We start from the raw sequence: 114,385 nt of genomic DNA on the forward strand, positions 1-114,385 counted from the left end.
CCAGACGCTTCCTTGCTCGGTTGCTTTGATGAGTCTCGACTCCCTTGTCTGTAAAGTGGGAATGACACCGCCTGCCTTGTAGGCCTGTCCCAAGCATCAGATGAGCGTGTAAGTGGCGTATGGTAAATGCATGAGTTGTTCCCATTCCGGTCTCTTAGAGTCACTTACATACAGACTTTCAGAGCTGGGTGTGGTCGGGAAGGCTGTCGAATCCCACCCTCTCCTTCAACACATACGAAACCAAGGTGCCAAGAAGGTCAGCAACTCACCGCTAAGGACACGCGGCTCAGGACATGCAGCTTGGTAGTTCGGTGCTCTCTTATCTCCCACGAGACTTTCCCCTGAGGCACAGGGGAGGTGTCATTGCCACCACCCCCGCTCTTCTGGGGGGCGCCCAGGGCAATGCTGACCGGCAGGCATGGACTGCCGGAGTTTGCTTGTGCTGGTGGAAGACTGCCCAGGACTCTGGCCTTGGAGAGAGAGCGCAGTGGGGAAGGCTGGGTGCAGAATCCAGGGACACGGCCCAAGGTGGGGGCCGAGGCAGGAATGTCCACTGTCGGGACAGAGGACGCATTGATTCAAACCACCCACAGGCCGGCCAGCTTCGTGGGCACGTGCGCCGTCACACGGGACCCCGTGTTCGGTTTAATGCTTTGCTGTTGCCCCCTTCAAATTCTTACCAAGTTTTTAAACAAGGGACTCCACAGTTGTATTCCGCACAGGCCCCCATAAATTGCGTAGCCAGTTTTGCCCACAGGACAGAAAGCAGAGCCCAAGCTTGACTCTCAAGGTCCCGGTAAGGAACCGGGGCATTTCTCCACCCAGAACTTCCTTACGTGTGAGCTATTTATGTACACGACACGATCGTGGAGTCTTAAAATTGAGCATTAAGAGAAATCAAAGTTGCAAAACAAACAGCACTCTCTGATCCGAGTTATGTCAAAAGATGCCCCACAAAACTCTATATTTCTATGTGCATTATACCTGTATGAAAATACGTTTTTAGAGAACTCTGGAAAGTCTCCAAACTGATAGCAGTGGTTATCTCTGGGGAAGAGTCACCCAGGGCGTTGTTAATTCTTTCCGTATGTTTGAGTTGCTGGGGTTTTTTCACGAGGAGAATGTATTCAGGAATTACATAATGACAGGTAAAATGGTAAGATACTCCTAGTATATTCTGTGAACATTTTCTTATATCAGTAAATATTCCTTTTTTTTTTTTGCGGTACGCGGGCCTCTCACTGCTGTGGCCTCTCCCGTTGCGGAGCACAGGCTCCGGACGCGCAGGCTCAGCGGCCATGGCTCAGGGGCCCAGCCGCTCCGCGGCATGTGGGATCTTCCCGGACCGGGGCACGAGCCCACGTCCCCTGCATCAGCAGGCGGACTCTCAACCACTGTGCCACCAGGGAAGCCCAGTAAATATTCTTAACACCTTAAGAAGTGTCTTGTGGGACTTCCCTGGTGGTCCAGTGGTTCGGACTTGGCGCTTTTCACTGCCGAGGGCCAGGGTTCAATCCCTGATCGGGGTTCTAAGATCCCGCAAGCCACACAGTGTGGCCAAAAAAAGAAAAATTTCTTGAGAAGGAAAAGGAGGGACATGGGGTGGGTGTGGAAGCCATCGCCCAGATGGCCCGTGGGTGCTTGGCGTGGCCACCAAGGATCTGGAGGCTGCGGGGTCCACTTTCGTGGTGGGCAGGTGACAGGAGGTACTAGGGGCGTGGGTTGCCAAGTGAACCAGGTGACGAGGTTGTAGAAGTGACTTTGGCTGTGGTGAACAGAGGTGACGGAGGCAGGGGTGCAGGGAATCCCCTCTACGGGAGGAAGGGATGGGGCCCCGGTGTGGGGTGTACCGGGAAATGGGGGGTTTCAGGCAGGGCGCCTAGTGGACAGAGGGCAGCTTTGGGGTCAGGGCTGTAGTCAAGCGTCAGATTCACTGCCTCCTCGCCGTGTGCCCAGAACCTGGGTCTGTCCCCCGGGAGACAGAGGATGCTTACAATGCACTCCTGGTGGGGATGTTGGGAGGATGTGATGAGACGACGTCGGTGAATCATTGGACCCAGTGCCTGCCTCAGACTGGGAGCCCCAAATGTCCCCCCTTCCCTTTAATTGACGGTAGTTTGAGGCACTGAAATGGCCAGAAGTATTTGCATGTATGAAGAGCCTTCTTTCCAGTGCCTCCCTCCCCATTTTCTAGGCGAGCTGCTGAGAGCCTCCCGGGTGCAGCCTGCAGAGGCTGAGCGGAGCCCGCCGGGAGGGGAGAGCAGCTGGCTACGGCCAGAGGGCTGGGCCGTGAGACAAGAGGGCCAGTGAGGCTGCTTTGGGCAGCTCGGCCAGGGGTCCCACGTTGGGATCCTGGGAGGGGGATGCTCTATGAGCGCTGATACCAGTTCCCCCACATTTCTCTCCCCCTGGCCCTTTGGGCTCCCCCGCCTCCGGGGTGTCCCCGCGGCTGCTGCAGCCTTCTCCGCGGGTGCAGATGTGCCCTGCGGCAGCTGGACCGCCCAGCACCTGTTGCCCGGATCAGCGGCCGTAACTCTACTCCAGGGAAGGCAGGCCAGGTGCCGGGCTTTGCCGGGTCCTCCTTCCTGCAGGCGGAAAGGCGGGGCATCTGCGCGTTCTGGCTGCGCGTGGAGGCCGCCTGGAAAGTGCTGGGCCTAGAGTCTCAGCACAGACTGGACCCTCTTCCGGCCCGGAGCTGCTTCCGGCCATGCAGCTGCCCCCTCGGCCCAGCTGGTTCGCTGGGGGCTCCCACACCGGGGCGGGGAGGCTGGGGAGTGGTGCCGGGGGCAGGGCGCGGGGAAGCGGGGCAGCGGCGTGGACCCGAGGGGTCAGAGGAGCCCAGAGCTGGGAGGAGGCGGGCAGTGAGGCCAAGGTGAGCTAAACTCGCTCCGTGTGGCCTCGGCTGCAGAGATGTCATTCTGGAGATGCTGGGATGCAGAATCTCCTTCCCAGCTGAGTGTGCGGGGGTGGGGGTGGGGGTGGCGTGGACCAGGCAGGCCTCCTGGGAGCCCGCACAGCCATGCGGACTGCCAGCCTTCATGGAGAGCGCGAGCACCCGGTCAGGAGCCCCGGGTCTCTGAGAAAAGCTCATGGGGCAAATCCAACACACACATCTCTGACATCCAACCCACACACGGCATTGCACATGTCAATGCACGTGAAAACCTCCCAGGAGAAGACCGGGCAGTGAGTCAGCATCGCTGATGTCTGGGTCACACATCCACTCCCCTGTCCGTTGGTCCTTGAATGAACGTCCCCCTGCCCCCCACTCAGGGAGGGGAGGCTTGAGCCAGCGATGCTCAGAGATGCCGAGGTCCCTACAGGAAGCTGACCTCCAGCTCCCGTCTGCCTGGGCCAGCCAGGACCCATAGTCCAGGTGGCGGGTGGGTGGCCCCAGCCACACGTGGGACACTGCTGACCCCTACTGGCACTTTTCTGCCCATAGCCAGCAGGCAGAACCCTAGGGAGAGTGGAGCGTCGGGAAAACCTCGCCGTCCGTCTGGGAGGGGGTGGGAAGAAATCGCCCAGCTCAGAATCTCCCCCGTGCGGGCTCCTTTGATGAGACCAAGAAGAAATTAGAATACAACCCAGACCGTGTTTCTGGGAAGAGCGAGGTAGACTGGCAGCATGTCCTCCCAGCCTCTGTGGCTTGGTCAGCTCCTTGCTACCCATTCCCTAGAACCTAAACCGAGAAACCATTAGCAACACTCCACCAGCCAGATTCAACTACTCAACCGGATAAAAAAGGAAAAAAGTGAACTTTCCGCTTAATTTCCTGTGGGTCTGATGCGCCCTTTGGACCTGGGACTAACGGGATAATTATGGCTTTACTGTCTCCTTTTCCACGAGAGGGGTTGGCGTTACACTCTTTGGGAAACTGCTACGGGGAAAGCTGGCATCTGGAGGATTTGCCTCTGTGGCTAGATATTTTAAAGATCATTCGTACAGCCCAGGGATGTAATTTAAGTCTTCCAGAATCTTTACTGGAATCGTCCCCGGGACCAAAGGAACACCAGACGCCAACGATTCCGACAGAATTAGTGTGGAGGCCCCCGGGAGGAGGGAGGCCGCTCCTTTTTAACCCCCTCCTTCTCCTCTGCCCCCGTCCTAGCAGCAGACCAGAGCTCTCCTTCGCTTCGTGGCTAACCTCCTTCGAGGGTGCGTGCGCTCGCTACCACCAACCGCCCGTCACCGTCAGGCCTCCGCTCTGGACACGGCGCTGAGCCGCTCCAGCAAAGGCAGTCGTTGGCCTCTTGAAAGCTAACTCTCAAGCGCGTTTTCCATCTCTCATTTTACTTGATCTCTATAGCATCTGACATCTTAACAGTCGTTCATCGTTTATCAATTTAAAATTTTATTGTGAACTATTGTAGACATGCCGAAGGTATGGAAAACAATATAGCAAACATACCTGTTGCATCCGTCAAGGTTCTGCAGAGAAACAGAACTAATGGGATATTCATTCATTCGTTTACTGACTTATTGTAAGGAGCTGGCTCAGGCAGTTACGACAGCTAGTCCCGAGTTCTGCCGAGGGAGCTGGCAGCCCGCAGACCCAGGAAAGCCAACGGTTTAGTTCCAGTCTGAGTCTGAAGGCCTGAGAACCGGGTGAGCTGATGGGATAATTCTGGTCTGAAGGCCGGCAGGCTTGAGACCCAGGCAGAAGCCGATGTCCCAGTTTGAAGGCGGCCAGGCAGGAGGGATGCTCTCTTATTCGGGGGAGGTGGGGGTCACAGCCCCTTTGCTCTATCCAGGTCTTCAGCTGATTGGACAAGGCCCACCCACATTAGGGAGGGCAATTCTGTTTACTCAGTCGACTAAGTTAAATGTTAATCTCATCCAGAAAACACCCAGAATAATTTTGGCCAAATATCTGGGCACCCCGTGGCCCAGTCAAGTGGACACATAAATTTACCCATCACACCTGTGAACACCACACGGTGTGAGAAATAAAGCAGCGCGAGAACGTAGCTTAAGCTCCTCCCCTTTTGAATTTCTCGCTCCCCACGGAGGGGATGCTATCTGCACTTGGCATTAGCCATTCCCACACATCTCTTTATGCTTTTACTGTGTTACACACTCTGCCTGCACAGACTATTTTAACTAGACATCTGAAATCATACTGTGTGTGTTCCGCAGCTTTCTTTTTGGACTCAGCACGTGCTGTCTGGGTCATGGATGTTTCCAGAACTCCTCTGGCTCTCCTGAACTGACCAGATCAGGTGTGACTAGGACACCAGGCACAGTTCTTTCTTTTCTTTTTTTTTTTTTTAAATCTGACTCCGTTCTTCTTCCTTCCTTCCTTTTCTTTTTTCCTTTTTACGCTATGACCAGATACTATCTCAGGCACTGGACACGCAGAAGTTGACCAAGACACAGTTCTGTCCCCAACTGCATGCTCCTCTGTAGCCCTTTGTAGCAAAGGAAGTTTTGTCTGGGACCACGTCTGTGCAGCCCAGACTACGAAGAATCAACCTAATCCTCCTAAGGTAGCATAAAGCTACCCGCAGGGGGCTCAGGGGATGCCCGCAGGGGGCTCAGGGGATGCCCGCCTGTGCTCTAAAGCGGAAAACACAGGCGATGGGCTTTAGCATTCCGCGTCCTGGAGAGAGAGCGGGACCAGTCTTCTGCAGGCTGGGCCCCAGGCTCCGCAGAGAGGGGAGCCGCGGTCCCCTTCCCTTGGGTCTCGGGGCCCAAACGCGGTGCCTCGGGAAGCTTGTTTCCGAGACATTCGGCTACTGCCGAGGGCCAGCCCCACCCCCATCCCCCTTCCCGGACAGCCACGCTCGACCTCGCCATCCCAGCTCGTCCAGCCTTTGAAGCAGGCTCAGCCATCCTTCCCTGAAGGCTGGTGGGTGACACGGAGGGTCCTGGGCATCCGGGCCTGCCCCCCACCAGCCCGTGGGCGCTCGCGCTCCGCGGTGGTCCTCGATCTCTCGCTCCCTGCGCACTGCAGTGCCATCCTGCCTTCTCACGGCGGGCTGTGTCTGCTCTCCGAGCAGGGTCTCACTCTGCACGAGGACCGCTCCCGGCGCCTGTGTGACACCCACCCAGGGAGCTTCCACGTGACCACGGCCATACCTCATCTCGCTGTGCTGCGGCCTCCCCTTACTGGTCGCTTCCCGCTTTGCGCTCTGTCCGTGCCTGCTTGAGAAGACTCAGCGGGGCAGAGTCGCTGGCTCTACCTGGCCACTGGCTGTGGTGACACCAACTGGATTCTTCTGCCTCTGGGAGTCAGTCTCGGCAGAACCTCGCTGCACGGGCCCCCTCCCCCAGAGGCCACTACTCCCTTGCCTTGGTCGATGCTGGCCGCCAGCCAGAGTCCCCGACAGCCCCTCGGGAGAGCAGCCTGCATCCACCTCTTTCTCTGAGGCTCCTTTTCAGAGAAAGGTTTTTGCAAGCCTTAGTGAGGATGGCTCAGCGGATACTTGTAAACCCTCATGTTTTTTCTTGGCAACACCCCATCTGTAGAAACTTTCTTCCTTAGGAAATGCATCTCTGAATGCAGCGTAGCTGAAGGGATCCACCTGGAGTGACCCACCCACCTCTGGAAACTGTCTTTTCCCAAAAGGGCTGTGTTTCCATCCCACATGCTCTTCTAGAACCTTGCCACGGTGCACATCAGGAGGCGGGGTCTGTGTCCCCTTTCCTTGAAACTGGGTGGGGCTTTGAGACTGTCAGCAGAGCACGAGGGGTGGGGTGGGGGTGGAGTTCTGTTCTGCACCTTCTGAGGCTGGTTGGCAAAAGGCCAGACAGCTTCCTCCTGGCTTCCTCTCTCCCAGGACGCTTGCCCTCGTGGCCCCGCCTGGCCGCCTGGCGAGCTTACACGTGGGGGTCCCCGCTAACAGTCCAGCCGCCAGCCAGCACCAGCTGCCGGCCACGTGAGCAGGAAAGTCACGATGACCCCAGCTAGCCATCACCTGACTGCATCACATGTACGGTCTGAGGAAGAGCTGTGCAGCTGAGCTCATAAACCCCAGAACCACGAGACAGAAAAGGGAGTGACGGCTGCAGTTCAAGCTACTGAGCTTGGGGCGACTCGTTACGCAGCAGCAGGTACCAGTCTGTCCACTTCCGTGTGGTCCCGCTCGTGAGCGTGCGCAGTAGCTCAGGTAAATCTGTCCCGGATTCCTGCAGGGGAGCCTCCCTCCTGAGCCCCCAGTGCTCTTTGCTGTGCCGGCCTCCTGCACCCCGTCCAGCGCCCGCATGTCCCCTGGCCCTGGGAGGCCCCGAGTCTACAGCCCAGTGCTTGGCACAGAGGGGGTGCTTCTCGGAGGAGGGGGAAGACGATCCCGGGGAGACAGGAGGGCCCTGAGCCAAACAAGCTTCCACTACCTTCAAAGGCCTTTTTCTCTGACCAGCGTCCCAGGACTTTTGGCTTCTCTGCTAGGAGCCTAGGATGTCTCAAGTGAGAGTCAAAAAAAATTTAAGTAGCAAATGACCCCAGTGGACAAAGGATGAAGGGCTGCTTAAGCTAGGAGGTCCCTGAGAGTGTGATTCACAAATTGGCCGGCAGGTGGCAGTCTCGCTCCTGGTTCTTACCCTGCAAACTGGAATGAACGCTTTGGTGCTGGAATTCGTAAAACATAAAAAAACAAAGTAAAGCCAAGCACCTCTCCAGGCTAGGCGCGTGTGAGCTACGAAGGAGACGGAGCCACAGCCCTGCCCTCTGCGGCCGTCCTATAAAGAGTAAACTCTGTCTCTTGAGCTCATCTTGGATTGCCGTCCAGCCCTTTCTTCTGTCTCGGGGTCCCATTTCATACGATTGACCCTGATGGACCAGAGGCGTCAAAGCTCTTGCCTAAAGTTTGGTTATTTTCAAGCTACTCACTGCTTACACCTCTGCTGTCTGGCCGGATGACCACAGGGAAGTTGGAGTGTCCTCGACAGGAGGACAGGGAACGGATCAGAAGCAGAGGAGGCAGGTCTGCCGGAGAGACTGCCCGGCCACACTTCTCCCCGGAGCTGCCAGGCCCCGGGCCCTCCTTTGCCGTCTCCCGGTGCCTCCTGTCTCCCTGCCCACACCGGCCTGGTGTCGACGCAGGCTGCTGAGAGGGAAGCAGCCTCACAAGGCCATCGGGCCAGGGGGCGGGGTAGGGGAAGTGGTGGATTTAACTGAAAGTTATACAGCCTGTTTCACAACACCCTGAGGACCCAGCCGCGGGCCTCCCCCTGAGGAATTTCTGAATCACCTTCCAAGCTCCCTGGAACATTCCTTGTGGTTCACAGTGTAAAGGGCAGCTTGAAGATGGGAACACGTTTCCCTGTTGGAGCCCCCATAGTACCCTCGTTCCTCTCCAGGTGGATTTCCCCCTTTCTTTCTTCCAAGCATTTTATCCTCCTGACGTTTACACACGGACTTTCCTGCCCTTTCTTTTATCTTTGGCCATCAGGCTCATTTCTCCTGCAAACCCCGAGAGACTCTGGGACTCCTCCTCGGGAAACATGAAGACAGGGACTGAGGGTCCCGGTCAGGAATGCGGGGCCATCCCTCAGCCCCCTGTCACAGCCTCAGCACTGCACAGCCGGATCTGATCCAGGGAGATCCAGTGAGATCCAGGCAGATCCAGGGAGATCCCGGGAGACCCCCCGGGAGATCCAGGCAGATCAATCCTGGGAAGAGCCTTAGAGCCACCCCAGGCCCCTTGCTGGGCTTGTCAGTCCAGGGTCCACAGAGGCTGGCAGGACACCCTTTCCAAGAACCTCTGTTTCTCTTACTGTAAATAATTTTCAACATTATCTTCTTATTAAAACAAACACAGGCATCTGTGAAGGAGAACGTGAAATTTAAACACACTTTTATAATAAAACCAAAGACTTCAGGGCCCTGGGAGCGACGGATCCCGCCAGCCCTCGAGCTCCCGGGAGCAGCGCGTCCCCTCTCTGCTGGCAGGGGCACCTCCGCGGGAAGCTTTGCGAGTGCGGAGCTGGTCCCAGCCCTCGTTGCACACACGAGGAAAGCCGGGGTCTGGGTCACGGGCACACGGTCACCGAGCTGGTTACCGCCCAGTATCACCTACGTGCAAAAGAGGTGAAAACAGCCCCACAGCCTTCAGCCACTGGGGAGAGTAAGGGGGGCCGCTGGAAAGACCCCCATGGGCAGCTGGTGCTCGGCACTTGTTTGTTAGTATTGATATCATTTATTCTCAGTCTTGTCGGGACGTAATAGACATAGGGCACTGTAGAAGTTGAAGGTGTGCAGCATAATGACTTGCCTCACATACATCATTATCAGGATAAATTCAGTGACCATCCGTCATCTCGTATAGCCAGAATAGTAAAGAAATAGAAAACTTTTCTCCTTGTGATGAGAACTCTTAGGATTTACTCCCTTGACAGGTTTCCTGTAACGGACAGCAGCGTTCACTGTCACGTTGTACGTTACGTCCCTAATACTTATCATCTTCTACTGTAAGTTGGTACCCTTTGGCTGCCTTTATCCAATTCCCCTCCCACCACCCCCTGCCTCTGGTACCCACAAATCTGATCTCTTTATCAGTTTTTTGGGTTGTTTTTTGAATCACGATTGACTGACAGCCCTGTTAGCTCCTGGTGCACAACACAGCGATTTGATATTTCTCTGCATCTCAAAATCCTCCCCATGATCTGCCTGGTTGTCATGAATATTGTTTATTTATTTGGCCATGCTGGGCGGCATGCGGGATCTTAGTTCCCCGACCAGGGATTGAACCGGGCCCTCGGCGGTGACGGTGTGGAGCCCTAAGCACTGGACGGCCAGGGAATTCCCCATATTATTATTTTAAACGCTTGGTGACGAGCTGAGACTCACAATACAAGTTCAGCCCTGGTTCCTTCAGAGTGTCTTGGCCCTGATGATCCAAGGGCTTTGCTCTTCCCTGGGTGTCCGTCTCAGGCTGTGAAATGGCCGTGACCACCCCCAGGCGTGTGGACAACGTGTTACATCTGCGTCTTTCCTCCTCGACCCACACATTCCCTGTGCGCCCGGGCAGCTCCCGGCAGAACCTCAGCCCTGCAAGCGCTCAGTTTCTCCGGGAAAACTTCCTGACCCTGTGCTCCCCCCCGGAGAAGAATAAAGCATGCAGGGCGATCACATGGCCTGGCTTGCCTGGGACAGTCCTGCTGCCCCAGTGTCGTGTGGACACACCCCTGTGCTCTCCACTCAGCAGCCGCCCAGGAGTCAGGGCTCAGGACACAGCCACCAGTTTATGAGGTGCTCCAAGAGCCTCCGGGAGAATCCAGGCGTGACTGCCTTTTCCTGGACCTTCCCTAAGGATGTTTCACAGCACAGGTTGGCTGTCCTCCCTGGGGAAATCCATCAGCAGCCCCATCGCCCAGACAGGACAAACCCAGACCAAAGAAGGACAGGCACGAGTCTGCCTTTTTGTAAAATCTTGGGCAAGACTCCAAGGCTCCTCTCTCCGGGGTCCAGGGAACTGAAGGGAGACGGGATACCCGCGAGCCCACCACCTCTGCACAGCGAGCCCGTGGCCTCTGACGCCAATGTCGTTCGGCAACGTCACGGGCCTGTTGATTTATCGCGCGCGTGGCGCGGGGGTGACCGGGAATCCTCCTGGGTTCTGCTCTTACATCTTGGCTGGGTCAGATGAGAACGGCCACCCAATCTGCGAGAAATCCTGGTCGGTGCTCCCAATCTTGGGGGACCCTGTTTGTCTGGACAGCCCGGCCCAAGGAAACATGTTTCTTAGGGTAGAAAGTAAGAAAAGCCTAGATAACTATAATACTCCATTTTCTGGTTTATGAGATGCTCGACTTTACTCCTGGAAGAGTTGGTTCAGCCACCTGGGGCTTTAAATGAAGCCTGTGAGGGTCTGAGGCCTTGATACCTGTCCAGCCTGGAAGACGTGGCAGCTGCATCTGTGGGTGACCTGGGGGAGGGGCGACCAGCCGCCCAGCAGACCTGCCCCCAGTTCACTGCCTTGGGCAGAAGGACGCTTCCTTCTCACAGAGACGCTGGAGCCCAAGAGAGCAGCAGAGGGTGACACACAGACAGGCGCACAGCGGACACAATCACAGCGAAAGGGACACCCAGGATCTGGGTAGGCCCTGCTCCGTCTGCATCTGCATTCAGTGCAAATGGGGTAATTCAACCTGGAGAACTAGAGGGAGTTTCCTTTTGACTTAGAAATGCAGTGAACAAGCTACAAAAACTGCAAAGTAGAAGGAAGTGCTTTGTCTCCCAAGGCTCTCCCAGTCCTGGGAGCACCAGTGTCTCAGATTTTCATGATCCTCCGGGTCCAGACCCATAAGGCCCAGAGGGCAGTGCGCCTTGACTGGGGCGGGCAGGACCTTGGGGGGAGAGGATGGTACCTTCCTTTAAAGCCTGGCGCTCTCTGCTCCCCACCAGGCCCTCCTGACCAGGCGCCCCCGGGAGCTCCTTCTCTCTCCAGAGCACTGGGTTTCTGAGCTGTACCTGCGTCCAGGAAGGAGGTGTGAGCCTCTCCGCCCTCTGAGATGCCGGCAGCGGGCTTGCAGGAAGGGCTGGGAGGTGGCGAGGGCAGCCCACCCACCCGCAGCTGCCCCTGGGCAGCGTGGCGAGGCCCAGACAAAAGCCCAGCTGAAGCGCCCACTCCTCAGAGCTGCTGTTTGGGGGTCGGAGGGGGGGCTCCTTCTTCGGATAGCAGGGGAGATTGGGGCAAGCTGAGGGGACAGAGCTGTTTGGGGGGGTTACACTCATGGAAGGGCACTGCTGAAGGCTTACTAGGCCTATACAATCTGTTCCCCTCGCCTCCCCCCCACCAAAAAAACCCCACTTCCGTCTGGATTATACCCCCTTCACAGATGCGGAACCTGAGACCTGGGGGCGGGGACCAGCTAGTACACGGAAGGGGCGGGCTCAGAGCTTGGCCTGTCTTACCCGGCGCCCCCGGCACACCTGCCACCAGGACACCAAACGCGAGACCACCTCCCGTCCCCCCACACTTCCTCTTGTGTCAGAAGTTTATCAGGAGTCCTATCTCTTGGATCACGTGTGTCTCCACCCTAGTATTAGGCTGCCGGGAAGCCCTGAGAAGTTCCGGGCACGTGTGAGCCGCTGCTTCCCCCGCGGCGGGGCGCACCGGGGGTCCCCAGGGCGCAGCCGGGACGCCTCGGGCCTGGGGGCCGCGCTGCGGGACTGCGCCGTGACATCAGCGCCGGTGCGGTGACATCGGCGCCGGTGTGGTGCAGTGTGCAAAGCCCACTGGTTGGCGTGGCCCGGACACGCCCTCCCCGAGCGGAACAAAACGCCGCGCGGGCCGGGCGCGCCCAGCCCCGCTTCCAGAGCGCTGCCGTGCCGGTCGCCCGCTCGCCGTCCGCCAACCGCCGCGCGCCCAGCCGCCGCCAGGTGAGTGCGCCCCGGCCCCGCCGCGCGCAGGGCGCCCCCGGCCTTCCGGCCCCGCCGCCGCCCGGGAAGCTGCGAGGAGGGTCGCAAGGAAAAGGGGCGGCCAGGGCCGGCGCGGGCCGCGGAGCGGGGAGAAGTGGCGGCGGTTGGTTCTCTTTCCGGGAGGCGCGGGACTCCTCCCCACCCCGGGCTCCCGGGACACAAAGGGTCCCCACGTGCCCCTGACCCGGGACGGCCAGTCTCCCCACCACCTGCAGGTCCCGCGGCGGGACAATCGGCGATTCTGCGCGCGCACTGAGCTCATTGTACAGCTGGGGATGAGGGCGGCCGTGCCACCCCCCGCCTGCCCCCTGGACAGCGTGCCGAGGGCAGGGTGGGGGAACATCTAGGTTCAGGGCCCGCCTGGGGCAGCTGTGCCCCGAGCCCAGGTGTTTCACCCTTAGGAAAGGACCAGATGGCAGCCGTCCCCGGTCACCCCCCGCCACGTTCACGCCCCCCCTCGCCCCTTGTCTTGGCGCTGCGTGGGCACCATCACCCCAGCCTGAAGGAAGCCACAGTGTTTGGTGGCCTCAGTCCCTGAGGGCCGGGGAGCAGGAAGGGGCTGCTACCAGCACACTTGAAGCGCTCTGCAATATGTTACTCAGCAAGCCCCCTCGAGGCAGGCGTCGGATCTGCCCTCACAGGCCGCAGGATGTCCTGCGAACGCCTGTCCCATTTGTCGTGCTCTAATCGAGACCTGGGTGTAGGCGGGAGGGTGCGTGGGCTCAGCCCTTCCCCGGAGGCCTGGGCTCTGGCCACCACCCCTGCTCCTGGGCGCGGGTGGGTGGGCAGCCCCCTCCCAGCTGCGAGGGCTTCACCTGGGGATCCCGTCCCAGCGGCTCCGGGAGGTCCAGCGGGCTCTCGTGCAAAGCCTGGCCCTGACTGACCCTGAATGCTCACACGACCGTGGACAGGGGGCTTCGCCTCTCACGCTCAGCTTCTTTGTGGGGCGCTACGGAGAGGGCACGACACAGGCCCGGAGCCCAGAGGGGCCAACTACTGCCTTGTCCCTGGGCCTCGCCGCAGCCTTTCCCCTGCCCACCCCGCCACCCCAGAAGCTGAGGCGGCTGGGGGAGCTGGCCGCCCCTCTGTCAGCTCAGCGTGCAGGCTGGGGTGTCTCCGGGTGGGATCTGGGCACTGGGTGTTGTGCCCCTGCTGCTTCTCACTTGCAGCCTCCTGCTGCTCATGGGGGGCTCGGGCTCTCTCCAGAGAGACTGTCCTTGTGGCTGGATCCAGCCCTGTACTGCCCACAGCCTCCCAGGGAATGGCCCCGTCCCGCGGGGAGGAAATCCGGGCCGGGGACAGGCAGGCGGGGAAGGAAGTTTATCCTGCAGAGGGTGTGCTGTGGGCCAGGGAGGGGGAGGGGCCGCACTGCCTCTGTGGAGGGTCTGAGGGGTGAGGGACGCAGAGGCGAGACGGCGCCTGTGCTGCGGCACTGCTAACAGAACGTGAAGCGCGGCAGGGCCACGGCCTTTGCCTCTGGGCCGTCCCGCACTTGCCTTCCCAGCCCAGGTGTTTTCTTTTCTCAAGGCAAACGTTTGCCTGCTGGTGAGCTGGTGAGCCCTCCCTGGCCAGGAGCGTAGTGTCAGCACTTGGTTGGCGAGCGGTAAATATTTGGTGAATGAAGCGGGTAGGAGTGGGCGGCTCGCGGAGCTGCCCTACCGGACACGTGTGAACCTTGCAAACGGGCGCTCCGGTGCTCGCCAGTGCCCCTGTGCGTGGGCTTGAGGCCCAGGTCAGGGAGGAGAGGGACGGTCTCTATTTACTCTGGGTCTCCTGGTGGGAAGGCAAACTGGGAAGGCTTTTCTGCGAAGCTGCTGGAATTTAGATATTTCTGTAAGCTGGCTTATTGTGAAAAGTCGGCTTGAAGAGGACAGAGGAATCCTGCATTAAACATTTTGAGGTGCTGGTGAGAATAAAGGTCACCGGTTGCCACCACGCGGGCGTTCTGGCAAGTAAGAACTGGACAAGCGTCAGAGCTGGCCCTTCCCAGAGAGAACAGTAGGCAGATGTCTGTGCTTGTTGGGCCCCAGGGACTGGCCTGTATCCGCCCTGTGTGTGTTATCTGGGACAGTCTGTGAGGTGGGGCGGACGCTCCCCATTTTACAGACGAAGAAACTGAGGCTCAGAGGTGATGAGTAACTTGCTTGGGGTTGCAGCTGCCATTCAGACACAGGCAGACTCCTTGCAAACCCACGCCCAGTCATTCGCGTTACAAAGAGCTTTATGGTGGCTCATAAACTACTTAAGGAAGATGTGGCTTCGCAGAGTGAACGAGGATGGAGTCCCGTTAGAACGCACGACCCCTAGGTCTTCCCTTTGCCGCATGGATGGAGAGGAGGAGGGGGCCCTTCTGGAAGTCGGGGCCTGGGTCCCAGGTGATACGTTTTCACCAGGTCTGATGCGTGTTTGAATTTTGGTGCCGGGTGTGCAGGAAAGAAAGGAAGCCTGGGAAAGAGCCTGCTTGAGGAAAAGACACACACACACACACACACACACACACACACACACACACACACACACACACACACACACACACACACACACACACACACACGAGCTGGGGGTGAGTCGGGGAGGTGCTGGGTACCTGCTGGAGCAGCTGTGCTGCGGTTTCCTGTGGGCAGGAATTTCTGTGGTGGTGATGGGGCCGCACTACGCAGCTACCCAGGAATTTGTCTGACGTCAACACTGAGTGATTCCCATGTATGGTAAGGAGTGTAAACACCGAGGCAGCTAGCATTTCCACCTCTTCCCAGGGGCCGGGAGGCACTGTCTGATTCCTGCAGCGACAGTGGATCACAGGCTCAGCCCCCACCCCACCCACCAACCCGGCAAGCACACCCTCCTCTGCAGTGCCCCCCGGCTGTCTATACAGGAGCCGCGGGGGCAGGGGCTTCCCGAGACGTCAGTTGCAAACAGCCTGTTTTATGAGGTCTAAGGGCTCGTGGGTTTTGGTTTTGCTTTTTAAAACTGAATCCAGGAAGATCGTTCAGACCTTTCCAGCATGGGTAACCAGTTGTTACTAAGGTGACATCGTTCCAGATAAAAGCAAAGACACTTACCTGTTGGTCAGCCTGTGAGACCTTGTTATGATATAGGACTTCCTGTGACGGTCTGGAAATACTTAAAATGAATTCTAGACCCCCATTTCTACCTTGGTTGACCTTTGGACTTCTGAACCCCGGGGGTGGAACGCTCTGTTATACGAGGCGCTGGGGGGCACGCGCCAGCCCAGCCCACTGCCCCACGAGGGCCTCGGGGCCTGGACTTGAAAAGACAGAACTCAGAGAGGGAGGGGGAGAGGGAGCCAGGTGACTGTCGAGTTTTGGGAACCGTGGGGTCTGGAGGGATCACAGCGCAGCGGTGCCGGCCGGCTTCTCCCAGAGGCTGAGTCACGTGCAGGGTCCCCAAGAAGTCCCGTGGAGCTCAGGCCGGGCTTGTATCGCATGTTGGCCCTTCGTCGCCCCAGCAGTGACCGTTCCTTTCAAGGCAGGACTGTTTGCCAGGCTCTCAGATGGTACCTCTAAGACCTGGGCTCTGAACCCTGAGCGGCGGGGTGCCCCCACCCCCTGCCTTGGCTCCCTCCTGACGTCGGTGCGGGGAGGAAGGGGCCGAACAGCGAGGTGGAAAGGGTGACAGCTCCCCTGTGTACCTGGCTGGGTACCACACAGCCAGGTGATTCTAAGTAGGCAGGCACCTGACTGCGTGGGTGGGGACCTCAACTCTGTGCCCAGAGGTCACCCTTTGGCCCTGGGGGGCAAGAGGATTTGGAACGGGAGAGGTGGGGATTTTCCACTGGGGAAATGAAGCCATGGCATGGATTGTCGAGTCAAACCGCTGATCTGAGGAGAGGAGGCCTTCCCTCAGACGCTGGGAGCCCGCGGTGAAGGGCGCAGCGTCTCTGAGATGGCTTCTGAAACCTGAAACCTGACCACACCGGGCCGTCGCCTCAGGCCGACTTTCACAAGATGTGGGGTGCACGTGGGAGTCTTGCCCTGTGTCCGCTTCTCCCTCTGCTGCCCTGCGAGCCCCGTCTTGGGTCTCTGCTCTTGAGACAGAGGATCTGATGAGACGGCTGCCCAGGAAGGAGGGGGCAGCACGCCGAGCCTGTCACTCGTCGGAAGAGTTCAGTCCTGGGCTTCTCGCTTCCGACCGGCCCTGGATCCTGACATTTCCGGCAAAGAGCTTCCCGGGTACTTCCAGCCATTCAGCAGAAAATTGAAGGCTGGTTGTCTGTCGAGATTGTCGACATGTGAAGTGGGAGGAACCAGAGCTCTCTGGAGGAACCCACTGCAAACCCAGAGTGGCTGATGTGATCACAGGGACAGCAAAGCTTCTTGGTCCCCCAGAGCAGAAGACAAAAGAGTTAAGACAAGTCTCTGCTTGCATCTGGGGTGCGGGGGTGACTACACCCCAAGGAAGGGCAGGGCACTCGTCCCTAAGTCAGGGATTCCGGGTCCCTGTCTGGCGTTGCTACTTCTCAGGCCTTGCTGCTCCCAGATGCGGCCTGGCTGGGGAGGGGAGCGGACATCCGGCCCTCGCCTGGGCCCGCCCTGCGGGTGGTCGCCAGGAGGGCGCCCTTGCAGCACACCAGGCCCTGGGGCATCGCTTGATAATTTCTTTCCTGATCCTCAGAACAACTTAAGGGGTCAGTGGATGGTCCGATTTAGAGACAACCACATCAAAGCTCAGACAGGAAAGTCGCTTGATCGTTCAGCTGGGAAGGGATGAATCCAGGTCCCTTTCTCCTGACCTCTGAACTGAGCCGCCTGAACTCTGACCCAGAGAACATCTCTCCTCCCCGTCGGCTGCAGGGCCTCTGTCCTCAGAACTGAGCAGGCAGCTGAGAAGGAGCTGGGCATCCCTATAGGAGCTCCAGAAGGTCTGAGAAACAGTTTCCTTTTAAGGCAGTTGGGCCTCCTGTCCGCGGAGTCCGGCTGATGAGAAGACGGGGCTGGTGGGAAGGAGGCGGCCGGGGCTCCCCCAGCTGAGACTCCCCCCGCCCACCCGCAGATCCCTCAGAGGGGTCCTCACGTGGGTGGGGGGAGGGGAACCTGTCCAAGGCGCCGGGCCCTGTCCCTTCTCTGGGCTCCCGAAGGGGACCCCCACCAAGTGGCCTGGCTGAGGAGTGGCCCAGCCGGGAGGCGCCCCAGGCAGATTTCGCCCATCCTGCCCTGCCCCTGGTTCCCTGGGCCCTGCTGGCTGTGGGCCCCTGACCCGGAGCCAGGGAGAACAAGGGCGGCCTGTTGGATATGTGGGTCTCCACGAGGGAGAAGGGCTTTTGTGTCGGGAACAAAACACTGCTGGGAACAGCTCCCCACCACGTGGTCGGGGAAGCCTCCTCCCTTAGGGAGGAGCCTCCCTAGGGGCTGGAGGACGTCCCCTGTGGGTTCAGGGGGTGGAAAGCAAGGTGAGGATGGAGCCCGGGCGTCCTGGACGCCCCCCGAGTGCAGCCCCCTGAATACGATGGTACCAGCACAGTGACTGGGTGGCTGGACCCAGCTGGGTCCCAGTTCTGCTTCCTACAGCCTGGTGACCGCAGGGGGCTGGCCTGGCCTCCCCAGCCCTGTGTCTTCATGTGTGTCACGGGCGTGTCCCCAGCCCCAGGTCACCAGGAGAAGTGGATGGTGTTTGCAGACTGCCCGGCACACAGTAGGTCAGCAGACTCAGGGCAGGCTCTCTGCCGGGTGCCGCGGGCAGGGGTTTAGGGGTCGCGTCTAGTCACCTCGTCGGAGAAGCCGCATGGCTCCGCGTGAACCAGAACCTCTCCCAGGGCTCCCTGCCCAGTGGCCGTCCCGGCACCGCCCCGCAGGGACTGGAGTCGCCAGGTGGCTCGGGGGTGTGGGCTCTGCCCCGAGCACCTCCCTGGGGTCACTCGGTGCAGCCGTGCCTGCCTGATTAGAACGGGGCTCTGCAGCGAGGGCGGCGTGGGGGACGGTTAGGCGGGCAGTACCGACCTTGCTTCTCCCACCCGACTGTCCTTCCTGGTTTGCAGCGCCCAGCTCTGGCTCAGCAGGGCAGAGGGGCCAGAGGAATGGCGGGGCCTCAGAGGCCTGGGATGGGGCCGGCCCTGCGGCTCCAGGAGCTCGAGCGATCCTGTCCTCTGGGGGTGTGGGATGTGCGGAAGCCTGATGAGCTGTGGACGGTGCAGAGCCCGGAGGGGAAGGCTGGCCCTGTGCAGGTCAACGGCCAGTCCAGACCCATGTGGGTGAGGACGGTGGGCCTCCGCCCTGCCCAGAGGGCTTCCACATGCCTTGCCCCAGGCTGGGGCAATTAAATCACCAACCCTGAGGATGTGTGAGGGGCGGGCGGTATAGCAGGAGACAGAGCTGGGAAGGTACTCGGGGAGGCTCTCTGGGTGAGGAGTGAGCGTCCCCTTCTGTGCCAAGAAGGTGTGGGGTGGGGGGCGGGGGGTGGCTAGGAAGGGGATTCCAGAAGCAGGGTGGCCGGAATTGTCCTCTCTGGGGATGCATTCAGGTGTAGGGTAACTGGCTTAAACGGCAGGGGAGCTTCTTAGTTTGTTTAACTGGAGAATCCGGAGACTAGTCAGCGTGGTGTCTGGCCTTGTTCTGTGGCTCAGTGATGTCAGGGCGGCTCCCTTCCCTGCTGTCAGCTTCCTCCCGGGACGGCTGGTCCCCCTTGGAACCACAGCCCCGGAGCCCATTGCTCCCCCTTCTCACTCAGGGGAAGGGGGCTTGCTTCCAGGACATTCTCTCTGAAGATCAGGATGTTTTCTTCTCCGGAGTCCCCAGGACTCCCCTCTGTCTCCTTGGCCTGAAATGCATAGCTGGCCCATCCCCAGCCGGTAACCCGGGCTGGTCAGCTTGGGTCCAGGCCGTGCGCGCTGGCTGCAAAGCAGGGCGGCTCCCGAGCAGAAGGGGACTGGAGCGTGGTGCTCCCTCCCAGGGGGCCGTGGGCCAGCTGAGTGAAGGTGAGTGGGGAGAGGCCCGGAGAGGCAGGGCTGTCAGGGTTTGGGGTGAGCAGGTGAAGGGGGCACAGAGCAGGTGCGGCCGGGAGAGGAGAACTGCTCCCCGTTCTAGGGTTTGGGATAAGATTCCTCAGTGCTGGAGAGAATGGCTGGGGTTCCAGCAGCAAAAAACGGACAAGTCAGGAAAAAGAACAAGTTAGAGAGGAAGGGTAATGAGTTCAGGTGGCTCGTGTTGAAATCGAGGTGCTCATGGACCATCCAGGTGGAGGTTCTCCCGTGGAACCGGGTGTACGAGCCTGGGCTCGGGGCAGAGGTCAAGGTCAGCGATGAATGGAAGTCCTTGGCAGGGGTGACCTCGGGTGCAGTGGGACCAAAGGAGACGTGGGGGGAGAGAGGGACCAGGGTGGGGCCAGAGGAACCCCAGCTTTCAGGACACGGGAGGACAGAGCAGAGGCAGTGAAGAGAGACTCACTGGTCCACTCCGGCAAAGCCTTGCTGGAGATTCCCACGGTTCCGAAAATATTCCAGCCTGGGTCCTCGGAAGCTGGCGTCACCAACACCCCTTCCCCACGTGGAGCCTGCTCTCGTCCCTCACGTACCCACGGAGCATTGTGAGGGCCTCGGGCTCTGCAGAGCTGGATGGAGGGCATGGACCAGCTGTGGCTCTCAGTATTAGGGGAGCCGATTTATTGAACACCTGTATGAACACCTGTGTGTCAGGTGCACACACCTGTACAAACACGTGTGTGCAGGGGACTTGGTAGTGAACCTCGACTGGACCTTCTTCTTGAGCGGAGGCCTGTGTCCACTGTCCGGTGGGGCGGGGGGGGGGGAGAAATTTTCCTCCACCCTTCGAGCTTCTTCTGACTGGAAAAAAATTAAATTGACACGAGACAGATGAACAGGAGAAAATCAAAGTTCAAGAACATGTCTACATGGGAGAGACCCAGGAAACCTGAGTAACTCCCCAAAGTGGCTGAAACCCTCCCCTTAAATATCATCTTCCGCTAAAGACAAAAGAGGAAGTTGGGGGTCGTGGAAGGCGATTTACCTGGAGATGGAAAAGCAAATGCTCGGTGAGCGAGTGTTTGCTGAGCCAGCAGACACGATGGGACAGAGCGGACTCTGGTCTCCAGGCCCTGCCGACCCTCCCAGCACACCTGGCCCGTGTTCTTTGCAGAGATCTCTGGTGATAGCTCTGGGGAACAGGCCCTCTATCGAAATTCTTTTAGGCAGTTGGAGGAAGGTCAGTTTCTTCCTGAGTCTGTTGGGCCTTGATTGTTTTCGGCTTGAAATAATCTGCAAGACAGAGAGACGTTTCGGGATGGCAAGTTTTGTCCCCATCACCCATCTTGTACCCGCAGTCGCCATCGCCCCCCATAGAGCCCCCCCACCCCAGCCCCGTGCGCTTCTGTCCAAAGAACTGGAAGGGTCGCCGTCCCTCGGCAGCCAGGCATCTGTTGAGAGTGGTTGAGATGGGCCTTCCCTGATCTCGGGCTCTGCGGGCATCTGTGTCTGCCGCTCGGGCTCTGACCTGCGGGGTCGCCTCCCCTGTGCCTTGGATTCCTGCACTAATAATCGTCACCGCACACTCAGCACGTGCCAGGCACTGACGCGCCTTTGACGCGCCGTGTCTCACTGCATCCCCGGAAATGATCTGTGAGGTAGCTTTTGCTTTTATCCCCGTTTTACAGATGTGGAAATCAAGGTTTAGAAAGACCAGCTACCTTGTTCAAGGTACACACAGCCAGTGAGTGGCAGGGTCAGGACTGGACCAAACCCATCTGGCATCAGGACCCCAGCTCAGAACCAATACCTAGAGCATCGCAATGTTGTCCCAGGCCGCCTCCTTCGGACTCACCTGGGTGCTTGTTAAAAATTCACGTTCTTGGGGCTTCCCTGGTGGCGCAGTGGTTGAGAGTCCGCCTGCCGATGCAGGGGACACGGGTTCGTGCCCCGGTCCGGGAAGATCCCACATGCCGTGGAGCGGCTGGGCCCGTGAGCCATGGCCGCTGGGCCTGCGCGTCCGGAGCCTGTGCTCCGCAGCGGGAGAGGCCACAACAGTGACAGGCCCGCGTACCGCAAAAAAAAAAAAAAATAAAAATTCACGTTTTTGTACCTCATCCTCAGAGGTCATGATTCATCGGGTCAGAGTTGGCGCTGGAAAATCTGATTTTGCAAAAGGCCCCCACCTCCCCCATTCTAATGGACTCGTAACTGGGCCCTATGTGCCTACCTCCTGGTTTAAAAAAGAATGGTTTTATTTGTGAGTTGTATCTTATATACAAAAGAGTGCATAAAACCTGCATATGTGTGGTTCAAAGAATAATTACAAAGGGAGCCTCTGTGTGATAACCACACGTGGCTGGTGCCTTAGCAGACCCCTTGGTGGCCCCCGTTTTCTCTCTTTGAGGTAACGAATCTAAGACAGTAGTTTGTGATACTCATTGCCTTGCTTTTCTTTATAACTCTCCCACCCATGGGTCCCTCCCTTGACGATAGAATTTTGCCTGCTTGCAGGCCTGACACAGATAATTTGTGTTTTATGAGTTCTAGCTTATCTGCTTCTTTTGCTCCAAATTCATCTTTGTGAGATTCATCCCTGCGGACGCACGTAGCAGATGGTTCGTTGTTACTGCCGTTATGGCCTGTATCTTGTGCTTGTTGTGTATCCTTTAGAATGCCGGGCACGGGGCTGAAAACACACCGGTTGCTCAGCGATTACCTGTGGGCTCTGGGGTGGGAAGCCCCCAGGTTGCCGTTCTGCCCCCCCAGCTCCCCCCTCGACCTCTGTCCCTGGCCTTTCTGTTGTGGGCCATCTGTGTCTCCATCTCCCCGGGGGAATTAATTCCCGTTTCCGCGTCCACTTTCAGAATGCCGAACTGGGGAGGAGGTAAGAAGTGTGGGGTGTGCCAGAAGACGGTGTACTTCGCTGAAGAGGTTCAGTGCGAAGGCAGCAGCTTCCACAAATCCTGCTTCCTGTGCAGTGAGTACGCACCCCTCCCAGGCCCTGCTGTTGCCATGGGGACCGGATGGGGCAGTCAACACCCCGGGAACTGGCCCCACGGGAGGTAAACAGCTCGACATTTGGCTGGCACGCAGCTGGGCGGGGAAGCACTTCAGGGCCTCTTTGTTCCTCAGAAGCTGTTTTCTAAGGGGAGGGCGTGAGCTGGCCTGAGCCGGAGGGGTGGCGGAGGCGCAGGGGCTGAGGGTGGTGGAGGCACAGGGGCTGAGTGCCGAGCAGGGAAGACTCGGCGGGGGAAACTTCCCGCTCTCTCTTCTTTCTCTCCCTGCCACAATCCTGGCATTTAAGCGGAAGATACTTTTAGCCCAAAGTTTCATCAGGCTTTGGACCCAGATTACCCCTTGTTAAATGGCAACAGGAATCACAGATGCAGAGGACAAACTAGTGGGGAGGGGGAGGGCAAGAGAGGGGAAGGGGATTATGAGGTCCAAACTACGATGTATAAAAAAAATAAGCCACAAGGATGTATTATACAGCACAGGGAATAGAGCCAGTATTTTATAACAGCTATAAGCGAATAACTTTTAAAAGTGGTGAATCACTATGGTGTACGCTTGAAACTTATATAATCCTGTACAGCAACTATATTTCAATTAAAAAAACATTTTGTCAAGGCAGCAGAGGCAGCAGCCTCAGGGGAAGCTGCGTCTAGGGAGGAGCTGGGCTCCCCCCACCCCCCGCCACCCCCCGCCCCTGCAGCCCGAGGCCTTTCCCCGCACTTCCCATCCCCGCCTGGAGCTGGGCTCTCACCCTGCACCCCCACCCCTGCAGCCCGGAGGCCTTTCCCTGCACCTCCCATCCCCACCTGACAGTCTGGGGTAAGAGGAAGGTGAGCTGGAGGAATTTGGTCCTGACAGCCGGACCCAGACCGGCTGCTGCAATCACAACCTGGATGAACAGGAAGCCAGGCAGTGGCCGCCATCCATCCGGGAGCTGTCGGGTGGTCCGGGGGACGCAGGGCATGCAGAGGCCGTGGTGCTGCACTGGCCATGGGCTGGGCCGGGCAGCCTTTCAGAGCTCCCGGCCCAGGAAGTGGCGGATGGAGGGAGCCTCCCCATTTTCCTGAGTGACGGGGTTCATAGCGACAGAGCCGAGGTTCTGGGTTAGAAGAGGTGACCTGCGTTCTCCTTGAGCCCAGGCAGAGGGGGAGGCAGGGAATTGGGGGGTTAAGCTCTAGGTTTCAGAACCAGTTGGTCAGGGTTTGGATGTGCATTCTGTTTTTGTTCTCTGCGTGGTGATGGGCAGGTTACAGGGGGGATAACAACACCTACCTCATGGCGGCGGGGGGATGGGGGTATGAGAATGAACAGGGAAGGGGTTCGGAAAACAAACAAAGCAGTTGGAGCAGTTGTGAGTGTTCAGTAAATGATAGCAGCTCCCCAACACACACACACACACACACACATATACCCACACACCCATACACACGTGTACATGCTCACGTATACACACACACACAAACACACACACATACACACACACACACACACACACACACACGGCCCTGGTGTGGCTCAAGGACCCCTCAACAGCGGCTGACATCTCAGCCTGTCTGGGAGGTCTGGGAATCGGGCCCGCGCCCCCGCCTTCACACGAGCAGAGTCGGGAGAACTTGGCCGCCTTGCTTCCAGGAGCTCGTGGTCCAGAGCAGGGTCCAGACAGGCCGAGGGCCGCCTGCTCCCTGGATGAGCATCAGATCCCACCTGCTGTGGGCGGAGCAGCCAGAAGCCCCGCCCAACACAGCCACACCCTCCGGCCGCAGAGACTGATCGAGGGCCGCCGGTGGCCAACAAGCTTGGGTGGGGCCTTTGGCGTCCAGCCCGGAGGAGGCCGCCACCGGTGGCGTCGTGTAATCAGCGATTCCCTGCACTCAGGACTTTGTGAGCTGCTTAGTTTTTTCAGAGGGAATAAGAGGCTTTGGCCCTGGCCTGGGAGAGGGTCCAGACTGCCGGCCCCAAGGACCCCTCTCTGCCCTCAAATGTTGCTTTAATCATGGACTGAAACGGGCCAGCCGGGCGGGGAGGCCTGCAGGCCTGCCTGTGGAGGAGTGGCCGCTGGCCGGGCGGTCCAGGGAAGCCAGGAATGCGGGGCGCGGGGGGTGGTACAGGAAGGAACGGGCAGGCCTGGGGCAGGGGTGGGGTGCAGAGGACCAGAGACAGTTGTGGGAGGTCAGGCTGGGGAGCGGGGCGGGGAGGTCTGCTGCAGGACTACCGTAGCAGCTACAGGGCAGCCTCCCGTGTCTCTGGGGTCTCCGGCTGCGGCCGAGTTCCTGGGCACTGGAGCTAGAGGACGTCCCCAGTATGAGCATCTTCACAACCTGCTGATTCTCGGGGCCTAGAGCAGCATCGGGCGTGCAGGTGTGTTTACGAGTGGGACGAGGGTCACTTCTTTTTCAGTGCCGTGGGCCTAAGTGTCCAGCTGGAATCAAGAATGCAGAATCACCCTCAGAATCAGGGGACCTTCACTCCAGAGGCAGAGAAAGGCCAGCAGGGTGTGGGCCTGGGTGGCATCAGGGACCTCAGCCCCTTGCTGGCCAGGCCTGGGTGAGTCCCCGAGAGAAGGTCCTCTGACCGTCCTGGTGCTTGCCTCTGGTTCCTACTCAGGTTGGCATCCACGATCCCTTTCCTGGGGCCTGGGCTACGCAGGACGCTGCCCTAGACGGCTGGGGAGAGCAGCCTCCTCCCTGGGCTCGGCGCACAGGGTACAGCCTGGTGGTCTGAGGAGGGGCCGCCAGTCCCCATCCGCAGGCATCCGCAGGCAAGAGGGCTCGGCTCTGCGGGGACCTGCCCCGAGGCTGCTGCTTCTCCGAGCTGTAACGGCTCCCACCTGGGGCACGTCAGCCCTGTGGGAAAGCAGAGCAGGTCTGGCCTCTCCCCGAGGTGGCAGCTGCTGGAACTGGGCTGCTCCCCAGAACCCGGAGCACCGGGGCACTCTCAGAGCCCTGCACGCCCCCAGCACCAGCATCGCTCACCCGCAGGCTGTGGTCCCTCGCCCGGCCCACCCGAAAGGGCTTCTGGGCTGGCAGGGAAGAATCAGGCCTGAAGGTCAGGCTGGGCTCCGGCCGGGCCCTGCTTCGGCTGGTTCTATGAGCTGGAACTTTTCTGTGGGCCTTGGTTTTCCTTCCAGAAACAGAGAATTACTGTCTTGGGGTGGGGTGAGGGGGCCCTGGCCTCTCACCTGGGGCTGCCTCTGCCCTGTGGCGTCTGGAGTACATTTTCCCAGCAAATGCACACAACCAACCCGTACTTAAGTTTTTCTGTTTGGTTTTTGCTTAACATGGTTTGGTAGAAATTGATTCAGGCCTTCCTTCAGAATTCCCCTTAGTGGAGTTTCTGGAGGAGTCTGCAGGTGCCCAGACTGGACCGGGGTGGAGGCCAGAGGCCAGGGCCTCTGGGACAACGAGGCAGAGCGGAAGCGGCAGCGAGGTCGGGGTGTCCCCCTATAGAGGCTGGGGCTCAGGTAGGGAGCCGTCTGGAGGGCTCAGTCGTAGACCCTGGAGTCTCCTCTGGGCTGAGCCCCTGGGTCTCCTGCTGGCAAGGTCGCTCTGAGGAGACCTCCGTTCCTCTCGCCCTTCTGTCTCACTTGCTGCCTCCCCTCTGGTGTTGGAATTTCCAGGTCCGCTCAGGTCTTTTGGGAAGCAATTCCAGGCCAACTTCCCACCCGAGAAGGAATGTTGGAGCCCCACCCCCTGCTGTTCCCGGGAGCCAAACCCTAGGGAGGCGGTGGGAAGATCCATATTTGGGTCCCCCGAGTGCCGTAAGGACGTGGGGATCTCGGGCAGGACCACAGGGTCCTTATTTAGTCTGAAATCTCAAACCTGAGCCCTGGGGGCAGAGAGCCGGCCTTTAAAGGCAAGGGGATGGCTGGGAGTTCCCTGGCGGTCCAGTGGTTAGGACTTGGTGCCTTTACTGCCAAGGGCTCAGGTTCAGTGCCTGGTCAGGGAACTAAGGTCCCATAAACCACACAGCGGGGGGGGGGGGGATCTGAAGGCGAGGGGATGGCAAGCTGGCCAGAGCTGAGCGGAGTGCCTCTGCAGGGAGGAGAGGCCGGCTCCTCCAGGGCTTCCCGGGAATCCATCTTCAGAAGCACGTGTTTGAGGATGTGGTCCAGGTGGACAGACTGAATCCCAAATCTGAGGGCCTTCGTGGGACCCAATTAGAATCATAGGCCGAGACCTAAAGAAGCAGGGGAAGTCGGGTCTCTTGAGAGAAGGACTTGGGGGTTGGAAGCCGATGATATTTGGAGGCCTGGCCCCCCGCCTTGTGTTCCCACGGCACTAACTCTGTATCACACTATAGGAGCAGTGGACGTTTATGATGCCCTACTGTGCACAGGGTACTGTGCTAAGTACTCCCCGGGTGAGAGCTCATTTAATTCTCACAGCCACCTTTTGGGGGAAGGCTGTCATCCGCATCTACCAGGGGACACGAGGGCTGGGAAGGGGCAGGGAGAGAGATTGGGCTCTAGGCAGCTGACTCTCCATGACCCTGGGCTCCGGACTGTTTTACTCTGGGTCGCTGGACACAGCCCTGCTCTGAGAGCCACAGGAAGATACAGGCGGCCCGCAGGCTTTCCAGTTTATCCCATTCCAGTCTCTTAACCTTGGAGTCAGGAAGTTCTTCCCAGCATCTGACCTCAGTCCCTCCCGTGGCAAAGTGATCCGGAGATTAGAAATTGCAGATCTTGCTGTCGCATTGAGCACATCCTGCATCTCATTTCAAAGCCTGCCATGCAGGGGGCTTAATAAATACGGCCCTTCCCCTCGGGGAGCATCACTTCCCCGCAGCCCTGCCCCCAAGACTGTAGGGGTGTCCCTTCTGGATCCCGTCGCTGGAGGCAGGAGGCAGGAAAGCCCCGCCTTCCTTCCTTTCTTTTTTTCCTCTTCTGTCAGGACACGTGATCGCTCTGTCAAGAGCAGAGTGAAGGTCCAGCAGGCTTCCTGGGGCTTGGGGTCAGTCTAGGCTCTCGGCTACTGAACCCGGGGACTTCTGAGGGTGCCGAGGACCAAGGAAGGCCCATGCGGTTCCTGGTGGGGGGCGGCTCGGCCAGCATCCTTAGACCCCCTCCTCTCTCCTCCCAGCTCCCTGGCCATCCTGACCCCTGTCACCAGGCTTCTGAAAGATCGGGATATTACGTGTGCGGAGTCCCAGAGAGCGTCGGCTCTCGGGGTGCTTGCAGCGAACCGACTCCCCGTACCCTCTTTCCTCTGCAGTGGTCTGCAAGAAGAATCTGGACAGCACCACTGTGGCCGTGCACGGCGAGGAGATTTACTGCAAATCCTGCTATGGCAAGAAGTACGGGCCCAAGGGCTACGGCTACGGGCAGGGCGCGGGCACGCTGAGCACGGACAAGGGGGAGTCGCTCGGCATCAAGCATGAGGAGTGAGTACGCCCCTCCCAGGTGGAGAAGCACCTACTGTGTGTCAGGCCAGGCAGAGGAGCGGGGGTCCAGCAGGGAATGAAGCAGGCCAGGCTCTTCCCTATACGGCGGAGCCTCAGCCCATATTTTCATGGGCGTCAGAGCTGGGAGGGGCCCTAGGAATTCCTGGGTCCCGTCTCTTCTTTCCACAGATGAGGAAACCCAGCCAGTCTCGGTGACTTGCTGGGGGCCCCTACAGGCAGTGAGTGTCCGAGCCAGACCAGCTTGCACCCCTGCTCACGGGGGCGTCAGTTCCCTTCCCCGGAATCACGGGGTGTCACTAGGTCCCCAGCACCCACTGACCACTGACCTGCTGTGAGTGGAGGTGCTGGCGGCCAGCCTGCCAGCTCCTTGGCCCTGGGGGTGGGGGGGATGCACGGAAGTGATGGATGAGTTCCCACATTTCGGCCAAGGTCACTGCCCCAGTGGGGGTGACTGGTCCACAGATTTCTCCTGGAAAGACTCTTACAATCGGCAGGCCGAAGGAGTCGGGGACAGAGGAGGGCAATTCCTAGCAAACGAGGTGTTCTGGGACTCCAGTGTTTCAGCTGGGGGGCTGAGCAAAGTCTCACGTGCCGGCGAGAGTAACACTGTGCCCGCCCTTGGTGTGTCCATCTGTAAAGTGGGAGGTGACCCCACAGGACCTGGCAGCCGCGGCCTTGTAACAGGCTGGGCCAGGTGGAGGCGGGGTGGTACCCACACGGTGCCAGACCCCCACCTGTACTGCTGCCTGTATGTCATGTCACCGCACGTCCTTCCCCACGCAGGGGCCCCAGCCACAGGCCCACCACCAACCCCAATGCGGCCAAGTTCGCCCAGAAGATTGGTGGCTCTGAGCGCTGCCCGCGGTGCAGCCAGGCTGTCTACGCCGCCGAGAAGGTGATTGGTGCTGGGAAGGTAAGGAGGCTGCTGGGCCAGGGTGGGTGTGGGGACGCGGGCCGGCCAAGCCCCTTCCTGAAGCATGGCTTCCGGAGCTCTGCGAGTGCGACCCTAGCTTTGCTCAGCCAGCCCGAGCCGTGGGCTGCAACTCCCTCCCTTCGTTTCAAAGCCCACCGTGAAGGGGAAACCTTTGTCCCCGTGTTGCTTGTCCCCTGTGGCTTCTGGTCTCCAGGGGGCTGAATCCCTCCCCGCTCGAGCGTAACAGCCTCACCCCTGGTGGAAATGATTTTTAAGCGCCTACGGGCACTTCCTAGGGAGCTGCCAATCTATGGGTCTCTCTAGAATCAGGGGCCGCAGACCTCTCAGGGTGCGTGGACACAAGCCCTGAAAAGAACATGCAAACGTTTGTGGGATCCTGTCTCTCCCTGGGAAGGCGATCCACAGCGTGCGTCAGATTTTCAAGAAGATTTGTGACCCAGAAATGTTAAGAACCACTTGAAAATCCACGTACATCCTGTGTCAGAGGATGTGGACTCAGAAACCCACCCATGTCCCCGCAGGGCGGAGCTTCCCAAGGTTCAGGCCTGTCACGGCCTCCTGGGAGGCGATCTTTTCTAACTGCCTCGCCTGCCCTTCCCCCTCGGTATTCCGATAGTAGCCGCCCAGGTCACCGAAGCACAGTGGGGTCCCCTCCCTCAGAGAGGCTGTGGGCAGGGGTCGGGATTTGCAGCCTGGGACCAGCAGTCGGGGACCACTGAAGGGACATATTCAGGATGGGTGCCCAGAGCGGGTTTCTGGACCTTCACACGAGGCTCGGCTGGGCTCACACGGTCAGCTGTGCGGCCACGGGGCCTGGAGCCTGTCTGCAGCTTCTCTGGACCTGCGTCTTGGCCTCCAAGGCTGTTCAACCTTGAGGAGGGGCCGGGGGGGGGGGCGGGTGGACGGGGAACTCACGCGTAGGACAAGTCTAGACCCAGCACTGGTGCCTGCTGGGGGGCTGGGGGCGCCAGGGTCTGGAGGCAGGAGACAACATGCGCGGGTCTGGCCGTCAGGAAGCCCGAGGGCAGGCAGTTTCCTTTCTCATCTCCACCCCAGGCACGGGCAGCCGTTCGAGGGAGTCTCTTTGCCCTTAAAAGGCCTTGTTTTGTCCCGTCTGCTGCTGCTGGCCTCTGGCTTTCCCGGTTCTGCAGAGCTGTCAGCCCGCTTGGCTGTGCTGCCGGAGCTGACAGCTGATCCGGGCTTGGCAGGCCCCCGCCAGGGGTGCAGCCCCAGGCCACCTTCCCTGGGGAGGCTGCTGGCTGTGCTGCCTCTGAGCTCCTCGTAGCAGCACGAGGGGCTTCTGTGGCCCCCAGGGAACGAGGCTCCTTGGCCTTTCCCTGCGGGTTCAGCGTAGCTCGTGGACCCTTTCTCCTTCCAGTGGTGCCGGGCGCCTCCTCTGTGCCAGGCCCCTGCCCCGCTGCGCCACCCCTCCTGCCGCGGTGACGGCCTTTGGCCAAACCAGGCACCTGTTCGAGGATCCAGAGGCCTGGCGGATCATGAAAGCCCGCCCTGTGGCCAGGCTGCATCTGTCTGGTCCTCACATCCGGCTGCGAGGGCGGCAGCGGTCTCCCCGTGAGGGGTGAGGAGGCCGTGCACCTGGAGGTGATGCCAGGGCGGGTCCGGAGCCCTCGCCTGCTCCAGTGGTCCCGGGCAGGATGGTCCGGATGAGGCTGGGCCGGCCCTGACCGTGGGAGCTGGAGAGCGGCTGCCTTGGTGGTGGTCCCACCCCTGGCCTGCTGCCCCTGCCCACCCAGCACTTTCTCCAGGAGGTGGGGTTAGGGTCCCTCCAGCAGTGGACTGGTCGGCCTTCACGAGTGCTTTCATCACGTCTAGGGGAATGGCTGGGATCAGTACTAACTGCTTCCTTCCCTCCCCAGTCCTGGCATAAGTCCTGCTTCCGGTGCGCTAAGTGTGGCAAAGGCCTCGAGTCCACCACCCTGGCCGACAAGGATGGCGAGATTTACTGCAAAGGTGGGTGGCCCCTCCCCCACGTCTTCCCTTCCTGGGGGTCTGAGGGGCAGAGGGCCGAAGGCCTTGCTAGATGTCGGCCCCTTCCGGGCCTCGGAGTCCGTTCCAGAGCGTCTAGTGCGACACTTTCCCGTTAGCGCTGAGGGGGAGCCTGGGGGAGGAAGTGACTTGGCCAGAGTCACGGGCAGATCGGGGCAGGCTGGGGCAGAGCCTGGGCTCCAGGCTCCCGGCCCAGAGCTCTGACAGCAGATGACGCTTCTCCCGGGATTTCAGACACAGGGGAATGGCCACACCGTGGAGCCGGGGACCTCCTCGCTGTTGGAGTTGACAGGGAGGGGGCAGCGCTGGTGGGCCTCGCTGCTCCAGGGGCCCGGCCAGGCGCTGCGGTTGTGGAGGGCCGGGAGGTGTGGCCGGGGCGTTCTCACCCGTCTGCTCTCTCTGCAGGATGCTATGCCAAAAACTTCGGGCCCAAGGGCTTCGGCTTTGGGCAGGGAGCCGGGGCTCTGGTCCACTCTGAATGAGCCTGCCTGTCGCGAGCCCACGCCTGTGCTTCTCATCACCACCCCTTCCTGGCAGCCTCACGACCTCCACGACTCGTCCTCCCTTCAGCCCTGCACGCGTCACTAAGGACTTGAACTGGGGTGTCTGGCTCCCTTTGCTTCGGGCGTCTGCCGGAGGCCGCACCCCTCCAAGGTGCTCCCTCCGCCTGGGACCTGCCACCCATCACTAGCAGGAGGCCTTGGGGTTCTGGGTCTCTCCCGGCCCTGCCCCACCCCGCAGACCCCTGTCCTCAGCCTCGTAGCTGCATGTCCGTCATCAGCGGAGCCCGGCGGGCGGGGAGCGGGACCGGGTGGGGTGGGAAAGGCTGTGCTTCTTGTCGGGGAGAGGGGCTCCCTGGAGTCCCTCAGAGCCGGCCTTGGGAGTCCCAGCTTGGGAGTTCCTGGGGGACACACAGGCAGGCGCACACCCCAGGGGCCGCCTGCCCCGCTCGGCCTGGTGCCTTTGAGACTGGGGGCAGGTGTCTCCCCACTCGGGCGGAGAGCAAGCCAGGCCTAAGGGCCCCAGAGTCAGGATGTGGTCTGGCCTCCCCAGGCTCGTGCTCCCTGTTGGACGGGGACCCTAATGAAACACTCCAGCATCGCTGCACTGTCAGAGGCCCAAACCCCAGCCCCGGGTCCTGAGGCTGCGGCTCTGTCCTTAGCACGCCTGCCTGACCCTCAGACGTGGAGGGAGGTACGCGCAGCCTGTCTTCACCTGGACACCCTTCCCCTGCCCCCAGCCTTCTCCAGCGACCCCTCTCTGGGCACGCCACCCACCCCGTCCAAGCCCCCAGGTCCAAAGCAGCAGGAGGGTGGGGAGGGGCCAGGCCCCGCTGCCCCCCAGGGACGGAGCGGGGCTGCCCTCTGGACCGCGGGCTGCAGCGCGGGCTCCACTCAAGCTCATGCCGCACCAGTCAATAAAGCTGTCAGAACAGACCTCTGGCGCCCTGTCCTGCTCTGGACCCCCGTGGGGCTGGGCTGGGACTTGATGGGAGCCACCGCAAGTTAGCAGGAGGTCTGGTGGGAAGAAAGTGGCCGCTTCCTGCTGTGCTGGGGCTGCTTCCTCCCTGGCATCCGTTGTGACTGAACCCGCTGTCCCGGAGTGACCCGACCAGCCCAATCCTGCTGCCACATCTGGGGGTGGGAACCGTGTGGGCTTGGAATTTGAGGGGCTCAGCAAGGCCCCCAAACCATGCTGAGAACTTTTCCCAGCTTGGAAAGTCACAGAGTGAGAGGGAAACTCAGCCAGAGGAATGTGCATGTCAAACCCAGAAAGCTGACTTCTGCCCAGGAGGCAGGCAGTGGGGTGAGGGCTGGGAGTCCAAGATCAGGTCCAAGCTCGCTGCCGTCGGGCAGGGCCTGCTGCCTGGCTCACAGACGGCCGTCTTCTCACTGTGTCCCCCTCCCCCCCACCCCGTGGCGGGAGGAGCTGGAGAGAGTTTCCAGGGGTCGCTAATCCCACTCATGGGGGCTCCACCCTCCTGACCTGATCACCTCCCAGAGGACCCACCTCCAAATACCATCACCTGGGGATCAGGTTTTAACACATGACTGAGGGGTGGGGAGGACAGCTTTCAGTCAATAGTGCAAAATTCACTCACTCCGACCCCATAGCCCCAAAGTCTTAACTCTCCTTCCAGAGACTTCAAGTCTCATGCGGTGTCGCGTACACTGGATGTGGGAGAAACCCCGGGTCTGAGGCGTCCTGAGGCAAATTCCTCTTCAGCTGTGAATCTGTGGATGATGTGTGTTCTGTGCTTCCAAGGTACAAAGGTGGGACACACAGAGGATAGACGTGCCCGTTCCAATAGGGAGAAATAGGAAAGAAGAAAGGAGTGGCAGAACCAAGTAATTCCCAGACCGAATGGGGCAAGTTCCACTAGACCACAAACCTCGAGACCAGTCCTCGGCCCTCTGGCCCCACCGTGGGGGGGCGGCTCCTGGGGGCCCCCTCACCGGAACCCTGGGGTGGGGGTGGCCCGCGCACTTGTTTTTAAAAATGGAAGTCTTTTTTTTAAAAACGTTATTAGTTCTTTTATTTATTTGTTTTAAATTTATTTACTTATTTATTTATTTTTGGCTGCGTTGGGTCTTCGTTGCTGCGCGCGGGCTTTCTCTAGTTGCGGCGAGCGGGGGCTGCTCTTAGTTGCGGGGCGTGGGCTTCTCATTGCGGTGGCTTCTCTTGTTGTGGAGCACGGGCTCTAGGCACGCGGGCTTCGGTAGTTGTGGCACGTGGGCTCAGTAGCTGTGGCTCGCGGGCTCTAGAACGCAGGCTGTGTAGCTGTGGTGCACGGGCTTAGTTGCTCCGCGGCATGTGGGATCTTCCCGGACCAGGGCTCGAACTCGCGTGCCCTGCGTTGGCAGGCGGATTCTTAACCACTGCGCCACCAGGGAAGCCCCTTGCCCTCACACTCTTGTGATGGGAGTGGCGGCCCTGGTCTCTGAGTCGCCTCCTGGGCCATCCCCCCATTGTCCTGGGGAACAGCATTCGGCTTCCTGGAGGGTCTGACTTGTCCTAACCGTATCGTAGGTCACTCAGCCGCACCCTGAGTGCTCTGTTTCTGCAGTAGGCTAGGCTGGGAATGTCCAGATCTTTAAGGTCTGCTTCCTGTGTGCTCCGTGCAAGGCCAGCCTCCAGGCTCTTCTCTCCTCTTGCGTTTCCATTTCCTGGGAGGAGCCAGGCTGGTCCTTCCACACTTGCTCAGAGCTCTCCTTGGCTAAATACCGTTGCTCTCACGTTCTACCTTCCACAAAACACCAGAGTCTGAACACGCTCGAGCCACATTCTTTGCTAGTTTATAAAAAGGGTCCCCCTTGCCTCCTTTCCAATAACACACCCCTCATTTCTGTCATCAGAATGGCCTTTGTCATCCATATTTCTACAACATTCTGCTCAGAATTACTTCCTCCTTATTCCCTGAGACAACTCAGGCTTTCTCTCCAGCTCTCTCTTCTTTCTGAGCTCTCACCGGAATCCCCTTTAAGGGTCCGTTCACAACAATGTGGGTTTTTTCTAGCAGACATTTGCAAACGCCTCCAGCCTCTACCCATCGCCCAGCTCCAAAGTCATTTCCACGTTTGTAGGTGTCTGTTACAGCAGCAGCCTACTTCCTGCGCCCATTTCTGCCTTGGTCAGTTCAGGCTAACAAAATACCATAAGCTAAGTGGTTTATATACAGCAGAAGTTTATTTCTCACTGTTCTGGAGGCTGGAAGTCCAAGATCAAGGTGCTGGCGGATTCAGTGTCTGGGGAGAACCCCCCTCCTGGTTCCCAGACGGCCGTCTTTCTGCTGCGTCCTCACACGTGTACCTCACGAGGGGGTGAGGGGGCCCGCTGGCTTTTATGAGGGCACTAATCCCACTCACGAGGGCTCCTCCCTCAAGCCCTAATCACTTCCCAAAGGCTCCATCTCCTAATACCATCACCTTGGGGGCTAGGATTTCAACGTATGAATTCTGCGGGGACACCAACCTTTAGTCTCCGGTGGGTCACCTGAGCCAAGTCCACGGAAGAGCAAACATTTTCTAAATGAGCTCATCTGAGAGCTCGCAGAGGCCTTCATCTGAGGGATGTGCCTGTCGCGTGTTTGGGGCTGGGCTTCCCCGCCCACAATGTGAACTCACAAGACAACAATAAGAGCTCCTTTAACAACAGCAAGTCTGTGCGTCGTGTCCGTATGACCAGATCCGACAGTGGCCTTGCTGGACTCCTTCCCTGACTCTGGGAATGGGCCCTGAACATACAAGATTGGTATAGACCAGGCAGTGCTATAGAGGTGTAGGTAAGTGCAAGGTGAGTCCATCATCTTGATAACATCTCTATGTCCAGCCCAGGATGTGGCCAACTGGACGTTCTCCCAGAGGGTTTGTGCATCAGGGAGGATGGATGGTTCCACAAACGGATCATCCGACCACCGGCTGCTCTGGGAGGGGCCACAGGAGTGGCCGGGATGGGACGTCTGGGCCCCAAAGCTGGGAACAGGCTGCCCTCTGCTGGCGGCTTGGGGGCCCCTGGCGCCCCAGCACAAGGCCATCCGCCAGGCTCCTACGCTGGCCGCCAAGCTCAGGAACACGGGTCATCTAGAGTAGCCGTGGTGCGGAGGGGGCGGGTGCACCTCCTGGGAGCGAAACTGGGTAAAGGCAGAAGGCTGTACCCAGAGGCCGGTGGCTGGCCAGGAAGCCCCTAAGGGCAGCGTGGGGCGGGCAGCAGGGGAGGAGGGGGGGTGGAGGCCCGCCTGCAGTGAGTGAAACCCAGTTCCCCTAAAACCGAGGCCCCCTGCCGAGTTCATGATTAATCTCTCTACCCAAAACTTTATTCCCTTTCTTATCCCACCCCTCAGGATTGACGAGTGTCAAAGTAAAGGGGGGGATGGAAACCAAGCAGGACCCTGCGGGACCTTCCCGGGTACAAAAGCCCCTCCGTGTCCCCCGTTTCTTGTTTGCAGCAAAAGGGTTTGGTCTCCGGGGCCTTCTCTGAGTTCCAAAGAGCAGGCTCGACGGTTAATGATCAGGACAAGATCACAGGCCTTCTAGTTCCTCTCGAAGGGATGTAGGTAAGAATCTTTGAGTCGTTCTGCAGAATCTAAGACCCCCACCTCCTGGAGGACGGTGGCTACATGCTGACCACAAGCATGCAGACCCCAGACAGATTGGAACCAGAAGGTTGATGGTTGAGATTCCTGAAATATCACCCAGTCACCTCACCACCAACCAACCAGAGGAAGGTCCAGGAGCAGATCAGACATCCCATAACCCTCTCCCCTCACACTGTCTTTAAAAACCCTTGCCTGAAAGCCTTCATCTCTGGAGCACGAGCTACCCGTTCTCCTTGCTTGGCGCCCTGCTAGTGAACCCTTACTTTGCAGCCAACACCAGCTGTCAGAATTTGGTTTTCTGTGCTGTAGGCACACAAGCCCTTGCTTGGTAACATGGGGGCCCCAGAGGAGGAGGGGGCTGTGGGAAGGGGCCGTACCTTGCAGGTGGCGCCTTGCGGTAGGCCGAGAAGTGGGCGCCCCCCAACCCCGTTCCCCAGGGTCCCTACCACCCTACTTCCTGCACGTAGGTGTGCTCACCTCTGGACGCAGGTGAGCTTCTCCCTCGCAGGATTTGCGTGCTCGTAGGGCCCTGTGGTCTGCCAAACCCAAATGACCCAAAGGAAGAGGGGCCGAGGGTCTTTGCCCGTCCCGGGATTTCTTCTCATTTCTGTGGTGGCTGAGCGAGGTGTCCAGGGCCCTTCAGGAGATGCATCTGTGGGAGCAACGCCCGGTTTCGGGAGGGGCCACGCTGTGGGCTCTTGGGGTAGGACGGGAACGCGCGGTCCCTCCTGGGGGGAGGCAGCTGAGGATGGCCGGAGGGGTGAGGAGAGGGAGAGGGAGAATGGGGGCTGAGAGCTGCTCTCAGATGGGCGAGGAAACCCCCGGCAACTGAGCAGGGTCTCGTTCCCAGACCTAGAGGTGCTGACCTGTGGAGCAGGGGAAGAGCCATCAGGGATCAGCGACTGGACGATTCCGGCCCCTGCCCCTCCCCTTCCCTGGCCCCCTTCTCCCTTCCCTCCCCCCTGCCTCCCTCCTCCCCCTCCCCTGCCCCCTCCCCTGCCCTTCCCCCCTGGCTGTGCCTCTAACCCCCTGCCCCCCACCATGAGAAACACGGGGGAGGCTTTAAATTGGATTCTCAGCCCCACCCCTAAGAGTCTGATTCATCCACCTGGGGGCCTGGGAGTCTGTATTTGCAAAGCCCCTCGGGTGATTCTGATGCCTGGGGTCAGCTAGGCTGGAGGATCTCAGGAGGAGTCGGGCCTCTAGGCCAGCGCCTGCCTCCACCCCCAGCCTGAGCTCTGCACCCCACCCGGCAGCTGGTGGCGCCTCTGAACAGGCCTAATGATTGGAGGGGACCTCCTGGAACTCGCTGTTTCTATCCTGGAGTCACCCAGGACAGGCCCACCCTCCCGGCTGACAGTCCTTCAGAGACGCTGAGTCTGCTCCTGGGCCGGGGTGGGTGGGCAGGGGGCAGACAGACTTCCCTGCCTCCCCGGAGTTCCCGACTGAGGCACGAGGGGCCCTGTTGGCCATTTCATCGTCTGAGAAGGAGAAACATGGCCCGGGTGGGGCTGTCCCAGGGCTGGAGAAGCAGACTGGGGGCTTGCACCGGGTCAAGGGGCAAAGCAGAAGCCACCCCCTCGGAGAAGACCCCGCCCTGCCGCGGCCGGCTCCCTCCTGACTCCCGCTTTTGGACATTTTGGAGGTTTCATTCCTTGTCTTGTGCACTTAGTGCCATGGCCTCTGTGAAGTCCTTAAATGCATTCACTCATTTAATCCCCACAAGAGCCCTCTGAGGCCGGCGCTGTCATTACTGCCATTTACCAAGGACCAAACCGACCGCAGCCTAGGATGGGGCTCAGGGTCAAATGGCAGAGCAGGATAGAAACGCAGATTGCTGGGTCCAGGCCTGGGTCCTGCACCACGTACCTGACACTCTGCTTGCGAAGAAACTGCCTCAGGCCGGGAAGTGTGGGGTGCGGTGCTGGGACTGTAGCAATAGCCAACACTCACTGAGCACATCCTGTGAACTCAGGCACCCGTCTGGGTGTTGTCTGACATGACCCCTCCACCAGCACTGAGAAGTGGTCATCTTATCCCTTTATTCTAGAAGAGTAAACCGAGATGCAGTGAATTTTATGCGGCTTATTCAAAGTCACTCCCAGGGGTGGGGCTGAGATTGGAACTAGCTGTGTGACCCTGGGCCCACCTCCTCCCTCTGGGCGTCAACCTCTCCTGTGTGAATGGAGACGTTGGCCTCAATTAATTCCAGAGAAGTGCTGCTCGGGCTTGAGAAGCTCCTGGGGATCTTGCGCAGGTGCAGATTCCAGTTCCGCTGTTGGGTGGGGCCTGAGACCCGGCACCTCTCTCGGGCTCCCAGGGGAGGGAGGCACTGATGCTGCTGGTCTCCGGGACCACGCTCAGCAGCTGGGCTCCGGGACCCACCCAGCTCTGATGTTCCGTTTATGGGCCTGGGGAGACTTGCCCCAAGGCCGTGAAAATTCCGGAAGCAGGTTATGGTGAATAAAGCGCTTAGTGGGCATTTCCCGCTCCTGGCCAAGCCCCTGGCCCTGGGCCCTCGACACTACTACTCTGCGACCTCAGCCTGACCCCTCGGGAGGGTTCAAGGGCTCCCTCCTGGGCCACGCAGGGTTGCCTCTCCCTACAGAAGGAGTGAGGGAGGTCCCTGCTCACCCTGCCTCGTCCCAGAACACAATTCACACCCAGTATGACTCACTCTGACATTCCTTCCCACCAATCGGCCGGAAGATCATATTCAAGAATATGCGAGGGGCTTCCCTCCCTCTCCTCAGCCCCTCCGCCTTGAGCCATCTCTAAGGTTCTCCTTGACCCCAGTCCCAGGCTGGACAGCTCACGGCCTTCTCTGCCTGGCCTTGACAATGGCACTTAGAGGAAGGTCTCAGTTATCAGAGGAATACAAGTGAGAATTCATAATCCTCGCTATGAAACCCAAAAGCAAGCAGGGAAACCCCAGCACCACGGTCCCCTCAGGTAGAAGGAAGTCCTGGGGACATTGTGACCTTTCTCTCCATCCTTTTTCCTCCATCACGCTGCTATCCCATGTGATTTTATTTTATTATATATATGTTTTTTGCGGTACGCAGGCCTCTCACTGCTGTGGCCTCTCCCGTTGCGGAGCACAGGCTCCGGACGCGCAGGCTCAGCGGCCATGGCTCACGGGCCCAGCCACTCCGCGGCATCTGGGATCTTCCCGGACCGGGGCTCGAACCCGTGTCCCCTGCATCGGCAGGCGGACTCTCAACCACTGCGCCACCAGGGAAGCCCCCCACCATGTGATTTTAATGAGGTCCTGTGAATGGTTGCCCTTTAGGAGGAGAGGGAAGAGCCACCCACCAGTGCAGGGAATGTCAGAGCTGGAAGGGGACTTATGAATGCTGTGACAAGCCTGGCACACGACCAAGGAGAAGCCTGCTGGATACCATTCTAGGTGCAAAGATGTGGAAGCGAAGACGCCAAGCTAAGTGACTCTTGTCTCTGAGGTTGCGGGACTGAAGGGGTGGAAAAAGATACTTTCTTGTCTTGAATTTTTTACAGCAAAAGTGCATTCAAGTATCACTTGCACTTCAAACACTTTGTTATTGTTAAAAGACAAAGAAAGCCATGAACTGGAAAGCATTCTGTGTGCCCGAGTTTGCCCAGCTGGTGCCCGCGGGTTGACTGAGGCCCCTAGTTCCCTGGGCAGCAGTCAGGCTTCTTCTGATGGTCCTGCTCCTTGACCCAGTGTCCCCGAGGATGAGGGTCATTCCAGGGAAGCACCTTTGCTCCTAGAGCAGGGGCATCCAGATGCTTGGATGACGTGGGGAAAGGGAAAATTCTGCAGGCCCCGACCTGAACCCACAGTCCAATCTCGGAGCAAATGCCTTCAAGCCCAGACTCAGCCCCGTCGGAGAGGAGGCAGTGGGCGCTCTCGAGACGAAAGGGAGCCCTGGTGAATCAGGAAAGTTATTGGGCTGGAAAGTGATTAAAGGCTGAGCGTGGGAGGGGATTTCCACCAAGAGATCCCAGCCCAGGAGCAAGCCTGGGCAGTGCCCTGTTGCCATCTGTTGCAATGGTGCCCGTAAAACCCAACTCGCTGGACACTTGAAACCTTGATCCATTTTCTCTCTGTTGCCCTTTAGAAAAACAGAGATCCGAGGAAACCCCACAGCCCTAGAACTAAGCGCGCTACACCAAAGGGGTGTGGGCAGGTCAGGAGAAGGCTCAGGGAGAGGAGGGCGGGGAGGAACTGTAGACTGAGGTTGCGTGTGTGTGCGTGTGTGCGCGCGCGTGTGTGTGTGTGCGCGTGTGTGGTGTGCGTGTGCCTGTGCGTGCGTGTGTGTGTGTGCATGTGCGTGTGTGTGGTGTGTGTGTGTGGTGCGGGGGGAAGCAGACTGCGAGCAGACCCACTTTCCTGTCCCATCAAGGTGAGGGGAGCTACCAGACCTCAGGGACCTGGGACTGCAAAGCAGACAGGGGAGGAGAAGAGATGCTCCTCTCGTCTCACCAAAGGGGAGACAACCGATCCCCCCAGAAACCAGCCAGACTTTCTTACAAATCTAACACGGGCTGGGCAGCCTTCGTTTTATGGGACCAGGAAACTGAGGTCAGAGAGGGGACAGACTTGTCCCAGGTGTCACGGAGCTGGGGCCCCGTCTCCCGGCTCAGTGCTCCGTCCTCCACCCCGGTGGTTTGGCCGCATCAAAACCACCTGGAGGCTGGTTACGACACAGGCCCCAAACCCAGAGCTTCTGACTTGGCAGGTCCGGGGTGGAGCCTGGAACCTGCATTTCTAACAAGTTCCCAGGTGCCGCTGCTGACACACTTGAGAACTGCTGCTCTAGACCCTGGCTGTCCAAGCATGTTCCGTGGAAGCTTCTAGAAAAGCAGAATCGCAGGTCTCACCGCAAACCTACTGAATCAGAATCCGCATTCACAAGGTTCCCCAGGTGAACTGTTTGTACCTTGCAGTCTGGAAGCACTGTCTGCACCGCATGTCCTCTTCCTTCCTGGGAGCCCAATCCAGGCAGCCTGGAGGAGCCGTCCAATCCCAGTTGTCAGGGGTCTAGGGGGAACCTGGGGATTCCCGTGTTTCCCGGGGCGGGGGATGGGCGAGCGAGCCACAGGGGTAGGAGGGGCTGCACATCCAGCCCAGGGGCTACTCTGCTGTGGTGCCCACCCCCAACTCCAGGAGGCCCTGCAGTGCCCACCTGGGGAATTGCCAGGCCAGTTTTCTACCTAGCCCCAGGGATTTTATTTTATTTTAAAAATATACGTAATACACATGTACTTAATGTCATGTACCCACCATTACAATATCATACAGAATAGTCTCACTGCCTTAAAAATCCCGTGTGACCCTCTGGTGGTTATTATTATCATTCTAAATAATATACCTAGACCTCTCCTTATTAGTTCATTCACTCTAGGTAGCGTTTATTGACTCCTGACAATGAAAGAATGGGAAACTCCACCGTTATCCCTTTTCCTCCTCCCAGTTTTTTTCAGTTCCGTTTCCGTTTCATCCACTCACTCATTTATGTGCTGAGGCCCCCGTGGGTGCCAGACAACAGTCTAGGTGCTGGATCCACAAGTAAAGGAAGCAGATAAGACTCCCTGCTGGCACACAGCCTACGTTCTAGCAGAGGAGACATACAGGAACTAAGGAAATATCAAGACTTGTAGATGGTGACACGCGGTATAGAGAAAAGTCAAGCAGGGAAGCGGATGCAGTATGTGTGCCTGTGACTATGTGTGTGTGTGTGTCTGTGTGTGAGTGTGACTGTGGGGGGGGATTTAAACAGGGTGGTGGGGACGACCTCACTGAGAAGGTGATGTCTGAGTACAGAGCTGTGTGAGGTAAGGAAACGAACCTAGAGATGCTGGGGGAGGAGCGGTCCAGGCAGGGAGGAGCCCGTGGCCTGGTGGGCAGGCTGGTGAGGGGACTGGCTGGAGGTGGGGGAGGCGTGGGGTACAGGTCAGGAAGAAAGGGGCAGGCCCCCCAGGGCTGCATCACCGAGGGGCCTCAGGCTCTGGAGGATTGCAAGCAAAGGGGTGATTCTCCCTTCAGTTTAAATTTGTACCGTGTTAATATACATTCTCTTTGTAAATACAATGATCTTCAATGCTTGTTCTATGGACTGAGCGTCACAGTGAACGAACACTAAAGCAAATTTATAATCAGATTAAGTACACATTGTAGAAAACAGCAGAGATTTGACTCCCTGAGCCTCTCTGGGCCCCGTCCTTCCTTCCATCCCATGCTGTTCCCATCTTCCTTTCTACCCCATCCCAGGCAGCCACCTGGAGTGGACCGGGCGCCCTACTCCCCACTAGGGAGGCTCAGAGCACCTCCAGCCCGCTGCTCCCTGGGGCCATTTTGCAGTCCAGCCCATTCCAGCTGGATGCAGACGGGCTGACGGTGCAGACCAACTTCCCTGGGCGGGGGAGGTGCACGGGGCAGAGGGAAGAACCAGCCCCGGTTCTGCCCAGCAGAGTCCCCTGTGGAGTCCACAAGTCCACTAGCATTGACTGAGTGTCTCTGGGACTCAGCACTGCCCCAGCCAAGCCCCAGAGGCTGAGTGAGAGCTCCATTCCCAGGGGCAGTTTACCCAGGGACTTGGTACCCAGGGGCGGTGTTCCCCGGGGGTGGGGTACAGATGCCCTGGCACTAGCCCCCTGCACCCCGCCCCTCTAGATCCTTCTGAGGCTCAAGTAATCCAGCTGGAGTCTGAGCCTCTCCCAGATGGGGCCACCAGGCAGACACCAGTCTGGGTGAAAGGTTTAGAATGAGCCATCTCCCCTCGTCCCCAGGGGGTGGGGTGGGGGCAGGACTCCCACGTTCCAAGTACCTACACAGGACGCCGCCGGGGGGATGTGAGGCTGGGAACCGGACGTTTAACTGGTAACGACCTTTCCAGCAATAGAGTACGCCCTGCTGAATTTCCTCCCATGGCCTCCCCGTTACCCAGTGCTTCTGTCTTTTTCCGGCCCATTCTCCTGTGTCCAAAAGCCTGGCACCCCTCCAGCCAGGAAGCTGAAGAGAACAGTGTGGGTGGCTGGTTCATGTTTAAAAGGAATGCTGTGTACCCTGATGCTTACAGAGAGGTGCTGTGGTGTCAGCAAAAGCTCCTGGGTCCTCTCAGCCACCACGCAATCTCATCCCAGCTTTGCCATTTACAAAGCTGTGTGACCTCATCTAGGTTGCTCGGCCTCTCTGATCTCATCTGCCACGAGACTCAAAAACACGTGAGAGCTCTCTGTAAACTTTCCAAGCCCATACGTTTGTGAATTCACCTGGGTCTGGAGAGAGCACCAATGTGCCCCAGGCCCGGAGGAGGAGGAAACGACAGCGATAAAACAGTCAGGAACAGAGCTGGTCTGGAGCCCTGTTTCCTCAGTAGGATTCTGGATCATGCAGGACTGTGCTGGGTTGGTGCACTCAGGAGATGCCTATGGAGGGATGGAGTGGGGGGCGTGGGTGTTGGAGGCTGGAGGGAGGGCCACAGGAGGGCACGGTTGGTGGGCAGGCTGAGACCTTGGGGGTTCCTAAGGCAGGGCTGCGGGCCCCTCGAGCCCCCTCCACTGCCGCCCTCTGGAGCGGTCTATCTTGGTTGCCTCTCTTCTCTCCTGGCCTGACCACTCCCTCCGGTGGCGGTGCCTTCTGGGAGTCAGGGGGTTAGCTGGCCCACGTGCACATGCACGCGTGTGTACGCGTGTGTCTCCTGCAGCACACGGGCTGCAGAGCTGTGGGTGGGAAGATGAGAGCTCCTGACTTGGGTGCCGCCGGGCAGGGCGCCCTCCCCCTCCACACTGGCCCCTCTCTGTGCCCGTTAGGCTCCACAGCACTGGGCAGGAGGGTGGAAACACAGGGTGTGAGTACAAAGAGGTCTTATGACTGTCATTATTACAAATCATTATTCCCATAATAAGCTATTATTAACATGTATATGAATAGGTCCCTAAGAAATGGGAAGTCCTGGAGGAGCTGACCAAGATGGGGCGGCACTAGGACCCAGGGAGCTATCTCCCAGTGCCGGGCCGGGGTCCTCATCGTCATCTAAAGTCAGTGAAACTGGGGGAAGGGGTGGAAGAATTCTTTTTTTCAATTATTCATTTATTTATTTATTTATCTGGCTGTGCCTCACGGCTTGCGGAATCTTAGTTCCCGGACTGGAGCCCTCAGCAGTGAAAGCTCGGAGTCCTAACCACTGGACCACCAGGGGATTCCCTGGAATAACACTTCTTGAGACTCTGAGAGTTACCAGGCTCTGTCCTGGGCTTTTCACAAATGTAATCTAACTTATTCACTAGAGCTCGTGAGATAAGAATCAATGAATCCTCTCATTTGACAGATGAGGAAACTGAAGGATGATGAAGTTGCCGGAGGTGGGCGGGACACAGCCACCGAGGCGGAGGAGTTGAGGTTGGAGCCCAGCTCTACAGAGCTGGTATCTTTACACCACACGCTCCAGGCAGAAGAGGGAGGGGAGCCTTCTTCCCGTCCCCTCCCTCCGTCTTCAGCTCAGCGTCCGGGGAAAAGTCCCTTCTTGGGGGGTGCGGTGCAGGATGGAGGGAGGTTGATTGAATCTGCGGAGGGGAAGCAACTGGTCGCGCTTGGCCTGGGGCTGACTCCACCAGGCACGGTCTAGGTGGGCTGAACTGCAGGCCCCTCCAGTGTGCGCCCAGGACACAGGCAGTGCCATTACCAGGTGATCCGTGGGGGGCGGGCCCCTCCTCCTCCACCGCGGGGAGGGGAGGCCAAGGGACCTTAAGGTTCTGCTCTCCTCAGCCGCACTGGATGGGGGCAGGCACAAGACAGTGGGTCGTCCAAGCAGAGACAGCTGTGGGCAGCCTGTCTGGGGCCCAAACCGAAAAATCTGCAGATGGGGGAGGAACCCAACTTAGGCTTGATCCCCCCTTTCCCCCGCCCCAACCCCAGGATCGGCCTCATTTTTCTGATTGCGCAACGCCAAGGGGGAGCTGGTCAAGCTAGGAGAGGGGGCAGAGGCTGAGGCCAGGACTGCCGCGGCCTGGGAAGCTCCAGCAGCTGTCTGGCAACCCCCATCCCGTGCGAGTCCCAACCGGTGCCAGTGCGCGACCACGGAGCAACCTCCCCTCCCCCACAAGCAGCGACCCCCTCACGTCTGGAAGACGCCCCTCCTCCTCCCCCTCACTATCCCCCCCTGAGTCCAAGGCCTGGAGGAGCTGTGGTCCCCAGAAACGGCAGACAGGAGGCCTGAAGGCGCCCCGCCCCCGGGAGCGCAGGGGAGAGGAGCGAAGGGGAGGGGAGGAGAGGGGAGGGCCGGCCGGGCAGGAATGCTCGGCGCAGGAGGCGGGAGGCGGGCGCGGGACATGTGAGGGCACATCCCGCGAGCTGCCGCCCGACGCGCAGACGGCCCGGGGAGCGAGCGGGCGAACGGGCGAGAGCGGGCGGGAGGGCGCGCAGCAGCGGCGGGGGCCGAAGCCCGGCGCGGGAGGCACCGGGCGCCGGCCGGGCCGCAGGGAGAACCGGCGGGGCGCGCCGCGGCCCCGGCCCCGCGCGCGCCCATGACGGCGGCCGTGCTCCGGGAGGGCGTGTTGGAGAAGCGGAGCGGCGGGCTGCTGCAGCAGTGGAAGCGCAAGCGCTGCGTGCTCACCGAGCGCGGGCTGCAGCTCTTCGAGGCCAAGGGCGCGGGCGGGCGGCCCAAGGAGCTCAGCTTCGCCCGCATCAAAGCCGTGGAGTGCGTGGAGAGCACCGGGCGCCACATCTACTTCACGCTGGTGACCGAGGGCGGCGGCGAGATCGACTTCCGCTGCCCGCCCGAGGACCCCGGCTGGAACGCGCAGATCACCCTGGGCCTGGTCAAGTTCAAGAACCAGCAGGCCATCCAGACCGTGCGCGCCCGGCAGAGCCTCGGGACCGGGACCCTCGTGTCCTAGACCGCAGGCTAACGTCTTCGCTTCCCGCGGCCATGGACGCGGTGTCGTGGGTCGTGCCAGGTGAGTTCTTGGGGTCTGAGCCTTTTTTCCCCTTGCCCTCCCGTCTCCTCTCTCCTCTTTCCCCTACAGAGGAAATGCCCGCCCGGCCCCCCCCCCGCACCGTCCCCCCCCACCCCAGCATGCCCTCTCAAAGCTGGCCGTCGTAGGGCCAATGGGGAGGGAAAGCCCAGGAGTCGACCCTGGGTGCCTGGGCCTGGGGCCAAGAGCCGGCCCTCCCCCTGGGGCGCCGGGCAGGGGTCCTGAATGTGCCCGCAGTGCCTGAGAGGAGGGTGGGCAGGATGCGCACCGCCCCCCCCAGGTCGGTTCTGCCCTGACTCAGGTGGAAGAGGCTAGCAGAACAGACCTCCAGGCGGCTGGGCCTCCACCCCCACCAAGGCAGGGCTCCTGGGCTGTGGCTTTCAGGGAGCTGGGGAGGGCGGAGGGGGAGGTGAGCTTGCCCCCCCCACCCCTTTCTGCTGCGACGACGCTCGTCCTGGAGCTTGACGGTGGGATTGAGGCAGGAAGACGGCCTCCCTCAGTGGCAAGGGTTCTCAGGGTTGGGGCCAGAACCAAGGAGTCGTAGCTCCCAAGGTGGGACCTTGGTGGGAGCTGGGCTGGGCCTGGGAGCTCCACTACCTGTTCTCAGTGGTGGGTTTTGGGTCCTAGGGCTGAGCTGTTGGGAAACCAGGAGATTTGTGGGGTGTGCAGGCCAGGCCACTGATGCCAAGGAGGGTGGGCCCGTCCACCTGCCCCAGAGTGCCCGCCATGCTGGCTGGGCCGAGAAGGGAAGCTGGAGGAGGGGGTGGGGCCGGGTTTGTGGTCAGCTAGGCTCAGGGGAGGGACCAGGAATAGAACCTAGAAACTGTGGCTCCTGGCCCTGTGCCGTCTTCCCCAGATGCCGCCCCCTCCCGGGGGAACCGGGGGCAGGTTGAGGAAGGATCTAGGTGTCGTTTCTCCCCTGGAAACCTGTATCCCCCTCGCCCCACTACCACCACCCTCCTGACTCTCCCTGTCCTGCAGCTTCTCACCTCGCCAGGTCGGGTCCGTTGAGCCTGGGGGTCGGTGCTGCACACCCCCGGCCCTCCCGTTAAGTGCCTCTCGTGGGGCAGTGCGGGGTCACTGAGAGGCCAGGCAGGAGGCAGACCTTCTGTCCTTAGAGCTCATCCTCTTTGATCCCCCAGGCCTCAGAGGGACAGCTTCCTGCAGTGATGACAGGGTGTTGGACAAATGCTGTTCTCTCCTGAAGCGTTGGAGCAGGTTGGGAAGCTCTGGTACAAACAGCTCCTGTGGCTACTCGCCGCCCCCGTGTGTGCCCTGCCCTGACTGCTGTTCTTTCTTGCCAGCTTCCATGCCCCCTTTGGCTCGCGGGGTGTGACTGTGCTCCGTTTGGTGAGGCAGAGGCCATGGACGCGTGGAGGAGGCGTTGGAGCGTATTAGGGGCGGCCGGGGCCGGGTAGCAAGTCAAAGGCCCCGAGGGGCTGAGGATGAAGATGCAGCCCCCGGGTGCTCAGACTCCCACTCAGGACCTTCCGGCCACCGGCCTGGCCTCCGAGATCGTGATGGAGAGCTGCCCTCCAAGCCCCCTCCCGCCACGGCCCTGCGTCTCTGCTGCAGACTGCTAACCGGCCCCCCAGCTTGGTGCCCTGCCCGGAGAAAGGCCGTCCCCCGGGGGCGCCGAGCCAGCGCCCCAGGACTCGGGAGGCCGGGCTGGCGCTCAGAAGAGGAACCACCTGGGCTCGCCTCCGGATTTACTTTGGCGGGGGTAGCTGATGGGTCTGAGGCCCACACCTGGGGGTCATCTGCTGCTTGGGTCCTTCTGGGACCCCCACCCATCCAGGCCTCTCTTTGCACAGTTCTTTCCCCCTCCTTCCCCTCTTCCCCCACTGCGGTACTAGGCCTGGAGGTGGTGGGGGGGTGGGGGGGTCAGCCATTACCATTTCACACCCGTCCACAAATGCAGATGCCCTGCAGAGGGCAGTGACCACACCGTTCGCTCGCTGAGTGGAATTCTTCGCCCGCCGCTAAGACCTGGTGCTTGGAGTATCTGTCCTCACCCCGCTTTCCCTGTCCATACCCCATCCTGCAGTCTCCAGCCTGGGGAGGGAGAGACCCTGCAACCCAGGGAACATGGACTCGGAGGTCCTAGGGGAGGGGCCGTGAGGCCTGCACGGGCCCACTCGGTCTCGAGAGAAGCCCCTCTGCCTGCTCTCCTGGGGGGGCGGCTCTGCATTCTGGGTAGGGCCTGTCTCTGTCATTTACACACTTGGGCCTTGTACGTTAACACCGTTAAGTCTTCTCTGCGAGATGGTTGAAAACGAATAATTTCAGTAGCGGGGAAACCGAGGTACAGAGTCACAGCTGTCTTGAGTGACACAGAAACTGCCGATCGGGTAACCCACGTCCGGCCTCCCCTGTTGCCAAGCGGCGGCTGCCCGGCAGGGGCGGGGAGGCTGAATGTCCCCTGCAACGAGGCGGGGTCCCTCAGTGCTTCCAACCTGTTCGTTCCGCATCAGATTCCTCCTCCTGTCCGATCACGATCTCTGTCCTTTGTCCCCGTCCCTCAGAGTCCTCTGAAGCTTCTTGCTTATCTGATATGTGAACTACATCTTACAATCAAATAAGAACTTACCAGTTACCAAGGAATTTTTACAGATCTCTCATTTATGATCTCCTTAGGCTGCATACCCAGCCCATGATGGCAAATAAGCATCACCGTCCGTGCCAGCTAGTGTGCTGTGATCAATTGGTGATGTCTGCCGTGAGCTTTGGGAGAAAGGTGGGGAGGTTGGCAGCTCTTGTATATATGTGTGGGGAGAGCATGGTGTCTGCCACTGTTTCCTTGATTCAAGCTACATGAGAGGCTTAGCTTCTCCATCCTGCTCTAAAACGGCAGCCTCTAAACTAGAATCCTCAATAAATAAATAAATAAAAATAAAATAGAATCCTTGCTCTTTCCATCGAGCCCAAAGGTGACTTTGGTGATGGTGATGGTGAGGATTCAGGGAGGCGTCCAGACACTCAGACACGGGGGCGTGTTTGTGCGCAGGTGGAATCGGGGTGCAGGACACACTCATCCAGCAGACATGCCAATGCCTCTTGCAGCCAGGTGCTGCGCTGGGCGCTGGGGCGCGGAGGTGAAGAAACACCCGATCTGAGCCAGAGCCCAGGGCGAGGAGGTACCTGCTGTGCCGGTAGAGGGGTGTCAGCGGCACAGGCGGTGTCCTTCTGCCTGGCACTGTCCTGTCCGCAGCGGAGCCTGCATGGGTGGTTCTGGAGTTTGGCAGCTCAGGACAGCAGGGGGCACAGCCAGTGTGGGCTGTCTGCGGGGGCACACACAGTGCAGGGGGAGAGCGGGCTGCCAGCTCCCGGCCCTCCCTGCTTTTTGGGAACAGCCAGCCCGTTGGTTCCAAGGATGCTTTGGTTCCTATCCAAACCCAGCTTCAGCTGCTCCCCTTGCTAGGAGGTCCCAGCCCCCGTGAAGGGGGTGCTGCCGTAGGACCCCCAGCACCAGCACAGACCCTCGAACAGACTCTCAGCAGACACTAGTGCCGGTGGCGGGTGTTGGGAGGGGGATAATCGCTCGAGCCCCGTAGCTGCTTGGAGGCGCCAAGAACTCGCAGCACAGGGATCGGGACTTGCGCAGTGAGTCTCGTTTTTTAAAAGATACGTGGCCTCTCTGGGGTGTCTCTCTGCTTCCTGGGATCAGGGGTGTCCTCTCCACTCTGGCAGCTGAGTTTGGGACAAGGAGCATGGGCCCTCACCCCAAGAGTGCTCAGCTGGACCACAGAGCAAGGTCAAGGTCTCCTGGGGGCACAGAGGCCCCGACAGTGCCAGCGGACATGCACGAGATGGAAAAACTTCACTCAGTTGGGACCCTGCCGTGAGGCCAGGGCGGGGCAGTCGCCACCATCTCTCCATTTGCCTCGGCGGCCACGGCTCACCCCTGCCCGATCTCTGAGTCATCAATGGGAAAATGAGACGGGGCAAGTCCCAGCCTGGCGGCAGCTGGGAATCCACTGAGGCCGGGTGGGGAGGCGGGGGAGAAGGGCCTGGCTGGCTCTAGTCAGGTGAGCTGGGCTGGGAGCTGAGGCTTTGGCAAGAGCCAGCCTGTTGCAGGGAATGGGGACGAGTGCAAAGAGCTGCCGGAAGCAGAGGGTCTACCGCAGGAGGGAGCGGGCATCGCGCCCGTGACCCTGGAGTCTGGCCTTTCCCGGAAGCTGGGGAGTAGAGGCACCTTGGCGGCCAGGCGCAGGGACCCCAGCAAGACATTGTGATTCGCTGTGCGCAGGGCTGCCAGGAGGCTGTACTGGGAGCCCAGGCTGACCTCCTCCCAGCCACCTGAGTGTCCCGCCCAGGACGCAGTTCATCCTTCCGATTAAAACCTCCCGAGGTTTCCCCGATGCACAGGAAGGAAGTCCCAGCTCCCAGGAAGTGTGCCCTCCGAGGTCAGGGCTCTTTCCAGTGTCCGTCCCCACAGTCCCCAGCCGGCGCCCCTGCATGGGAAGCGCCAGGTCCCAGGACTAGCTGGGGGCCTTTGCTCAGCCCACAAACCCGCCATGGGGAGCCTCCCTGCTCGGTCCAGGCCAAGGAACTGCTCTCTGCTCTCCCGTCACCACGCTGCCTGGTGACAGTCGGTCACTCCCGTCACTATGTTCCTGCTGCCTCTGAGTTCCTGGGACAAGGCAGGCGATTCATCATCACGGTTGCAAACGGTAACCAAGCTTGCTCCGTGGGCACTGACCCATGATCAGCACAAGGGGGTCGTGGAACGTCCAGCCGCTGAGGTTGTGGATTAGTTTTACATTCAGAAACTGAGGCCCAGAGAGGTCATGTGACTTGTTAGGAGTCACACAGCGGCTGACTGGCGGAGGAGCCAGGATTCGACTGGGCAGTGGGCCTCTAGATGTGTTCTCTGAATCCACACCAGACGAGTACTTCTCCCAGGATGAGCGGGCGAGTGACAGAGTGAGTTTGCCCGCGATTTCCTGGGGAGAAGGGAGCTCACAGGCGGGCACTGAGAGTACGCACTGAGGCCTGGGGGCCGCGTGAGGGCCGGAAGGGACTCTCCACAGACTCAGGTGGAGGCGGCTGCAGGGGTGGAGGGGTGACTGCAGCCAGGCCTTGAAACAGGAGGAGACACAGGGAGGTGTCCCGGGTTGGGAGGATCTGTGGGTGCCCACAGGGTCAAGGTTGGGGCAGGATCCCCTGCAACAACGGAGGGACCCCGGGTCGGGGGAGGGGCATGAGAACGCTGGGGACAGTGCCGGTCCTGTGTTGGCCCAAATGCTGTTTGTCTCATCACCTGGGTACAGGGACCCCATCCTGCAGGGACAAGGGCTCTGGGCTCAGCAGACTTGACCCCGTGTGGCAGCACCCTGGTCCCAGAGCCCCAGAGGTAGGGCTCACCCCCTGCTGGGGCGACCGACCATCCCAGCTTGCCTGGGACTCTCCTGGTTTTAGCACTGAAAGCTCTGTGTCCCCAGAAGCCCCTCACTCCTGGGCACTCTGGGACCATTGGTCACCCCCCTCCCAGCCTTGCCCAGGGTCAGAAAGCCTGGCCTCTCCCACCCTCCCCATCTCAGCAGTCAGCTCCGCCCACAGCCCTCGGCCCTGAGAAGGGACCACGCAGAGTCCCGGGCTGTGAGCTACTGTGTGATGGCCCATGCGCTCCTCCGGCCCCTACGCTGGCGCCAGCAGACTTTCCTGCCGTCCTCAGAGGACGGCCAGGTCCCGGCTGCAGGGAGGAAGGAGAACCAAGTGTCCTCCGGGCTCTCCAATCAGCTCCACACCTGCTGCACCAGTGCCGAGCCTGCGCCATCTGCCAGGTACTGGAGCCAGAGCAGGCGGACTGAACGCGGAGGAGGGCTGTGCGGTCGGGGCAGAGCTCTGGGGGTGGGGCGGGATGCAGGGAACGTCTCCGGTGGTCTTTCCAAGGGGGTTAGGGGTCTGGCGGGGGACCGCACAGGGGAAGACCTGCCCTGGGCAGAGTTGCCAGGGCTGGAAAAGGTGAGGTGGCACAGAGCCTGGGAGCACAACAGGTGAGCACAGAGGAGGTGGCTGACTGGGAGCCCCCGACCGTGATCTCCGCTTCTCTCTCCGTGCAGTGGGGAGCCCATCTCAAAGCTGCTGTTCTTACACACACACCCCTTTATTTTATTACATTGGAGAAAAATGTGAAAGGACAGAAAATTATAAAGACGGAAACAAATATCTCTGTGTTCCCATCTTTGAGAAAATCTTTGCTAGCATTTTTGGTATATTTCCTTCTACATTTACTCCTACGCAAATATATACATAATATATAATTATATATGATTTGTAATATGTAATTATTTTCACACATGGGTCATTACGTGTATTATATCTTGATTTTTTTATGTATTAATATATTGTGTTATGAGGCCATGACATTAAATTTTTTTTTCTTTTTTTTTTTTTTTTTTGCGGTTCGCGGGCCTCTCACTGTTGTGGCCTCTCCCGTTGCGGAGCACAGGCTCCGGACGCGCAGGCTCAGCGGCCACGGCTCACGGGCCCAGCCGCTCCGCGGCATGTGGGATCTTCCCGGACCGGGGCACGAACCCGTGTCCCCTGCATCGGCAGGCGGACTCTCAACCACTGCGCCACCAGGGAAGCCTGACATTAAATATTTTAATGCCTGTATATTATTCTATTATGTTTATATTATTTATTTGACATTCAATCCCTCATTCGTTGGATCCCCATGTTTTTTTTGATTTTTACTTTGTTATATATAAGGCTGCAACGAACGTTTGCCTATTTAAATCTCTGCGTCTGGGGCTTCTCTGGTGGCGCAGTGGTTAAGAATCCGCCTGCCAATGCAGGGGACATTCGAGCCCTGATCCGGGAAGATCCCACGTGCCATGGAGCACATAAGCCCGTGCGCCACAATTACTGAGCCTGCGCTCTAGAGCCCGCGAGCCACAACTACTGAAGCCCGTGCACCTAGAGCCCATGCTCCGCATTAAGAGAAGCCACCGCAGTGAGAAGCCCGTGCACTGCAACGAAGAGTGGCCCCTGCTCGCTGCAACTAGAGAAAGCCCGTGCGCAGCAACGAAGACCCAACACAGCCAAAAATAATAAGTAAATAAAAATAAAATAAATTTATATATAAAAAAGAAATATTTAAATCTCTGTGTCTCTGGATTTTTTAAAAAATAATTTTTTTAATGTAAGTTTTATTTTTTTAAAAATCAAAGTATAGCTGATGTGCAATATTATATAAGTTACAGATGTACAATATAGGATTCACAATATCTATTTAAAGTTATTATAAAATATTGGCTATATTCCCCGTGTTGTACACTGTGTCCGTGCAGCTGATTTATTTTGTACATAGTAGTTTGTACCTCTTATTCCTCTCCCCCTATTTTGCCCTTACCTTCCCTCTCCCCCGTGGTAACCACTAGTTTGTTCTCTGTACCTGTGAGTCTGCTGCTAGTGTTATATTCTCTAGTTTGTTGTACTTTTTAGAGTCCTCATATAAATGCCATCATGCAGGTCCTTTAGGAGACTTCTTAGAGCGGCACGGCTGGGCCCGCTGGAGAACAGGGTGGGTGCCGGTGAGCTGCTTCAGAAGGGCCGGTGGTCGCAGAGGAGGGAGACCTGGGGGCAGGGAGATGGGTGTGGGGAGCCGTGGGGGGACTGGGAGGGGTCGGGGAGACGGTGGTGAGACAGCAGCCGTTTAGGAAATGCCCGTGTGGGCAGTGACTCAGGTCACCCACGAGCAGGTGTGCAGGTGGCCGCTGACCACCAAAGCGCTAATCATAGCCGCGAGGCCGTGTCTTTTTGGCCACGCTACTTGGCTCCCATTAAAACGGAGACGACATGGTCTACTTCCTGGATCACTGTGAGACGTGGTGGAGAGAGTGCCCGTAAAGGACACAGCACACAGATGGTGCACACGGCCGTCTGTGAGCACAGCCGCGTAGAAATCCTCCCCGCGACCTTGCCCACCTGATCCACATTTGAGGGGAAGCCGCGTGTTACTAACGTACTCAGGACCAACATCGAGCCCTCGGGGTGCAGCCTAAATTACACACAGGCTCTGCCAGACTTACCTCCCGTCCAGACGAAGAACTGCCACCAGGAAGAGTGGAAGCAGGGGCCCAGGGTGGGGGGCCCAGGCCCTTCCCACTGCCCCCGGGGCCCCCTGGTTAGAAGGAGGCTGGAGAGAGACAGCAGGTCAGTATCTGTCAAGATTCCTCGTCATTAGACTGAGCTGCGCCGCCGCGATCTCCACCGGCACCGCTACCGGGCTGCGCTCCAGTGGCCCAGAGCCCTGCACACACACGCACACACGCATGCACACGCACATGCACGTCTGTCCCCCTGCCCGGGAAGGGAGGGCAGGTTACCCACCACGCCTGAGTTCCCAGAGCCTGTCGCCCACCAAGCCCAGAGGAGAGGGCAGAATGGGACCCAGGCCAGCCCTGGGAGCCTTGGCTGACGCCCTGTGGCGAGGGAGGTGGGCCTCCGCGCTAATCAAGACGGATAAAAGGACTAACGGAGCTCAGAAAGCGGTTCGAACACCAGCGATTAGTTATACTCGACTGGGGTGGTCGGGGCAGCCGTTTAGAGCTTTCAACTATTTGTGCAAAGGGAGACGTCAGACCCCATGCTTTCCCCACTTCCAAACCACGAGTGACAACATGCATTCCCCGCTCCCGTGGGTCCAGCCGCAATGGTCTGTTTCTCCAGCAAGCCCCCTCCCAGCAAGGTCTCTGGAAGACCCCTCCCCCGTCCTCTAATCTTTGTCGTCACCCTGTGTTTCCACCCAGGCCTCTGAGTCTCCAGGAACCTTCAGATGTGATCTTGCTGTGTTATCACAACAGCCTGTGATATTGGACTATTTCCTGATAGATGCCGTGGTGAATCTTGGGCTGGGGGAGAAGCGCTTGGGGTGCAGGTAACGCAGGGCTGCTGTGCGGGCCTCGGGGCTTGGGGTCCAGGCGCCTGGTGGAGATTTAGTGAGTGGAGTCTGCTGAGTGGTGTCTCACACACACACACACACACACACACACACACACTGCGAGCTCCCATGCGTTCACTTAGCCTCAGAGGCCGGGGTCCTGGCTGCAAGGGCGACCTCATTCCTCCACTTCCTGTGTCTTCCTCAGACTGGTGCTCGCCTGTGCTTTTCTTTGCCAGATTCCATCTTTATCAAATACGTCCTGCAGAAGGGGGTCCACATGGGCAGTTGGCCTTGGCCACACTCTTACTGCCTGGGGTCGGTTTTCACAGATGGAGACAGAGCAGGTTTTCACAGATGGAGACACAGCAATAATCCTCTCTTTCTCCAGGAACACTGCAAATAAATAGGGTCAGGACACACAAGTGGGCACACAGTAAAACGTCAACTCCTGGGCCGCACTCTGGCGGGCGCGGGTTCCCTGAGCTCTGCTCTCTGCCTGGAAGCCCTCCTGCTCTGGTTTCTCAGTCGACCACCACGTTCTTCCTGAGCCCCGCGCTCCCACTGATCTTGCCGGTCCCCGCTGTTCCTCTGAGACCCAGTTTGGGAGTCCCGGTGGCAGTCAGACCCTAAGCAGCGCCCATTGTCTCCGCCCCCTGCAGGGCTTGTGTGGACCCCGCCCCTCGAGAGCGACGGGCCTGGTGAGCGGACGGGTTGTCACGTCTGCAATTAGGGCCACGTGAGATCCCGGCGCCCATCTCTCTCATCGCGGTGCTCTCCCTGCCTCCTTTCTACGAAGGAAACGTCCGTGTTGGATGGGCCCACGTGGCAGGACTGAGAGTGGCCTTTGACCAACGGCCCGCAGGGACCTGGGTCCCACCGGCGACCATGTGAGTTTGGAAGCAGGTCCCTCCCGGTCAGACCTTGAGACGACACCCCCTCCTGGCCGACAACTTGACTGCTGCCTGTGAGACCCCAGAGCAGAAGGCCCGGGGGCACGCCCGGATCCCTGGCCCTCAGAGGCTGTGAGCTGATGCACTGTGTTGTCTACACCACAAGTCTGTGACGATTTGTCACTCGGCAACAGATAACGAAGCAGATGCTGTCGTCAGGGCTCTCTTCTCGCCCGGCTCTTCACACACTCACTGCGGTAGCCTCGGTCTGCTTGTCTGCCTCCGCCCTCCCGCCCCGGGGTAGGGACCACGTTCTCAGTGCCTTTCTTCTCTGGGCTGGCCCTGTGCTTGGCTCACAGGGAGAGTTCAGCGTTTGCCTAGTGCCTGAGAGTCTAGAATCTCCTGAGCGGATGCCCTGGGCTCGGTCCAGTAGTCCTGGGGGCCGCGTGAGGAGGCTGGGGCCTGGGGGTGAGGAGGGGCAGGTCTGTTGTCTCCCACGTGGGCAGCGCACCTTCTCTCGCCAGCCTGTTTAGCCCAGGACACCCTGGAATGTTTCCAGGCCGGAATGAGGCCCTTGGCCATTTAAAAGCATTATCCGTATGGCGGAGAAGACAAACTCCTTGAAAAAGGTGTTCTCCAGCACAGCAGAGAAGACGAGCTACTTTGCTGGGAGCCAGACCAGGCACCTCGTGCCACCAGGCAAGGAGGACGCAACCGACAGCCTCCTGTGGCTGGTGTGACAAGCGACCACACATGTGGTGGCTTGAAACGACAGAAGTCCCTTCTTTCACAGCTCTGGAGACCAGACATTCGAAATCAGCACGGGGCTGATGCCGGGCTGGAGTCAGGGCGTCGGCAGGGCCGTACTTCGGACAAGCCTACGGACAAGAATCAGCCCCTGCCTCTTCCAGCTTCTGGGGTTCCAAGGGTCCTTTGGCTGTGGCCCCATCACTGCAGCCTCTGCCTCTGTGGTCACGTTGCCCCCTCCTCCTCTGTCTGTAATCCTCTGTGTACCTCTTCTTACAGACACATGACAACTTTTACAGCCCACCCGGATAATCCAGGGTCATCTCTGCATCTCAAGTTCCCTAACGTGGTCATGTTTGCAAGGTCTTTGCCACGTAAGGTAATATTCACAGGTTCCAGGGCTTAGAATGTGGACATTCTGGGGGGCTATCATTAAGCCTGCCTGGAGGGTGTGCCCAGGAGGGAAGAAACTGAGGCACAGACCATATTCTCATATTCTTAGCATCCTATTCTCACCCAGCAAGTGAGGCCCGGAGTCTGAACTCCCAGACCGACTTCCCTGCTGCCAACGGCTATCCTCACATGAAGGGAGGTCGGGACAGACAGGGCCAGCCCTGCCTTCCCGTCCTGGCATCTCCCTGCTGTCTGCCCCCCACCTCCCCTGGCACCTGCGTGGGAGGCCCGGCCGCAGAGCCGGGCTCTTCTTTTCCTTTCCCCGAGAGCAGCATCTCTCCCCAGGGCAGGTGAGGTAGCCCGGCAGAGGCGGAGGCTGTTAAGTCCCCCCCCAGACCGCCCACGCCCACGGGAACACCTGGGTCCTGGGCACATGCTGTGGACATAACCCTCCCCAGGCCGGCTGACGGCTCCCTGGGCCTGGGCCTCTGCTCACGCATGCGATGCTGGCAGACGGCCCCAGCGCTGTTTCCTGAGGGACTTAGAGCTGCCCACCCTTCCAGAAGCCAGGAAGGGCGCGGGCGCGGCTGGCGGGGACCCTGGCAGGAAGGGTGTGCCCGGGGCACGTGCGCCTCCTCTTCGGTCACCACCAGCACCCAGAAGGCCTTTGTTCAGGACTGAACTCTGTCGGGCTCTGGGAGGAACTGTGGACCGGCTGGAGGGACCCATCCTGGCCCCTCCTGGCCCCAGAGTGGGGCTGCTGAGATCTGTTTGCTCAGCCCTCCCTCGCCAGTGTGTCTAGGGAGCTGGAATGGGCATCTTCGGCAGACGGTAAATCCTGTGGAGATGACCCAGGGGACGCTGAAGTTTTCCAGCTGTCCCAGATCACTTTCCCTCCCCACCTCTCTGTCGCTGGATCCGCTGGGAGAGTTATAATGGTCTGAAGAGTGTGAAAATGCTTGGTGAAGTTGGGACACTACCCGCCACGGGGGCCATTATTATTAGTCTCCAGGAGCTGGACCAGGACAGCCTCATCTCCAGGTGGCTGGGGAGGCTGCCTGCTAGCACGTGGACCATCGTGACGGTTTCTCCGCTGTGTGGCTGGTGAGCAGGTGTCACGGGGCTTTCATAACTACCATCGTGTTTGATCTTCCCACCGCCTGGAGCAGAGATGAGCCCTTCTCACTTTGCAGATAAAGAAACACACTCCGGAAACTCTGGGTCATTTGCTCAAAATCACATAGCGCTTGCCCGACATTGGGTCGGAACTGGGGTCTGTGGGCCGAGAACGGGCTGGGGCAGAGCAGCAAGGGGACGCCGGGGGTGCCAGGGAGCAGGGCCGCCAGGAGGAACAGTGACAAACACTGAAAGCGGGACCAGAGTAAAGGATGGGAGTTTGCGTCCCTGCCTGGGTGACTTAGGTGGGCGGCTGGGCTATAATTACATCTTACTGAAGGCTAACGAGGGCTGGGACTCTGCTGGGTGCCCAGCAAGAACTGTAAATAATTCAATTAGCAAAGCAGCAAAGGAACACGGGTGGAACAGAGGCTGTGAAGACAGGGTGGGAGCTGAGGTTTTCGGGAGGGAAGGGGCCGGGGGCGGAGCCACCACGAGGAACAGAAGTGCTGGCTGGGCCCCGTGCTGGGGTGGCCCCGGCGCTCCGGGGGCAGGCGTGCGGTGTGAGCAGGCCACGGCCGCTCGGCCTGGCCCGATGGCCCTGATCTGCCCTTCCCGGAGTCACACGAGAAAGACAATAGTCCCAGAGAGACTCCTTCTGGGGACAGGACAGGCGGTGCCAGGCTGCCCGGCAGGACAAGGAACCCTTGTGCACCCTCAGCCCAGATCCTTCTCCCCCCTCCCTGGCCTTGGGCGGTGGTCGGAAGTTCAGATCCTGGGCTGGTGGAGGCTGGGAGCTCACGCCAGGGGCCGGTGCTGGGCTGGGTCCCCTGGAGGTCTGGGCAGTGAGCCGGAGGGGCAGGGGCTGGGTCCTGGTGCGGCTCGAGGGGGCCTGCCTTGACCAGAGAGCGGCCTGATGCTGAGCTGTGCAGCCCTTCCTCCTTGGCCCTCACAATGGCCCTGGACACAAAGGGGAGGGAGGCTTAGGCCCACCTTACGGATGAGAAAACAGAGTACAGAGAGGTGGAAGGCTCTACCCGAGGCCACCCTGGGGTTCACGCCAGCGCTGCTGCGGGGACAGGACCTGGGTGCCTGTCTGAGTGTATCCAGAGGCGGAGGCCATCTGAAGGGTGGGGAGGAAGCCCTCCTCCCACCCATGACTCCACCTTCCCTCTGCTTCCCCTGCTGCCTCCACCTGGCCAGGCTCGGCCTCTGGGGCCCAGGCTGAGCCTGCAACACCCCGGAGAGGGGGCCAGGGTCCCAGCCAGACAGCTCTCATTTACTCAGCTTTTCCTTGAAATTCCACACACTCTGGGCGTTTGGCGGGAGCCTGGAATGCTCTTCATCTGAACAATCTGTCTTTCAGGGCGCCTGCATCAATCACCCCATTGTTCCTCCCGTTTCCTGGACCACTCAGGCTGGGGGGCACCCGGCGCTGGCGAGGGGGGCGCCTCCTGGTGTCCCCATCTGCAGGCACTCATTGCAGTGCCGGAGCTGAGCTGGTGACTGCGGCCTGAGGGCATCTTCCGACCTCTGGGAGGGGAGAACCCACGACGCAGGCGGTCAGGCGCTTCATGAAGAAGGGGTGCAGCTGTGAGAAAGGACACTCCCGGGGTCCAGGGCCAGGGTTCAGCCTGAACTGCCCCCAACATCTGTGCGGCCTTAGGTGACTCAGCAACCTCTCTGGGCCTCGGGGGCCTTAGCCGTAAATGAGAAGCTATCCTGGGGCTGGCGCACACGGTGCTGCAGTCATGGGCGGGGCCTGGAGACAGTGCACATGGGGCTGCAGTGGTGGGCGGGGCCTGGTGCACACGGTGCTGCAGTCGTGGGTGGGGCCTGGAGACAGTGCACATGGGGCTGCAGTGGTGGGCGGGGCCTGGGGCTGGTGCACACGGTGCCACAGTCGTGGCTGGTCTGAATCCCGGCTCTGCCACTTGTTGGTCAGGTGTAGCCGTTTGCCTGGACGAGCCTCAGTTTGTTGCTCTGTAAAATGAGCTTAATAACAGCCACTGCTCATTATTTGTGGAAGCCGTATTTGCAGATCAGCCCACTTGCTAAAATGTATTTGTAACCCCTGATCACTACCCACGGGGCCTTTATGGTCACTCACGTGCAGGGGGGTGAAAAGTGTCACCTGCGGCACACGTGCCCAGCTGGCGTTAAGCAAGACGACGTCTGCCTCCAGGTTTCCGTCTCATACTGTAAACAAGTATCTGGTGCCGCGGTTTTTGCATATTTGTGATTTTGTCGGTGATCCCGGTGTTTAAAATGGCCCCCAAGCTGATGCTGCAGGTGTCCTGAGCTCAAGGAAGCTGGGACGTGATTTTTGGAGAAAACACGTTAGACGGGCTTCGTTCGGGTGTAAGATCTAGGGCTGTTGGCCACGAGTTCAATGTTAATGAGTCTTCGGTACATATTAGATAAAGTGTCTTTAAACAGAAATATACATAAAACAAGGTCATGTGGTTGGTGAAAACGCTGTGACCAGAGGCCCCCAGGAGCCCAGCCCTGTGTGTCCCAGGCGCCATGGCTCAGGGTTTGTCAGGTGAGAGTTCGGTGATGCTGGAACGACAGGGATCAGTGGCAGGTCCCGCAGGTCCCTGAAGCCCTGAGGCTTGGCTGTGTCCGGTTGGCCAGTAGCTTGGCAGTCATTACTGGTCCATGACGCCAGAGTCCACAGGTCCTTCTCCTGACCTCTGAGCCTCCTGTGGGGTCAGCTGCCTAGACGTGGGACCACCCGCCCCCCACTGCCAAGGGCACACATGGGACCCCACCGCCGGCTTCGCTCTGGCCTGGAGCTTCCAGGCAATGCTTACTCCACCTGGTTTCAGCACGAGGCCCTCAGAACTCTCGATGCCCACAGAGGCTCTCCTCGGACGTTATCTAATTTCATTCTCGCGACAACCCGTGATGGCAGCCTTTTTAAAAAAAATTATTTATTTTTATTTTTGGCCGCGTCGGGTCTTCATTGCTGTGTGCGGGCTTTCTCTAGTTGCGGCGAGCGGGGGCTACTCTTCGTTGCGGTGCACGGGCTTCTTGTTGCGGTGGCTTCTCTTATGGTGGAGCACGGGCTCTAGGCACGTGGGCTCAGTAGTTGTGGCACGTGGGCTCAGTAGTTGTGGCTCGCAGGCTCTAGAGCGCAGGTTCAGTAGCTGTGGCACACGGGCTTAGTTGCTGCGCGGCATGTGGGATCTTCCCGGACCGGGGCTCGAACCCGTGTCCCCTGGATCGGCAGGTGGATTCTTAACCACTGTGCCACCAGGGAAGTCCCCATTATGGCAGCTTTGCAGTCCCGCTTTACAGACGAGCCTGAATTTCAGGGAGCCTAAGTGGCCCGTCCAGGGTCACCTGGTCGGTGGGTCAGTTCTGCAGAGTCAGGAAGTTCCCTCCTCCAGGCTCCCCTGTTAAGACTTCAATGCTCTGGGCATGGTCAGGGCCACACCTGCTCACGGACACTTTAGTGACAATGAAGGCATTGAGGTCCCCAGGAAACTGGCAGAGAGCCACGAGATCAACGTCTAAGCACCCCTCCCTATGCCTCTGCCTCCGCCCCGGGCAGGGGGCTTACAGCCTACCCAGGTCACCCCACGACTCTGCCTACCCTTTGCCTGCAGTCCTGGTGGGCTGAGTCTGCAGCCCCACGGTCACCACGGCTACCTTCCTACACGTGATGTGTAACCCCCATCCCCCCTCCCACCTACCCCTCCCTCCCACGCCTTCTCAGTGAGTTTAGTTTTTATCTGGTTAAATTAAAAGTCTTTACATAATGTGACCATGTAAATACTTTTCACAGCAGAGCCAGCATAGTGTATTATGATTAATATCCCCTTTTTCCAGCACCACGATTTTCTCTGAAGCTGAGTTCTGCCTTGTTTGCATTTGCTGGGTCGTCTGTGTGTTCACGACTAACGAGCTTCCGTTTTTCTGGTGGCAGAGAGAACTCAGTTCATCGGAACCCACAGGGGATCTGGGAACATTTCCTGCTCCCCTCCCCCTCTTTCCTTTTCTTCCATGACTCCCCCGCCCCGCCCCTGCTCTAACCTGTGCTGGTCATGCTGGTCCTTGGCCACAGCTGCTGGTCACTGGGTACTTCCTCCCCACCGACCTGGGACTTCCCTTTGCCTCTGCCCTAGTGACTCCCTGTTCCCGGCACCAAGCCCTCCCCTTCGGTGGGTTGTCCCTTCATTTTGGTGAAACCCAGCCTCCAGCAGCTTCTTGAGAAAACAGACAGAACTCTGAAGCTTCGCATATGTACAAACATCCTTCCTCGCCCTCCAGGTCAGTTGATGGTTTGGCTGGGCACCTGAGGCATTCTGGTTGGAAACCTCCCGTAGGATTTTGGAGGCATTTCCTATCGCATCCTGGTTTCTGGTACTGCTACTGAGAGGCCTGTAGCTGCCCGAGTTTTCAGGCTTCTGTGTGTGACCCCTTTTCTCTCCGGAAGCTGGTCTGGTCCTCGGGTGTTTGGCCCTCATGGAGCTGGGCTCATCGCTTCAGTTCTGAGAGGTGCGGGCTCAGCGTCTCTGGTGACTGACTCCTAGGCTGTCTGACCCTCCATAGCTCCAAGTAGTAAAATACTGGGCCCCCTGGATGGGCCTTTAATTTTCTTATCCTTCCTGATCAATTTCTTTTTGTACTTTCCGGAAGATTTCTTCCACTTCCCCATCCAGCCCGTCTACTGAATGCTTTATGGTTGCTATCGTGTTGCTAACTTCCGAGGGTTCTTTTTACTTTCCGAGTGTTCCTTTCCTTTTTTCTAAAGCATTCTCTCCCATTTCATGGGCACGGTTATCTCCTCCATCTGGTTTTGAAGTTTTGTTCCGTTCCTTGCATTTTGTGCTTTCCCCAGATTAGTTTTGAATGTTTTAGCTCCCTTCAAGTCAGCCGTTTTCCTCAAATATCTGGCGGTCCCTCAATGTTCATGTATACAAAGGAATCGGAAGCACTGAAAGGCCGTTGGAAGCTCTGTGTGCGGGTGCGGCTGGGGTCCTGCGGTCTAACTCCAGGGGTCCCGCGGCCTCACTGCAGGCCTGTCAGACGTCAGTGCTTTCCTCGGGATGGTTGCTTTTCCTGGATCCGAATCTCCACCCTCTTGCCAGGGCGTCTGAGGCTGGCTGCCAGCGTTTCCGGAGCAGAAGTGGGAGGGGTGGCTATTAGCCCTCCGTCTGTGAACTTTGCTCCGTCCTCTTGTTTTCAGTGTGATGCCCGTATCCTGAGCTATGCCTGCGCCTGTGTCATTGACTGTGCCGACACCCGCTGTCTTCCCTGCCTTCTAGGGTATCCTGCTGATCTCGTTCTACCCACATCTCTTTATCTCCTCCTCTGAATTCCTTCCCCTGCCTGCCTTTGCATGTCCGCCCCCTCGGGGTGTCATCCTCCCCCTGTCTCCCCCCTCCCCCTCTTCTCCTGTCCCCACACCCTGCCCGTATTCTCCAGGCCTTCGCAGGATGCACTGGTGATTCCCAGTCTGCCTGTCCAGGTACCATGTCCCCCTGGAGCTCTGCACTGGGATATCCACCCCCCCCGACCCCTGCAGCTACCGGCCAGGCTGCTGGTCCATCCCCTGAGCATCTTGGGTGCCGTCTGTCCAGTGTGGACTCGTCAGCTTCCTCCCAAACCAGCTCTTCCTCTGTGATGTACTTCTGCTTCCAGTTTAAGGCACCATCCTGTTGACTGAGCCGATTGACCTAGATTCTTTCCTTCACCCCCCACGGCCTCTGCCCCTCACCTCCCAGCACACAGCCTCGACAGCTAGAGCTGAAGACCATCCTCCTGACGGCCTCTTGGATCTGTTTTGCTCATAAAGAAATGTTGTCTGCCATTCCGGTAACAGCAGCCTCTGCAGCTGGGCCCCCATGCTGTGCCCTGAGGGGACTCAGGATGGAGCAAAACAGGATACTGGCCCTAGGGAGCTGAGATGCCTATCTCAGGAATAATTTCAGTGAGCCCAGACTCTGGCATCTTCCCATCCATAGAAAGGTCCCCAAATATAACGTAACTCATAACTTTTAGGTCGTGTGGTTTTCCTCCGTCGAAGTCTCGTCTGTTTCACGGCACTGCTGCTGCCTTAATTCAGGTCCTCCTCGGCAGCCACCCTTATTATTATTATTGTACTGTTGTATTTTATATGACTTATAGTTAAATTTTTCTATATTTGTTTATTATCATTATTATTGTAATGGCCTCTGAACTGGTCGCTTGGTCTCCGATTCTTCCACCCTCGGATCCAGCTTTCATGCTGCAGTCTGCATGAACTTTCTAAAATTCACATCTTCCTGTGTCACCTGGAAGTTCTACAGCACTTTAACAGACCTCTAGTGAATGCACGGAGTCCAGGCTCCTTGGCACCTGGGGCGCAGACCAGGTCTGGGGACTTGTCATCACTCCACAGCCACTCCCACATAACCTCCTGCTTGTCCCAGCTTAGTCCTTTACACTCTAGTGAGAGCAAGCTGCCTATATCCCCCCCCCACCCCCATGCATTTTCCTGCCACCGTGTCTGCTCAGACCACCCTGGGTCTGTAATGCCCTTTCTCCTTGGTTGCCTGACAAACTCCGATGTTTCCTAAAAACCCTGGTCTCCTCTCAGAGAATTCATCACACCTCATCAGTACTACAGTGAAGCACATATGGTACGGAGGGTTATTACAATTGTTTGGGGAGCTTTTTATATATTCGTGTGGACAACAAAGCAGGAGGTGAAGGCTCCCGTCTGTCTAGATTTTAGTCTGAATCATGAAGAATTCACATTTATGGAGGTTGGGGAGAGGATAATAGGTGAGGTTTAGCAAGTGTGCGCTTCACCCCGGGCGGGACCCCCTGAATTGTTGTGAGGCGATTGTCCATGGGGGAAGGTGTTGGTGAGAATGAATATCATTTTGCCACAGGCTCTGAAATACCGTGGTTCCCTGGCCTCCATGCTGCTCTGGAACCTTAATATCCTCAGCGTAAAAGCAGCAGGAAGTTTCTTCATACCTTTGCGTCTTAGGCATCAGAAAACGCCCACTCCCTGCAGACCCCGCTCAGCAGCGCCCTCTAGTGCCTGCCCTTCCCCTGCAGCCCTTTCTCAGCATCACCCGGTCACCCCAGAGAGGAGCCGGGCGCAGGAGTCCCCTCTCTGGAAGGATTGTGAGTCCTTGGGGACAGCTGTGTACATACGACTGGATCGGACCCCCCCCCCCGTGTGTCCTAGACTGGGTTTCGGAGGGTCTTGGAGCCCCCAGCCTTGATGTGCCTGTGAACGTGGATGACTTCCGAATGACGTGTGTGAATGTTAAGGATTGCAAAACTTTCCAAAGGAAGTTCTAAGTCCCCCCAAAATAAAGAACCCCTTAACCACTTAGATCCTCAGGGGGACTTTTAGACGCAGGTACCCTCACGTTAAGGAAGGTAAACCACTGTCAAAGCAGCTACATGGGGGTCACAGTAACTGCACTGCAAACGTGTCTACCATAAGCTGTGTTTGTTGGTCTCCGGGTTTAGCGCTGGGCTCAGCCCAGCTCACCTGTGTGGACACGTGTGGACAGCAGGGAAGGCTGAGCGGGTGATGGATTCGGACCCGACTGGGGACGCCTGACTGTGTATCAGCGGGGTGGGTGGGTGGGGAGGGATGAAGTGTAGAGACGGAACACAAACGACCGTGTGTACGTGGTCGCTGGGTCACGAGTAAGTCACACACACACACACACACACACTCACGCGTCCCGTTGCGCCCTCTGGTGGCGATGATGAGAACTAGAATTTAGGCAGTTTTCTCGCCCCGAAGGACTGAAGTGAAAATCCCAGTTTCATGCTGTTCCTTATCAAAGTCTCCCTAACTTTAAGGCACATTTTGTGAAACCACAGAGCCACAAAATCCCCAGGTTAGCCATGGTCAATCCACACACAATAACTTGGATGTTAAGAATTTCTTAATTATTCCTGTTTTGGGCTGCCACTAGACAGGAGGAAAAATCATACTTCACTTTTTGTTGATCATTTTTCTATTTTTAAGCTTTATTTGATAGATAAAATAAATTAATCAGGATAATAACAATAATAATCTGCTAAAAACAGAACAGTGGTTCTCACACTTTTGGAGCTCAAGACCCCTTTACTTTACTGAGGGCTCTAAAAATCTTTTGTTTGTCGGTCATGATTACCAATATTTACCATATTAGAAACGGAAAAAAATTTCAATATTGATTGAGTTATTTAATAATTATAATAATAAGCCCATCTTACGTCTTATTATGTAAGCCCAAATAGGTTTACATAATAAGCCTGTGTAACATAAAATATTTTTAATAATGTTATAAATAACAAATGTATAAATACAAATAAAATACATTATCATTAGTTACTATAAATAATAGTTTTAATAATAAAATTACAAAGCAAAAATATCTAATAAGGGACTTCCCTGGTGGTCCACCTTACGACGGCAAGGGACAAGGGAACTAAGATCCCACATGCCACGGGGCAACTAAGCCCGCGTGCCGCAACTACCGAGCTCGCGCCTCAACTGGAGCCCGCGTGCTGCAAACTACAGAGCCCACACGCTCTGGAGCCCGCGCGCCACAACTAAAGAGAAGCTCGCACGGTGCAATGAAAGATCCCGCATGCTGCAACTAAGACCCTACGCAGTCAAAAATAAATAAAATAAAGAAATAATAAATAAATCTTAAAAAATATATATCTAATAAAAAGAGTGGCACTGTTTTACACTTTTACAAACCCCTTTAACGTCTGGCTCAATAGAAGATAGCTAGGTTCTCATATCTGCTTCTGAAGCCAATCTGTTGCAATATGTTTTGTTTGAAGTTCACAAAAAGTATTCAGACTTCCACAGATACGTAGTTGGAAAAGAGAGAAGTAGAATATTTTAATCACCTTTTCAGAGAATTGTGAATACTCTTCTTGGGTTACTGCATCAAAACTCAACAGGCGGGAGTCTCTTGAAGGTTAGTTCCAATGTGGAATCTGAAACCATATCAATGAAGTCTTCATTCTTCAACGAAGTTGCACGAAAACCCACGTTTATCCTGCACTTTGAACGGATCTCTTATCGGGGTGATGCTGTAACACTACTCATTGGTCATTTGGAAGACACGCAGATCTTCCCAATGTGAACACAGTTCACACATTACACAGTGAGTCTGTAAACTTGCATTCTTTGACATCACTGCCAATCTTATCAGAGAAGTCTACGTGTTCGGGAAACTGTCGCGCTCACAACGGCAGATACAGATTTTCCCAGATTTGCATTTGCTCCTGAAAGCTTGAATTTGTTAATGGGCAGCTGTCTCCCTCGAGGTGACAGGCCCACTGTATTCCCTTTTGAGAAACAATCTACCAACATTGAAGTCCGACTAACTATAGTTTTCAATCAAGTGAAAATGACACGTGAAAGTGGCGGCTTCCACGTCCTCACACCTGCAGGCAGGCAGAGGACCAGCTCCCCGTGTACCAGCTGGATGCAACAGAGCTCCCTTAGCACTTTCTTCTGCCTCATCGAGGGCACTGTCACGTGAAACTGGCTTTTCCCCAGTGAGCGCGTCGTGGGCAAAGAGTCTGCTGCCGCGACCTGGATTCCTGCTGTGGCATCAGCAGGTTTACCTGTGCCTGCCTTTGCTCCACCTGTTCAAAAGTCCATGATGGGGAAGAGATGGGTCTGCCGGCAGGATCAGGTTCCCCTCTGCCCTGCTGGTTTCCTCAGCCTCCATCGGGGTGCAGGTCTGTGTCTGCAGCATCGTGTGCCCTGCTGGACCGGCCAGGAGCAAGGCGAGGGCAGGACTCTGGGCTGTGGACCCTCCTACACACAACCCCTCTGACAAGGAGAGGAAACGTGGGTGGAGGCTGTGGGCGGACCTTTGGCTGGGTGTCTGCACTGGCGGGGGGAGGGACACACACAGAAGGGGCCTCCGCTTTCCCGAGGCCGCTCCCACCCCTCTGCCCCAGTGTGGAAAGTGCGGGACCCCTGAAGCCGGCCCCAGAAGGAGGTGCGGGGCTCTGCAGAGGTCATCTCACTCTGGGTGGGTTTTGAGGGAACTTCCTTAGAACCTCTGACCTTGAGAAGGCCCCTCTCTAGCCAGCTCCGCCCCAAGGTGCCTGCAAAATCCTCCTGGGGTGAGAGTGGTGGACAGAGAGAGTGCATGGCCCTCTGCTGCGTTGGCACCCATGTCCCCCCGGCACTCCTGGCCCTGGCCTGACGCGAGGTGGAGGGGGGTGGGCATAGCCCACGGTGACCTCTGAGGGCTCAGTTTCACATCCACAAAGGCCCAGCTGCCCAGCTGCTGTCTCTATGTCTGTCTGAGCTCATTGTTGGAGCAGAAAACGGTTCATCACCTGTGTCAATGTCAGCGAGAGTTTGCGGCTGCCCCTCCCTGGGGGAGGGGGCAGCTGGGGCCTGGACACTCCAAGTGCCAAGAGCTTGAACGAGAAGCTTCCCAGCCGACCCTTCCCCCGGGCCCCTGGCCATGGGCACTCCGACCATATTCCAGGACCGCAGGAAAAAGCAGGATCCCTCCTGAGCCCTGAGAGGCGAGTTCCTGCACTGTCTTCGGTCAGAAGGCTCCTCTCCGTGTTTCCGTCGGTCCTTTCCTTTGCTCCACGAGCACTGATTAAGCACCTACTGTGTGTCAGGCACTGTGCCGGGCGCTGAGCATACAAACAGGAGTACGACGTGGGGCTGACACTCGGGTTTCTCCAGATGATGAAACAGATGACGTCAACGGGCTAAGTGCAGGGAAAGACGGATGCACCGGGGCCTGGAGGAGGGCTCCTAGTCCAGTCAGGGTGGTCAGGGCAGGCTTCCTGGAAGAGGCAATGCTCCACTGATACTTAGAGGCGGGTGGGGTGAGAGAAGGGCCTTCTGAGAAGCATCTGTGGCTCCAGGAGCTGCGAGAAGAGGGTGTGTGGAGGCGGGGAGGCTGAGAGGAGGCCACAAAGGGCGGGCGAGCCCCCTGCGGGGTTTCCGTTTCATCCTGAGGCCACGGCTGGAGGAACTGGGGACGGGACCGTGTCCTCATTTTAGGAGGGTGGTTCAGGTGGCCGCAGGATCCCGGAGAGGCTGCAACGAAGTTGGCAAAGTGGGGTGGCTGAGCAGAGACGGCAGAGGGCAGATGGGGGACTCCAGGCAGGGAGCAGGGCAGAGCTCGGAGCTCCGCTGACCGTGGGGCGGGGGCGGGGATGGCCCTCAGGTTTCTGGTCTGGCGCCTGGGCGTGGCTATGCCATTTTCTGTGCCGTGGTGACCAGAGGAGGGGCAGGGGCCGAGGGGACGTGTGGAATGGCCGCTGGGCACAGGGGCCTCACCTCGGGGCCCCCAGGCAGGAGACACAGGTTTAGTGCCAGGGAGGCTGGAACTCGGTCCCCACTGACTCACCCTCCCCTCTTAGCTCTGGGACTAAGTTCGTCCCTCTGACGAAGATGAAAATCATTTCTGGGAAGAAGGACCAGAGTGAAAGCGGTGAGGGGGGTGTCAGGGCACCCAACAGCACCCTCTAGGCCCGGCATCAGTGGGGCAGGGCCCCAGGCTTGCTACGGAACCCCAGGCCTGGGTCAGTGCCTGGGGTGCAGGGGGCCTCCCACAGGTATGATGAAGGAATCAACGAGTGAACGATGGTGGGGAGTGTGGGCGCCCCCAGAGCTCAGGCTTTGGAGAGTCGGGGGCAAAGGCAGGCGATGGGTCAGGGCAGTTCTCGGCTGGGCTGTCTGTGCCCGGCTCATGGGCTCTGTGGCGGGCGGCAGGCGGGCAGCACAGGCTGAAGTCCAGACCTCCAACCCCGGGGTTGAGTCTGCCGGGGGGTGAGGTTGGGGTTGCCGACCTGGTTTACCTACAGGGGTTCTTCAGGTGTGGCCCCCAGACCTGCAGCTCTAGTAATATCACCGAGACCTTGTTAGAAATGCAAACTTCCAGGCTCCACCCCGGATCTGATGAATCAGGAGCTCTGGGCCAGGGACCCCACATCTGCATTGACCAAGCCCTGCAGGAGTTCTGATGCCCTCAATCCACGGGGCCAGCGGAGGCGTGGGCTGCTGTACACCACGCTGTGTCCTGAGGGGACAGATATAGGTTAGAAGCCCCATCCCTGGGGAGGAGGCGGTATGGAGGGAGCTGGGTATGGGGAGGTGACATGGGGGGTGCGGGCTTTGGAGGAGAGAGTGAGGAATGCTGACGTCCAGCTGAGCAGGGACTCACCCCCTATCTCCCGGCCGTCACCGGCCCCCCAGACCTCCCGGGAGGGGAGGGAAGGGCCCCTTCTCAGGCGTCTCAGCACCGAAAACTGTCTAAAGCAAACCTCCTACGATTTGGTAGGAAGAGAACCATTGGGTAATTCGGAACATCACTTGTGGTTTTCGCGCGGGAATGAATTATACGGGGCTTGGGAGCCCAGGGCTGGTCCGCTGCGGCCAGCACGCTGGCTGGGGACAACACGTTAAGGCAGTGACGGTGACTCCTGTCTGTCGCCAGACGTCGCAGGGCGGGGCTGGCGAGGGAGCACAGAGGCCTGGGCGCTGGTCTCAGCTCTGCTTCCGCTTCGCTCTGGGGCCTTAAGGGAGCTGCTCAACCATCCTGGGCCCCGTCTCGTCATCGCAGCCCCTGCCTCAGGCCGTTCCTGGGGGGCTGCCATGAGAACATCCCGGCTGACGTTTCTTAAGCGTTTGCGAGGCCCTCTATACAGATGGCCTCATTAAGCCTTGCAGGGACCCCCGAGGTGGGCGCTTTACCCCCATTTCCCAGGTGAGGAAACGAGGTGCAGACGCTACCCTGATGGGCGTCCACGTGAGTGGCAGAGCCGTCTGCCTCTGCGCTGCGCGTCCACTCACTGCGTCTCCAGTGCCTTGGGGGGAGCCTGGTCTGCGGCAGAAAATTGAGGGGCGACTCCTTTTCGGTTCTCCGTTCCTTCTGCCTCACCTCCTCTGAGCTGGCCCTGGGCCGGCGGGGGGGCTCAAGACAGGGGTGGGGGTGGGTGGAGGAGCCAGGAGGGGCTTGCGGGCTGTCCCTGAGGGGCCCCTGGCAGCACTGCTAAGCTGGGTTCCTCCGCCTTGCAGACCACAGCCCGGCTGACGGGTGTCGGCCATTGAGGGGGAGGCCATGGCCCCCACCCACGGCCCCACCAAGCTTTGCTCCTCTGGTCAGACACTTCCTTCCTCACCACCCCTCCCACCCTGGGGGACAAGAGCGACACTGGAAGCCCGCGGACCGAGGCTACACCCGCTGTGGGTCACCTTCCTCCCCCTGCCTCCCTCCCGAGGGGCCCCTCCCCCTGGTCCTCAGCCCTTTGGTCTGACAGTTGGGCCGCCAAGTCACAGATCTGAGAGGACCCCGGTCACACAGGCCCGGCTTCTGGTCGTGGCTGCCGCCGACTCCCCCTGGACTTTAAAAAGAGGCCCAGGGGAGGCTGCCAACCTCACCCCGAGGATGCCAGGCCCGGCCCGGTCACCGTACATGGTGAACCCAGTTTATGGATGAGGAAGCAGGGGTTCGGAGGACCCCGTGCAGCTGGGTTTTAGGGTGCGGTGTGGACGGCCTGCAGCTGCGGGTGGGGTGAATGTTGGGGGGGGAGCTGAGGCCCGCCGCCTACCCTGGGCCCAAGCAGGGGTTGATGAGGCTGGAGTAGGCACAGGATAAGCTCTGTTTCAGCATCTCACACAAAACAGCACAAAATGGATTTCTAGAGGGCAAGGGGCCGCCTCGGGGGACCAACAGAGGGACGAGGTTCTAGGGGTCAGGACTGGGGCTGCGGTGTAGACGCGTGGATTTCTCACCTTACGGAACAACCGGGCAGGCCTGAGAGGGGCCGAAACGCTGGGTACTGGGTGTAGGGTGGGGGATGGGGGGGCGGGTGGGGTGCTCCATCCACAGGGAGGGGTCTGTGGGCCGTGGAGTCGGTCAGGTCACAGTGTCAGGGTTAGAGGAGGCGGTGCTTGGGTCAGAATTGGGCTAGAGTTCAGGTCCGGAAGTGACCGGCTTGGGGGCAGTGTGACAGGAGCCTGGGGCTGGGGGTTGGAAGGCCTGGCCCCCGCCATGCAGCCTCTTTTCTCTGGGCCGCTGTCCGTCTCGGGCACAGTGACCGGGCTAGACGGTCTTCCATCCTACGATCCTCTCGGAGGTACCAGAGCTGGCCAGGGGAGGCCAGGCCCCGCGGGGGAGCTGGATTCTGGCTGGGAACGTGGGAAGTCACTGGGCCTGGGTAGGCTCTGCTGTCCGAGCTCCCCGAGCCCGCCTGAACCGTGACCACGGGCCCTGCCCAGCATCCCAGAGGGTATTCATTTCCTATTTCCAAAGCCGCACAAATTTAGTGTCTGACATTTCTGGAGGCCAGCAGCCCGAAGTCATTCTCACTGGGTGAGAGATAAGGCGTCGCCGGGCTGCTCCCTCTGGAGGCTCCGAGTGAGAATCTGTTTCCTGCCCGCCTGGGCTGCGGCCCCTCCTCGCTCACACCAGCGTCCTCCCTTCTCTGGCCTCGGCCTCTTCTGTCGTCCCCTACCGCTGACCCTGACGCTCATGCTTCGTCTCCTAAGGACCCGTGTGGCTAAGTGGGGCCCCCGTGGACGATCCAGGAGAATCTCCCCGACTCAAGCTCCTTATTTAAGCAGATTTGCCAAGTCCCTCTTGCCTAGAAGGTGACACAGTCCCATTTTCATTAGGACATGACATTATGGTTTTTTGGGGGGCGGGTGGTGCATTGTCCAGCCGGCCACGGGGAATGCTGCCTGCGCCTCTCCAGGCCACGGACCCTGATTCTGGCTCTGTGTCTGGGGAGGCGCGTCTGTACCAGACTCGGCCTCCTAGCCCCGGGGACGGCTCCTGTCCGCAGGCAGGATGGGAGGGATTGACCTGGCCCCTGGGCAGATGAGCTCTGAGGTGGGGGGACCTTTTGAGGACAATTTTAAGCAAGCGCAGGGGACAGGCTGCAGAGGCACTGGGACAGACAGCGGGGTCTTGGGGCTGCTACTTCCAGCGGGGGGCCTCACAGCTGGGTGTGGGCAGCCTGCAGCCGGAGATCGCGGGCCTGTGGGTGGGCTCCGGGGCCTCTGCGCCCACCCCACACAGAGGAGCAGGTGCCAGGGCAACAGGGCCTAACAGCCCCATGTTTGAAGGCCATCTCTGGGCAGAGAGCAGGAGAGGCCCGGGAGAGGTGGGTGGGCGTGAGGGCACGGGCTTCCTTCCCTCCGTGGCTGAGCGGGGCTGCAGGCCCGTGTGGGTCTGAGGGTGGAGGCAGGTGGGGTGAGGGAGGTGTGGGCGGAGTCAGGACACGGGGGCCTGGGACAGGGGTCCCCATGCAGCCTGAGGATGAATCGAGCCCCGCCGAGGCCGCGGTTCCTGGTGGTCCCTGCGGAGGGGAGTGTCCGCTGGGGGGTTCCCAGTCACCATGTCTTTCTGAGATCATCTGCTCGCCTACTTTTTAGGTCCTTTTGCCCCTATTTCACTCTTCTATTTGTCAATCTGTTCTCTTCGTTTTTCCTTTTCAAAGAGCGGGATACTCCACGCAGAAGATTCATTTTGGTTTTGCACATATTAAGGTTTTGTAGGAAAGTTATTGCAAACGTTATAAACCTAGTAAACCAATGCAATTAACTCCCACAGACTCATCCCCAGCCCCCTGATTCCTTCTCTGATCCCCAGCTGCTCCTCCGGTTTCCATCCCAGCCCCTCCGCCTGGGATCCTGTACCGCCCCCCAGCACCCCCCGCCCCCCATAGAACCTCCCAGAGCCCGTTCCCCCTCCCTGGCAGCCTTCTTGCATGGAGGCTTCCCAAAGGTGACCTGACCAACGCCAAATCACAGCAACTTCTGCTGGCCCAGAGGCAGGCGCCTCTACCCCTCCCTGGCACTTGGGTATGTCCCCTGAGGACAGCCCTGTCCACGAGCTCTGTTCCCACCAGCCTGACACTTGGCTAGAGCTCCCCAGCCTCTTGCTGCTGACAAGGCCTTTCCTGGCCTCCGAGAGGGGTCAGCGTCCTGCCTGTCCTGTCCCAGCCTGGGCTCCCGGCCCATGAGATGACCAACAATAATAGCGGCTGGATTAACATAGCAGGCATTGTCTTCCTCTGACCATAGGGTGGGTATTAGGTGTTCATCCCTCATCCTAAAAATAGCCAGTGAACAGGTGCGGCCCCTGCACACCAGCCCCCCGGATGCTGTTGGCATGTGGCTGGTGACAGAGGGTGGGTCAGGGGACAGAGGGAGTTAGTTTCACCAAGTTCCAGGCATGGGGTGCGGGGCGCCGTTTGGAACCGGGGAAACCCACCAGGAGAGGGTGCAGAGCATCTGCGGACCCTCAGACGCCACGAGCTTGAAGGTCAGCTCAGCCCCAGGACCCTCACTGGACCCCCTCAGCACTGTTTACGTCACCCCCAGGTCCAGGCGTCTCCCTGGCGCACGTGTACCAGAGCCTCAGAAGATGCCCGAATGTCAAGCCTTTTGCCCTCTTGGAGCCTGGGCTGTGGGGCCTGGTTCCCGCATTCCCTTGCGAGAGATGCAGGGCCAGCGAGCCGGCCCCCCTTCCCCCGGGCCTCCCGGTGCCCTGGCGCCATCCCTGCTGGGAGCCCCATCCAGTCTGCTATCCAGTCCCCTTTTCCGGGGCTGCCATCTCCTAGGTGGTGGCCGCTGTGTGCAGAGGCGCCGTGCCCTCCTGAGCCGGGCACACGTGTGTCTTCAAGCCCGCCGGCTGCTGTGCATGCTGCCATGTCCCCTTCGTGAGGTGTGTGTGTGGTGGGCGGGGAGGCGGGAGGGGCTGCGTCTGTTCTATTTTTACCCGCCAGTTGCTGTGGGCCGTAGTTTTCATAGCTTCCCCTCCACTTGCCCCCTACAGTCTGCAGTCAACCGCAAGGCGAGACCATCTCACCCCCGGAGACCCAGGAAGGTGAGTGTCCACCGCCCGGGCAGTGGAGCTGGGGCTCCGGACTCAGGAGCAAGTGAGGGCTCGGATGGCGAAGAAGATGGTCTTGCCTGTGCCACTGGGTTTGTTGGTGGACGGTCCTAAGACAGTCCCACAGCATTCAGTCCCGTAGGGCGGCCTCTGCCCTGCAAGACTGTGGCTGGAGGTGAGGCCCCTGCCCGTTCGGAGCCGTGAACAGGATTTTGCAGGCTGCCCAGGGAGCCCCCGGCAGAGCCTCGAGGATCGTTTTCACACCGCAGCCCAGCCGTCCCAGGAGGGAGAGGGGCGCGTTGGGGACCAGAGGGGGCAGAGGGGCTGCATTTGGAAGTTGAGGGGGAGCTTGGTGAGCAGTGCAGGGGGCGACGCCCGGGTCAGAGGAGAAGGAGGGAGCAGGGGCAGGACTCGGGGGCTGGAAGGCTGCACATACGCCCGCGCCACCGACCAAGTCCTGCCTCTTTGTTCTTTGTCTTTGACAACTCGCTTGGCGCCCTTTGCTGTCTGCACAGTGGGCAGAGCAGGTGCGGGCAGAGCGCCAGCCAGCCTCCTGGCTCTGGCGCAGAAGGGGGGCTCTTGGGGGAAGGCAGGGGGGACCGCACTGGGATGGGAGCTCGAGAGCCTGTGAGCACATCAGTGAGGACCCGAGGCGGGGGTGGGGCGGTGGAGGGGGAGGGTGTCGGGCGGGGTGGGCTCTCTAACGGGGGGCGGGGCCGGGAGACTGTCCCCAGCAGCTGTGGGCGGGCTTTCCTGTTCAGAGCTCAGGGCGCTGGGGGGTCCACAACTGCAGCCTTGGGAGCACAAGCCTTGTCAGCAGTCAGTCAGGGAGGACCGGGATGCCCTTGAACTGAGGTCCAAGATGGGGGTGCGGGCGAGCAGGCGGAGGAACACAAGCCTGAGTAGCAATTTGTGGTCCCTTCCCTGCTCACACGCAGTCACGTACACACTCACGCTTACATCCCTGCTGACACGCAGTCACGTACACACTCACATCCCTGCTCACACGCAGTCACGTACACACTCACATCCCTGCTCACACGCAGTCACGTACACACGCTTACATCCCTGCTCACACGCAGTCATGTACACACTCACGCTTACATCCCTGCTCACACGCAGTCACGTACACACGCTTACATCCCTGCTCACACACAGTCACGTACACACTCACGCTTACACACACAGGCCCACACACAGCCTCAGTCTCGGTCTCACGGCCTGGCTGGCCTGTCCCACCCATGGGGCCTGGGGGAGGGCAGCCCAGGGACCCCCACCTCCCACTGTGGGTCCCGTTATCTCCCTCTTGCTGTTGGGGGCCGGGAGCGCGGCTCTCCCACCCTCTGAGCTGCCCACTCCATCCTGAGTTCTTATCTTGTCTCTGCTTGTCTTCCAGGGGACCTGTCGAGGGGTCCCGTCTGGTGGGTGTCAGCGCAAGGCTGGGACCCCTTGGCCTGGTGATTGTCAGCGGGCGGGCCGGGGGCGGGCCCGGAGCTCGGCAGGACGCCTGGCCTGGCTGGACAGGTAGCGGCTGTCTAGGGGGCATGGACACGGCCGGAGGCCCCACCCCCCACCCCCCAGCCCCGCCCCCGACCGAGGACGAGCACGTCCCTCCGCAGTGAGATCTGTGCCCCGGGGACCGTGCTGCGGGGGCTGGGGGTGGGGAGGGCTCTTCCCCAGCTGCCCTTCCTCTCTGGACCTCCTCGGTGTCTTCAGAGGAGTGCGGCCCTAGAATAAACAGCTGGCGATAAAATCTAATTGCAGCCAAGCATCTCGGGAATGTGTGGACTGTTTCTACTCCCCTCTGTGCCCCAGGGTGACAGCTGAAGCTCTGGGTCACACTCCCTCCACCGGGCCTCGCCCTCCCCCCACCCCCGAGGCAGCGGCAGATGGGGCGTGGTTAAGGCTTTCGGATGGGAGATTCAGGCGGGGTGGCTGAGCCCCACCCAGGCTTCCCAGCAGGAGGGGAAAGGGTGGCGTCGAGGCAGAGGCGGAGGCGGCTCTGGAGGAGGTGATGGTGGCCACTTTGCACGTGTCCTTCAGGGTCAGCCTGCCCCTACCCACACCAGGCTCTGGACCAGATCCAAACCCCTGGCCCTGTGCTCAGCTCTCCCCTGGCTCCACCCCCTCCCTGATCCTTCACTTCATAACCCAGCTCGGGCTCCCAACCCCTGCCCGCACACCGGCTCCCACCCCAGCCGTGCCCCTCCCTCCCCGTGTCGTTGGCACAGTGCCCACCCCCTGCACTGGAATGCTGTCCAGCCCGGGCCAGAGGGTGGTCAGGCCTGGCTGTGGAGCATCCCCCGCTACGGCTCGAGGACCTCCTCCTCCGTCTGAGCCCCAGACTCTCGGACTAAAAGGGGTCCCAGGGTCACACAGGTCAGGGGGCTTCATACTGTGCTCCACGGGCGCAGGACCTCACGGAGGGGCATGGGGTCCTGGGCTAACGCCCCTTCCACCAGGGCCAGTCGCTCTATTGATTGGACTTGCTTTGAACAAACGGTTCAGGACCAAATATTAAATGGAAAACAAGTTCTCTAACCCCTGATTTTGCAGAGGGAAAAGCTGGCCCGGGGAGGGTTAGGGTGAAGATCAGAGTGGGACACGGGGTTTTGCCCTGACTCCTGGCCTGACCCCCCTCAGGGCCCCTCACGGACCTGTCCCAGCCCATCACCATCCCCGTGAATGGCGCCCCCTGGCGGTGTGCCGTGTGGTGGCTTCCTGTGGCCTGCACTCACTGTTCCAGACCCTGCCCTCTCAGACCTTCATGACCACCCACTGTCCACAGGACAGCCTGCCTCACCCTGTCATTCGAGGCCCCGTGAGCGAGCACCCACCCCCCCAACTCCAAACGCGTTTTCTGTGTATCCCATTCTGTTCCCCACAGGTGTCGGCAAATGTTTTCCGGAAAGGGCCAGCTAGGAAATAGTTTAGGCTTTGCAGGTTACATAAGGTTCTGTCCATAGTCTTCTTTGCTTTACCGTCTTTTAAGCGAACAGTCCAGTCCTGGCCTGTGAGCTGTAGTCTGCAGATCCTGGTCCTACGCACCTGCCCAGCAGAACCACTTTTGATCCTCATCTTGTTTCTTTGCCTTTGTAAGGTTTCTCTCCCCTGTGAATGAGTGAGTAAATGAATGGAGAGAAAAGAGTAAACGGACAAGTATTTACCCCATCCTGACCCACTGGAAGGCGATACGTCTGATTTCTCCTTTCTGTTATCGGACCTTCTTTCCCAGGCTGGGCGGCTGACACAGCCCCACGGCCCAGCCAGGTCGGGGTGAGGGCAGGAACTGTAACTCTCCCTCATCCATGGTTCCTTCTGCCCCAGGTGCCGCCCCACCGCCGCCATGCCGGAAGTGTAAGTAGTATTGCCTCCCCCCTCCCCGCCCCCCCCCGCCCCGCCCCGGGGCCCACCTCCCCGCCCCCCTGACCCCGCCCCGGGGCCCACCTCCCCGCCCCAGGGCCCAGGAAGGCATGCGCTGTTGCTGCAGATTTCAGACCATCTGTTCGGTCCCTGAAGCAGTTCCCCGGGAGACCAGATCCTAAAACAGGCACAGTCCCGAGAGCCGGGGTCCCCAGGGTCCACGTGTCCTCCCAGGCTTTGGGCAGAACTGGCTCTCAGTTTGTTGCTGGAAGACCCTCTTGGCCTGTGTCTCAGAGTTTGTTTGCACTGATCAAATGGATGGATCACAAGCCCCAGGCCATGATTTAACGTTACCCAGTAGATGAACAAGCTTTGGGGAGGTACCTACTCGCCCGGGAAGGAAGTTTTCACAGCCTGGGACCCCACCTTGAGGGTTCCATCCTCCCCAGTGTACAGTGGCTCGTGTCTCCCAAAAGGGCCCCCAGTAGCTCACAGGGCCTGAGGGTTTCTGTTCTATTCTGCGTGTGCTCGAACTGGCCCCCCTGCACGACGTCTGTCTGCTTTCTTTCTGGTGTGCTGTCACCGCGCCCCTCCCCCAGCCTGTCCACACGGTCTGCTGTCGCACGGATGCTTATGCACTGTTCACACTCACTCTGTCTTCTGCTCTCCCCCCCCCGCCCCCCGCCCACCCTGGCCTTCCTGTTATGGATGCCTGCAGCGAGGTGAGTAAGACTGGGGGTGTCTCTGTCCTGGCGGACGTTAGACAGGTGGCGGTAGGGTGGGCATTTGAGGAGAGAGAGCTTGGGTCAAGGTCTGGGGAGGGGTGCTCAGCGGCTGAGCAAATTCCCTGGAGAATATAAACCTTGGGGGAAGATTCTGGACTTGGGGCTCCTCAAGGTCCAGGGAGGGGGCGCCCCAGTGCATCACGTCCCTGGAAGGTGGTCCTGGGGCTGGGACCAGACAGAGGCGGTGCGACTCTGCACCCATGCTGACCACCGAGCAGTTCTCCCTCACCGGGTCTGAGAGCGCGTCCAGCTCTGGGGGGCCGTCCTGTCCTTGCAGATCGACATTGGAAAGGTGGGAGGGAATCATCCGTGGGTTATTCCAGCCCCGCCCACCACCGGACACGGAGGGAGGAGCAACAGGATTCTTGCCCTCCTCTCGGGTCTTAGCCCTGCCCCCGATGCAGCCCAGGTCTGTTTAGACTGCTGAGGACACACACAGCCTGCGTCCCGCCTCGCCCGGGGTGGGGACTGCAGCTGGGCAGCTGTGGACTCAGGACTGGCAGGCTGGGAGTCAGCAGCACGGATGGAGGGGACACTCGGCAGAGATTCTGTTTTTCCATAGTCGTGTGAATCTCTAAGTTTCACTGAGGCTCATATGAAAGTGAGTCCCTGGTGACTGATGGGCAACGAGGTGGCCAAAATCTCCCCCGGTTGGTGGGGAGATGGTGAGACATCTCCGTGGGTGCATGACAGTGTAAACCGCGGCTGGTGAGGCACATAGCAACAGGCCATTCCCTCGCAACCACGCGGACCGGACACACAGCAAAACCGTTGGCTTTCGGAGAGGAAAAGACAGAGCACCCTGAATAGCTGGATTAGAAGCAGGTTCCAGGCACGAGAGCCCCTTCGTTTTCTCCCACAGGGACGGCTCAAAGCCGATTGCTTCTTCTTTACGCACAAGAATAGCAAACCCAAGCTGTGGCCGGGGCTCCGCAGAGTAGCTGCAGGTGGGGGATGGGGGGCGTTCACCAGTAGCTCGAGAACTGACCGCCTGTGTCCAGGAGGAGACAGGAGCCCTCGGAGTTAGGGATGGAGCAGACCCCTCTCGCTTCCCTGGGGGACGCTGCCACGGGGCCAAGACCTATTAGGACGTATCTAGTCAGCAAGAGATGTCAAGCATGTTTAATAAGAAGAGAAAATATTGTCTGCATAACTGAGAGCAATTTACATGGATTGTGTTGACATCAAGAAGAGTTTTGACGTCTAAAGAGATGGAGCGTCTTTACTGAGGGAACTCAGGGCTTACTCCTCTGGTGACACAACGTTGCCCCAGCGCGCCAGGCCGCGTGCCTCCGGCACGCTGTTCGAAGTCGGTGCTCACCCACCATCTCATTCTGTCTGTAGTCCCTCTGTGGACCGGGTAAGGTGGGTCTCAGCATCCTGACTCACAGATGAGGAAGGGGGTGCCCAGACCCTGTGATCCACGCAGTGTCTTGCAGGATTCAGCCCCTCGGTCAGGGAGCTGAGTCTCTGAATCTGAGGGGTGCAATCACAAGATGAGCTTTTAAGGGACCCTGAGGTGAGGATTCTGGGTTAGGATGGTGACAGGCTGGCGCTCATCCCGGCCTGGTCCAGATTTCTGGTTCTATAGCCTCCACCTCACCCATCTCTCCTCCTCTTTCTCCTCAGAGAAAACCCAAGATTACTGCCTCCCGCAAACTCCTGCTGAAGGTGAGCAGGGTCCTGGCTCTGGGGAGGTGTCCGGGGAGGTAGAGGGGTGCAGTGCACCTCTCGGGGGGAGGGTCATGGGAGGTCAAAGAGGAGGGAGACCAGAGTGGGGAGGAGGTGGGGGATGAGGAGAAGGGATGGAGGACGAGAGGGGATGGAGGAGGAGGGGATGGAGGACGAGAGGGGATGGAGGAGGAGGGGATGGAGGATGAGAGGGGTTGGAGGAGGAGGGGATGGAGGACGGGGGGGGAAGGAGGAAGAGGGGATGGAGGACGAGAGGGGATGGAGGAGGGGATGGAGGATGAGAGGGGATGGAGGAGGAGGGGAAGGAGGAGGAGGAGATGGAGGAGGAGGGGATGGAGGAGGAGGGGATGGAGGAGGAGGGGATGGAGGAGGAGGGGATGGAGGAGGAGGGGATGGAGGAGGAGAGGGGATGGAGGAGGAGAGGGGATGGAGGAGGAGAGGGGATGGAGGAGGAGAGGGGATGGAGGAGGAGGGGATGGAGGAGGAGGGGAAGGAGGAGGAGGGGAAGGAGGAGGAGAGGGGATGGAGGAGGACGCGGCAGAGGGAGTCTGGCCAGAGCCCAGAGCCTGTGGTCAGAGGGTGGGAACCTGGAATTCTGGTCCTGGCACCTTCCCAGGGCTTGGCAGGAGGCGGGGCCATGTTCAGGGTGGGACCTTGGTGGGGGCAGAGGGCTTGCTTTATTTTGGTAAGAGATTCTTTCTTAGGAACTCTGGGGCCCAAAAAAAAGAGAAATGGTAAGAGGAAGATTGAAGGACAGTACGGTCCGGTCCGGGGTCCAAGAACGCGGGTGCTGGTGTGTGGTCCCCCGGGCTTTGGCGTCACGTGGCCGCGCACACACTCCCACTCTTGGCGGCTGCCTGGGCGGGGCCTCGTCCGGGGCCGGGCTGGCGGTCGGGGGCCCGCCTCCCCTTCAGGCCCCGCTGCCGTGGGGGGCCGGGGCCGCGCTCACCGGGCGTGTCCTGCGCAGAGCCTGATGCTGGCCAAGGCCAAGGAGTGCTGGGAGCAAGAGCACGAGGCGCGGGAGGCCGAGAAGAGTCGCTACCTGGCCGAGCGCATCCCCGCGCTGCAGACCCGAGGCCTGTCGCTCAGCGCCCTGCAGGTGGGCATGGGAGAGGGGCTCCCGAAGCGGCGCGCAGCCCCGCGGCAGGGGCTCAGACTGGCTTGGCCCCAAGCTCTCTCATTAGTCTTCACAACCCCGTGGGGCGGGGGCGGGCTGGGGTGGGGCGTTGGGTCCCATTTTACGAGCGGGAAGGGAGCCTCAGCAGGGAGGAGGGTCTTGCTTGCGGGGGGTGGGGTGGGGGGGCTGAGCAGGGGCCAGGTCGCGTATCGGAGCAGCGTGACGGTGCAGAGCGGAGAGCTGGCCAACGCTTGGGAGGGCCCACTTCTCCAGACCTGCCCGTAACATTGATAAGAGTTTAAACACCAGTGACTGCAGAGTGAAGGGCCCGGAAGGAGATACAGATCTCCTTTGACTTACCATGAGGTTAAGTCCCAAGAAACCCATCGTCAGGTGAAACTGTCGTAGGTCCAAAGTGCACTGTCTACGCCTCACCCAGCGCACATCACAGCTCACCTGGCCCAGCTTAACCGTGTGAGGACCCCACTCACGGTAGCTGAAAGTTGGGCGAAATCAGCTAACAGAAAAGCCTATTTTACAATAAAGAGTTGAATATCTCATGTAATTTACTGACGATGAAAAAGCAGATGGTTGTCTGGTACATAATGGTTTTACGTGTGTGGGTGGCCACCCTCACGAGCGTGGGGCTGCCTGGGAGCTGGGGCTGCACTGCCCAGCACCGAACATCACTAGCCTGGGCAGGATTAAAATTCAAAATTCCAAGGATGGTTTCTACTGAATTTGTATTGCTTTCTCACCATCATAAAGGCAAAAAAGATCATAAGCTGAGCCATCGTAAGTCAGGGACCATTTTTTTAAAAAGACATTTATTTAATTATTTTGTCTGTGCCAGGTCTTAGTTGTGGCACGCGGACTTCTTAGTTGTGGCATGCATGTGGGATCTAGCTCCCCGACCAGGGATGGAACCCAGGCCCCCTGCATTGGGAGCTCCGAGTCTTACCCACTGGACCACCAGGGAAGTCCCACCATTTGTAGACCAACATGTCACCGACGGTTACCTCCAGGCGGTAACCTATGTTATTACTGCCTGGTGGTAATAATTCCTATTTTATTATTAATTAAATAATAATAATTATTATCACTAATTATTCCTATTTTATTATTATTAGTATTTTTTTGTTTGTTTAGGCTGCACCGTGCGGCATGCGGGGTCTTAGTTCCATTGAACCCATGTCCCCTGTATTGGGAGCACAGAGTCTTAATCACTGGACCGCTAGGGAAGTCCCCTTATTTTATTATTTTTGCTTAATATATAATTTTCAAAATTTCTACAATTAACTTACATTCTTTTTATCATAAGAAAACTTTTTAGTGATAAATACATTTGGAAAGGACTTCCATTCAGAGCGAAGGGGTCTATCAGCCCCTTCCACAGCTCAGGTCTTGCCGTGGTGGAGGAGGGGCCGGGCACCCGGCTGGGAGGTGGAAAAGGGGGGCTGGGGGCTGAGCGGCTCCCTCATCTCCCTTCCTGACTCCCCTGCTTCCCCAGGACCTGTGCCGGGACCTGCACGCCAAGGTGGAGGTGGTGGATGAGGAGAGATATGACATCGAGGCCAAATGCCTGCACAACACCAGGGAGGTGAGCCGGGGCTGCGGGGTGGCAACACCAGGGAGGTGAGCCGGGGCTGGGGGGTGGCAACACCAGGGAGGTGAGCCGGGGCTGGGGGGTGGCAGGGGCACAGCTGGAGCAGGCTGGCTGGCTGGGACAGGGTGGTGTGTGAGAAGGTGGGCACAGCCAGTGCAGGTCAGGTGGGTGGCGGGTGACGTCTGGGGGTGTCAGGTGGGCACTGACGTGGCAGTTGTGGACCAGGTCCCCCTCCCACTGCCGGGTCTGGGGAGTGGCACTTAGGAAGCTCTGGTCCCTGCACTCCATCCCCCAGGGCTGGAGTTGGGCAGAGAGAAGATGATGCTTTTCACACAGATAAAAAGCACAGACTTCATCCAGCCTATAAGGTGGGCTCTTCAGTGGAAGAGAAGCCACCCCTTTTATTCACCCACACAAATAATCACAGCCTGTTAAATAACACCTTACCTTGCAAATGGCTTTCATTTGCATTGTCCCTTTGATCCTCCCTGCACGCCTGTGGAGGAAGTGGGTGCTTTTATCTGCACCTGACAGATGAGGACACAGGTTCAGAGAGGCTGAGAAACTCGGCCCAGGTCACACAGCAAGTGGACCTGGGATGGGCCTGGCCTCGGACCCTCACTCCAGTCACTCAGCACTCCCCCGGCATGGGGCGCGGGGCGTCAGCTCCACCCAGACCCAGCTCTGGTGCGGTGGGCAGAATGCGGAGGGCAGGGCTCCTGCTGCTGGAGTGGGCGCCTGTTCCAGCAGAGGGGTGGGGAGGGACTAGAGCCACTTCCCTCCTTCCCACTCCTCCCCAGCAGGAATGACGGTCTGTGGGTTCAGGGATCCCCCCAGAATTTCCTCCTGAGGTTGCACCCTGGAAATCCCCCAGGGGGCTCGGACATGGGGTTTATCCATCCTGCTGGAGCAGGGCTGTGCCCTCAATGACCTGCTCTGAAGGCTCACTGGGAAGGGACTGGTTAGAAGCGGGAATAAGAGGAAGTGGCCCGTCCCACTGCAAACAGGGCTTCCGAATGACACTTCTGTCTCTTCCCGGCATGGCCGCCACGGCTAACCTAGTTCCCTCTCGGAGTCCCACTCACCCCTGTACCAATTGAATAGGATAGAACGAAGGTGGCTGTTTGCAAGGTGACAGATAGTGGGTCTGGGCGTCCCCGAGGGCCTGGCCTGGAGCCTGGAGAAGTGGGGCCTGGCTGGGGCCCAGAGCCCTGAGCTGCCCCCTCCCCGCAGATCAAGGACCTGAAGCTCAAGGTGCTGGACCTGCGCGGGAAGTTCAAGCGCCCCCCCCTGCGGCGCGTCCGCGTCTCGGCCGACGCCATGCTGCGCGCCCTGCTGGGCTCCAAGCACAAGGTGTCCATGGACCTGCGCGCCAACCTCAAGTCTGTGAAAAAGGAGGACACGGAGAAGGTGAGCCCCCGACCTCACCCGACGCGGCCTCGGCCAGCCCTGCACCCCCCACATGAGCCCCGCCAGCTGGCAGCACGTTCCAGGACCCCTGTTCTGGGAGGAGGGCTGGGATGTTCCCCCTCTTAGGGGAGGCTGACTTCCCATCACCCAGCCGCTCCCACGCGGGGAGGGCCTGGTGCTAGGTGTCCCCTGTGTGGCCGCCCACAGGAGCGGCCCGTGGAGGTGGGCGACTGGAGGAAGAACGTGGAGGCCATGTCCGGGATGGAGGGCCGCAAGAAGATGTTCGACGCTGCTAAGTCCCCGACCTCCCAGTAGAGGTAGGCGGAGCCAGCTCCCCGCTCCCAGGCCCCAGCTGACAGGGCCGCAGGGACGCCAGGACGGCGGCTGGCGGGCTGGGCAGGGTGGGCGGGGAAGAGGAGCCCTGAGGTGGCTCAGTCCTGGTCCCCCGAGACCGTAGGCACATCCTTCCTGCTTCGGGGCCCTTCACTCCCTCACCTGCAGCATGGGGTTGCGTCAGCTCCGTGATCCCCCAGGTGTATCACCTGGGGCGCAGATGATCTGGCCCCTCCCAGGCCTGCTGGATCCGAGCCTCTGGGGTGGGATCAGCCCCTGGGTGACTCTGATGCCAGAGCTTAGAACCCCTGGATTCCATGACCCCCGGGCCCTTCCAGCTCTGACTTTCCAAAAGTCTAAAGCACTTTTAACTGCCTCCTGGGGAATCCTGCAAAGTGCCCAGCACTGGTCGGGGGGCTTCCATTCAGAGGAGACAAGGCCACCCACTCTCCGAGGAAGCTGCTGGAGAAAGCAGAACGTTAGGACACGTGAAGCCCTCTGTGGGCGTGCGGAGGGCACACGCAACAGGGCAGGGTCTGTCCGACAGCCCTGTCCGTCTGAGAAGCCTCCTGGAGGGGCAAGCTCTCCGAGGATGTGATGGGGTTGCGGGTGCAGGAGGGCGTGTCAGGGGCTGATGGTGCAACCAGAGCTCAGAGGTGGGGATTAGCCACGCGTGGGAGGATGCCCAGGCGGACAGGTGCGAGGAGCCCCGTGGGGAGGAGGGTGGGGAGAGCTGAGGCTCGTAGGAGCTCCTGTGGACAGCAGTCCAGCCTGGGTGCCGGGGTGAGAAGGGCTGGGAACTGAGGGCTGCTGCCTCTCTGTCCCGCAGGCAGCTGGCCAAACTGTGCTCCGGGTGCCCTGCCTGCTCCTTCCTGCAGCCCCGCCCGCCGGCCTCTCAGCATACCCCCCTGCACTGCAGAGCGCGTCCCCTGCTCCCACGTCTCCCCTCCAGCCTGAGCGCCTTCCGGCGGGACTGGGATTAACAGACACAGAGGGGAGGAATGGCAGCGTCTGAAGACGTCGCCTGGCTGGCGGGTGGGCTCCCTGGGGCTCCAGCCGCTGTGGGGCAACCAGGCCTCGAGGAGGCATGCACCCTCCACTCTGTATGTCAAGCGCCCGCGGGCATCACAGCCTCTCCATTAAAACCAGTGTCCTGCTCACTTCTGCAGCTCTGGCTGTAAACACCTGGGGGAGGGGGAAGGCAGGGAGCCTGTGAGGGAGGCTGTGCTGGGCTTCAGGCAGCAGCTCGGGGCAGCATGGAGGGCCACCTGCTCAGGTCCTCCTGGTCCCCCTGCCATCTGGTCCGGTGACACCACACAGCACAGCCTGACCGCCAGGGTGCTCAGCTCAGCCCAGCCTGACCTGCGGCTGTCAGGGGGCCCCTCCATTCCCAGCCCCTGGCCCTGCTGCTCTCACGGGGCCGTTCCCCCGGCTCCCCTCTCCCGGGTGCCCTGGTGTGCCTGACCCTCGGGGTGAGCAGTCAGGTCAGTGTCCTGGCCCAGCCAGGGGGATGCCCTGCAGTTCCACCCCGGCCACCAGGCAGCTCCTTGTTCACGCCTGCCCTGGGCTCTCCCATCGGGTCCTGGGCCAGCCCTGTCCACCTGCATCCACCCTCCCTGACTGTCTTTCCTTCACACTCCTGACGGACCATGTCCCCCAGGACTGATTCTGTCCCAAGGTGTGGCAGTCAGTTGTCTGTCCTCCAGGTCAGGTCCTTTCTCCATCCCGCTGACATCTGGGTCAAAGCCCGGTGAGGGGTGCAAGTCTGCTGGGGTGGAATGGGGGGCCTGGGGGCACCCCTCCACACACACGGAGGGCAGCGGCTCCCGTGGAGCAGAGACCAACGTCTGGGCCAGAGAGGCTTTTCCGGGCAGTGTCGTGTGACTCCTGAGATATGCCTACGAGGAAGCAGCTGGTCCCCGGCCCGGCCCTTGGCTTTTTGGCCGCCCGGCACTGGCCCCAGGAGAGGCTGGGCTGTGTGAAGAGCCCTCCAGCTGCCTGTGAGTCCCTGTTCTGCCCTCTGCTCCCAGTGCATTATCCACCATAAATGCCAGAAGCTGGGAGCAAAGTGCAGCACCAGGGGCCCCTGGGCTGGGGTCTGGCTCCCGGCCACGCAGCCGCCAGCCCCTGAAGGACCAGCAACCCGAGATGTGCTGGGGGAAGAGCAGTCTGCCTGGGTCCTTGCTGCAAACAGCTCAGTGGGCGGAGAGGTGGACGTGCTCAAAGAAAACAGCTCCTAGAAACACGGAAACTCTCAGGCGCAGACACACCCAGACACACACACACACCCAGACACAAACACACACACACACAACACGCAGCTGGAGAGCCCGGCGGGGCTGGGCCAGGCACAGAGCCTGGCTTGGGTCTCACGCCTGGCAGCCACACACACGCCCCCTTCCCTGACGCACAGGTCACTGCGGCCGGCCTGAGTCTGTAGCGTGGCCTCCCCCCTCTGCTTCCTCTCAGCCCTGGGAGATCCTGGCCCCGAGTTGCAAAGGCAGTGCTCGGTTCCGCCCCCCAAATATTGACCTGGGGCCCAGCACGCTGGGGCCCCCACCCTGCCCTGCAAAGCCAGGCCTGACTCAGAGCAAACGCCTGGTGCAGAGAGCCCGTGGGAGGAGGGCCCTCTGGGAAAGGGCCCCTGCCCCACCCAAAGCCCTCCGGGAGGATGTCCAGTCCGTTCTGCTTCCTGGCAGGGCCAGACCTAGCCTACCCCCGTGCAACGGAGCCCTGAGTGGTGACGGCCAGGGGGCTCTGTCACAGGGCTCCTTGGGGTGGCAGTGGGCGGGGCTGGCTTAGTTGTGGCCACAGCAGGGCCTGGGCGGGAGGCGTGGTCTCTGGAGAGAGAGAACCACGATTCCACCCGGTCCCCACTCACCACGCAGGGACCCAGCCTGGACACGAGCAGGGCAGAGCCTGGAGCTGGGCCCCACTGAAGACCAGCGGCCGCAGCACTCACTCCACTCTAGGCACTGCTCTCTGCACCTGAATTAGCTCATCTAACCTTCACGACACCCCATGAGAGAGGGACCACAACCACTCCCATTTCACAGATGGGAACAGTGAGGCACAGAGAGGTTAACACCTTTCCATGGTCACACGGTTAGTGAAAGAGGGGCCAGGACTGAACTCAGCTGGTCTGTTAGAGCCCGGACTCTTAGTCACGACTTAATAACATGCCTTACCAGAATCACATCATTACGTTCTCACCAAAACCTAAGGGGTACCTGTTATCTCAGATTCATTGACACATGAGGAGACGGAGGTTGGGAGAGTTGAAGTCACTCACCACGAGTCAAGGGCTGTGACAGCTGCAGGATGGGGACAGGGACCTGGGTCAACCTGCCTTGGCGGTCACCCTTTTCTGGGATCAGACTTGCCTCAACAGAGCCCGACCTGTAACTTTCCAGAAGGGATGTGGCCGGGGACCAAGGGCAATGCATAAGCACCTTGGAGTTCGCCTGTCCCCAGAGAGGAGAAAACGTTCAAATGAGATGCAAATGCACCCAAATGGACAAAGGGGCCGACTTTCTCCAACAGCAGGGACGCGGACCTATAGCAGCCGCTGGAGGGGGAGCTCCTGCCTCCTGGAAGGAACGACCAGGGCAGAACGCCACCTGCTACACCCCTGCCTGCCCCAGAGCCTGAGGAGGCCGGCCGCCCCCGAGGTCTCTATATCCACGGGGCAGGAGGCCGAGCCCACTGTCTGTCTGGGGCCCACCTCGCAGCAGGATGGTCAGGGCAGGCCCAGGCTCAGGGCTGCAGGGACTGGAGTGTCCCGCCAAGGAGGGAGCCCGTTAAACATTAGCCCCAATGGCCCCCCACGAAGTGAGTCAGGCTCCCCGCAGGGCTCCCGGCTGGCCAGGTTTGTTCCAGGTGGGTGACCAAGCTGCCGAAGCCTGGGACAGGCCGCTGGGGCCAGTGCGGACGGCAGCCGCCTTCCTGACCCCAGCAGGGCTCCCTCCTCAGCAGCCCGAAAGCCGGCCAGCGGGCCCTCCGCTGGAGGTGGGTGACGGGCACTCTATCCCGAGACACACTCCTAAGCGGGTCCCTGAGGCTACCGCTGAGCAGCGCAGCCCCCATCTGCCCATGGGCCTGGTGCACGGGGCTGTAGTCGGCTTCTGGAGGCCCAGAGAGGGAGACTGAATTGCTCAAGGTCACAGCCCTAACCAGGGGTACAGAACAGGGCCCTGGACTCCCTGCAGGTGGACAGAGCTCTGGTCTCCCGGCCAGAGGCAGTGGGCCGGGGGCCTGAGCGGGTGGCCCACCTCTGGCCCCGGGTCAGCACCCACCTGGCTCCACCGGTTGACACGGGCTGGGTGAGCCCCACCCTCGGCTCTGGGCTCAGGAGAGAAGTATGGCCACACCTAAATGCCAGGGCAGGTTTTCCAATCCGGGAGCCCCGGGGAGGAGCGTGTGTGTGTGTGTGTGCGTGCGCGTATGCACTTGTGGCCGTCCCTCGGAAGGGGTGAGTCTGGTGTGTGTGCCCGTGAGGGTGGTGGCTTGCTTGCCCCTGAGTGCCATGGATGCCCACATGGCCCTCGTTTTAGAATTTTCCAGATGCAATTCCCCTGATTGGATCTCTGTGACCCAACTTTCTACTCCACTGCCCGCTGAGGAAACCGGGCTACTGCAGTGAAGTTTCCATAAAGCTACGTGCATTCAGTGAAAAGGGTTCTCCTTTTCTCAAGTATGCTTGCCTTAATTCTATTATTTTAGTATCAAGAAACCCTGTACTTACACGGGGTGGGAGCACAGGAAGTGGTAATTGTTGTCTTCTAATTTCTTCAAAAAACAAAATGGTGGGGCTTCCCTGGTGGCGCAGTGGTTGAGAGTCCGCCTGCCGATGCAGGGGACACAGGTTCATGCCCCGGTCCGGGAAGATCCCACATGCCGCGGAGCGGCTAGGCCCGTGAGCCATGGCCGCTGAGCCTGCGCGTCCGGAGCCTGTGCTCCGCAACGGGAGAGGCCACAGCGGTGAGAGGCCCGCATACCGCAAACAAACAAACAAACAAAACCCCCACAAAATGGTGGCAACACGATTTGTGTATTTATATTTTAAAAAGTATTGTTAGTTGGTGAAACCCAAAGCCAGGGAACCACTGCCCTGGATTCTTTAGGGTGTGGGTCTTACCTCCCAGTCACAGTCAGGCTGTGACTTCCAACCCCGCTGGCCTGGGGCCAGGGATCCCCTGGTCTCCACTCTGGCCTCTTTGGGGGAAAAGAAGCTGCCTTATGTCCTGTGTAGACAGGGGTTGGGGGCCGGGGAGTCCAGAGCCCAATGTCTTCCTTGGGAGGGGAAGAGAGAGGGGGCTTCCTCCTCCCACTGGCTGGGGAGTCAAAAACTCCCCTCCTGGACCAGGGGATTCCCAGGGTGATAAGCCCTGCCTTCCTGGATTCTCCCCAGGGGAAGTGGCCAGCACAGGCTCACAGTTACTAACATATGCACACAATATGCATATTCACCTCTGTGTGAACCACTCATTTTAAGAACTAGGGAACTGCGATTCAGTATCTTGTAATTATCTATAACAGAAAATAATCTGAAAATAAGGAAGTAAATAATTATATAAATATATATGTATAGCTGAATCACTTTGCTGTACACCTGAAACTAACACGATATTGTAAATTAACTATACTTCGATTAAAACAAAAGAACTAGGTTATTGCAAATGCTTTTGAAGCCCCTGCACACCCCTCTCCAACCATGACACTTCCCCTCCAGAGCGCTGAGCCTGCGCTCTAGAGCCCGCAAGCCACAACTACTGAGCCCACGTGCCACAACTACTGAAGCCCGTGCGCCTAGAGCCCGTGCTCTGCAACAAGAGAAGCCACCGCAATGAGAAGCCCGCGCACTGCAACGAAGAGTAGCCCCCGCTCGCCGCAACTAGAGAAAGCCTGCGTGCAGCAACGAAGACCCAACACAGCCATAAATAAATTAATTAAAAAAAATTGCTTAGCACTCCTCCACTTGCGAATAGACTTGAGACAGTAGGTGTGGTTGCAGTTGGAGAGGATCCTGGGGCGGCGCTCGCTGGGGCTGGCTTTCTCGTAGGCCACCTCCATGCAGATCCCACACACCATGTCCTTGCTGCGCTGCACGGCAGACGAGAGCTCCATGTCCTCATGGGCCTCGAAATGCATGCTTCTGCTTTGGAGTTCATTAGAGGTGAAGGTTGCAAAATTCACCCCTGTGAAAGAACGAAATGATGAAATACCACCATTTACTCACCTTTTCCCTGTGAATAGGCCTCTGGGTGGTTTCCGGAGTTTTGCTTCTATAACCAGTGCTACCGGGGATGTTCTGAGCTCCTGCTTGGTGCCCGTGGTCAAGGTGCCGGGCCGTCAGCACTTGCTGGTTTCCAAGTACACTCCCGCAGCAATCTACCATCAGGGTGACCCAGATCCTGGAGAAGAAGGGTCCTAGACGCTGAGAGGCTCCGACCCAGCCTCCCAGGTAACACAGAGGGGATCCCGGGCTGTCTGGGGTTTCCTGTTCTCCTTCCCAAAGCAAGTTAGTGCAATTCTGTAAACCTACCACGCCAAGCGCGAGTGTAGACACGGGGGCGAATGAAACACTCCTGCTCTCCCCAAGACGCTCGGGGCGTTGAAACACGGGCACGGGCACCCTGAGCACCACCCCTGCCCTTGTGATTGTCCCCTTCTCCCGCCCGCCCTGCACAAGCCCTCGGGTGCTGTGGAAAACGCAGGCCAGGCTGTCCTGAGCCCCGCCCCAACGTCCAGCCATGTGCTGGACAGCTCCCCGGGCTGCCCTTGGGGCCCTCACATTCCCGTGGCTCAGGCCAGGGCTGCTGCTGACCACCTCACAGGGTGCAGACAGCCCCACGCCAAGAGCTCTCAGGCCCCAGGGGTCAGTACTGAGGCTGAGGCCCCTCGGGCTGAGGTCACCGGCCCCTCAAGGTAGCAAGTGGGCGTCACCTGGCCTTCTCCCCTCCACCCAGCAGCCAGCCCCATGACCACTCGGCCTTCCAGACCTCCGGCCAACCCCTCCTCCCCCTCCTCTGTGCTCCCGTCGCGGAGCACAGGCTCCGGACGCGCAGGCTCAGCGGCCATGGCTCACGGGCCCAGCCGCTCCGCGGCATGTGGGATCTTCCCGGACCGGGGCACGAACCCGCGTCCCCTGCCTCGGCAGGCGGACTCTCAGCCACTGCGCCACCAGGGAAGCCCAAGTCCTTCTTTTTTTTATGGACGTAAAAGTGGTCCCCTCGGTGGTGGTCTCCCCCTGAAGCCTGGTCAGTGTTGCTTTCAAAGTCTCGGGGGCCTTCCCACTCAGAGGCCATTTGCCTTGTCATTTTCAGCTATTGGGCAGGGTCATGGCCAAGTCCTAAGCTCAGGGCAGCATGAGGACCCCTTTCCTGGTGCCGTGACGGGCACACGGTGCTTCGGGCGCATGAGCCCTCTCCTTGCGGAACCACCTTCCACTCGAGACCCCACATCGCCGTTCACGCCCCATCCTGTAGCGGGTCCCTCGCCCCATTCTCTGATGAGTGAATTCCACTCAACGTTCAAGCCCAACCCAGATGTTCCCTCCCCTTGCAGGCACCCCCAGTCCCTCCACTAGAATTAATCTCTCCTGATGACAGTTTCAATTTTCATCACAGCCTGTCTTGAACACGGCTTGTATGTAAGGACGCTTAGGAGTACCTGTGTGTACCTATGCTTATGCACACGTGTGTGTACCTATGCTTATGCACACGTGTGTGTATGCTTATGCACACGTGTGTGTACGCACGATTAGGAGCACATGTGGCTGTGCACCAGCACGTGTGTGCCTCCACTGCCAAACTGGGACTGTCTTGGGGTCAGGATCTGAGTCCCCACCATCTTGGTGTCATTGAAAGCCAGCGCTGTTTGCTGATTGTAGCAGGTGGAATTATGTTCCCGCCCAAAAAGAAAGGTCAGTCCCTAAGCCCTGGTAGCTGTGAATGTGACCTCACTGGGAAATCGGGTCTTTGCAGATGTGATCAAATTTAAATGTGGTCGTATTGGATCAGGGTGGGGCTGTAATGCAAGGACTGATGTCTTGATAAGAAGAGGGAACTTTGGACGCGGGCACAGAGACACCGGGACAGTTCCCTGGGACTCTGAAGGCAGACATGGAGTCACGTGGCGGCAGGCCCAGGGTTGCCACCAGCAGCAGCAGGACGACAGATGCAAAGAAAGGTCCTGCCCTAGAGCCTCTGGAGGGAGCACGGCTCTGCTGACAGACTTCTATACAATGCCTGCCCTCAAGGAACTTTTGGGGCACTAACACGCACATAATTCACTTTTCCTTACTTCTGGAGTTGTCTACGCACCAATCTTCCGTGTCTTTGGGTTTTGTGTCCATAGACAGGGTGCTGGAGTTTGGGCTTTTAGAGACACCGCTGACTCTCTGCTGGTTTCATGAAGTGTCCCTGGAAAGGCCAGGCTTCAAATGACTGGGGTCGTTTGTCCTTCTCTGTTGAGATGTCACCACTGACAAACCATGGGAAGGACATTCTCTAGGTCCCCAGGGGTCAGCAGGCTCCCCAGGAAGTGCTGGGCCCCAAATCCCAGCATCCAGGGACCTGGGTTCTCACTAGCCCCTCTTCCTCTTTCCCTGGAAGAGCCAGTGGCCCAGGGCCTGCCTTGGCCTCTGCAGGGGTCTTGTCAGCTCTCCCGCTGCTCACCCCAGGATCACCGGCACGCAACCACGGACTCGTGTGATCCCCACAACCTGGGCAAAGTATCATTCTACACACATGAGGAAACAGGAGATTTGCCCCACATCACATGTTTCATACATGTCAGAGCTCAAAGCCCCATCTCCAGGCTCCCAGTCCAGCTCTCATTCCTTGAACCTCACTCCTCACCTCCTTTGGCCAAGAAGGAAGGCTCCCTGGAGGAGGGGGCATTTGGGGACGGAGATGCCTTAGCAGACCAGCTGTGTGTGTGTGTCCCAGCTTCTGCTTAGCGGCTGGCTTGCCCTTTACTGGGAGATCTCAGAGCTGGAGGGTATTGTAGAGACCACCAGCTCTGGATCAGTGCCACGGGGAGGCCAGGCTGGTCAGCGAGACCCAGCAGGGCAGACGCTGTCAGTTCCGCCTCCCTCTTCTGCTGGTGCCTGGGGCTGCAACAGTTCTGATGCGTCGGGAAGATAAGACTCCACAACTTGGGGACTGACCATCCCTGGTCTCCCTGAGGCCGGCTCCTGGGCGGGCAGGGCAGCGCGAGTGGCACCGGTAGCCGGATGCGCACTTAAAGGGAGCCAGGTGGTGCCTCACTTGCTCCAAAACTCCACTGCTAGTTCCCTGTCCACTGCTCCCTTCCGGGGAAAGCCGAGCTTCCCCCGCCTGGTTCCACACCCAGCCCCCTCCAGCCCAAAGTCCAGACCAGCCTGCGAGGAGACGCCTCCGACGTCTTGGCTTTTTCAGAGCCGGAGGCACTCCAGGGTGTGCAGAATGGAACCCAGGCTCTCCTTTCGGGAGGGGTGGGCTTTGCCCCGGGCGTGCCTGCAGTTTTGCGCGCGGCGCAGAGGAAGCGCGCCCCGCGCTCTCCCGGGGTCTCGGAGCGGCGGGCCGGAGCTTAGAGTCGGGAGGGCTCTCCAGACTTCAGACGCGCGCCGGCTCCCACCTACCCGCCAGCCTCCCGTCTGGGATTCTCGGGGCCGAGCCGGTTGGCGGGCGGAGAGCGGGTCCCCGGGACCCGGCCCCGGGCCGCGGCACTTGTGGGAGGGAGCGGCCGGGCGGGCTGGTCGGACAGGTCCCGAGCAGGAAGTCCCCACCCCCGCCCCGCACCGCCCCGCGCGGCCCGGGCTCTCGTCCACCCGTCCGTCCGTCGGAGCATAGGTGCGGCAGCCCGTCCTGGGCGCGCGGCCGGGTGGCCGGGGCGGGGACCGGGGCGGCTCCTTCTGCGACGCGCCTACCCACAGGCCAATCCGGGGCAGCAGGCGGCGCGCGGCTGCGCGGGACGCAGGCCGGGGGGATAAGAGGCCAGGTGAGCCTACCTGCGCCGGCGGCGGGCGGGTTGCGCGCGGGGCGGCGCCGAGCGGACACGAAGCACGCGGCGGGAGCCCGGGCTCCGGCGACATGTCAGTCAGCAGGAAGAACTGGGCCAAGCTGTCCAGGTGAGCCCGGGGGCCTGGCCGCCCCTGGGGGCCACAGAGTCGGGGCCACACCTGGCAGCTCGCAGGTGTTCCGTCTGCCCCACCGCCTCTTTCCTCCCCTTGGGAGCTGAGGCACAAGCAGGGTGCCTGGGGTGGGCTGTCGGCCCCTAGAGGCCGGTTCGGGGCACTGGGGAGGCGTTCTGGAGTTATGGCCCAGCCTCATTTCCCGAGAAGCCCCCTGACGGCCCGCGTTTCTCTGTAGAGAGTTTGAGGGGCCCCGCCCGGGGAGGAGGAGGGGGCGCCGCGCCAGGAGCGGGGCAGCACCACCGGGGAGCGTTGGTGAACAGCACCGGGGCGGGGGGGGGGGGGAGACAGATGCCCTCCCACTGATGAGGCTCGCGTTCTGAGTGTGGCATTTCGGGGTGGGGTCTGGGCTGGGTGACCTCACCACAGCTTCTGCCCCCCTCTGGGCTTCAGCCTTTATTTGTGAGCTTATCCTCCCCAGGGCCTGGGCACTGGGTGTCGTATCTCTGCCTGCGGGACATCTGTCAGGGTCAGAGAAGCCTGGGGGCGTGTCCAGAAGGCAGCCCCCCTCATGTGGTTGGTGACCCCTGAACCCCTTGGGGCCACCCTGCACCTCCCCCCAGAGGTGCTTCCATGAGCATCTTCACCTGCGACCCCCCCCCCCCCGCACTGCCCCCTCAGGAGACAGGCCCACGTAGTAGATGGGAGCCCGGAAGGTTCTAGCGGGTAGAAGCTGACCGCTCTCAGGTGGGCGTGTGGGTGGAGGCCCAGGCTGCCTTTACAGGCACGGAGCTGCCCCCCCAGGCCTTCCCCAGCAAGGCCTCTGGCCTCCCCACCCCCTTCCCAAGGGCTCCAGAACTTCTCCAGGGCCGCGGGCCTCCCAGACCCTCAGACCTCACTGCTCTGAAGCACAGTTGCCCGGTCACCCCGCTGCAGAGGGGCCCGCGGGGTCTAGAGAGGGGAAGGATACGCCCCAAGAAAGGAGGAGCTCGGTGCCCTAGACAGGGGCCCGGCCGCCTCAGAGGCTGGACACACCCAGGGAGGGTCTGTACTGTGGGTGGAGCTGGGGGTCAAGGTCTTGGACTCTGCGTATGGGTCACGGTGCCGGCGTTGACTTGGGAGCGTCTCTGCTTCCAGGCGGGGCCTGTCTGTTGGGGTGTGTAGTGTGGACACATCTGGGTGGATGGTAAGTTCTGACATTGCCGAGTTTGGGCCTTGGGAGTCCGAGTCCATTTGGATGTCCATTGAAGACCACAGCGCAGGGCATTGGGCTAAAAACACAAAGCAGGGCTTCCCTGGTGGCGCAGTGGTTGAGAGTCCACCTGCCGATGCAGGGGACATGGGTTCGTGCCCCGGTCCGGGAAGATCCCACATGCCGCAGAGCGGCTGGGCCCGTGAGCCATGGCCGCTGAGCCTGCGCGTCCGGAGCCTGTGCTCCGCGACGGGAGAGGCCACAACGGTGAGAGACCCGTGTACCGCAAAAAAACAAACAAACAAAAAAAACCAAACACAAAGCAGACATGGCTGAGTCAGGAGCCCCCGGTCTGCTGGGATGTGTGTGACTTTGTGTCTGAGACATGCCCGGATGTGTGTCAGGGTGTGCGCCAGGTGGCAGTGGGGCGCTGGAACTTTTAAAGTGCGAGCAGGGTCTGGTCTTAGCTGGTCCCCTGCTCAGATGGCCCCAGTCTCCCGTGGCTGCAGGGGGCGCCGAGGGGGGGTGGCGATCGCTAGGCAGCGGGAAGCCCCGGGGACCAGCCCTGGCCCTGCCCCCTGGCCCTCCCCAGCCCTGTGGGCAGACACAGCTGTGGCCAACGCTTGCCCCTGAGGCAGCTGGAGCCGAGGACCCTCCCGCCCTACTGCTCCCTGGCGAACAAGCCTCAGCTGGCAGGAGGGAAGGGCCGTGAGTCACTGTCAATGGAGGCTCCCGGGCCGTCCCGGGGTCGGGTTTGGGGGGGCGCTGAGCAGGGTGCGAGGACCGTGGCCCCAGACGGGGCCCAGGTGGGCAGCTGAGGGCCAGCCTGCCGCCTGTCCTTGGCGAGTAGAAATTCAGACGCTCTAGCCCTGGGGCGGGGCAGTGGTGAGCTGCCTGGCTGGGTGCCCTGGTCAGCAGCCTTGCCCTCTCCTCCCTGGGCTGGCCTGGTGAGGGTGAGGCTGGGCGGGCTCGTCGGCGGGGGCCCAGGGGTGTGTCTGGAGCAGCGGGGGGGGGGTGGGGGGCGGGGGGCGGGATTAATCATCTCCCTGCCTGGGTCTTGAGCAGCCCTGCCACCTCCCGAGCTGCTCAGTTCTCCCTGACACCTCTCCCTAGACCAGCAGGGCTAGAAGGGACCTCATGGACCACCCGGCGTGGCCCCTCGTCACGTGGAAGGCCTGTCCCCCCTCAGAGGCTGCAGACTGGCCCAAGGTCACGCAGCTAATCAGAACTGCGTCTCTCAGCCCGGTGCCAGGCCTGAGCTCCCTTTTCTCCTTCCAAGTTCCGCAAATCCTCGCTCTTTGAGCCCCAGGCTTCCACAGAATGCTCTGGGGCAGCCTTCACACCCTTCCCCTGCTTTAACCAGGGCAGCTGAGCCTCGGTCTGTCGTATAATGGGTTCCTATGCGCGATTCAATTGGGGAAAGAAGGGTCCTCCTGGTAAAGCTGCCAGCACTTACACCCCTGCACTCAGCTGCTGCTGACTGCGAGGATAGAGCTCAGGAAGCGTGGCCCTTGGGAGGGAGCAGAGCCAGCTCTGGCCTGAGCAGCAGGGCAGAAGGTCTTCCAGAACTAGTTAAGGGAGAAGGAGGTCCCTTGCCCTAAGAATGGAGCCGGTGAGGTCCGGAGTAGGGCGGCTAGCAGTCCTACCTGGAGGCAAAGAGAGGGATGTGTGTCCCCAGAGGAGGGCCAGGAGGTGGAGGAAAGGGCTGTTGAGAGGGAGCTGGTGGCGGGACGGCCGCCCAGGGCTGCGGCATCAGCTGGTGACAGTGGCTGGGACTGCCCGGGGTGCGGGACCTACACGGTCCACCCTGGCCTGGCCCTGGCGCCCGTGAGGGCGACGTGTTGGCGGCTGGGTTTCCCCAACCCTGCTTCCCCAGGCTGCGCCACGAGCTCAGGCCTGTGCTGGGCTGGAGGGTCCCACGCTTTCCGAGGCCGTCCCGGACCCCTTGCTCCCCCTGCCTCTTCAGCTGCTGGGCTCCCGGGAAGGTGGCAGGACATCCTTCCCGGCCTTTAGCCGTGTGCCTAAGAGGCTGGCCTATGTTGGAAGCTTCGTTCCTTCTTTTACTGGCTGGCCCGTCCTGGGAACGTTATTGACCCCCATGGCCTCAGAGTCCTCACCTGCAGAATGGGGGTGACCCGCCCGTCCCTCAGGGCTGCCGGGGGCCTCTTATCAGAGGTATCTGGGAGCCGCTGGGAGCAGCGCCCAGCGTTGTGTGAGCACATGTCAGAGCCCACGCTCCTGCCCTTATTTATTGATCGGTTAGTCACCGTAGTCAACAGGTACTTGTGTGCTCCTGAGTGAAGCCCTTCGTTGCTGCTTGTTTGTTCCTGGGGCTCCCGTGGAGCCGCCCAGAAGCCTGGCCTTCACCCCTCCTGCCCTCTCCTCCCCATTTTCTCCTCTTTAGAGGAGGAGCTCTTTGCTTGGTGGAGACAGCGTTTCTCCCGGGGTGGGGGTGAGGGGTGACCACGTCCCCTGGGTGAGCGGCGGGGTCTTGGGGCAAAGCTGGGGGTCACTCGAGGACGGGCCCCGAGACCCTCAGGGCGAGGACCCGCCTGGGGTGAGTCACTTCCCGAGACCAGGCTCTGACGGATCACACACCGCCTTGTCCCAGGTCCCACAAACACACAGGTGGCTCCCCTGAGGGCTGAGCGGCCTGTGCTCAGGCCCAAGGCATCCTGGGGGCTCCAGCCCAGATGCGCCTGTCGGGGGAGGTGCCCCCGTTCGGTGGGCCAGCCTCCCTCGGGGCGGCGGGGTCCCTCAGCTTTGCAGGGCACGGCTGGCCCCACACTGTGCACTCGGTTCGGTGGGTCCAGAGGAAAGCGAGCTGAAGTGGACCTTTCTCCTCTGGACCCGGGCAGCGAGGAAGGGGTGGGGCATTGGGGCCTGGCCAGAAGGAACCGTGGGTTCCCGTGGAGTGAGTGAGTGAATGAATGAAGGAATGATCATGGAGGCCCTGGGGAATCTGGTTTAAACCCCGTGGTCAAGGCCGTGGGTCCTAGATTGGAGCCCTGCCCCATCCCCACGCAGGTGGAGTACAGACCTGAGGAGCGGGAGGAGCTGAGGTTTTCACCAAGAGCTACCCTGACACCAGACTTGGGCGGTTCTGGAAGGTTGCCTGGGGCGATGGGCGGATTGCCGTTCGGGGGTGCCTAGGATTTGCTCCCCCTTTGCGCTCTTGCTTATCGAGGCGGAGATCTGGCGGACCCCGCCCACCCAGGGGGGAGGAACGCCCTGCCCTCCGAGGTTGACACTTGCACTCGGTTCCACATTTGGTGGCGCCTGTGCGTTCCGCGTGCCGTGGTGGATGCGCCCCGTCCGGTGGTCTTTTCTCTCCCTGCAGGGCAGCTTCTTCACACTTTCTTTTCAAACCTTTCGTACCCTCTCGCTCTGCCTCATTTGCCCATCTTGAAAAAGAAAACATGACTTAAGATCTGTGTGTTTACTGTACGTAAATGACACCTCAATTAAGACAGCAATCTTGGCGTCCACGTCCTCCTCCAGCTACCGTCTCATCTTGGTGTCTTTTCTTCTTGTTAAACCTTCTCAGCAGAGTTGCCGGCCGTCACCAGCTCCTCTTTCTCGGGTCCCCTTCTCCCCTTACTTGTCCAGTCGGGTTCTTTCTAAGGGTCCGGAAGCCTCTGTGCTCAACACTGCCTCCTGGTGGTCTTGCCCTTCCAGCGGTGTGGACAGGGCTGGCTCCTCTCCAGCTCAGCTCCTCCCGGGTTTCCTCCCGCGGACATCTCGCCAAACCCCTTCCTCCCTAATGGTCCCCAGCATTCTAAGAGCAGGTACCAGGAACTGCTCAGGCCAGAAAATCTAGTTTTCCTTGATTTTTCTCATTTCCTCGCCCCTCATCCCCATCCAGCCCATCAGCAAACCCAGTTGGCTCTGTCTTCAAAATGTGCCCCGAATCCATCACTTTTCCCATCTCACGGTCACCACCCCAGGTAACATCACCGTAGCTTGCGCCCTGGCAAGGCCCCCAACCCCCACCCCCAGCCCAGTCCCTCTCCTTTGCCTTCTGCAGTCCTGTCACCATACAGCAGCTGGAGAGGTTTAAAATAGTGACCATAATAAGTCTTACCATGTCCCCCTCGGTGTGAAACTATCCAGTGTCTCCCCACACCCTGAAATAAACCCATGCTCTCCCCCGTCCCTTCTGCCCTGGCTCCCGGCCCCTGAGCACAGCCATCCGGCCGAGGCCTGTGCTGTGCTACCCCCTCACCCCGGAACGCTGCCACCAGACCCAGCCCCTCTGGTCCTTGGGGCCCTCTCCGCTCCAGGCGCCTTCTCTCGTCCTCCGTCTCTTCCTGATGTTTTGTTCACGGGCGGGCTCCTTGCTCCCTGTCTGACTCCCCCACCTGGCACGCGCCCCAAAGGGCAGAACCCCGTCGGGCTCCTTCCCGGTCCCCGGAACCTGCCTGCCTGTAGACAGTGCTCAAAACGTGTGAGTTTAGTGACGATCAGATCAGCAGATGTGATGCTGGACTTGGAATAAAAGATCAGGGCCATCGTGTGGGTGCTCCTCTTGGGGAGGAACACGGAGGCAAGGAAGGGACCTGCCTGCGGGCAGGAGGGCCAAGCAGAGGCCCTTCTGACCGGTGCCCCAGACATCACTGGGGGGCCACTCCCAGCCCTCACGGCCTAAGCTTCTCCTGCGGCTCTGGGTGAAGCACGGCCTCCCTGCCCTGCAAGCCCCCACCTCTGACCACCAGGCTTGCTCGTCCCTCCCCTCTGCCTGGGCCTCGGGTTTCTCCCGGCCCTGGCCTGTCCCCCTTCCTGAGATCCAGCCCACGTTCAGGCTCTGCTGGGGCCTCTGCTGACGCTGCGGCCCCAGTAACCCTTCCATCCCTGCGCAGAGCTGGGGGGCTACTGGTGGACACACTTGTCTTTCTCAGTATTTGGCAGGTGTCTCCGAGGCAGGGGCCCTGCCCTGGTCTGTGAAGCCGCAGTTTCCGACGGGGCGCTGGCCCAGCACAGTTCCTTTGGGATATTTGCTCTTTGGTTGGGATGGAGGGTGGGGATGGGTTGGGGGGAGGTAGGTGGATAAGGATGACGGGTGGGCAGGGCGGTGGAGGTGATGGGGGAGGGCTGTTTGCAGGGACAGGAGGTTGGGTGGCTGCGTGATTGACGGCGGGGGTGGCTGGCTGGTAAGCCCTGTGATGCAGGAACCAAAAGCAGGGTGTGGCCCCTGCCCCCGGCACCCGAGAGCTGGTTCTCGGGAGCCAAAGAGGCTGCCGGGGCTCCTGGGAGGTGAAGGGAGTGCTGCCGGGCCCTCCCCGGCTGTAACCGGTCTCAGTGGGGAGTCTCCCCCTCTGGAGAGCCGAGAAGTCCCACAGGGAGCTGTGTAGCTGAGGTCGTTTCTCTGCGATTGTCCACTGAGGGATGTCATCTAAGTCCCCGGACCAGAGAGAGAGGGCAGCTTGTCAGGTTCACCCACCTCCTTCAGGCAGAGCTGCACCTGCCCTCCCACATCCCTGGGCGCCGCAGAGCAGGGGCCCCCATCCACCTCGGGGGTCCAGGGTGGAGTCCAGCCCAGCGCCCCCCTGGGGGTGTCGCTGCATAGGCTGGGGTGGCGGGCCATGTGGGCTGCACTGACCCCTGTCCCCCCCTAGCCTGGCCAGGCAGTGGACCCTGGAGGACGAAGAGGAACAGGAGAGGGAACGGCGGCGGCGACACCGGAGCCTGAGCTCCACCACGGACGACCAGGTGGCCCAGCCGGCCCAGGACGGAGACGCGGCGGCCCCAGAGAGGTGCGGGGGTGGGGAGGCGGTGTCCCGGTCCCGGATGACGGGCGGGAACCAGGCTGGACTTCCGTGGGTCCTACCCTCACCAGGACAGCCAGTGAGACCAGTGTTCATGAGACGCGCAGCCTTTGCTGGACGTTTTGTGAGCGTAGCTCAGTCCTTCCAGGCTCCCGAGAGGGAGGGTCCTGACCCGTCTCACAGGTGGAGAAGCTGGTCAGAGAGCACACGGGTTGTCCACCCGGAGAGCGGGGGCCACGGGTGTCGTCCACATCTGTCGGGCCCCGGGGCCAACTCTCTGCGTTCAAGCCGGCTGCCTCCCTCTAACCCGGACCCTCCGTGGTCCGCCTCTGACCGCAGGAGCGCGGGGGCCGGTCTGGCCACCAGATCTGAGGGTCGAGAGGGGAAGGCGGAGAAGGGCTTTGTTCACCGGATGCTCCTGTCTGTCAGGACGGCGCCCGCTCCTGCCATGAGTCTCCTCTCGCCTCCGAACAAGCCCAGTCTGCAGGCTGGGAAACAGGCTCAGACAGTGAACTAACCTGCTAACCTGCTCCAAGTCGCACGGCGAGCAGGTGGTGGGGACGGAAGAGGCTCCTTTGCTGGAGGCTGAGGGCCCTTGTTCCCCTGGGTCCCCCAGAGGAGGGACCACAAGGTGTGCGTCCTGAGCTGCACGCAGTGGCTGACAGGGGCTGGGAGGCACGTCAGAGGCCTGGGTTCTACTCCCAGCTCCACCGCCCATTAGCTGTGTGACCTGTGGCAGCTCCCTGGCTGTCTCTGGTCCTGATCTAAGCCGCAAGGGGCGGGGCCTGGCACAGATGAGGTGTTTGTTGAGTGGGGCTGAGCATGGAATGGTCGCACCTTTCAGGGGTTTATGCATTTCTTTGAAAAGCATCATGTGCTTTGTTCAAAGGATACCTCAGAAGCCCGATGCGTAAAGCAGATAAAAGGGTTCCTGATTTAAGCGATGGTGGTTCCGGTGGGGCCCTCGGCCTTCCTTCCTCGCACCTCCCACGTGGCCCCAGAGGCATCTTCACTGGGTCGGAGGGCACCCCAGTGTATCTCCCACCTCTGCCGGCCTCTGACTCTGTCTCCCGCCCCATCTCCCATCTTTCAACTCAGACTGCCGAGCGTGGAGGAAACGGAGGTCTCCCCCCAACCACCCCTAGACTCCAGCGGTGAGGACGTGTGGGCCGTCCTCAGGGCACGGCAGGAGCGGAGGCAGAGGCAGCGGGAGGCGGAGGTCGCACAGGCCCCCGTCCGGGAGCAGCTGGACACAGAGGAGGAGGATGGCGCGGGCACTGGGCAGGCGGGGCAGCTGCCCCCAGCGCCCGAGAAGGAGATGGGGCTGCTGCTTCGCCGGAGACTGAGCCGGGAGCGGCAGAGCTCCTGGGTCCGGGAGGAGGAGAGCTTGGTGGGCAGGGAGCCGGGATGCAGCAGGAAGGGGGACTCAGAGAAGCCCTCTGCCCCAGAGAAGACATTAGCGCCCGAAAAGAGCCTGGACTCCAAGGAAGTCTCCACCTCCGGGAAGACTGCCAGCCCTGAGAAAGTGTCTGTGTCCCAGAAGATTGCAGTGTTGGAGAAAAGAACCATCTCGGGAAAGACGTTGGTTCTGGAAGAAACAAGTGTCTTGGAGAAGCTGCCCTCCCCAGGGAAGACGTCGGACTCAGAAAAGAGACTGACGTCTGAGAAAGCAGCAGTCTTTGAGAAGACCCCGGCCCCTGAGATGCGGCGGGCCCCAGCGAGGGCGGCGGCCCCAGGGCAGCCCCGGGCCCAGGAGCGGCCAGCCTCTGCGCAGAGCCTGTCCACCCCCAAGGGGCAGGGGAGGGCCGGCCCCAAGCAGGAGCCCCCGCCCTCGGCGGGGCTGCGGGGGCAGGGGGCAGAGCGTCCGGCTGGGACTTGCCACCTCCCACCCATCACTCTCCAGGTTGGCGGTGCCCCTGCCCTCCCGCCCCCTGCCCTCCGCCCTCCCTTCTAGTCCTGTCCTCCCGCCTCTAGGCCGGCCTCGGCAGTTCCCTCTCCCTACCTGCTCCACCACGGTCAGGATAGCGGACCCGGGGGCGGGGGCATCAGCTGTGCACCGGGGAGCACCTGGTACCCCGTGCCGCATCCTCAGCCAGGGCCCAGACTGCAGGCCCTCGTGGACCCGTGGGAATCCTCAGATCCTTCTAGAAGTCCCCCTGAAAGCCCTGCCTCGTGGCCTGGCCCCGGGACTGGGTCCGCCCTCCCCACAGCAGAGGGGCAGGAGGCACGGGGCTGTCTTGCTACCTGCTCCCCCCTGCAGCTCCTGGGATGGGCCAGGCCAGTGGTGCCCCGTGGCAGCTCGGGATTGGGGTGCCCTGGCCTTCCGTGTGATACTCCCTCTTCTCCATCCAGTTGAAAATCCCCAGCAAGGAGGACGAGGCGGACACACCCTCGCCCACCCAGGCCACCTACAGCAGCTCCCTGAAGCGCTCCAGCCCCAGGACCATCTCCTTTCGGGTGAGGCCCGGGTCCCTTTGTCTCCCGTCCGCTGGAGGGCATGCCGAGGAAAGCAGCCCCCGTTACGGCCCAGGGCCCTGGGTTAGACACCAGGGACGTTGTAGCAGACACAGGGCTTTTGGGTGCCCGACGGTGGCCGAGAGCAGATGCGGTTGGATCAAGTGAAGCACCGGTTAATGGCTGGAGGCGGGTGTGGACGAGACCCAGCAGCCCCAGGTGGTGGGTACAGCTAGCCTACAGGAGGGCGGCGCAGGCGGACTGCGGGGAGAGCCCCTCCTCCGGGAGGGCAGGTGGGGGGAGCCATGGGCTGTCCCGGTGCCTGCCGCCCTGCCTTGCCCCAGGAGTACAGATCACGTGGACCGGGGCTGGTCCTGTCGCTTTACGGCAGAATTTACTCCTGGTTTCTCTGTTGACTGAGTCACTCACTCACTTTTTGACGGTCCGCGCGCTGTGCCAGGCCCTGGGGAGAGGCGGGAGACCTGCTGCCGGCCGGTGCCTGTCCCTGCCCTGCCCTACGGGGCTCGGGGTGGTGGGGACGCAGGCAGGAAGCAGGTGGTTGCAGCTGCCCCAAGAAGACCTGGGGGCGTCAAGGAGGGGCTGCTGACCCGGCCTGGTGGGTGGGGCCGTGTCCCAGACCCTTTAATGGGGGTTGGACTGGGGGTTGAACGGAGGCGGGGGGGAGGCCCCAGGAGGGGGATGTGTTCTGACAGCTGAGCCCTCCCTTGAGGAGGCCGAGGCTGACCCCACTCGTGGGCACCTTCCTTCTCGTTTCAGATGAGCCCCCGGAGAGACCACTCAGAGGCAGCCTTAACCCGCAGGTCAGGGGCCCGGAAGCTCTGTCCTCTCCCATCTGCTCCGTCCTGCTTGTGCTGCAGGGTTAGCAGGAGGGACTGAGGCCCGAGATGTGGCGCAAGGGAAGGGATGGGGGGAGCTGCTTGGAGGAGGCGGGGCTTGGGCGGGGCTGTCCCGAGGCACAGGGGTGTGGAGGGAGACTGACCAGTGCAGGAACGGGATGAAGCCGCTTCAGCAGGCGGGGCGCCCGGGACTCTGCAAGCTTGACGAGCGCTTCCACCTCCCCCCTACCCCTGCCTCCGCCCACAGCGTCCATGCAAGCAGCTGGAGGACTGTGTGTTTTTCTAAACAACAACAACAACCACAAATGGGGTCTGAAGAGTAGCTGTGCTCATGCGTTGGGAGTTTCATGCTCATGCATTGCATCCGTCTGCCCCCAGACTATCTCTAGGGCAGCAGTGCTGGGCGAGGACTGGGAGTGGGGATGGGTGCTGGGGTACAAGGTGGATGAGACATGCTGCTGCCCTCGAGCAGCTCACATCAGACATGAAATGTGCAAGAGCCCCACAGCACGGAGGTGCCGGGACGGGCATGGGAATGGACGGCTGGAGCCCCTCATGGCTGCGGGAGCTCGGCCCTCAGAGAGCTGGGGACTCTGTCCCAGAGCGATTGGCATCTGAAAGGACTTGAACTAGAGGGAGATTTCCCAGCAGGAGGAACCTTTGAATCGAGGGGACAGCATGAGGAAAGGCATGGAGTATGACCCACACGGTGTCCGGTTGGCCGGCTCCTCGGCGTGGTGTCAGGAGGGCAGGCACCGCCGGGTCATGAGTCTCGTACGCTCGTCCGGTGGCCTGAGGACAGGTTGGGGTTGGTCGGGGGTGGGGCAGCCTGGTGGCCGGTGTCCTGCTGAATGGACTGTTTCTAGGGAGGACAGGGGAGTCCCCGGAGTCTGTAGATCGTCACTTTGGCCGAGTCATCATGGTCTCGCTCGGCGACTGAGGCCACATGCCGAAGCGCTGGGGGTGTGGGCGCAGGCCTGGTCTCCCTTGGGGCGGGGGGGTCTCACCTGGCTCGTCTTGTCCTACCTTTCCGTCCCACAGCAGCAGCATGAAGATCCCAGCCAGCTCCTTCACACTGGGCCAGAAGCTGGAGAGATACCACACGGCTGTACAGGTGGGTGGGGCCGGGCGCCTGCCCTGCGTGGTGGGCGTGGTCAGCGCCCATCCTCAAGGGTCAACGGCTTGTGCTCTCTGCTTTCAGAGCTCGGAGTCAGTCAGGTCTCCGGGCCCCTCCCGCGCCGAGTTCTTGGTGGCTCCCGTGGACGTCGCCAGCAAGCGCCGCCTCTTTGAGAAGGAGCTGGTGGGTCAGGGCCGGGGAGGAGCAGCCTCCAGCCGGAAGGTGAGTGGCTCAGGTGTCTGCAAATCCCGGCCCCTGGTCTGGGCAGTGCCACAGCTCTGCGTCTTCGTGCGTCAGTTTGGGAGAACCTGCCGCTGACTTGAGTTCCCTGCCACTCGTGAGCCCCCGTCCCCCTGGCTGTGCGCACAGCCCCAGTGAGGGGGGGCGGGCCCGGCGCCCTGGGCTGGATGGGTGTGGGCAAGGTACAGGCCCCTGGAGATGCCCACCCGACCCCGACACGGAAGCTGTCTTTTCAGGAGAACTTGCGGCTCTCGGGGGTTGTGACATCGAGGCTCAACCTGTGGATCAGCAAGACTCAGGAGTCAGGAGATGGGGACCCGCAGGTACCTCCTGAGGCCTCACCACGGGCCCTTTCATGGCAGAATGACCTGCCAGAGGGGGGGCAGCCCCAAAAGTAGTGGACGTATTCTGGGCGTGGGAACGGGGTTGGATAAGCCTGCGGGCTGGAAGGCAGAGAGGAGGAGGAGGGTCTGGGGTCCTCCCTTGGGAGGGGGAGGGGTCTGGGGTCCTCCCTCGGGAGGGGGAGGGGTCTGGGGACCCCTGTGCCGTAAGCCTGAGCCTCTGGTCTCCACCCTGATGCCTGCAACGAGGAGGAGCAGAAAGAGTCGGCAGCCGCCAGGAGGATCCAGTGGAGGAAGAAAGTGGACTCCCTGGATGCCAAGGTGAGGGCAGGGGTGGCCGCCCTGCGGAGACGCCACATGCCCAGCGCCACTCACACCGACTGGCCTGTGTTTGCACAGCCCCGTTCTCAGGCTGGGTTGTCCCAACCTGGGGAACGCTGGCTGCACCCTCCGCTGGCTTCGCTTCCCCACAGCTGTGCAAGCCCCTACCCCCCTCAACCAGCAGATCTGGGGCCTCTGGCCCAGTGTGGGCGCGGGGCTTGGGGAAAGGGGTCCTTCCTGTCCAGCCCTAGGAACCCGTCTTGTGCTAATAGCCCTTTGCCCTGTAGGTGTGAGAAGCCTTGTCTCATCACCCCGCTCCCTTTCTGCCTTGGACCTGGGACCAGGAACGTCGGGGGCACTCCGCCAGCTCCTTCTCTGCCCAGCCTCTGGGGCAGGTGTGCCTGGCCCCTTGTCCTGCTGTGGGCACAGCGGATGCTGGGCCCCAGCGCCGGCCTAGGCACAGCACGACTCTCGTCCGCACCTCAGGCCTCGGCGTCCTGTCCAGAGACGGCTTTTCCTGCTGGCCCTTTCCAGGGACAGGGGCACCGTCCTGCAAGAAGCCCCGGGTCCCTGCCTGGTCCGAGCCCAGCAGGTGTCTCCGTGTACCTCTCAGAGGCTGGTCCATCCACTTCGGCCAGGCTGGAAGCATCGCACTGTCTTCCTGGGCCCCGTCCCCTGCTTTGTTCTCCCTCACATCCCCACCTGGTGCTCTGGCCAAGCCATCGTGTGCTCCCCTCCCGCTGTTCTCAGGAAAGAGGTGATAAACTCATTCACTCTCAGGTGTGAGTGACTGATGATACTTTAAAAACGCTTCCTTCCCGGAGGCTTTGCTGTTAATGGGGACCGTCCGCAGTGTGCGGGGAGGGCTGTTTTGGCGTGCAGGGGGGAGGCGTTGCCCTCCTCACTTGTCCTCACGTCTAAGGGGGTTGCTACCCAGTTGTCTAGCATGGTGACTTGAGGGGGGCAGAGCTGCCGCAAACAGTGCCAGGCCTGCAGTCACATCCCAACACACACGATCCCCAAATCTGGTCCTCTGTTCCTCTAACGTCATGGCTCCTGTGGACTTGGCAGACACTGGGCCAGCTGAGAATCTAGGACAAAGCAAACTCAGAAAGCCTGGTGCCTGTCAAAGCCTTTTGTGCTGTAGTGATAAAGGTAGACGTGTGCGGACAAGCATACGTGTATGTGTGTGTATGTGTGTGTGTGTGTGTGTATTTTTAATCGTTAGAACTAAATTAGAACGCTGTTCCCAAGTGCCCCGGAGCCAGCTGCGGGAACACGGGTGCAGAGCCCACGCCCCCTCTACCCCCGGCCTAGGCCCACCTGGGAAACCCCAGGGCTCCTCAGAGCACAGCTGGAAGGGTCACCAGGCCCCCCAGCCTGTGGGGCAGACACGGCCAGCCTTGTCCAGCCTCTGTGATTCTGAGTGAGGCTCCTGTCTTGCATCCTGGGGTCCAGGGCACAGGAGGCCCCGTCCGTGACCCCAAGCTGGCCCGCCTCCCGCTGGTGGGCTTCCTGTGGCCGGCCCTGTGCTGCCCGGAGCCGGGGGGCAGCAGGACCTGGAGGGCCTGCCTGGGACGCCCGCACCCACTACCGACTCGAGTTCCAGGACGAAGCTGGGGGCGGGGCAAACACTGCCCAGAGACGCGGGCCCTGCCAGGAGCTCGGGGTTCAGACAGGCGACCTGCAGGTTTTTGAATGTTCTCGTTCTAGACTTGGGAAAGTCCCAGCAGGTGAATTTGTCCAGCACAACTGTCCTCTAAACCCTCCCTCCAGCGTGGAGACCCGAGAGCGGGCCGAGGGGCTCCGCTTGGCCCTGGGGATCTGGGTGTCCAGTAGCTGTTGCCCTCGGGGGTGGAGCCCTTGGTGCCCGCGCCCGCGCACTGGGGTGCCCATCAAGGGCCGACTGCCGGGCAGTGTGTGGGGGACAGCACCCCACGACTCCTGCCCCCTTGCACGCGTGCATCCCGCCCACGAGGACCCTGCACGCACCCTTATCGGGGGGTGGATGCATGCCCAGGATGACTTCAGCTGGCGACAGTGTGAGGACAGAGTGTGCAGCCTGGGGGTGCCTGGGTGACAAGGTGGGGGGAGGCCCCTCGAGGAGGTGACAGCCCACTCCCTCCCACCCACACTCCGGGCCCCGCCTGCCTGCCTTCCTGCCCGGAGACCCGGGACCTCACCAGCAGCCTCTCCTGTGGGTCCTCACATGTGCAAGCACCGTAACCAGCATCTGCTTCTGCCAGTAAAATTCTGGCCAAGCACCGTCTGTTTTCTCTTCGTTCCCCTCTACCGTCAGCACGAGGAGGTGACGTTACATCTGTTTGCAGGGACGGGGCGTCCACGGCAGGTCGGATGTGGTGGCTGGAGGGGGGTTAGACTCACCGGCTGAGCGACTGCCACCCACGGTCCGAGTCAAATTCCCACCTTAGGACACTTACTGAGAGCCTCACACAGTCAGTCCACGGATGCCAAGAACCTACCAGGTTTTCCCTGTGGGGATTCAGGTGGCCAGATCTCTGTCCCGGGCATCCGTGCAAGCGAATTACGTCCCACTTGAAGGATTGCTGAGCTCACAAGGAACGCACTGAAGTAGCTCAAGTTAAGGGAGGGCTTAGGAAAAGCGATTCCTAAATTCCAGGAGATTCCAGGCCAGGACACAAGACGAGGCTAAGGTCCTGGTGGGCTGCACCAGGAGAACAGGGGGTGGGGCATCCCCCCTCTTTCCCGACAGCTTGGCTGCACTCACTGTTCCTCCCTGATCCCCGGGAAGCCGGCAGCAGGCTTGTGGCTTCAGCCTGCCCCGCCCCGGATCTGCTGGCAGCGTAAAGGGCCCCATGGCAGGGATTGAGCCTGGAGGTGGGGAATCAGACCACTGGGCTCAGAGGCCACCGGGGACCATGGAAGGACAGTTTCAGCTGAGTCTGATAGCACAGTGGGGGCGGGGCATGTGGAGGACCCTTTCAAGGGCGTCGGCGGTGGACGCGGCATGTGGCTCCCAAGGCAGCCACGTATGTGCAGGCAAACTCCAAAGCCCTGGACGCTGGCCTCGCGGACCTTGTGATCTAGTGGGTTTAGCAGATGATAGTCCCGTGTGGCCTAACTTTAAAGCCATAGTGGAGTGAACTTCAACCGTCTTCCCTGCCCCTCCACTCAACCAGCTGCCTCTTTGAGGAGAACCCTCATTCTTGGCTGGATGTCCGACCTTGAACCTGACCTCCTGTATCGGGTTTAACCCCTGCCCAGTAAGGAGGGCTTGCCACGTGGCTTGGGGGTCAAGGAGAAGACCCACTCTGCAGATGTGCTCACTGAGGCCAGCAGAGCCTGCCTCCCCCACAAGGCTGCTCGTCCTGCTAGAAGCGGTCAGTAGCCTGGAAGGCGCCTTCATCCACAGCATCACTTCAGTCGAGCTGCAGACGAGCCCCGCCTCTGCTCCCGAGACCCCCGCCCAGAGACTGACCAAGCGCCTTGCGCCCCCGGCCCTGCCCCCAGCCTGCCACCCCGCCGCTGGCATCCACTGTATTGGGATTCTCAGGAGGGACAGCTGGTTTGTGTTACATGCCTGCTGCCTCCTGTCCCCTGCCTATCTGTCCTGGTTTTAAATAGCTTATCTGAGCAGCTGGACGACCACATGGGCTTATATGGCCTGGGGTGCCTGTTCCCTCAGCCCTGTCCCCGGCACCTGCCAAAGTAACAGCCAGCAGCCCCGCTCCCCCTGCCCCCGACGCCCCCCCAGGGTGTCTCCTGCCGCACATTCCTCCACCGCGGGGCTTGGCTCCCGGCCGACCGCGTGTCTGCTTAAAGCCCTCTCCATCCCCTGCCCTCGTCCAGACCCTGCGAGGCTGCGGACACCGCAGGACCGGTCTTCGGCAGCTCCTGCTCTGGGTAAGGCTCGGGCAGACGCTGGAGAGCGGACGGGTGTCCTGTGGCCTGGCCCTTCTGTCCTGAGTCCCCGAGTCCTCTCTGAGAGGGTGTCAGAGCTGGGGGAGGCCCCGTTCCCCTGGGTGCTTCCGAGGAGGTGTTGCAGGGACAGGACTCTGAGACTAGTTTAAAGGGCCCTCAGGGAGAGGTTGGAGGCTTGGCTTTGAGTCTGGGATCTGTCAACGAAGGTGGTTTTGCTGGAAAGTCTTGGGTGAGCGGCTTTCCTTCCCCGGGCCTCAGCTTCCTCATTGGCAGGAGGGATAGATAATTGCCAGGCCTCTGAATACCTGATGCTCCAACCCATGGGGACGCCCCCTCCAGGCAGAGGGCCCCTGAGGCTTCCCGGGGAAGGGGTCCTTCTCGACCCCCAGAGAGCAGAGCGAGGCTTTGTTCTCATCAGTCAGAACAGTCCTTGTGGCCGAATTCTCTTTTCCCGGAATTCAGACACCGTCCTGAGGCAGCAGGGGCCCCTGGAGGCCCCTCCAGGCAGACACGGGCAGGGTTCATCCGCCCTCCCAGACCCAGGACTGCACCCCTCCCCAGGCAGGGCACGGGCTGAGCAATGGGGAGAGACCCCCTTGGGAGACCCCTTCATGGGGGGTGAACCCAGCTCACTGGGTTAGAGGGTTAACCCTGAGTCCAGCTGCCCCCCACCCCAGGGTCCCTGCGAGTGTGACCCTTGCCCCATCCACCTCCATACACCCCGGGAGAGCGCTTGCTCTAAGCTCCTCCGGAGGGAGAGCCATTCCCTCTTCTCCTGGGCAGGCTGAAGACAGACTGGGAAAGGGGCTGCCTGGAGCGCGGGGAATCTCAAAGCACATTCCTGTCCTAGTGCAGCTGGGAAGCACCTGACCTCCTGAATTCCTCCTCTGACCCGGGTCTTGGGTCTTATAGGGCAAGGCCTCGTTCTCTCCTGGCAGAAGAGGAATCTGAGAGGATCAAGTTGCCCACTGCCCCTGGCCTAGCTCTGCTGGTGGGCTAACAGCTGCAGGCTTAGGAAGGTGCCAGTTGAATGCTGGGGACAAGGGCTGAGGGATGGGACCCCCATTCCTCTGTTTTATAGACAGGTTAACTGAGGTCCAGAGAGGTTAAGTGACTTAACTAAGGTCACACAGCAAAAACTGGGTTTTAAACCCAGCTCTTTTGACCGCATGGCCAGCATCCTCTCTGCCTTCTATCATTTTTGCTTTACTCCCCAAGAAATGTGCCCCCACTCTCTTGGCCGTGAGGGAGACCGGCTAGAAATCAGCCTGCGGTGGCAGGTGGGGGCCCGAGCGTGGGCATCCTGGTACCTCGCCTGCCGGGTTCTCCACGGCCTCCAAGCTGGAGCCCCGCCCGGGCCCGTCGCCTTCCTGTCCCCAGTCCCCTGAACAATTGTCTTGGCTGCCTCCTCTGCTGAAAGCCCCCCTCCCACACCCCGTGGCCGGCAGGCTATTTTTAGGAGCTGGACAGTGCTCAGAGGAGCAGGGGGCGGTCTCCGGGGCTGTGCCCGATGGCTCTGAGCCGGTGGGCGGGCGGGCAGGAGAGGAGAGAGAGACCCCAAGCCCCAGTCTGGCCACGCACCTTCCCTGGGAAACCTCCCTGCGCCAAGGTGACAGACTCCACCCGGGGTTCAGGGAGGGGCTCCCCAGTTCTCGGGCCACTGATTCTGGCTACTTCCCTGGGGCTCCAGGCAGTGCTTCATCTGCCAGACCCCCACCCCCTCTGGGCTGGGGGCTCTTCCCCTGCCACTCTCCCCGCAAGGCCCCATCTGAAGACCCTCTGGGGTATGTCTTCTCAGGACACCCTACACATCTGACATCTCCTCTTCTCACCCACTGCCACCCTCACCCGGGGGAGCCAGCTTCTGTGCAAAGCTCCCTGTGCCTGGCCCCGCCCTCACTGCCCCACCGACTCCAGCGAGGGGGGCTGGCCCGCTGCAGCGCTCGCCCTGACCCAGCAGGACTGGACGAGCTGAGCCAGGTTCAAAAGAGCAGCCGGTCGGAGGCTGCGGCGGTCTTCTGCCAGAGGGGCCGCGGGGCAGAGGCTCCTTCAGAACTTCTCGGCCTCGGAGGGGCTGCCTTGCAGTGGACATCACGCCACCCGCCAGAGTCGTGGCTCACTGCGTGTCCGCAGATGGGTGCCTGGGGCGGGTCTCGGCCGGGACAGTGGGGTGTGCAGGGACAGGTGGTGTGGGTGTGAGCACCGCTCTCCGTGCCGCTGTCACCGCAGGCTGAGTCGGAAGCTGGTGGCTGCAGCGCCGGGTGCCAGGAGCAGCCTGGCATCACCCCTTCGGGGAAGAGGGGACTGAGGTGTAGGGAGGTCAACGACCTTTCCAAGGTCACAGGCAAATGTGAGGCGGAGCCAGCGTTCAAAGCCAGGTCAGCCTCCCAGTCCCGTGAGGGCAGTCTCCACCGCTCCCTTGGCTTCTCCCCGTCATTGCGGGGAAGTGACGGTAAAACGCTTTCCTCGGTGTCAGCGTGGTCCTCACAGACCTCTGGGCTGGGCAGCCAGGATGCGGCCACTCTGCGCTTTGGGAAGACTTGCCCCAATGCTCAGCTGACAGGAGAGTCTTGATTTTCTGTTCCTAGTGTAGTAGGGGGAGAATCTCAAAACGAGAGCTTCCCCAGAGAAACTCCATCGAGTTGGACTTTTTACTGAGCCGGGGTAGATAAACACGCTGCCGTGAGACCCACACCCACTTCCCAGTGTCCCCCGCGGTAGCGCTTGCACAGCCAGGACCACATCACAGCGGGACGTGGAAGCACCATCCGTGATCGTACACGGATTCCCCGCTCTCCTTCGACTTTGTGTGTGTGAGCGCGAGGGTGGAATTCCCTTCCGCTTTAGCCTGTGCAGGCCCGAGGATCCACCACCACAGATACCGAGCAGTTCTAGAGCCACAGACGTCCCTCGTGTGCCTTTTCCTTCCATGCCCACCTCCCTCCCAGCCCCCCACGGCCACCAATCTGTTCTCCATTTCTACAGCTTTGCTGCTTCGAGAATGTTCCATCTCTGGGTGGAACCACGTGCCTCGGCTTTTCCTCCCCCCAGGGAGAGTAATTCCCGGGAGTTTCGGCTGGTGTGTCGGCTGCACCCCCCGGTTTGCTCCTTTCTGTTGCCTAGTTACCGTCCATGCCACGCTGGGCCACTCCCAGGGGAGACTGC

The 114,385-nt window shown here is 60.1% G+C and overlaps 4 protein-coding genes across 5 annotated transcripts; all 4 read left to right on the top strand.

Annotated features, from left to right (window-relative positions):
• Positions 1–12,108: 12,108 nt before the first annotated feature.
• CSRP1 (cysteine and glycine rich protein 1) lies at positions 12,109–32,096 on the top strand. Its single transcript, XM_030844395.3, has 6 exons — positions 12,109–12,325; positions 22,166–22,278; positions 27,530–27,698; positions 28,503–28,632; positions 30,531–30,624; positions 31,066–32,096. The coding sequence occupies exons 2-6, from the start codon at positions 22,167–22,169 to the stop codon at positions 31,140–31,142; spliced, it is 582 nt and encodes a 193-aa protein (XP_030700255.1). The 5' UTR covers positions 12,109–12,325; position 22,166; the 3' UTR covers positions 31,143–32,096.
• A 12,951-nt stretch (positions 32,097–45,047) lies between these two features.
• On the top strand, positions 45,048–48,628 carry PHLDA3 (pleckstrin homology like domain family A member 3). Of its 2 annotated transcripts, none has more exons than XM_060287129.2 (2): positions 45,048–45,694; positions 46,855–48,628. In XM_060287129.2, exon 1 carries the CDS (start codon positions 45,263–45,265, stop codon positions 45,632–45,634), a length of 372 nt encoding a protein of 123 aa, XP_060143112.1. In that variant the 5' UTR covers positions 45,048–45,262; the 3' UTR covers positions 45,635–45,694; positions 46,855–48,628. The 2 variants fall into 2 exon arrangements, with proteins under 2 accessions (XP_060143112.1, XP_030700262.1); XM_030844402.3 differs by having other exon boundaries at positions 45,095–45,694; positions 47,017–48,623.
• Positions 48,629–80,387: 31,759 nt separating this feature from the next.
• TNNI1 (troponin I1, slow skeletal type) lies at positions 80,388–86,073 on the top strand. The gene is made up of 6 exons (XM_060284990.1): positions 80,388–80,426; positions 81,415–81,546; positions 83,075–83,164; positions 84,404–84,580; positions 84,788–84,897; positions 85,743–86,073. Exons 2-5 carry the CDS (start codon positions 81,421–81,423, stop codon positions 84,893–84,895), a joined length of 501 nt encoding a protein of 166 aa, XP_060140973.1. The 5' UTR covers positions 80,388–80,426; positions 81,415–81,420; the 3' UTR covers positions 84,896–84,897; positions 85,743–86,073.
• Positions 86,074–94,928: 8,855 nt separating this feature from the next.
• On the top strand, positions 94,929–107,785 carry LAD1 (ladinin 1). Its single transcript, XM_070046257.1, has 10 exons — positions 94,929–95,027; positions 101,838–101,975; positions 103,086–103,890; positions 104,340–104,444; positions 105,219–105,262; positions 106,340–106,412; positions 106,500–106,637; positions 106,892–106,978; positions 107,240–107,317; positions 107,605–107,785. The coding sequence occupies exons 1-10, from the start codon at positions 94,990–94,992 to the stop codon at positions 107,608–107,610; spliced, it is 1,512 nt and encodes a 503-aa protein (XP_069902358.1). The 5' UTR covers positions 94,929–94,989; the 3' UTR covers positions 107,611–107,785.
• Positions 107,786–114,385: the final 6,600 nt, after the last annotated feature.

Source organism: Globicephala melas, chromosome 1 (genome assembly GCF_963455315.2).
Source record: "Globicephala melas chromosome 1, mGloMel1.2, whole genome shotgun sequence".
NCBI classification, from domain to species: Eukaryota; Metazoa; Chordata; class Mammalia; order Artiodactyla; family Delphinidae; genus Globicephala; species Globicephala melas.

Bases quoted from the DNA above. Each gene is read 5' to 3' on its own strand.
- TNNI1 (XM_060284990.1), top strand. From the start codon at position 81,421: ATGCTGGCCAAGGCCAAGGAGTGCTGGGAGCAAGAGCACGAGGCGCGG. The intron at 81,547-83,074 runs GTGGGCATGGGA...CTGCTTCCCCAG, and splicing joins TGTCGCTCAGCGCCCTGCAG to GACCTGTGCCGGGACCTGCA. The intron at 83,165-84,403 runs GTGAGCCGGGGC...CCCTCCCCGCAG, and splicing joins GCCTGCACAACACCAGGGAG to ATCAAGGACCTGAAGCTCAA.
- LAD1 (XM_070046257.1), top strand. From the start codon at position 94,990: ATGTCAGTCAGCAGGAAGAACTGGGCCAAGCTGTCCAG. The intron at 103,891-104,339 runs GTTGGCGGTGCC...TTCTCCATCCAG, and splicing joins TCCCACCCATCACTCTCCAG to TTGAAAATCCCCAGCAAGGA. The intron at 106,979-107,239 runs GTACCTCCTGAG...CCTGATGCCTGC, and splicing joins CAGGAGATGGGGACCCGCAG to AACGAGGAGGAGCAGAAAGA.
- CSRP1 (XM_030844395.3), top strand. From the start codon at position 22,167: ATGCCGAACTGGGGAGGAGGTAAGAAGTGTGGGGTGTGCCAGAAGACG. The intron at 28,633-30,530 runs GTAAGGAGGCTG...TTCCCTCCCCAG, and splicing joins AGGTGATTGGTGCTGGGAAG to TCCTGGCATAAGTCCTGCTT. The intron at 30,625-31,065 runs GTGGGTGGCCCC...CTCTCTCTGCAG, and splicing joins TGGCGAGATTTACTGCAAAG to GATGCTATGCCAAAAACTTC.
- PHLDA3 (XM_060287129.2), top strand. From the start codon at position 45,263: ATGACGGCGGCCGTGCTCCGGGAGGGCGTGTTGGAGAAGCGGAGCGGC.